At 42.9% G+C, this 121,296-nt stretch overlaps 2 protein-coding genes across 2 annotated transcripts; one reads left to right on the forward strand and one right to left on the reverse strand.

Annotated features, from left to right (window-relative positions):
* Positions 1-4,249: 4,249 nt before the first annotated feature.
* Positions 4,250-6,506, reverse strand: LOC115083380. The gene is made up of 2 exons (XM_029587180.1): positions 6,347-6,506; positions 4,250-4,925 (listed from the first exon to the last, which is right to left on the reverse strand). The coding sequence occupies exon 2, from the start codon at positions 4,922-4,924 to the stop codon at positions 4,250-4,252; it is 675 nt and encodes a 224-aa protein (XP_029443040.1). The 5' UTR covers position 4,925; positions 6,347-6,506.
* A 551-nt stretch (positions 6,507-7,057) lies between these two features.
* Positions 7,058-117,828, forward strand: DSG2 (desmoglein 2). Its single transcript, XM_029591174.1, has 15 exons — positions 7,058-8,198; positions 46,898-46,933; positions 71,729-71,857; positions 83,730-83,891; positions 84,058-84,202; positions 92,232-92,398; positions 94,336-94,470; positions 94,930-95,115; positions 98,868-99,148; positions 99,638-99,780; positions 103,177-103,404; positions 104,552-104,779; positions 109,887-110,011; positions 112,520-112,825; positions 114,823-117,828. Exons 1-15 carry the CDS (start codon positions 8,154-8,156, stop codon positions 115,882-115,884), a joined length of 3,378 nt encoding a protein of 1,125 aa, XP_029447034.1. The 5' UTR covers positions 7,058-8,153; the 3' UTR covers positions 115,885-117,828.
* Positions 117,829-121,296: the final 3,468 nt, after the last annotated feature.

Raw genomic sequence — 121,296 nt, forward strand, 5'->3', positions numbered from 1 at the left:
GGTACCTAATATTCTTGCACTGGCCACAGGCATTGCTGTACAAACATTTAACAGAGTCTCCCAACTCATGGTGTCATATATTTGTGTAATGAGTGAGGGTGCAGTTTTTTATTTGGCCATAGGCACCAAATTGCCTGGCTGCAGCTGTGCCCCCATCCATTCTGCTGTTGCTTCTCCTCCGGCCGGTAGGACTTGGGCTCCCATGCACCTCTTCTTCAGTCAGCAGGGCTTGGGCTCCCTGTCAGCTCCTTGTTCTCACGGTGCCCATTTTCTTGTGGCGACAGGGCTTAGGCTCCCTGCTGGCCCACTCCAACAGCGTTATCTGGCCGCAGTTGACAGCAGCTGGATGATGTCATCGGAGCACCTCAAGTTAAGCCTATTTTCAGTTTTTTTCAGTTAAAACTGAAAAACCTAGTTTCCCTATTAGTGGTGTTTTATCATGGTTTTTCAGTTTTTTTCAGTTAAAACTGAAAAACCTAGTTTCCCTATTAGTGGTGTTTTATCATGGTTTTTCAGTTTTAACAAAATCAGAAGCCTTACATAAATAATAATAATAAACTCCATTTATTAAGAATGTTTATTATAAAAATTGACATTTCCATAAAAATGTCTGTAAAATATCTGTTACAGACGTCAAGCTCTATTACAAAGATTTCTTGTATTCATTTACAGGCTACTGTCTTTAAATACTCCTGCCCCAATACAATTTTGATTACAAAAACCTATGCAACAAATAGCAGATGGCCATCCATTAAACTTTAAATTCATGTCTGTCAGGTGCTTCACTAAACATTTCATATAGAAAAAGTTATAAAGAGATCTCTTTAAAAAAAAGAGACTTTAATCAATTTCTCAATATAAAAGCACATTAGATAAATCATGCTACCAGTTCTCACACGTTCCCTTAATGATACAGGAAGGAGAAAAACACAGGCTGGCTTGCACAGAAAAGCACTGAGTCATCTGAATTCCTGGTTTTGTATATACTGCTGTCCTCCCTCTGGCTAGCACTTTCTTTATTACAATGTTGATACAATGGTTACCCTGTTATTTTGATTACTTGGATATTATTTACCTCTTCTTGTTTGTTTGTTTTTTTTAGCAGGAAAGTGTTTTGTTTTACTGCCACCTTCATAGAATACATGGCAAATGGAACAATTTGGGTCATGGAAATCTTTAGGTATTATGGCAGGTCTATAACTCTCAGGAAGGCATAAGCTTTCCTTTGACATATCCTGATGAAGAAGATCAGATACTTTTAATGGAAAAGAGGAAGAGAAGAAGAAGAAAAGATCAGATATCAAAGGGTGGAGGAAGGAGCAGCAGCAAAGTAAGGGGGTCATTTACCAAGAGGATCACACGCCATACCAAGATGGGGGTGGAGTCGGGGCGGTGTCAGCCCCGGAAGAGGAGGAGTCGGGGTGGCACCGGGGCTGACACTACGAAGACTTCGCCGATAGCGAAAGGTACCCTTGTTTATCGCTGTCAGTTTCGAGCAGAATAACTACACCTTTTAGGGGGTAGTTATTTGGCGCAACGCCAGCAGCGATTGCAGGACCAACCCCCCCCCCCCCCCCCTTACCACGGGATTCACTATGCCTTGCAGCATTAGTAAATCCAGCCCTAAGAGAGAGATCTGAATAAAAGTTGTGTGATTGCTGTGTTAGTCCAAATAGATCGCTGAAGAATACCTGCCCTGACATTTAGTCACTCCAAAAGTAACAAATTGTATTTTGTTTTGTTTTATTTATGTATTTTTTTAAACAACCAATAACTTAAAGCTCTTCCATGCCCCCAAAACAAAAAAGGAGAGAACAATTTCAGAGTAGCAGAAAGGCTTTGTCATATTCCTGGTGAAAGAACGTGTCTCCAAACAAGAAAATAAAAAGTAAAACTACTGGAAGCGAAAAGCATCAAAATTGTCCTTCTAAGAGACAGAGAAATTCACTTAGCTACCCACTACCATCAGAAACTAAATGTATATTTTCCGTCGCTCCCCAGTCCACCCCACAACGATATAAAAAGGCATCAGGACTTATTATCCTCTACACATCTGCATTACTTCGGAGGTCTGTTTTAGTATCCTCCAAACTAAAAAGTGGAAAATCATTGAGCTTCTAAAACACGTTCTCTTCGGGGCGCTAATATGACTTCCAAACACAACAGGCGAATATAATTAAAAAAAAAAAAAAAGTTAATTAAGAATTGCTTCTGTAGAACAAGACAGTTCGTTGCGAAGGGGACCCCCCTCTGATCTGAGACACAATGTGAAAAAAAAAGTAATCAAGACCATAGCAACTCAGTTTCACTTCTAACCTTACCAAAACCCAAACCACTTAGCCCCAGAAAATTTGAAGCAAAGAAGTCTGCAGTCTCTCAGCAGCCATCTGGGACTAGCATAGCGCGCGCCCCCGGCAACTCACCTCACAGCGAGCAGGGGGGCGGAGCTTCTCGCTCCCTGCGCCGGAGGGGTCACCTGGAGACAGGCCCGTGACGTCAGCCAAAGGCAAGGTGTGAAGAGGCAGAGCACGAGCGAGCGCCCGCCCTGCATTCATTTCGCCCCTTGCAGTTTCTATCCCCCCCGCCCCCCCTTTCACCGTCGAGGGCGGGCGGAGCGTTATCGATACCAGCTGCGCCGGATAAACAGCGCGGGGGCACTGCACTGCTCGGCATTGTGGGGCACAGTCTGTCTCTGCTGGCGGCTCGACCATGGGCCCCTCCGCGCTAGTTCTCGGCTCTTTCTTACTGCTGACGGTGAGTGCGGACTTTACTTTTTTTTTAAAAAAATGTTTCTTCCTAAACCCAGCAGTAGCAGCGGGAGAGTAAGTAAAGTTATGTGGGCGTTGAAGTACTAAAGGGAGCGCAGGCCTGGGGACGTCGCGCTCTTCTCTTAGCTCAGGAGCAGGTCCCTCCCCTCCCCGACGAGGTGAACACTGCCTGGGCGAGCAGGAACCGTCCTGGCACCTAAGGCAAACTATTACTAGAGAAAACATTATCACCAGCGATTTGAAACGCTTGCTACAAAAAAAAAAAGGAGTTTATTGCTGGAACACCTTGCTTGGTTGGATTGGTGGTGTCTAAAGTTACAGGGCTTAAGTTCAACCACACCCTGCTAGTGTAGAAAGAGCATACAGCTGCCCATGGGCTCGGCCAGGTCCAGGGCTCAAAGCAAGGGGAGGCTTTTGGATTTCCTAGCGGTGGATCAGGTGGAAAGTCACCCCTAGACAAACACATTCAGTGACATTAAAAAACAAAAAAAAAATCCTGATAGGATTTGTGCAAAATAATCACTTTCTTTCTCCCTCATTTTCGTAATGTCAACAAGTAAAATACCTGCTGATTATAGCAAAATCTTTAAATGATCGATAGCTGGAAAATTTGAGACTAGGGGTGTTGCATTCTGATTTGCTCTTGAACTGAGTATTACTTGAAAATATGCATTGTATCAAGTAAATAAAAGTCTGTTGAACTTTAAATTTGTGCCCAGCTGATCATTTTTATGAAAGTGGACATTGATAACGAAAAACACATTAACACTTGTTCATTTTATTTGTGCAGTGATTTCAAATAGTAACTTGCCTTTCTATCCATCTTTTTGAATGTGAGGTTCATTCAGAGTGGATTAGTACCAATATGTGGTCCACTTCACTAATTATATGTTGTCAATTTGTTGTCTCTTTTGGTTTTGTTGCCACTTCACTAATGACCATCTAGCTCCACCAAACTTCCTTAATTTCTCCCATAGTTGAACTGTCATGAAATTATTTGTAAAATCTGAATTATTGATTAAAAAGGTGAATTTCAAAATTCTTGTGAGCGTCAGAACCAGGAGATATGCACACAAGTCGGGCTGATATGTGCCAAGTGGATTTTAAAAGCCGCCCATGTATGTGCTTATTTCCTGCTAACACACAAATGAAAAATTCTGAAAAAAGGGGCAGGGCACAAGCATTCCTGGGTTTCACCTTGAAATTTGTGTGTAAATACTTAGGCACACAGGCATGCGCTGGGGTCCCCTGCCACATAACTTCTACTATGGATGGTGTGTAGGTTGTAAAATAAACTAAACTCATCAACGGGGTGATTACCTATTCTTACCTGGGCAAACTGTAGCTGTGGCTGGGGTTGGTGTCACAAGTAAATATCCCCCATGGGTTGTCCTGACTGCCCTGTTTCCTGTGTTGGGCTAGTGTTAGCATTACCCTGCCCATGCCAGTTATCGAAAATAGCTTTCATAGCAGCGAAATTGTCAGTAGGAGCGCTTTGTGGCCCCAGCCACACTTCGCTGCCATTCCTTGGTGGTGGGTAACTGGGCTGTGTTTGGGGGTACCTGCGCATTACCCTGGCCCCGGTTTAAATCAGGGTACTCACAGTTCTGTCCTTCTTGCGGTTGCCCGTGTTGTCCATGAGCTGTCTGTTGACGTGCTGGTGGCTGGGTGTTGCCAGCTGAACTGTTGGAGCTGCCCGCTGCACCGTGCTGTGGACCGATGGGCACTGAGCCAGGGGATGGGCTAGTGGTATGCGTTAAGGCATCCAGCATTGCCTTCACCCTGTCCGTGCCATGGATAGCAGCAGCTGACAAGGTTTGGTCCATGAGCTGACGCAGCTGTCGTTCGGTAACATTGCCGAAGTTCTCTCGTGGCGGTGCTGCAGGGGTCGGTGCTGCAGGGGTCATGCCCCGTGGAGGGGGCTGCTCCGGTACATAGCAGCCCAAATGGCTGATGCTACGCGGTTGTCGTGTGCTTGCGGATTTCCTCTTCTTATTCCTCTGTGTCTTGGTCTTACGTTTTTCGACTTCTGGCGTTGCCGCGAAGTTTTCCTGCAATTTGCTTGGCTTCCAACGTGCTCGCTTGGCTGGAGCCTGAGCCTGGTCCGGCATAAGTGCGGACGGGGCAGAAGCCATAGCAAACTGAGTGGTAGCCATGCTGTGTAGACATATTAAATGGTTAGATCCCGCACAGTTTTGGGGGGGGGGGGGGGGGCGGCATATCAATAGGTAGCCAAACGTGGGTGTGCGCACACCTGCTAAGGGGGGTGGGTGGGGGAGGGGGCAGCCGGGGTACGGGGGGCGCACGTTTGGGCCCGGCAAGTTTGGGGGGGCTGGACGGGAATAGGATGGGGTGGGGGCAGCTGAGGAAGGTGGGGGGGGGGGCGAGGGGCGGCCAGACTCTGTGGGGAGGCGGGAGTGCCGGCGCATGGGGGGGGGGCCTGGGGAGTAAAAGAAAAGTAATAGTAAAAGAAAATCCTGAAAGTCCATGTGCTGACCTCCAAAATGGCCGCTGCCATGTGCTGACCTCCCAAAATGGCCGCTGCCATGTGCTGACCTCCCAAAATGGCCGCTGCCATGTGCTGACCTCTGCTGGCAAGCCCTTCCCATGAGAACCACAATACCATGCTAAGATGTAAGCCGACCTTTCATTAATATTTTAATTTACTTTGTATAGAGCTGCATAGCGCAGCCTAAATCATATCTATCAAGCTGAGGGTCCTGTACCCCTTATAATTCAGTATAAACATGCACATGGGACAGCTGTCCCTTTAAATGGTAACCGAATACTAAATATCACCTTTAGGATTAATATAAAAAACATCCTGTTAACCTGGCTGAGCACTCAAATGCCGTACCGCTGTCCCATAGACATATCATCAGAATTCCCAACTACGGGATGCTGGCTACTTTTTAATTGTCAGATTACTTAGGTATAACAAAGCACATTCACAGGTTGTTGAGGTAGCATGGTAGACATGAAGCCTGCCCACTTCCTAGCAATTTAGAGAGCGAGGGGTAAAGCAATACATAGAAAACGTCGATTTTAAAGTAAAGCAAGCCTACAAGATCAGTGCTCTAACCACTGAGCTACCAAGCCTGCTACTGCCAGCCATGTGCTCTAACCACCTATGCATTCACCATGTGTAGACCCCTTCAATGGCGTTTCTTAAAAGGCTACAAGTGAAAGATAACCAGCCCTGTACTCGCTGCCCTTTCAATAAATACAGCAACATGCAGAGCAAGCATTGTGCTGAAAGCCAGCCATGAGTTCATAAAATATATATATAATAACAGGTAAAGTGTGGCCATGTCCCCATGGCGTTTCACTAAATATATATTAGTTAAAATATATATAACCAGCCATGTGCTAAGGCATTTCCTTAAATAAAATAACATTCCAGGCAGAAGCAGCCATGCATTCAAAGCCTTTTCATTAAATAAAGTACTGGTAATGCAGAGCCAGTTCAATGCAAAAGGGGGGAGGGGGTGAGCATACCTTCCAGACCTTAGCAACACAAAATTACCATTAATATTCTCAACATTTTGCCTATAAGCCACAAAATCTATGCACTTTACCCAATGATGTAATCAAAGAAATCGTTCCTGCTCCTTTAGCTGATCTGCTCCTCTTACAGCACAGCCGTGCTGGAGGCAAAGTGAAAGTAAAAGCAAAACTGTTGTAGCACAGCCGTGCTGAGGTCAGCCTGTTGCTCTCCCTTCCAGGCTGCAAATGTGCTCCCCCACCCCACCCTACCTCAAAGTACCCAAGCTCAGAGACGCCGCCTTCCTTGTCTCATTGGCTCATGCCCAGGTTTGAACTGGCCCCTAATCCCTAGGCTGTGCCCCCCTCCCTCTTGCCTGCCCCACGTCTGCCCAGTTATACGGCCCATGCCTGGAGAGGCAGGGCCTCCTTAAGCTTTCCTTTGACATATCCTGATGAAGAAGATCAGATACTTTTAATGGAAAAGAGGAAGAGAAGAAGAAGAAAAGATCAGATATCAAAGGGTGGAGGAAGGAGCAGCAGCAAAGTGAGGGGGTCATTTACCAAGAGGATCACACGCGATACCAAGATGGGGGTGGAGTCGGGGCGGTGTCAGCCCCGGAAGAGGAGGAGTCGGGGCGGCACCGGGGCTGACACTACAAGGTACCCTTGTTTATCGCTGTCAGTTTCGAGCAGAATAACTACACCTTTTAGGGGGTAGTTATTTGGCGCAACGCCAGCAGCGATTGCAGGACCAACCCCCCCCCCCCCTTACCACGGGATTCACTATGCCTTGCAGCATTAGTAAATCCAGCCCTAAGAGAGAGATCTGAATAAAAGTTGTGTGATTGCTGTGTTAGTCCAAATAGATCGCTGAAGAATACCTGCCCTGACATTTAGTCACTCCAAAAGTAACAAATTGTATTTTGTTTTGTTTTATTTATGTATTTTTTTAAACCACCAATAACTTAAAGCTCTTCCATGCCCCCAAAACAAAAAAGGAGAGAACAATTTCAGAGTAGCAGAAAGGCTTTGTCATATTCCTGGTGAAAGAACGTGTCTCCAAACAAGAAAATAAAAAGTAAAACTACTGGAAGCGAAAAGCATCAAAATTGTCCTTCTAAGAGACAGAGAAATTCACTTAGCTACCCACTACCATCAGAAACTAAATGTATATTTTCCGTCGCTCCCCAGTCCACCCCACAACGATATAAAAAGGCATCAGGACTTATTATCCTCTACACATCTGCATTACTTCGGAGGTCTGTTTTAGTATCCTCCAAACTAAAAAGTGGAAAATCATTGAGCTTCTAAAACACGTTCTCTTCGGGGCGCTAATATGACTTCCAAACACAACAGGCGAATATAATTAAAAAAAAAAAAAAAAGTTAATTAAGAATTGCTTCTGTAGAACAAGACAGTTCGTTGTGAAGGGGACCCCCCTCTGATCTGAGACACAATGTGAAAAAAAAAGTAATCAAGACCATAGCAACTCAGTTTCACTTCTAACCTTACCAAAACCCAAACCAATTAGCCCCAGAAAATTTGAAGCAAAGAAGTCTGCAGTCTCTCAGCAGCCATCTGGGACTAGCATAGCGCGCGCCTCCGGCAACTCACCTCACAGCGAGCAGGGGGGCGGAGCTTCTCGCTCCCTGCGCCGGAGGGGTCACCTGGAGACAGGCCCGTGACGTCAGCCAAAGGCAAGGTGTGAAGAGGCAGAGTGCGAGCGAGCGCCCGCCCTGCATTCATTTCGCCCCTTGCAGTTTCTATCCCCCCCGCCCCCCTTTCACCGTGGAGGGCGGGCGGAGCGTTATCGATACCAGCTGTGCCGGATAAACAGCGCGGGGGCACTGCACTGCACGGCATTGTGGGGCACAGTCTGTCTCTGCTGGCGGCTCGACCATGGGCCCCTCCGCGCTAGTTCTCGGCTCTTTCTTACTGCTGACGGTGAGTGCGGACTTTACTTTTTTTTAAAAAAAATGTTTCTTCCTAAACCCAGCAGTAGCAGCGGGAGAGTAAGTAAAGTTATGTGGGCGTTGAAGTACTAAAGGGAGCGCAGGCCTGGGGACGTCGCGCTCTTCTCTTAGCTCAGGAGCAGGTCCCTCCCCTCCCCGACGAGGTGAACACTGCCTGGGCGAGCAGGAACCGTCCTGGCACCTAAGGCAAACTATTACTAGAGAAAACATTATCACCAGCGATTTGAAACGCTTGCTACAAAAAAAAAAAAGGAGTGTATTGCTGGAACACCTTGCTTGGTTGGATTGGTGGTGTCTAAAGTTACAGGGCTTGAGTTCAACCACACCCTGCTAGTGTAGAAAGAGCATACAGCTGCCCATGGGCTCGGCCAGGTCCAGGGCTCAAAGCAAGGGGAGGCTTTTGGATTTCCTAGCGGTGGATCAGGTGGAAAGTCACCCCTAGACAAACACATTCAGTGACATTAAAAAACAAAAAAAAAATCCTGATAGGATTTGTGCAAAATAATCACTTTCTTTCTCCCTCATTTTCGTAATGTCAACAAGTAAAATACCTGCTGATTATAGCAAAATCTTTAAATGATCGATAGCTGGAAAATTTGAGACTAGGGGTGTTGCATTCTGATTTGCTCTTGAACTGAGTATTACTTGAAAATATGCATTGTATCAAGTAAATAAAAGTCTGTTGAACTTTAAATTTGTGCCCAGCTGATCATTTTATGAAAGTGGACATTGATAACGAAAAACACATTAACACTTGTTCATTTTATTTGTGCAGTGATTTCAAATAGTAACTTGCCTTTCTATCCATCTTTTTGAATGTGAGGTTCATTCAGAGTGGATTAGTACCAATATGTGGTCCACTTCACTAATTATATGTTATCAATTTGTTGTCTCTTTTGGTTTTGTTGCCACTTCACTAATGACCATCTAGCTCCACCAAACTTCCTTAATTTCTCCCATAGTTGAACTGTCATGAAATTATTTGTAAAATCTGAATTATTGATTAAAAAGGTGAATTTCAAAATTCTTGTGAGCGTCAGAACCAGGAGATATGCACACAAGTCGGGCTGATATGTGCCAAGTGGATTTTAAAAGCCGCCCATGTATGTGCTTATTTCCTGCTAACACACAAATGAAAAATTCTGAAAAAAGGGGCAGGGCACAAGCATTCCTGGGTTTCACCTTGAAATTTGTGTGTAAATACTTAGGCACACAGGCATGCGCTGGGGTCCCCTGCCACATAACTTCTACTATGGATGGTGTGTAGGTTGTAAAATAAACTAAACTCATCAACGGGGTGATTACCTATTCTTACCTGGGCAAACTGGGAATAAACTGGTAATGGTGTCAGTGTGTGTGTCTTTTAAAAAAAAAAAATCCCCCCACTTTTGTGGTGGTAGCAGTAAAGGTACGCATCCAGGTTATTTTATTACTCATGTATGTTATAAAATGGGTGTAGGCTGACAAAAACGTGCACATGTGCGCCCATGCACTTGTTCAGAAGTTACTGTCTAAATGTATAGTAGTCTGGATTCCTCTTTCAGTGCATAGCAAATATAAACTATTTGTTTTCATTTTTGATATGCAGGTTTGGTCAAGGAGAGTTGAATAAAAACATCAAAATTAATTCTTAAGCTTTTATTTTAAGTGAACCTCCTTTTGTTTTTTTGAAACAGTTACTGAAGGTGTGAATTTGAAATATTGTTAGGGTAATCTGGTATTGGTATTTGTTTAGAGCCATAATATAGGAAAATGTCACCTTTCTAGCTGCTTGACATGAATTGATAGCTAGTTTATTTTGAATTGGATGACTTATTTCTATTTTTTATTTTGTACATGGATTTTATTAGGACTGATCTGAGAAAAAAAATAGGTGGTCTTCTTCGGTTAGGATTTGGATTTGGTTGCTTTGTCAAATGTGAGCTCAAGGCAAATTAATCTGTTTATAGTAGGTATTTCCCAGCCCTACCCAACGTCACAAGAAACACCAGTGAGAGAAATTAGATTTGAACCCTTGCTTCCCTGAGTCTCAGCCAGTTGCTCTAAATATTAGGCTACTCTCCAGTTATAGCTAAAGAAATGAAAAGTTCCTTAGTAAATTATTTCTGATAGTGCACAACATATTTATAAATTTAAAAATATTCTAGTGTAATTCTAGTGTAATCTGACTTCTGTAATACCATTTTTTTTCTTTTAGAAATTGTCATTGCTTTTGTTGAAAGCTTGATTTATTCTTTTTGGAAGCATAAATTCACAGCACTAAACTTTAAGATTAGATGAGTTCACCATATCTTGAAAAGTTTTTACAAAAAGAACCTTGACATGATCTCATGCTGGAGAAATTGAAATTATCACCAGTTCACATACCTCTTCCTCGCTTATTGTTGAGCTCAAACGTTTGTTACTTTTATCTCGCCAGTTTCAAAACTCGGTTAATGTAAAAGAGAAACTTGATTTAGAGCATATTTAATGTAAACATTTCATTAAGCATGACTTAAGATGTGAGAATTTTTATTCTGTAGAAGTGCAGATTGGAAACATAATATTAACATGCAGGTTTTTAGTTAGTTTTCCTTGAGGAATGTGGAATGTACCAACTCCTTGAAGAGTTAACATGTTTTTAAATTGGAAATTACTGTGTGAAAACCAGAAAAGGTAAATAGATTCATTTTTCATGTAAGTGGTGGGGTAAAAAACCTCAAGGGCCTCTCTTACACATGAATATTCATGCCAAAGAAATGATACAATACCTGCTTGACTGGGACATTCTTGCTTCTTAAAAAAAAAAATGAACAGCAGACACAAAGTTACATTTTCTCAGCCAAATCGCCTTACATTCATTAATTGGAGTGATTTGTGTCTGTGCAATAGTAACTTCCAAGCTAGGTGAAGTCCCTTCACTAGGTCTAGTGTTCAGGCTATTCATAATCTTGGAGGACCTAAATATGTATACCCTGGAGGAGAGACACAGGGGCGATATGACTTACATACCCGAAAGGTATTAATGATGCACAAGAACCAAAGCTTTTCTCATAGGAAAGCTGTAGAGCTAGGGGGTTATCATATGAAATTCCAAGGGAATAGATTTGGGAGCAATGTCAGTAAATATTTCTTCAGGGAAAAGACTACTGGATGCATGGAATGCCCTCTTGGAAGAGGTGATGAAGATAAGAACAGTAATGAAGTTCAAAACCAGCAGGGGATAAACACAGAGGATCCCTAGTGGCTATAATAAGGCCATGAAAAAACTGGGTAACCTGTGATTAATTTTAGGTGTAACATTTCTGCATGGGGGTAACCTTCACAGAGCAGCAGCCACTACTCCTAAACAACTTGCTAGGCAGACTGGATGGACCATTTGGGTCTTTATCTGCTGTCATTTACTATAAGATAGACAAGGTGTGGCCAACTCTTAAGAGCCACAAAGGATTTCAGAATATCCACGATGAATATGCCTAAGAGATGTACATGCACTGCTTGATTTGTATGCAAATATCTCATGCACATTCATTATGCATATCCTGTAAACCAGACCTATTTGTGGCTCTTGAAGACTGAAGTTGGCCACCTCTGAGATAGACCAAATATATGTAAACATGAGAGCTGGGCTAATTTGCATGTTTTGCTACTTGAACACCACACTTGATTAAGGAGAACTGAGTTTGGGAGCCATTGCAATAAGGCATGTTGGGTCAAATGTACTAATGGGAATTTTCCTTGTGTTTTTTTTTTTTTTTTTTTTGTCTGGGGGAAAATGCTTAGTACTTCTGGCCAGTTTGCAGCATGGTGGATCTGCCTTCTCATGACTACCTGCTTGCAACTGACTTAAGTGTGTGTGGAGCTGCCTTTAGAATTAAATGGTGAACACTACATTGGTAACATTATCATCCTTAATGGATCCTTGTCATCAATGCTTAATCATGTCTAACTTCCTATTTAATTTTTTAAGTAGTTAGTGTAAAACATGCCCTTATTTGAAAGTTATTTCCACAGTCATGTTTAAAAACACTGATAGTCACATCAGTAATCTCCAACCTAATCCATGTGAAAATATTTCTATTCTGCAAGCAGCAGCACCCTAACTTTGAATTTGTTTCAGTTGTACTGTCAAAGGCGGTACTTGCTCGGAGGCAATAGCAAACATGCCTAAACTCATTTGCGCAGAATTACTTTCTTTTTATCTTTCTGTCTTCGTCAAGCTTGTTCTACCTTTTAATGTGCAGAATCATTTCTAACACTCTGCATAGATGTATACAGGGAAGGTAATTTTTGAAACATGGGCAATTTATTGGCAGATACTTCCTTAAGTTTGTGCCAATTTGCAAAACAAATATATGCATAAGTTCACTTTTGAAAATGATCCCTAAGAATGTGCACAGGCTCATCTCTCAAAGTTATACCTGCTCTTTGCAGAGCATAACTTGTGTAGGTTCATTTCCATGCATGCACTTTTTTTGTTGTTTTTTTTAAATAAAGGTGTGTATAAATCTAACTCCCAGCACCCACCTGGAACACCTGGCTTTTTTGTGTGTATAGACAGTGCGTGACATTGGGCTACACACACACGCTTATGCTCCAGCCACCCGCCCCCTGCAGTTTTATGCTTACAACATTTCCCTGTTAAAATACTGGGAGTTTAGCGCACATTAAAAGGGGAAAAAAAAGATGGGATTAGCTGCTTTCCAAATTATCATAGACAGATTATTATCAGATGTAATGCTGTTTATCCTGTTAGGCTGGTTCTTCATGTATCGTACCTGTATGCAAAGATCATAGGAAAGTAACTCCTACTGTCTGTATGATTCTCAGTTCTTGTTGAGCATCTTTTGTGTCAACAGTTTCTAAACCATTCTACATATAATTTTTAAAGCTCTGTAATCTGTACTTGATTGCAGAGTGAGGGCCTGATTCTTTGCTTTAAAAAAAAAAAAATTCCCACAGGCACAATTTGGGAGGGAATCATATTATGCCCTGAGTGTATCTTTAGTAAAATCCTGATGTAAAGTTATTCAGTGCAGACCAGAGAGCTGAATAAATTAAATGTACCCAAAATCACTTTTTAAATTTCATACCTCCATTCTGGAAATCCTATGAAAAGAGATATTGCCCAAATTGCTGGCAGTCCTTGCACTATAAAGCTTCACTGAGAGCTTCATAAAAAAAAAAAAACCAAAAAAAAACCATATGTATAGAATTGACCATTACAGTTAGTTTAGACATTGTAAACATATTCTGCATAGCCATCTATCAATAAAGTGCTGTTAATCTTAACAAAAAGCAATAATTTCAAGCAGCAGGGTACTCGGGAGTTCCGTCAGTTCAGAGATACAATTAATGAGCCATGGATGCTGTGGACCACTTCTAGTCAGTTGGCTCTTCCATTTCAAAATGGAAGTACTAGTTTTATTTGCAAGTAATATTTTTTTTTTTAAATCCATTTCATGCAAACAAGGACATTTATGGACCAATGATTATGACCCTGATTGTTCAAAAGATGCCTTGAGCAATAAGTCCTTAACATGGCTGTTTATGAAGGTCCTCATCCATACTAAATTTGTAATATGTATTTTTTTGAAGCAATATAAAGTGCATTGAATGCTTTTTTTTTTAGTAGATAACTGGTATCTGTATTCCACTGAACTCTATGGAAGACACTAACCAATGCTGAATTAAATGTGCAGTTAAGATTTTTCATTGGTGATGTGCCTCTCTGTGGAACCTTTTTGAATTGCATGTCCTGACCTTGGACGGTAAAACGTCAGAACTGCTGAAGCAGGAACACTGTGGACTTGTGCGATAGAAAGAACTGTCATTGTACAAAATTGCCATCTGTTTACTGAGCCCAGTACAGATTTTCTTTATATTCGTGCTAAAATATAAGTTAACTCATGATGCAGTAAGCTAATAGTATGCTAAGGCATTAGGAGTTTAAAAAAAACCCAAAAACTAACTTGAAAATGTGAGCACAAAAATATGCTTGGCACGTGCAAATCGTTTTTGTACAGAAATCTGAGTGCAGGACCTTTGAACCACAATCTGTGTTCAGCCCTATAGAACAGTGATTCTTTTTTTTTTTTTGCTAAGACACATCTGACACTGAGTTCGTTTTGTAGCTGTGCATTCTCGCCTTCCTTTTCCTCTGCCAACCCTTTTTGGCATCATTGCCTTTCCTCTCATTTCTTGCCCCTTCCCCCCAAGATCCTTTCCATTGGACAAGCAGTATTCCTGACCTGCTGCTGCTCTTCTGGCTTCCCACTGAAATTGGAACTACATTGGGGGGGGGGGGGGGTGTCCTGTAGTCTCATGAGACCCGATGACCCCACACAGTTCTGACTTCAGCATGAAGCTGGTGGAGGAGGCAGCAGCAGGTAAGGAGCGCTGACTCCTGCTGGTGGGAACCTATAGTGTAAGAGACGAGGAGGGGAGATACAAATGAATACTTTGCTGCCATTAGCAATTGCAACCTCCTGTTTACTCTCTGCGGGGGGGGGGGACTGTGACCAGTTTTATGGAAGACCTGAGGTTCTTCCACATTACACCATTTGAGAACCTGTGCCATAAACAATAGCCGCAGAAACTTATCTCCACTTCTCACCAGGCATTAAATTTCCAGCATTAAGAAACCATGAGCTAAACCTGTGTATCTCTCTGCACTGGGGAGTAATAACAAATACCCTTATTCTCATGGGACTTGCATGGAGGCGTGCTAGTTTGTGCGCACATTTTTTTAATGCACTCAGCTCAGTGTTAAATCAGGAATAAAGTTATGCGCACAGCAGCTCATTGTCATATGTGCTTAGCCAAGTGCATCTTATTACATCCTGGCTTTAGATTGTAAGTAGGGACCTTAGTTTTCAATTAGTGGAAAAATAACTTTGTTATAACACACAGGAGAAAAGTCAGTGGAAAAGTCATTTTTCCATGGAATTTTTTTGTTTTTAACATTGAAATTCTCAGGTAAAATAAAAACTGAAAATGAAGGTCCCTAATTGTAAGCCCTCTGGAGCAGCACCTACCAACTTATTCTTGTATTTGTAATCCTGCTTGTACTGAGGTTTTGAAAAGAGAGCAATTTTTAAATCTAAAATTATCAATTCTCACTCTGGAGCAAAGTAACCAGATTCTAAGTTAATGTACAGTGCTGAATTTTTTATTTTGTCACTTGCCATCCTGCTGGTGGGTTTACAGAAGTGAAGCCTGCTCAGATCCAAACCCTGAAACGCCTTTCTTAGTCATTTGGCCTGACAGCTTGCTTCTGTCCTTTCATTTAGATACAGTGAATGGTAGGCTTGCATACATTTTTGATGAAAAAACAGTCACCTACCCAATCGGCCTTATCTAAGTCAACCATTGCAAAACTAGTAAGAGAGGCATGAAATTGAAGTTTTTTCCTACTTTTCAGCAGAAAAAATGAAAAAAAAAGTCTCAAATTTTGCTTGAGCAGATGACTGCATTTAATAAAAATGGTTTGTGTGCTGTTAAGTCTGCTGGTACAGCACCTTAGAATGCCTCTCTTTGCACAGAGATTGGGGAAATCTCCGCCTGTGCACTGTTCCCACTATTAACCAGTTATAGGACACACAATGTTTTTTGTAAAAGATCTAGCTTTTGAAAAAGTAAGGCCACATGTTATAGTTAGTTTTTAATTACATTAGGATTCTTTGAGAAAATATAACCTCGGTGTTTTGGACTCAGGTTGTTGCTTTGAAAGTAAGGTTTTAACTGAATATTTTGAAACTATATGTAAGAGGAGTAAATGTAGATGTTACTGAGGTTCTTGTGGAGATACCTTGTTTTGTATGGCGATATTCTAGGGGTACTGAAACTGATCATAGATTACAAAATAGGTCATACGCTTGATGAAGGTAGATTAGCTCAGAGCATATGGAACTCTGTTCTTTATTAATTAAAACTAATGGCTAGGAATGGGTTCTAAGGCAGTAGACGAATATTACAAAATTATGCAAGATACAACTTGGTGTGTGTACTCCTTTGAGACAAAGGGCCCGTGAATAACAAGAGTCGCATTATTACACTTAAATATATTTGGAACTGCTTCTGCGATGGCAGCCAGTAATTTATCCATGAATGAGTTCTCTGGCTCGGAGTCTTATTTAGACATGCTAATGCATTAGAAAATATGAAATCTGCAGGCATTGACCAAGTGCATTCAATTACCCTTGATTTAGAAGCATTGTACTTTAGGAATGTACCTGATTGTGCCTAGACAAGTAAAGTTGTTTGCCATTCAGTTCATTTGGGATGACCAGATGGAGTCCTTCTACATTATGAGAGATTCTTCACATCCATGTAATAGGAATATCTTTTGGTATTACCAGTCCTGTTCTCGGTCTTTTAGTTCTTGACAAATTCATAAGTTTTTTTTTATGTGCTGGAGCCCTTCCTCAAAAGGGTAGTACTATGTTGTGCATTGCATGAAGGTGGATGTCCATAATGAAAACACATACAGGAAGTGGAGACAAGGTGAAATTCATAAGTGTATCAAGTCAATGAAGAGATGTGTCGAATAACAGGTTAAGATTTGCAAAATGCTGCTATCATATAGTCATCAATTCAAAGTTAATTTAATAAGGACTTATCAGATGGTACATAATCTAATCCAAGGCAACAAGCATATAAATACATCAATATAGCTCTAGAACAGGGGTCGGGAACCTATGGCTTGCGAGCCAGATGTGGCTCTTTTGATGGCGGCATCTGGCTCGCAGACATGACTTTAATAAAGTAAAAATCTTAACAAAACCCCCCACCCTCCTGACGCCCCCCAAGACCTGCCAAAAGTCCCTGGAGGTCCAGCGGGGGTCCAGGAGCGGTCTGGGAGCGATCTCCTGGACTTGGGCTGTCGGCTGCCAGTAGTCAAAATGGCGCCGACGGCCCTTTGCCCTCACTATGTCACTGGGGTCGACTAATGGCGGCGGTAGCCCCTGTGACATAGTGAGGGCAAAGGGCCGTCGGCTGCCAGTAATCAAAAGGGCCGTCGGCACCATTTTGACTACTGGCAGCCGACAGCCCAAGTCCAGGAGATCGCTCCTGGACCCCCGCTGGACCACCAGGGACTTTTGGCAGGTCTTGGGGGGGGGGTCAGGAGGGTGGGGGGTTGTAGTAAACTAATTTGGTAGGTCTTGTATGGCTCTCACGGAATTATATTTTAAAATATGTGGCGTTCATGGCTCGCTCAGCCAAAAAGGTTCCCGACCCCTGCTCTAGAAGTTCAGTTTATAATACACAATCGGTCCCCCAACAAGGGCCATGTTTCTCAGATAGCTGTGTCAGAAGGGATGGAAATGACCAGAGGTCTTAAGCTCAAGCATTTCTGAAAAGCATCAAATGAATGAGTGGCAAATCAGAGGCAAGCCAAACTGAAAATGTGATGTATGTACATTGTATACTTAAAACAATTTTTTGTTTGTTCTATTACCTATGTTTTTCAGTGGGGAAGGAGTTCAGATTCTGGGAGCTGTGGCTTAATGAAATTGTCAAAAGTTATTGTGACACAAAACTATCCAAAACAAAGAGCCACACCTCACAAGCTGGCAACTGGTTAAAGATCCAAAATTAGTCATACAGTTTATCAGCAAAGAGCGTGGGCATTGGCTTGATTGGCTAGCCCCAACTTCCTGTTGCATTTTGAAGTATGGGTACTGACCATTAGAAATGAATGTCCCTGGCATTCCATTTTAGATTTTACTGCCATGTAACACTTCAGCCAACTTTGTTAACTAAAAGGATTATTGCACCACATCCAGTACAGACTGAGGCTTAGAGAGATGCTGCTGCTTGCTGTCAGCACGGAAGGACCTAGAAACATTTTCTGCATAAACTGTAACAGTATCTGTATCAGCAAGAAGCACAATTTAATTCCAACTCTCTTTTATAGCATCCTGTCAGATCTGGGGCATGCCATCAGCAAAGGGGCTTTATCCAGTTGAGCCCTGCTCCCCTGTTTGTGCTTTGCAGATAAGCCCATTGTTGCCCTGGACTGAAACTTACTCAAAGAAAAAAAATTTTTTCACTTGATTACTTTTCAAGTCCTACATCAGTAAACTTATTTTTGGAACAACACAAGCTGTTGTGGGGGCATCTTTGTTTTTAACCCACAAAAGTATCCCTAGCCCTAAGGGCCCTGAAGCAAGACTTTCCCTCCTGCTAAAGGAGCCCCATGTGGGTGTCTGATGTGTCCCCTTGTCCAGGTTTGGAAATGGGTTGGGGGGTTTACAGGAGTTTGTCAAAAAAATTAACTGGGAAAGGGTGGGTTAAGCAATACAACGGCATCTACACTGGTGAGGGTGTGCTGACCAGTTGCATGCCTCAGGGCTTGTTGCTGGGGCCAGTGCTCTTTAAATTTGGTGGCCTTCTGGAATATTTGAAGTAAGATGTCTGTTTACAGGTGATCCACACATCTCAAACAGAGTTGTGATATTGAGAAGGATAGGAAAATGCCAAAACTTAGGAAAATGTGAAAGAATGGCAAATATTTTTGGAATAAGACTCAGTGAAATCAAGTATACAATTTAGTATTTGACGGCACAAAAGGACATCCCACTTCTAATTGATAAGAGAGTAAACTACCGAAACCAGAAAGAGGCCTAGAAGTAATCATCTATGATCTAATTGTTTTCCTACTGCTTTGGCACTGACTGGCAACAAACTATGCTAAGGAACATAATAAAAGATGAGTCTTTAAAACACTTTTTTTTGTGGTGTTTTTTTTTTGTCTAGAGAAACAGGTACTGTTTCTCTAGACTCGGGCAGGGCCCCAGGTTAACATGGGCAGGCACTATATGGAGCATGTGGGTGGGGAGAGAGGGAGAGATGAGCTTCACATTCTCTCTCCCTTAGCTTCACCTTCCCAGTGACAATCATCTCTGCTGGATTGCAGCAGTTTAAAAAGAATCAGTTTTTTTTTGCCAGCCAGAAAGGAGCGGCAATGTTCTAGGAAACTGCGTTTATCATTCCGGCCCCAGTGAGAGCAGGAAGTGCATGGGAGGAAAAAGGAAACAAAATCCGTCTTCTGAGCCCTGCTACTGACCCCAGCAGAAAGAAAAGTGCTAGAATTAGGTACTGGCACATACTGGCAGAAAAGACATGAAAAGAGGTATTGCCTGTAGGAAGAAGGAAGTAACATTATTCTTGTACAAGACACTAGGGAAACATAATCTTGAGTACTTTTGTTCAATTACATAATCTGTTTCTGTATGAACACTGAGAGGTAGAAAACTGCCTGGAAAAGGGCAACCAAAATGGTAGATGGCCTGCAACACAGACTAAAGGAGCTAAAAATTAATTTTGTAGGATAAAATAGAAATATTGATATATTGACAAGGTTTAAAAAAAAAAAAAAAAAAGTACAGGAAGGTAGCATTTTCAGCAGAAAATGCTTAAGTGCCAGGCATTGGGCTTAGAGGAAATACTTTACTGACAGGCCGATTCAATAAACTCCACGGGAGAGCGGGCGCTCCTTGGCGAGCGCCCGCTCTCCCGACTTGCACCCCAGCACCTCTCCTGGGCACTTGATTCTTTATTTAAATTAGGGCCCGCGCTAGGGATACTAGCATGTCCCTAGCGCCTCCTTATTAGCAGAAGCGGCGGCTGTCAACGGGTCTGACAACCAACGCTTAATTTTACAGGCGTCTTGTCGAACCCACTGACAGAAAATGGACGCTAGCAAAATTGAGCATCCGTTTTCCAACCTGCGGACCGTCGGACAGCTTATTTTTTTCTTAAAGTTTTTAAAAATAATTTTTATTTTTGGGACCTCTGGCAATATCACCATGATATTAAATCGGAGGGTGTACAGAAAAGCAGTTTGTCCCTGATTTAACGCCTGCTTTTGGGCAGGTGTTAATTTCTGAGTGTAAAATGTGTGGCTTGGCCGCACATTTTACTTTCAGTATCCTGCGGGTATAACTAATAGGCTCATCAATAAGCATTTGCATGTGATGAGCGCTATTAGTTTCGGGGGGGGGGGGGGGGGGTTAGCAGCGCGTTTTCCACGCGCTATTACTCCATACAGTATAAGGGGTGGTAATAGCGCGTGTAAAACGCGCAGTCAAACAGGGCTAAACGGTGCGTTCGGCCGAGCGCACTGTTTTGTATCGGCCTGTGAGTGGATTTTGAATACCTGCAATAGCGTATCAGCTGTCAAGAATGCTGCTTGCAAATTGCAAGTGTTCTTGAATTATCTCTGCCTTCACTTGTGTCCTAAAAGAGAGGTGTGGGGGGCACATTCCTTGAAGAACCAGCAGAAAGGTTTTACTTTTCCATGGGAGTGAGCTAGCACACTTGCTATGGCAGCCATGCTCCTCCTGCAGGTTCCCCATTTGAGAAGGAAGATGGGGGTTGCTGCAGGGAGTATGAGCATGCACCAGCTCAGTCCCATGCTCTGTACAACCTTCCAGCTTTACTCCACAGAGCAGCACCGCTGCAATACCTTTGCTGAAGAACCAATCAGTTGGGATTAGCAGCAGTGGCCTGAGAGGAAGCAGAGGAATTGGAAATGAAGGACATGTAATTTGGGTTATCTTTTAATGTTTCAGGTTTGTTGAAAGTCAAAGTGACAGACTTGAAAACATGCGAAACAAATCCAAAAGACAGTAATAAGGGTAAAGGAGTGAGATTTTTGAGAGGTCAAATAGTCTGCGGTGATTCGGTTGAATAAGGGAAACCGAATAAATACTATTTGCCGATAGTAACTTGTATAATACCTGAGTTCCAAAAGATAATCAACTTGGGGTGTTTTGTTGTGTTTTGGTTTTTTTTGGTGAGGTAGGGCTCCCTGAAGTGGCAAATAGGCTATATTGCACTTAACACATGGTTAAATACTGTTTATTTTAAATAAATTTTATAGTCAGTTGAAATCCAGTAAAAAATAGTATTACAGTTTAATTACAGTGAATTAAAAACACGTTAAAACCAATCCAATTTTAGAAAGGCTTGGCAAAATGTATCATCACCCTAGAGAAGAATGTAAGGTGATGGCTGCCTGGTGTCCAATTGGTCGCACATAAATATTTGATGCTGTTCCCCAAAGACAGAACAAGCAAGAGTAAAATGTATATTCTTTTTTTCTTAAAGAAATCTTAGTTGAAGAATTTAACTCTGGATGCATGCTCTTGACTCAGGCATCCTTTTATGTGGAAACAAAACATGGCTACATCTGACAATTGATGCTGTGTAACATCATCAATCTAAGGATACTGTTTGAGATATCCAATGATGTGGATTCGGGATGACTTTGGAGTGGACGCTCCACCTAACCCTTCCTGTTCAAGAGTCAGGACTTGATTTGCAGTACCACTGCTTCCATCTGGGATGATTTCTCTGATAAAGAGCATAATATCTTCACCTCCCTGAAACAAATACAGGACAATACAGTACTACTAGTTAACTGAAGCTTTCAGTGAAACCCTTTTCATCTGTGCATACAAAAGCAAGGCTAAAAGTGAAAACAGAAACCTTTTGTTACTCTGAGAGAGACAAGAGATCTGAGAGACAGATCATCTGAAAGAAATAGTGCTTTGTAAAAGTCTTCACATCCTTGTATTACATTAGCATTTGCTGTCTAAAAAAAAATACAAATCAAAATGCATTAAAGGAGTTTGTTTCACTGATCTAGACAACATACTCTATGTTCATCATGAGAGAATGATTCTAGAAATTTTCAAAAAGAAATATAATAAAAGCCCAAAATGTCTTGATTTCACAAGTCAATTTTGAGCTCTCTGGGGACTGAGAAGTAACCACAGTACCTGAATTTAATTAGCTTTAAAGTGGCTGAAAGGCAGGGTATAAATATAATAAATTATAAATAAATGTCTTCACACTGTTTGACAGCATACCCAAATCTAGCTCCAGTTCAAAAAATAGCTGTAAGGTCCATAGTGCATTAAATAAAGCCCGCCTTTGTCCAGTCACAGTGGCTGAGCTGATTTGAATACTCCTGGATGAAGAATTAAGCTGTTTCTGTTGTATGATGTGAATGCTAAGCAAAGGTAAAAACTATGCAGAACAAGAAGCTGCGGAAAACTGCAGGCTAACATTGTTCAATGCTACAGCTTTTGGGAAGGCTATAAGAAAATTTCAATGTGTTTTTTTTTTTAATATCCCATGAGTCACTCAGGCCCATCCTTATAAAGCAGAAACAGTTTGGCACCACCAAGACGCTGCTGTGATCATAGCATTCCTCCATTGTCAGTAGCCACAAGTTAAAGAAACTGTTGCTGAAGTTCATCGGGAGGCCTCAGATTATTTATTTTTAACTACAGAGATCTCTGGCTGAGAGTGGGGGACATGTTTAGCTATTCAAATTTGATTACTCCTCAAAAATGGTGTATGGTAGGGTAACTGGAAGAAAAAAACACTGCTGAAGAAGTGTCATATGAAGGGGTGGCCAAGTCTGTTCCTCGAGAGCCATAAACAGGTCAGGCTTTCAGGATGTCCCCAATGAATATGCATAATGTACATTTGCATGCACTGCCTCTGTTGTATGCAAATTTATCTTATGCATACTCTCTGTGGGCATTCTGAAAACCTGGCCTGTTTTTTTTTGTTTTTTTTTGGCCTTTGAGGACTGAACTTGGCCACTCCTGATGTGATGTGCCCCATAGGGTTTGCAGAAAAACACTTCAGGGACATGGGAAATGGTTTTAAGGTCTGAGATCAATGTATACCTTTTTGGTCTCCAAGCTAAGTGATATGTGTGGCATAAAACAAATGCAGCACATCATCCTTACAGTAAAGCTGATAGTGGTGGTAGTAGGTTGTAGGGAAGCTCTGAGGCAGCAGGGACAGGGAAGCTTGTTGAAGACAGAAGGAAAAAAGATGGTGCAAAGTAAAGGCAGATCCTGGAGGAAAATCTGCTGCAGTCTGCCATAGCCCTGGGTCTGGGGAAAAGATTGATTGTTCAGCAGGACAGTGATCCTCCCCGACCCAAAATACTAGTGCTCGTAAAGTCTGAAAGGTTTTGGAGGTGGCTTTACACATGAAAATTGTAGTCTGCAAAGAGAGAAAAAAATACAGTATTTTAAATGATCTTCACAACAAATTGTATACATCATCAAGATATGAAAAGAGGAGAGAGGGTACCCTCCAAGTACCAACAGGGAAGTAAGGGGAATGAATGAATGTACAATTGGATTATCGTTATGAGAATTGGGACCTTGCAATACAACACATGAATTGAGGGAATACCATCCTATCCACCAAATTCTGGGAGGAAGCTCCAAAACTATCCCATTAATTGGACAGGATCAGGAATAAAAGAATCTGTTAACGTCAGTAACATTCTACATTAACTGGAAGCTTAAAGTCACAGGTTTATTATGAGAACTAAAGCTGTAAAGAATAAGAATGTTGAACATTTTTATCAACTTTCCATCTTTAATCAGTAAAAGTTAAGTTGGTATCCAAATCAGCTTCTCGGGGCTGGTGCTTCTATTAGGCAAACTAGGCGGTCACCTAAAGTGACAAGATTTGGTGGGGGGTCAGCAAAATCCTGTTAGCACGAGGCCCAGAGGGGGCGCTGTGCCAGAGCCAATATCAGGAAAGGGGGCGCTGTGCTAGAGCCACTTCCACAGGTAGGAGGGAGTTATGTGCTGGAGCTGTTGCCCTTGGGTTCCATGAATTGTTTGACCAAAGATTCACCTAGGGTGGCAATTACTTTTGCACTGGCCCTGTAGCTCCCAGCATAATTATTACTGGAGTGTACAAGAGACTAATACTGAAGGAAAAGTGAATAATACTAGGAAGCAATCTCTTCTCCCCCCCTCCCCCCCCCACCTTGACAGGGAATCTTGGAGTTTCAGAAAGGAGAGGAAATCTTCAAACACAAACCTATATCTGAGGCGTGGTTTTCGTTGCCCCATGTAGCCCGGGGTTACAGTAGCTGTTTAGATGTATTAGAAAGTTTGGTGGTAAGACACAGAGGGAGGGTAGTAGGGGTACTCTTCTGTGGATTAAGTATGGGAACTTCTATGCTTTTCTAACCAGTATGGTAGAGGACCAAATAGGAACATAATAGAAATGGACTTGGCTAAGGAGTGATGTCCTACAAGTAGTGGAACTTCTATATTTGGCACCTGGGTATCTCCTTAGCCGTAGAGACCATAATTATTACTGGGCAAACTGGATGGGCCAGTTGGTCCCCGTCCCCCCCACCCCACAGTCTGTCATCTGCTGTGCTGTGGGGGTCATTTTGAAAACTCTCCTCACTGGAACAAAGAATGTGAGTACTTTTTACCCACAAGCTTTGCATCAGCTTTCAAAGCAAAAGTATTATGTAATTTCACTTTGAAAATGCTGCAGGTATGAAGTATGTGTGGCTACTTGTGCATTTTGTGCAGATGTATTTTTCAAATAAAATTCTACTTGTACATTTGAAAATGCAATTTATGTGCACACTTGTCCTCCCCAGATCTAAACGCGCCCCTCAAGAATGCCTCTCAGTACAGCTAAAAGTCTGCACGTTATGGAGCACAACAACTTCCCAATGTGATGTCCTGTTGCCTTCTTTTATTTCCTTTTGTTCACAGTGACTTTGATATCAGAGGGAGGGAGAAAACTACAGATCAAGTAAAACCTGTAACGGCATAGTAGGCATGTATGAATGGGCATACTACATGGTTCTTTTTTTGCTTACATTTTCTATATTCCTTATATTTTTCTATTAAATATTTTATCAGTTCCTTCTCTGCTTCTGATTGCTGTTTTCCATGTCTTATTTATTTTGAACTTTTATATACCGACATTCATGTGCAGACAGTACATATCGGTTTACAGCGAAACGAGGGAAGCATAAAACTAAAGCCTTACATCAAACAAGGGTTACTGGAACTGGGATCAAATTTAACACACACATACTATGGTCTTCCTGATATATAGCAGGCAAAAACTAGGAAAGATAGGAGAAAGTCATGAGGGAAACTACTCCTCAGTGACCAGGAGCTAATGGACTGAGGTAAAAGTGAGAAGCAAGACCTGTCTACGAGGTAGGGTCTGGTTTAGAATTCTGAAAACTTGACTGACATCTTGATTGAAAAACTTGACGGAAAACGTGACTGAAAAGGTGTTCCTGTTATAATGGGAAAGGCAGATGGATCCTATGAATTTACTGAAAAGCTTGAGAGAATAGCCAGGTTTTGAGTCTTTTTTTTTTTTTTAAGGTTGTCAAAGATCTTTCTTGCCGGCGGTCTGGCGGGAGAGCATTCCAATGCGAAGGGCCAGCTGTGGAAAGAGCTCGTTTTTCTTAAGGAGGATTTGATAGGGGGGGCGTAAAGTGTATCTCTCTAGGCAGATCTGATCGATCTGGTGGAATTGTGGTGACGAAGGGGGATATTTTGATCCGCTGGGGTGAGGTTGTGTATGGCTCTGTGTATAATCATTAGCACTTTATTCTGGATACAGAATTTGATTGGAAGCCAGTGAAGGTTACGCAGAATGGGTGTAATGTGCTCTCTTTTGTTGGTCTTGGTTAAAATCCTCGCCATAGCGTTCTGAAGCATCTGCAGGGGTTTGATGGTGTTAGCTGGTAGGCCGAACAGAAGGGAATTGCAGTAATCTATTTTGGGGGAAAAATGATGGTCTGAAGAACAGAGCGGAAGTCTTGAGAGTGTAGAAGGGGTCTCAGTCGTTTAAGGACTTATAGCTTGAAAAAAGTCTTTTGTGGTGTTATTGACAAATTTTTTTAGGTTCAGTTGGTTGTCCATGATAACTCCGAGGTTTCTCACATGGGAGGAGAAGATAGGATGGATGGTGGGCTGACTTACTGCATGGTTGGGGTTTTTTTTTTTGAGCCCTTATCTCTTTAGGGCTTGCCCTGTTCATCTCAGCTATTCTTGTGAGGGCGAGCAGTATAGATTCTTCGCTGACTTCAAATTCTTAATTTTAAATGCAGTCCTAAATAGGACTTAAAACAAGGGCTAACAACTGTAGAACCTTTCCTGAATGGTTGGCAATCTGTCAGGTTGAAGCCTGATGAGAATATAGTCTGTCTCCAGCACTGAACTTTATTCATACAATACAGTTTAACAGGCTGTTCTCTATCTTCAGGACATACATAGAGCACTTGCTTGCCTCAGGAGCTCCACAGATGTCTGTGTCCATGTTCTTCCTGCTTGGCCGCCAGCCTTCAAGTTGCTGAAAATTGCTTTGTTCTCTAATAACAAGCAGACATGAATTTGCCAACATGGACCCAGCTCTCAGAAATCAGTAAAGACTATCATGGACATGCAGAAGTTGTTGCACGCACGCCCACACACACACACACTACATAAGAACATAAGAAAATGCCATACTGGGTCAGACCAAGGGTCCATCAAGCCCAGCATCCTGTTTCCAACAGTGGCCAATCCAGGCCATAAGAACCTGGCAAGTACCCAAAAACTAAGTCTATTCCATGTAACCATTGCTAATGGCAGTGGCTATTCTCTAAGTGAACTTAATAGCAGGTAATGGACTTCTCCTCCAAGAACTTATCCAATCCTTTTTTAAACACAGCTATACTTACTGCACGAACCACATTCTCTGGCAACAAATTCCAGAGTTTAATTGTGCGTTGAGTAAAAAAGAACTTTCTCCAATTAGTTTTAAATGTGCCCCATGCTAACTTCATGGAGTGCCCCCTAGTCTTTCTACTATCCGAAAGAGTAAATAACCGATTCACATCTACCCGTTCTAGACCTCTCATGATTTTAAACACCTCTATCATATCCCCCCTCAGTCGTCTCTTCTCCAAGCTGAAAAGTCCTAACCTCTTTAGTCTTTCCTCATAGGGGAGTTGTTCCATTCCCCTTATCATTTTGGTAGCCCTTCTCTGTACCTTCTCCATCGCAATTATATCTTTTTTGAGATGCGGCGACCAGAATTGTACACAGTATTCAAGGTGCGGTCTCACCATGGAGCGATACAGAAGCATTATGACATTTTCCGTTTTATTCATCATGAGTCCCTCAGTTTTTCTTCATCTGAGCTACTGCATGGACATGTCTGTGTCTCTAAATAATTTTTATATTTTGGCCTTGTTAATGGCTTTATCTAGCACATTGCTTTTTTTTTTCTGTTGCCTTGGATGCCCCTCAGCAGAATTTCTTTTTTCTACAAAAAAAAAAAGTGTGGCTTTTTTATTCGATTTTATATTCTGCTTTTCAGGCATTTCAAATGGATTACATTCAGATACTATAGGTATTTTCCTATCCCTAGAGGGCTCACGATCTAAGTTTACCTGAAACAATAGAAGGTAAAATGATTTGCTCAAGGTCACAAGGAGCAGCAGCAAGATTTGAGCCCCTGGCTTTCCTGGCTCATAGTCTGCTGCGCTAACCACTAGGGAGGCCACCAGTTTGGTTTCAATGCCTGTATCTGCACCAGTTGTCCATATGTGTGCTGTCGCTGTTTGGGCCCAGACCACAACTCCTCCATCTGCTATAGCTGCAGTATAATAGCCCCAAGGGTGCAGCAATACTGTGCCTAGAAGATGGAAGCACTGACAGGCCGATTTACAGTAAGGACACGTAAGAGAGTGCAGCAGTGCCGGGCTCACCCTCGTTTGCCGCGCGCATATTTTGGTTCACATACCGCTCGATTCAGTATTCAAATTAGACGCAAATCCAAGTGGCGTCCAAAGCGCGTCAATGAAGCGGTAGGCTTGCACAATCCATCTTACTGTATACAGCGCCTATACAGTATCCAGGGTGCACTGGTACCTGTCATTTGAAATGTCACTTGAAATGTCATTCCACCAGGTAAGTGGATGGTTCTTTCCTACAGACCCTGCTGCCTTGAGCGCCCAGCTGGACGTCCAAGCCGGACGCTCAAGGCAGCGGGAAGGTCCATGAACGTTTGTCCGCACTGAAGCAAGTACCACACAATAGTTACTCACAGAAATTCTTCATGTGCAGCTCCAGCTCCTCCAGTTCCAGGGTCAAGGCTTCCAACCTCCTCTCCCCTGGCTGGGTCCGCTCACCCTGCACGGAGTCACCTGGTAGGGGAGCTGGAACTTGTGCAGCGTGGCCGATCCTCGGTCGGGATGGGGGGCGGCGGCGGCTGCACCGGCCGGGGCGGCGACTTGTGCCAGCACGCGTCCCCGAAGTCGGGCAGGACGGGCTCCGGGTTGCCGGAGGAGCCCGTTCCAGAAGACCCCCATGGACAGGCTGGGGAGGGGGTCCTTAATCCACGCGCCGGCGGGAAGCTCAGCAGAGGGGCTCCATTCCCGGACGAAGTTAGTTCAGAGCCGCGACCCCCCTTCCCTCCCCCCGCCAGAAGCGATTGCACTGCGGCTCTCTCCCGCCAGGGGCTCTTCTTCTGCACTGGGCTGGCACAGCACAGCAGCATGGTCAGACCGAGGGGTCGGCGAGCCAGCCCGCTTCCCGGCCCCTCAGAACGTGCATCGCACCTCCAAAAAAAAAGCGTTTTGTTTGTTTGTTTGTTTGTTTGTCCCAAGCCTCCACCAGCGATCTCTGACATCTAGCCGGTCGCTCAACCCCCACCCCCCCTGCACCCCCTCTCCCCTTCTCCCACTGTCTCCGGTGCTGGCAGCCGCCATTTGCCTCTGCTCATTTATTGTTTGCCTTCCTGCTCGGTTCTTCCCCCCGCCCCCCTCCGCTTTTCCTTCGCCATGTCGGTGAATATGGAGGAGCTGCGGCACCAAGTCGCGATCAACCAGTTCGTGCTGGCGACGGGGTGCGGGGCAGATCAAGCCAAGCAGCTGCTGCAGGCGGCACACTGGCAGTTTGAGGTTGGTGGCCCGAAGTCCGGTTCTGATTGGGGGAGGGAACGCGATCCGTCCGTCCGCTCCTTGCCTGTTACCCCTCCCTGCCGAGCAGTCCAGGATCAGAAGCCCTAAATAACAACAAAAGAGGAGCGTGGCCCGGCGGCCTCTGCTGCTGAATGGGGAACATAAACAGTATTTAGCATACTAACGCCAAGGTCAGGGTAGGCGGGGTTAAAGACGCGGCAAATAAGCTGGTTAAAAAGGCAATCTGGGCGCACGTTACTGTATCGGAGGGAATAGCTAAATCGATCATTAACATATTATATACATGCGGCGGGCGGAGACGGATACGCGTCCATTTCGGCAAGCGGTAAGGACGCGTAAAACCGGATACTGAATCGCGGGTTCGCCTTACGCATCCAAATTGTGCGTCCAAAGTGGGTTAGAAAACAGGGAAACTGCGGCCGCGCTTTAATGTATCGGCCTGTGAGTGAGGCACTAATGGATAAGAACAAGGAACTGAGCAGCACAGCTGCTCCTCTTCTAGGAGCAAAGTGCCATTGTCCTCTTAATGCAAGAGATTTAGGCTGGATTCCTCCCTCTTTGTCATAACCACACCTAGACCAAGAGGACTTTGAACTGTAGCTCAAGCATTTGCGCTTACTACCATCAATTACTGTGTAATGCTTTGTGTGTTGGTCTTCCTTTCTTATCTTAGGGCTTCGCAGGTTTTGCTATTCTTGGGAGCACATTGCTGGGAGCGTGTAATGCCATTGTTAAAAAAATAAAATAAATTTCCATTGGCTTCCTATAATACAGCATGTGAAACTCAAAATTTAAGAATTAAGATTCAAACATTTGAAACAGTATAGCCTTATCTTGCTGAGTAATCAGAATTGTATAATCCTACCTGTAATTTGCGTTCGTTTGGGAAGTGTTTTGTTGGTAGTTGTCGTCCGTCCCCCCCTGTATTTATTTATTGGTATTTATAGGCCACCAATACAGAGGCCTGTAACGGCTTACAGTTTGAACATATGTAGTAAAATACACATGAAAGTAAGATAAAAAAGAAAAAGCCATACAGGATTCATGAAAAACATAAAAACAGAATAATATAATAAAATATTATCAGCATCTAAAATACAGCATAAAAAGGAGGGCAATAGGCTGAAACAAAGACAAATGTTAGATCTAAAATTTATCTAAAAGCCTATTTGAAAGTTTTTACAGCAGATTTAATTCTCTGTGGGCAACCAATTGACCTATGTTCCAGAGTGAGAGTATTTCAAATAGTAGATGCCACAATAGAAAATGCGCATTTCCTGGTTTCACAGAACCTAGCTTGTCTAATAGAAGGGAGATCAAGCAATGCCATCTGAGAGGATTTTAACACCCTGGCTGGGTGTTATACCTGTAATATTGTTTGCCAAGAGTAAAGAATTGATGGCATCCTTATACTTGACCCTGTACTGAATAGGAAGACAATGGATGTTGGCATGAACAAGGGAAATATGATCAGTTTTACTGCAGTGGTTGATTAACCATGCTGTGGCATTCTGCAACAGCTGTAAAAGCTTAATTGAAGAAAGCGGAGGGAATTCTGCCCGATTGAGGGTCTGTGGCCTGCCTCGTTCGGAGGTGTAGGAAAGAGAGCAGATAATTGGCTGTGATCCAGCCCTAATATCATCTAATCACACTGAAGGAGTCTTTAAAATCATTGCAGCAGTGGCACGCCAAGGGAATCCTGCCCGATTAAGCTTCCATGACCTGCCTCATTCGGAGGTGTGGGGAAGAGAGTGGCGACTCAGCTGTGAGCCAGCACTAATGTCATCTACTCACGCTGAAGGAGCCTTTAAAATCATTGCGGCAGTAGTGTGCGAAAGCCATGCACCTAAGGCGGTACACCACCTTTTCTCCTTTTTTTCTCAGAAGCAAAATGTGCAGGAAATGAAAGGGGATGGACTCCCATTTTAATTTGTTTAAATTCCTCTTGCAATGCCTCTGAGTCTAGAGACGCTTTACTGAGTTAGAATTGGGTGGAAAGTGCTCTGAATCTGGTTTGCAAATGCCAGGGGATGTGCAGAGGGTCCCTTACCAGCTGGCGTGCATGCTGACCCTGTCCCTTCAATGGGTTTCTCTCTAGGAAACTATCTCGGTGGAGAATGTTGTCCCTTCTGGCCTTACTCCTGTTCTGATGAAGGTTCCATGGAGCAGAGGTTCTCACTGTTCCACAACCAGTTTTATTGGCTCAAGCTCATTTTTTTTTATCTGCTGCCTCAGAAGTTACACCAGAGCCTACAGAAATCCCCTTACAAAATATTTGGAGGCATCACATATAGAACAATCTCTTGTCCAGCCTGTTACCCAGCTTTGTCAGTTTTCATCTGCATCATTTTTGGAATTTATAGAACTGGACCTTAAGGCTAGGTGACATCGAGCCTTCTATTGCCACCCGTGAAACTATTTCTAACTTGCAGGCTAGTGCAGCTGTGATAATGAAAGATAATGTTTGCATTATAACCTTGAATTAATGGAGAATAAATCGAGGTCTACAAACCTGTGATTTTGTCAACTTTCCTAAAACTAGGTTTCTATCTGGTTTAGAGTTATTTAAGAGAGATGCTACAGGAATATTGCAATTCTCTTTGGATAAAACATTTTTGATCTCTTAATTATGAGCCAGATGTTAGAATTATTCATTCTACAGAAGGTTTTTCTGATTCATTTGCCCCAATAGATAATTCTGATATTTCTCAGTTTCTGCAGAACTCTCAAGGTGTGATTTCAACTAGAGGCATATTTATTGTTACCTTTGCTCTTGGGTCTGACAATCAATTTTTTGCCAGTGTTTTAAATTTAAAAAAATAACCCTTTTTGTGGGCAGAGGATTCAGATTTTTGACATTAGCAGGAAAACTAAAGAGAAGCACTTTCTTCATTTAAGTCTCGTGTTCTTCAAATAGAGGCCTTCTTCCTGAAGTTTCTCTGCAGATGTGCAGGTGGTTGTACTGAAAGAAATTCCTTTTTTGTTGACCCTGCCCATTTAGGAACCTTCTATCAGATAAAAAGCAGGCTAATTAAGGATATTGGGTTAGGTGGTAACTCTTGAACGCCGTTAGGGCTATTGTTCTTTCTAATTCTTGATTATTTTTCCAAATTATTCCTTATCTTTCCTTGTTGTAGATGGGGACTTTTATGAGCTTTATATATCTTGTTTTTGCCAACTTAATTGCCTTTGTGCTCCATTGCCTGAGTTAGTTGATTGCATTGTATGTGATAAAATTTATAAATAAGTGTATAAAGAAAATTACAATAGTCTATAGCAGTTTACAAGAAGGCTTTAAGAATTGCCTAAAAATTGCCAGGGAATAACAGTGGTTTGAGATCTCTTAATAGCTGCGGTTTATAAAAACGCCGTTCGAACCCTTGATCTAATTTGAGAGAGAAATTTGACTTAGGCGCAAAGTCTAGGAGTAACTGTAGACTATGGTGCAATAGGTATAGAGGTGTCATCAATTTGAATGCTTAATGGAGTAATGTCTGCCTATTTGTTTGAGGCATGATGTCATGCTTTCCCCCCCCCCCGCATTGCTCCCTTTCTCTGGAATGCTCTGCTGGTCTCTTTATGGGTGATAGAGGATTTAAAGTCCCTCCTGTTCCAAGGTAGCTCATGACTTTGGCTGTAGAGTGGTTTTTCTATAGCAGCTTTGTTGTGCTGAGTTTCTGTTCTGTGTTTTTTTTGTTTTTAATCATACCTTGTATTATATTTTTTTATTATATTTCATCCACTTAGCATGGTTAGTCTATAAGCGGAAGATAAATATTTTTTAATACTCTTTCCCCCATCCCGGTGCCAGTTCCCCAGTCCATCACATCCTGTGGAATGGGGAATGCTGTGGAGTTGAGAACACCAAAACAGCATGAGTGATCCACTCATTGGTTGCCTTCCTCAGCACCAAAGAAGAAATCAGCACAGGGCTTCACTGGAGCTGCCCTCATCAGTGCAGGTGCTGCTGTCTTTCATTTTTCATGGCAGAAAATGCTCCCATGGTGCCAAGCTAACTCTTTTACACCTATCTAGTGTCAACCAAGGTCCTGTCAGTTTCATTGGTGCAAAGTGCACATTTTGGAGGCACAGGTCACAGCTATTAGCATGTCAGACCAAGGCGCCTTAATTTTTGGAGCTGAGTGCTTCACCCCATAAGCCCCAGAATCTCACTGCTGAAGATATGATGCAGAAGGAGATTGTTGATAACTCCTAGCTGGCGCACAACTGGCAAGGAACTGAAGACCGAAGAATAGGGTTAGAGCCTATCCTATTGAAGACAGAAGAAATTTTTTCACACAGTGGAGCTACCCAAAGTCCCATGCAGGAGTGTGTCTTCAGAGAATGAGTTCTCACCATGAAGTGGTGGATTCTCTTCTTCCAGGGGGGTTCTCTTTATGAAATAAAAGGGGATGAAATGGACTTAAGTTTGTTCTGAATTCCTGCCAGATGTTTCCCCTTGAACCAGCAGAGGTCTCCTCGGTTGCCTTTATCATCAGGATATTGGCTCAGTGTTTCCTTGTGGTCCAGGGAGTAGGAGGAGGAAGATTCTACAGGGATTCCTTAGGACCCACTATCTGAATTGCCTCCTCATACGTCTTCAAAAGAGGATCTCTGCTACTTGTGGTTTTTGGATAAGCTGGTAAAAATGTTGTCAATTTTCAGAAAGGAGAAAGACCTGAGAATGGATGTCTTTGGACTTCTTCAATTTCTTCACCTTCCAGTGGATTCCATGCACAAGCTTCTCTAAGACCTGCAAATGAGTATGTGTCAGACACAGACTTCTTCATGCCTTCCCGAGGCCCAAAAGCTTGATCTAAAGAAGAGTCCAGGTTTCCTTATATTTTATGGTAGTCCAACTGCCGTACTTCTCCTTGGTGGTGGAGTTGGCATTGAAGCATGCTCATCATCACTCTGACACACCTCCTGGGAAATATCCATAAGCATTGAATGCATTTTGGAAAAAATGTTACTTAAAATGAGGACAGGGTGGGATGAAGGAGTGGGACAGCCAGGCATCTGCCCAAGTCCCCAAACTCTAGTAGGTGGTAAATATTGATATGAAGGAGTGCCAAATTATTAGCCTGCCCAGTGTTGCTGCCCATCACATGAATTGGCCAAAATATGGGGTGTGTGAGTAGCCTAATGCCCTTTTACAACTTATTTCTAGAGCACTGATAAATACACAGCACTCATTCCGTCAAGTAGGAGATCGGCACACAGGCTTACTATATAGCTGTATAAGTCCATTCTTGTGTTCCATACGTTTAAAATTGAGCACCATCCAGCTCTGGCTTGTAGCACTTCACGCTAAAGCACACAGTGCAGCGGCTTTTGTTGTTCTTAATTCAAAATAATTTGAGAGCTAGCCAGCCTTGGTGTGCAGTTAAAATTAACATCTTAATTAACTGTCTCTACTTCATCCTGCAACAAGTCCTGGTTACGTGGTTTCAATACATTGTCACAACCATACAGCTTGCTCAATTATCAGCATAAGGAAACTATCATATGTACATAAGACATTTCCAACACAGCCCCTGAGGCAGCCCCCATGTGGGGGCGAAACTTGGCCTGAGTCGGGCATTTTACATTGGATTTTAATAAAGCATCTTGACGGGACATCCATTGGCATCTATTCTTTACTCTGGGCCTTTGCAATCCTCGTGGCACAGGGTCAGTGCAAGGGGCTGTAGCACCCTAGGTGGACCAATGTAACACTGCCCAACCCACCCTGAGCTCAAAGTGCCCCTCTTACAGTGGTAGATATATATAGTCATATTCTCCCACTCAGTGCTCTCTCTCCCTGTTCACCCCCCCCCCCCCTCTTAGAGATTTTATGATCAGACCTAAATCTGGAGAGTTCCCAGGTATGGTTGGAGGCAGGCATCATGGGGGGGGGGGGGTGAGTCTTGGGGGTCCTTGACTCAAAGGGATCCCAACCACCAGAGGGTTTCTGGGCCTGGAGTGTGTTGGTTGTAGAGCTTCCAGGCCTGTGAACCTTAGAACCAGGAACCCTAGGCTTCTGGTTCCAGCCACCCCACTACTCAGGTAATTGGGTGGCTGAATTTTGTGTTCTGTTTTGTGTGTTTGGTTTTTTTTTTAACTTCCATCAGCAGATGATTTTGCATGAAGTATGCTAAAATTAGCTTACTTCTATACTATTGTTTCTGAAGTACCTTCTATAAGAAGTTATTTTAGCACACACAAATATGCACTAAAACAGTAACATTGGCCTCCTAGTCCAATTGAAATAAAAAGATTACGGTACTTAAAGCCAAACCCATATGATTAGTATAGTACAAATCAAGAATGTGTGCCTAGTCTCTTAACCAGGAGAACAGTTCATTAATATGTAGAAAGTGAGTGTAACCCCACCCCAGTGTGCGTATCCTGCACGGGTGGGGCCATAAACTTATTTGTAAGTTCTTTGTGGCTGGAGCCCTAACTAGCTCTTCTCTGATGCCCATTCCCCAAGGTGTGGATCCTTTTGTCTGGGGGGAGAAAGGTTTCCTTTCAGGTCCCAGTGCAGGGGTGGCTAATTTCCTCCTGGTTATCAATTGGACTAGGAGGCGAATGTTCTGTATTTGCCCAATACAGACAACTGGATGCACTGGGCTTCTATCCAAACTTAAATTTACTGTATAAGATAGTTGCAAATAGCACAATAAATATTCTTCCAGCAACCATAGTCTGTGTTTGTTTGTTTGTTATTTTTTGTTTGTTTTTTTTATAATTTAATCTTTATTGAGTTTTTTAAATGTCATTACAAAATAAAATCATATTTGTTATTAACCATAACCCAAACATAGTATAGTAGGTCTAGTTACAAAACAAAACAAAACCAATAATCTCAAACATTTCTCAAAATTACAGCTACTATACATATGAAATAATGTGGGGGCCCTTTTATACCATAATTCTAATATATTAATCAAAAGGAGGGCAAAAGAATCTACTATCTTAATGTACTAACTATGATGGTACCACTTCTTCCACACATTCCTGAATCTGACTCTTGTCTCTCAAAAAGCTTTCCAAATGCGATGGCTGAGAAAAAATAATTTTTTTTCCTTGATAATTAATAAAACATTTACTGGGGTACTTTAAAAAGAAAGTCGCCCCCAGTTGTAATGCTTTATTTTTAAGGGCTAAAAACTGCTTTCTCCTGGCCTGAGTTGGCTTGGAGACATCAGGAAAATATAAACCTTTTGCCCACAAAACAATATATCTTTATTTTTGAAAAAACTTTCCATAATCATTTCTTTATCTTTTTCCAATACAAATGACACGAACAAGGTTGCTCTCCTTTTTATCATATCTACTGATTCCTCCAAAAAGGTAGATATCCCTGGAGAATCTGTCACAGACCCTCCTGGGTTTTCTCCAATTGGGGATGAGAAATAATAAATCTTAGAAATAGCCGGAATCTCATTCCAGGCTAAAACTTCCTTAAGATATTTAGAAAACATTTCCAGTGGCGATAATAGTCTTGTAATTGGGAAATTTACAATACGCAAGTTTTTAATACGCATTTGATTCTCTAGATTTTCCACATTAGAATGTAATATAACATTATCTGTTGTATATAAAACTTCCAATTTTTTAACATTCTCAACTTCCACACTAGCATTCTGAACTAATATTTCTATATCATTTATACGTTTCCCTTGTTCCTGTATAAGAATCTTATTTTTATTAACCACAGTTCCAAGAGAGACATTAATCTGAGAAACATTAGAGTCCAGTTTAACCATCATTCTCCAAAGATCCCCCAACGTTACATTGGAAGCGTCTACGGCTGAAAGCCTAGCGCTCTCAATGCTAGGTAGCACTATATCCTCTACAGTTCTTTGCAATATTGGCTCCGAACTGGAGGCACCTGCAATGTTTAGTGACTGAGAAATAAAATCTCTATCACTTACTATTGTAGATTCCTTGATGTTAAATCCTGATGTTTTTGGTGGGGGCTGCAAAGGTGTTAGTCTCATGCCAGGGCTTAAAGAGACTTCCAATGAATCTCTTTCTCCTTGCCCCTGCGGCGATATCCTGTAGATATGAGCGTCCATGGGCCCCGAGCCCTGTGGTGCAGGGGGTGATGTAAACACTTTGGCCTTCCTCTTTTGCCCCATAAAACTTAAAGTATTTTGCTGCAGCAAGGCAGTTCAAGGCAATCCAAGTCGATCTAAGTCACGCGCACGCCCCTTTGGCGTGCGCGGCTTAGGCGCTGCGCCGGCGGCTGCGGTGCGCCGCAGCCCCGCGGTCTTTTAAACTCGCGGTCGCCGGCGGGTGATGTCACGGGGAGAGCACAGCTGTTCTCAGTGCCCTCCTCCTCCTCTCGCCGGTCTGCTTGCGTCTGCTCCTTCTCCCTCCTTCACAGCGATCGAGGCCCCCTTGTTTTGTTTTTTTACAATTCCTTTCTCCTCTGTGCAGGAGTCTTAAATAGGCGAGGGAAGAATCCACCCTTCTGGATTTGGAGAATGGTAGTGGCAGGGCAACCCTTACATGCTTGGAAAACCCCTTCCAAGATGGCAAAAAAATACCCCCCCCCCCCCCCCCGGGGCATGAAAACTCCGGATGGGTGTCCTCCAAATTGTAAATAGGTTCTCACAATTAGTAGAGTTACCTCTTGCAATGGACCACCACCACTTCTGGGGCAGGTCTTCCCTATCCATGGGTGCCCCAGACACAGGGTTCCCCGTACCCTGAATGCAGGTGTCCAGGTGTTCAACAAAGCTCCTACCACTTAAAAATAAAAAATAAAAAATCCCCCCTACAACCACTACGCACCTTGGTAGAAGAATATGGCAGTGGAGCCCTCGACCTGCCCTGAAGGATCCTAGGCCCCCAGGTAGGACAAAAATACAGCTTAGGGAAAATCTCCAACCTTCTTCCTGAACTGCAAACTTAACTGCCCTCAGAGCCGGCCTGTGCTGTAAAACCTCTGAGTGGGACGTCCATTCTAGCACCCTCAAGGGAGAGGGGGCTGCACATGAATAGATCCTCCTCCCCTAATTCTCTCTTTCACTAACTGCACCAGTCCTATTTCCCATGGGGCTTACTGGTAATGTGAAAGGATGCCCAGGCTACGTGAGTAACAAAGTACTTCGTGTGTCTTGTTTTGCCTATTGCTACGTTTTATTTTCATAGAATTATGCTAGGCTCAATCTCAAGGTGGTTCACTCTTCTCCCTTTAGGAAGGCAACTTTGTCTTTAAACAAAAGCTTGTAATTTGGGGATGGAGTGGGGGGTTCTCTGTCTTGGAGTTCTTGATTTCAGTGGGAAATTGGGGGTGTGTGTGTGTCTCTCTCTCCACATACACACTTCAGTCTGTCTGTCTCAGATTGAGTGGATCTGACTGGAGGCGGAAAATTGAAGCTGAATGCTTCAGTATGGATTATAACCATTTTGGGGTGACCAGGTTGGTTGTTCACAGCCATCCTCATGTAGCATGTAGTTGGGGTTCTTCGTTTTCAGTGTTTTATTTCTCCTAAGAATTGCAATGTTCTGACAAAAATAAAATTGGGGGGAAAATGACTCTTCCACAGATTATTCTCCTGCGCATTATAAGTCATTTTTACCCTGTTTTTTTATTTTTTATATTTTGTTATTGGAATTCACAGGACTAAAATAAAAACTGAAAACAAATGTCCCTAAATGTAGTGCACCAGTATCTACTGATGTCATTAAACAGGAAACTTATTTGGTCTTTCATGCATGACAAGTTTGCTTAGCATCTGCATTTACTTTTTTTTTTTTTTTTTTAATATTCAATTTTCAGAATGCAGGCTACATTGTAACTTTATCAGAAGCGAATTAAAACTGCATTTCACTTCCAAATGCATTTTGAAGCTTATAGAATGCATTCAAAACTCATGTGCAAATTAAACTGTTAGCCAAAGTTTGAAACGCTTTTATTAATTTAAGCTGTTAGGGGCCAGCACGAAATAGCATGCCTTACCTACAAACAATTTGCTTAAAGTAAAATAGATGTTTAAATAATGGTTAGAACCATATTCTGCTGTTGGTGGTCAGTTAACATTTTATTTGGAATAGATTTAAGGTTTGAGCAAAAAAAAAAAAAGTACAGTGAGGCTGCAAATTGGTTTAGTTTGCTTGTACAATCCCCTTTTTGGTGGGTGTTCTGAATATATGGCATCCCGGGACTGCAAACTCTTCCTTTCTCTCGCTCTCCACGGGCCCTGGGTGCCAGGATCCTTTTCGGGGGAGGGGTATAGGAATAATTCTACTGGGAGGAAATAGTCTCTTCTCTTCTTTCTCTCGCAGATATATTCATTATTGGGGTGTTCTTTTATTGGTGCCACCTCTTAATCTCAAAAAGACACTGGACATGCTTGTGTGTTTGGAAAAAAAAAAAGGTACTGCAATCAAAAATATCTAATTAAATCTCTAATCTTATAAAAAAAAACAGTAATTGTCTCAGATCTGCACAGCTGAGCTTGTGTCCTATTCAGATGGCGGGCACTAGGAAAACAAACCCAGCTCTCTCAGTAATGGAAAAGTGGGTTCCTTCTCTATTCTTTCTCCAAGGTCCTTTGGGTAGAAAGCTTCAAAATTTACAGTTTGTGTCCTCATGAGCAGGAATGATGGCACAAAAGATTACTACCAACATAACAGGAACAAAATCTTAACTCACTTCTCTGATGGTCTGACGTAGTCTTCTACTATAACTCCTTTTAATGCAGGCAGGGAAACACACAGATCTTTTTCCTGACCACCTCCCAGAAGCAGGATCTGAATCCACTCCAAAAATCTTGTCTAAAAAAAAAATCTCCATCATTCTTAGATTTCCAGAGAGACTTTCTGGAAATCTGCCTCTTCCCCTGCTTATCAGGCTGTGGGACCAAAAACAGGGATTCCCTCAAACTCCAACAAAACTGCCAACTCAAAATGCTACGGAAAGTGCCACACCTTTCTCCCTTCTTTGCCAGCCTGTTAAAAAAAAAAAAAAAAAAAGCAGGCAGTCTAATCCAAGCAACCTCAAGAGAGGTGCTTCTAGAGATGGCCTTGCAACTCCTACCTCCTACTTCAGTTCTAACTTAAGGGTAAGGCCCTTACCCTTAAGGGTAAGGCCCTTTCTCTTGCACAAGCTGAGAGAGTGCATCTTTTGTCCAAAGATTTAATTGTGTGGAGCTTTATCCACACTCCAAAGCTCTTTTTGTCTGAACCTTAAATCTCATCCTTGGTGTTCTATTAATCTGTCAGAAACTTTCCAAGAGACATGACAGTAATGTGTTATATAAAATGGTTTGAGAAAAGTCAAGTTCAGTGATTTATGGGTCACATCTTTTGGATATGCTTTGACGATGGTGCAAATGCTGTCTTGTATTGTACTGCCACCTTGATCCATTTTCCTTAATGTTCAATGCACTCGGTTTATGGCCTTTTGCTTCAAAACACACCCAAGACTGTGCTTTGAAATCCTTAAAACCATACATCTCTCTTCTGAAAATCTATTTTTATATGGCAGACCAGTTAAAATGATTGCTGTTTCTAGGCAAAGGAAGAAAAAATTCTATGGCTCATCCAAAATTTTAGTATGCCCACAAATCAGTGCTGTACCTTTTTAATTGGGTTACCATTTATAGATCCGATATCTTACCATACATATGGAAAAAGCCAGTTTTTATGTTTTGGTACAGTTAACTCAGTTGCAGTCTAGGAAGACTATCTGCTTTATAACCCCTTTGTAACAGAAAATCCCAAGAACAGTGGGTATTCTTAAATATTCATTTGTAATCCTATAAGGCATATAAAACTTTTTAGTGGATAAGGAAGCATTGGTAATTTTAAATATTGATTTGAAATATATAAAAACTTCGCAAGCATGGTAATTTAACATTTCTATAACTATTTGCTACAGAGCTGGAATGTGCAACAAGAGGTTTAATGGATCAAATTAAATAATGGTCCAGCGGTTGGGTTTTGCTCCAGAGATTTAGCAGTGGGATTGCCCATGACAAATGAAAGTAAGATACCAGGAATAAAAAATTCCACAATCTGCCATGCAAGAAAATGCATTTTTATCATGCTGGTTTGTTTTTCAAATTTGCCTGGGTCCATTTTAAAGAAATTAAACCATGTAAACCATTTTGTCCTTCCTTTTTAAATCTTCCACTTGCAGTAAGTTTCATTTCCTAGTGTGTAGCAGATGGACTCAGGACCAATGGGTATAGTGTACTCCTGATGTCAGATTGAAATCTGATCCGTCTCCAACTGCTGTCAACCCTAGTACATATACCCCTGCAGGATGTGCAGCTCTTCAGTATTTTCCATCTCCATAGCAGTTAGGGACTCTATGCACGCTCGCACAGCGTTAGAGTAATTTTACCAAAGAAAACCAAAATAAGAAACCTTACCTCTACAGACGAGCCCCGCTCTCCTGTGGTGACACCCATTGGGTCCCTCCCCCAGTTGAGAATTCCTGAGGTGATTTCCACAATCCTTCTGAGGTAAGCCTCGGTCCGGCGGCCGAGGCTGAGAGGCAGCGGGTGCAACTTCGAGCGCAGTGGTGAAGGTATTTTCCTCCCCCCCCCCCCCCCCCCCCCCCCCCCCCCCCCCCCAGCCAGAGACCGCCCGTAACGAGATCAGGAAGCACTGAGACAAGGTAAGGTAGAAATCTATTTAAAAGTCTCCGGTCTCCGAAGCTCGAGGAGTCGCACAGGTTGCCAGCCAGGACCAGTGCCACCAGGTTGATCTGCCCTAGCAGGGTTTGACCCCAGTTAGATCTGAGGGCCATCCCACGTGGAGACCCTCCAAGGTGGTCGCCATATTGTCCACGTGGTCGCAGTCACCATTTTGATCTGTTCACCGCCCTATCCACTCTCCCGATCCATGCGCACAAATGCCTTGTGCACACAACGTCGCGTGCCCAAGTACCATGCGCACAAGCGACCCGCATAGCCACGTGCTTACTGTGCCAGGCGCATAACTTCTATTTGTGTGCACAACAGCACGCACATCTCCTGAACGTGCACCAAATCTATGCGCACAACTTCGCACCAGAGCGCATAACTGTATTTTACATTCACAAGCCATGGCACCACTGGAAAAGAAACTCAAAGCTCAGGGCCTTTGTCCAGCATGCCACATTAGAGCTGCACAGCATGAGGAGGCCACGGCCCTGTGTATACAGTGCGAGGAGGCCCTAGGGGATCCAGCCCATGGCCCTCCCCAGCCGGTGCCGGGTTCCAGCCTCTCGAACAGTATGCCGGACCAAGCATCTCCCAGCGGGGACCCTCCCTCAAACGGGGCTCCCCAGGGACATGGCACCTCTGAATTTAGACCCAGCATCTATCTCCTGCGTGGAATTCTTCAAAGGTCTGCATACCTTCATCCACATGCAACCGGAGCCTCCGATAATACGGCCACAAGCTCCACCGGAGGACCTCAACATCCCGGGACCCTGCCCAGGGAAGTGATTCCACCGCCCAGAAGCCCTACCTTCGGGGACACGGGCAACTCTGAGGATTCAGAACCCCTGGAGGAAGGGGAGCTCCCTCCGGGGACAGAGCCCCACCAAACCATGAGATGCTTCTTCACCAAGGACGAGCTTCCAGACCTGGTCACACACAGCTTGAAGGAGCTTGCTATCCCGGGCACAAGTGCCTCGGGGGAACCTAAGACTAATCCCCTACTAGAGAGACTCCATCAGACCTCCCGTCATTTCCCACTATTACAAGCCGTCCAGCAGCTAATTGACCTGGAATGGGATTCCCTGGAGACTACGTTCAAAGGGGGGTGTGCTCTGGCAGCCATGTACCCTCTGGACCCAGCTGTCAAATATCTCCTGGCGTGTCCGAAAGTGGATGCCATGGTCTGCATGGTTTCGAAGCACACTATTATCCCAGTAGAGGGAGGAGTAGCACTCAAGAATGCTCAAGACAGACGTCTGGAATCCATCCTCAGACAGTCCTTTGATGTCTCTGCTATGTCTCTACAGATCGTGGCCTGCTGTGCCGTGGTGACATGCGCCTGCTTATCACAGACCAGGAACACTCCTGGGGAAGCCCTGGAACCAGCAGTATCATTCCTCATGGATGCTGCTTCTGACCTGGTGCACACCGCAGCTAGAGGAGTGTCATCAGCCGTGGCAGCCAGAAGACAACTCTGGCTCTGAAGCTGGTCAGCCGATGCATCTTCCAAAACGAGACTCACAAGGAATTCCTTCGAAGGAACCCTCCTGTTCGGAAGCGACCCAAAGAAACTAGCCAACAAATGGGGTGAATCCCCACTGCCGCGGCTACCGGACAGGAATAAGAGAAACCAGCGACCCTTCCCCCGAACTTCCAGGGGCAGAGGATCACAGTGCTTCAACCCATACAGAAGCACATATCAAGCGGCCCGCCTACAGGCTGGAGCCAGTCCTGTCGGAAGAAGCACAACAAAAGGGGAGCCAGCTCAGGCCCAGGCCCTAGCCGCACCCCACAATGAAAATCAGCTGACCCGTCCAAAGGAAGAAACCATAGGGGGCAGACTTGCCCTATTCTACCAAAGATGGGTTGAGAACTTCGGACAAGTGGGTCCTAGCCATCATTCGAGAGGGATATTACCTGGATTTCCACCACCTCCCTCTGGACAAATTTGTGGAATCTCCCTGCCACGACCCTTCCAAGCAGATGGCAGTGGAAGCTACACTGACCAGATTGCTAGCCTTAGAGGCTATAACACTGGTGCCCGTGCAACAAATAAATACTGGGCATTATTCCATCTATTTTATCATTCCCAAGAAAGAAGGAATGTTCAGACCCATCCTGGACCTCAAGTCTGTCAACCACCACGTGAAGATTCCTCACTTCCGTATGGAAACCCTGCGCTCGGTAATAAGGGCGATATAACCGGGAGAGTTCCTTACATCCCTGGATCTGTCGGAAGCCTACCTACACATTCCGATTCATCAAGAGCATCAGCATTTCCTACGCTTCACGATGCTGGACTCACTACCAGTTCTGAGCACTCCATTCGGGTTAGCCACAGCACCCCGGACGTTCACCAAGATCATGGTGGTAGTGGCAGCAACACTGAGGAAGGAAGGAATCCTCATACACCCTTATCTAAACGATTGGCTGATCAGGAAAGCCACCAGGCAATCAAGAGAGTCAACTCTACTGGAGAGCCTCGGGTGGGTGGTCAACACAAACAAGAGCTGTCTGCAGCCCTTCCAATCTCTAGAATACTTGGGTCCGGTTCGACACCAAACAAGACAAAATCATCCTAACATCGACAAGGAGATCAAAATTGATGACCCAGTTGCGAACTCTGTTGAACGAACAGGGTGAACGAACAGTGTGGCATCCACACTGGAAGTAGTGCCATGGGCAAGAGCTCACATGAGACCCCTACAGCGCTCACTACTATCACGATGGAATCCACTGTCCCAGAACTACACCGTACGTCTTCAGCTCCCGGACAAAGTTTGGATCCAACTAAGATTGTGGCTACAAGAAGGCCATCTGAACCAGGGAGTGAGACTATCCTCACCATCCTGGAACAAGGAAGAGTCGGGGTGGAACATCAATCGCCTAGAGGCCTGGGCAGTCAAACTAGCCTGCCTACGGTTCAGTCACACTCCGAGACAAGTCAGAGTAATGTCAGATAACGCCACAACAGTGGCCTACATTAACTGTCAGGGAGGAACCAGAAGCCAACAGGTGTCTCTGGAAATAGACCCCCTAATGTCATGGGCGGAAGCAAACCTTCAAGAGATCTTGGCCGTCCATATCGCGGGGAAAGACAACATCGCTGCGGATTATCTCAGCAGAGAAAGTATAGACCCAGGAGAATGGAGGCTGTCGACCACAGCATTCCAGTTGATAGTAAACAGTAAGGGAACACCAACCATGGACCTCCTGGCAAACCGGTCCAATGCCCAAGTGCCCAGCTACTTCAGCCGCAGGCAGGAACCCCAGTCCCAGGGAATCAATACCCTGGTACAGACCTGGCCACAGGAGCCTCTGTTATATGCCTTCCTGCCGTGGCCCCTATTGGGCGCAATCATCCAGAAGATAAAACACCACAAGGGACCGGTACTTCTAGTGGTCCCGGACTGGCCGTGTTACGCAGACATGTGAAGGCTGCTGACAGGGAGCTCCCTCCCGCTACCTCCACACAGAGACCTGCTCCAACAAGGACAGATTCTCCACGAGGATCCAGCTAGATTCTCTCTTACGGTCTGGTCATTGAGAGGACTCGCCTGAGGAAGAGCGAATACTCGGGGGCAGTAATTGACACCCTCCTTCGAGCATGCAAGTTCTCCACATCCCTAACATAAGGATTTGGAGAGTATTCAAACCCTGGTACGAGGACCGCGACATTGTTCCACGCTCAGTCAAAATTCCTGTGATTTTAGAATTACTGCAGAACGGTCTACAAAAGGGATTGTTTCTCAACTCCATCAAGGTATAGGTGGCCGCATTGTCATGCTACGGAACCAAGAGCAAGAGCAGCAGCAAAGCCTCTCACCCGGATGTCTCCCGCTTTCTGAAATGAGTCAATCAGATCCAACCACCCCTAAAGTGGCCAGTGACTCTTTGGAACCTCAACCTGGTCCTAGATTTCTTAGCAGGAGCTTCCTTCAGACCTCTTCGTGGCCTGTCTCTCCGATTATTAACATTGAAGACAGCCTTCCTGGTGGCAGTCTGTTCGGCCTGTCATTTATCCTAGCTACAAGCACTGTCCTGCCAGGAGCCGTTCCTCAGACTCACCCCGGGAACCATCCAGTTACGCACAGTTCAATCATTCCTCCCCAAAGTGGAATATCACGTCCATCTCAACCAAACCATCTCGCTACCATCGCCAGATGAGCATAAGAATTTGGAAGAGTCTTGCAGCCTACGCAATCTCAACGTCAGCAGACTCCTAGTCCAATACCTGGAAAGGTCAGAATCTGTATGAAAGACGGACCATCTGTTCGTCTTTCACAGCGGGAAGAAGCAAGGGGAAGCGGCCTCACGAGCAACCATAGCCCACTGGATCAAAGAAGTCATCAAGGCGGCCTACATAGAAGCAGGCAAGCCACCACCTTTACAAGTAAAGGCCCATTCTACTAGAGCCCAGGCAGTGTCCTGGGCGGAAACCAAGATGCTGTCACCCGCTGAGATCTGTCGGGCGGTGACATGGTGCTCCATCCACACCTTCTCCAGGTTTTACCGTCTGGATGTTCAGGCTCGGGAGGACACAGCATTTGCAAGGACAGTACTAAGTGGGTCATGGGCAGCCTCCCACCTGGTTCGGGAGTAGCTTTTATACATCCCATTGGTCCTGAGTCCATCTGCTACACGCTAGGAAATGGAGAAATTACTTACCTGATAATTTCGTTTTCCTTAGTGTAGTCAGATGGATTCAGCATCCCACCCACGGCTGCTGTTACTCATGGAATCCTCTGACATCCCCGAGAGCGAGTGATTCACGGGTAAGCCATGCTTTCCTCCAGCTAGGACACCCATCCTACCGGGTGTTGACGTTTCTCAGTTGAGGGCACTGGCGGTCTCCAGCTATATAACCAATTCAACCGGTTCAAATTAAGTTAACCAAGTTATAAAGTTAATCAAGTTATTCAAATTATTCAGTCATACATATATCCACAATGCTTTTCGAGGAGAATACTGAAGAGCTGCACTTCCTGCAGGGGTATATGTACTAGGGCTGACGTCGGATTGAAATCTGATCCATCTCCAACTGCTATCAGGAATACACTATACCTATTGGTCCTGAGTCCATCTGTCTACACTGAGGAAAATGAAATTATCAGGTAAGTAATTTCTCCAGTTTTTATAGAAAGTAAGTCCTGCTGCAGAAACAGTTCTGTTAGTTTTAGGTTATTTAGTTGTTCATTTTAATTCACATTCTTGAAAATGATTAACTTAATTGATTTTATTTTACAGGTTTCTCTGGATATCGGATATGGACTTCATATTCAAGTAAGACAAGTTTCTTTTTTTTTTTTTGTTTGTTTAGATTGTTTGAGGGAGCAAGGATAAAACTGCATGAATTTAAGATAATTTGTCTTAAGAGCTGTGGTCAATTTTTAAAGAGCTTAAATTGTCCCCTTTGAAAATTTATTAGAGCTGAGTTCCTAAATTTAGGCTTCTAGTTTCATTAAGAACCTAAATTTAGGATCCCTTAAATTTTTGACCCTAAAAAGTGGGTGGCTGTGGGGGGTGGAGTTAAGGCAGGGATACGGCTCAGCCCAGACTTTCAAAACTAGGCACTTAACTTTGCATCATAAATCTATGCAATTGAACAGCAAACCTAAATTTAGGATCCTACAATTTATATCCGTAAATTATCTGAATTTTCAGCTGAAAACATAGGCTCTACATTTGGTTGAAAATAGGCACCTAATTTAGCTGAGCTACTAAATGAGGTGTGTTATTGAAATATTGGCCCCTGCATGTTTATACCTATGGAGATAATTTTCTTTAAAACAGCTTGGCTGAAGCTGTCCTTATGAGAATCCTATTCTAAACTAATGATTTCCTAAAAACAAAAAAGTGTGTGTATAGAGAGAGGTTTATACACATGTATGGATGACCATGTAGCTTCTTTGCAGATGTCTTGGATGGAAGTAGATTTTAAATGTGCAATAGAGATCACAGTTGCTCTAACTTGTTGAGCTTTTATCTTAAGTAGACCACGAAGTCCTGTTTTGTGTAACGTACACTGGGATTGCCAATTAGATAAGCTTGTTTTTTCACCAAATTGCCTCTTATTGCTATCATAGAAGAGAAATTACTGTGAAAACTCTCTAAATGGTTAGGTTTTATCTAAATAGAATATAAACTCTCTTGCAGACTAGAGTAAGCAGTGATTACTCAGCTGGAGAAGAGTGAGGATTTGGGTAAAAAAAATTGGAAGCACAATCTATTTAAATGGTAATGAGACTTTTGGAAGGAATTTGAGATGCCTTCTTAAACCTGCTTTTTCCTTGAATATCTGCATGTAGAGAGCAGAAACTACTAAAGTTTTTTTGAGGCTAACATATTCTGCAAGCTGATGTGATGACTTTTAACAACTGAGAATTTCCAAGTAAGGAAATTTTAAAATCCATAGTTGCCAGAGGTTAAAATGGAGATTTCATTAATGGAAAAAGAACTATATTAAGGTTCCACTGAATGGGAACTTGATTGGAGGTCTTAAATGGTATAAGACCCTTGATAAATTATGCTGCTATGTATTGAGAGAGAAACCCTGCAAATAGTGATTGTATACTGATGTTGCACTAAGGTGTATTCACTGAATTGGTTTTAATCCAGTATCGGAGAGGAGAATATATTGAGGAAGCAAACTAATGGTACATGAAAAGGGGTCTTTATTACGAGGTGAAAACCAATGGGGAAAATCTTTTTCATTTGAAGTTATGATTTCCTGGTAGCAGGTTTTCAGTTGCTAAAATTACTTGCTTTATTTTGGCAGGAATCTGTAAAGCCGGTTTTGCAGCCATGGAAAGTAGATCTGATGAGGCTAAAATGGAGCTACAAGAGCTATTTTTCTCATCATTTTTTTTTAATTTGAGTAATGTCCTTTAAATGAAAGGAACTGGAGGAAATGCATACATCAGTTTCCCATTCTATGGAATTGAGAATGCATCAGTTAATGCATTGTGGGTTGGCTTCTTGGATGGTAATTTATGGTTGTACAGAGGCACAAAGAGGTCTGTGTATGGCGTTCTCCATTTTTAAAATAAATGCTTTACAGTGCTGGGGTACAGAGACCACTTGTGAGGTCTCTGTACCCCAGCACAGACCCCTTGTGAGGTCTGTGTCAGGGGACTTGGCAAGTCCCCTGACACAGCGATTCTCAACCGGTGTTTAGCCAAGCACCGGCAGGTGTGTCGCAGCTCCCGGTGTCCCACTGCCCCAGTTGTGCTTTCCTGCCCCTGAGGGCCAATGGGAAGCAGCCTCCATTCAACCTGCCAGTGGGAGTAGGGAGGAAGCCTCTGATTGGCCAGTGAGGCAGGAAGAAGGAGGTGTATAGCATAGGCCTGGGGGGGGGGGGGGGGGGGAGGGCTGGAAGGAATGTCAGCCAAGGGAGCTTATCCCAATGGCGGCAACACGGAAACCCGACCCCAATCAAACAAGGCCGCCATGGGAGCTCATCCCCGTGGCAGCAAAAAAGAAGGCCCGCTGGAGGAAAGCCATGATGGAACTGGAGCCCATCCCTGCAGAGAAGGAAGAAGAGGTTTGGCGGTGAGGCCCAGTGCATGCATGTGTGAATGTGAGCCTGGGTGTGAATGTGAGCCTGGGTGTGAATGGGTGCCTGGGTGTGAATGGGTGCCTGGGTGAGAGCTGGTCAGTGTGGGTGCAAGAGCATTTGTGTGTGATTTTTGAGCTTGTCTATAAGAGAGTATGTGAGTGATTGAGAGAGATTGGTCAGGGAGGTTTTGTGTTTCTGTGTGAGAGAGACTGGTCAGGAGGATGACTGGTGTGTGTGTGTGTGTGTGTGAAAGACCAAGGCTGGACATGGGGGTGTGTGAGTGAGTGAGCCCTAAGAAGAGGATTGTGAGGACAGAGCTTCAGCTGCTGCTTCTGGTATGTGCTTTTGGCTTGCAAGGGAAAGGAGTAGGAGAGTCGTTGGAGAGGGAAATTAAAGGTGTCTTTAAGGGTTTTTTTTCTTGATTAACTGCCATTTTAATTGGGTATTATGTTGTATCCATTTTGAAATATTTAATTGGTATTTGGACAATTTTTAATTTTAGAGTTTTTAATTGGATGTTCTGTTCATCAGCTGTTTTGAAATATTTATTAGTATAGTTTTACAGTTATTTCTGTGCGGGGATCTATAGGAGCTTGGCTTGTTCTGTTTTCCTAATAGGAAGTATATTTGTGTTCAGAGCCTGGTTTAATATTTGTAGTGTTGCCTTTTCATAGGGTCATTACTGTTGGAGTGCATGCCATAATGCAGGTGTAACTTTGTGCGGATTAGTTTGTGTGCATTATTGCAGATCTTGGGACTGTTAGGTGCTATATTTGTTTCCATTTCTTCAGGTTTGCAGTGCATGCAGAGTGGCTTTTTTGGTTTTCCATTCCAGTTTCTGTCTCCATATTTATAATTTTCCTAGCGTGTAGCAGATGGACTCAAAACAAGTGGGTATAGCGTGCTCGTGCTAACAGTTGGAGACTGATCTGACGTCAGCACGGGTACATATACCCCCACAGGAAGTGAAGCAATTCAGTAATTTCCGTCTCCAAAGCAGTTTGGAGCTCCTTCACGCTCGCTGAGCGTCCTTCCAAATTCTAACTACTAAATTCCTAGACGATATCTAGTAACGATGAGCCCCGCACTCCTGCGGTGATACCGGTCGGTCCCTCCCCCGGTTGAGTTTCCCGAGGTGATTTTCGTGGTCCCTCGGAGGTAAGTGCCTCGGTCCGGTGGCCAACTATAGCGGCAGGGACCTGCCCCCGAGCGAGAAGGGCTCGGGCGCGGCCTAGAGGCAGCCTTGGTCCCGGCGTGGACTTGGCCCCCGAGCGAGACGAGTTCGGGCACGGCCTAGAGGCAGCGGGTGCACCTCCTCGAGCGCAGCGGTGAAGGTACTCGCCCTCTCCCCCCCGCAGCCGGAGACCGCCCGGGTTGCAGCCGGGAAGCGCCGAAGACAAGGTAAGGCGTGTATATATATATATATATATATATATATATATATATATATATATATATATTTACTTGGTCTACGAGGATCCAAGGAGAAGCAGAGTGTGCCTCTGGGGCGGCCAGTTCAGTAGGCCGCCATTTCGTCTGCCTGCTCGCCATTTATCTTCTACCTGAAGCGTCCTAGCCTATTCCTACATGCACGGCGATAGGCGTCCGTTGCTACGCACACGACCGTTGCTACGCGCACGGTGATCGGCGCACATTGCTAGGCGCCCGTTCATAGGCGCACATTGCTAGGCGCCCGTTCATTGGCGCACATTGCTAGGCGCAAGTCCTTAGGCGCCCGTTGTAGGCGCAAGTTCTAGGCGCACCGCTGTAGGCGCACTGCTATAGGCGCACATTGTTAAGTGCAAGTTGCTGAGCGCTGGTTTCAGGCGCCTGCTTTTGCGCACAGCGCAGACTCTTATTGAGCTCACTGGCGGCATGGAGAGTAAAAGTGACCAGGCTTCGGCAGTGCCGGCACTTCCAGAAGTAGGCATCAATCTCTGCTCTGCATGCAACCTCAGGGCCACACAGAATGAGGATGCAGACTCCCTATGTGCCCAATGTGAAGAGGCCCTGGGAGTACCGGGCCAGGGCCGGTCACAGCCCAGCGTTCTTGCAAGTTCCTCAGATACCCAGGAACCAGCAGGCAGCGGGGAGCAGCCAGTGAACCAGGGGGACCTGGTTCCCATGCGGCCAGATATGGCTTCGATCTCCTGGGTGGAGTTATTCAAGGGGATTCATACCTTTGTCACGATGCAGTCAGCTCCCCGACCGGGTCCGTACGTCCAGAATGACCCAGCCCCTGGACCCTCGCGGCCTCTGCGCGGCCACTCGCCACCTGATAGCCCTAATTCTGGGGATTCAGACTACCCGGCAGAAGAAGATGAGCCCCCCGAGGAGGGAGAGCTTCCCTCGGGGGTAGAACCTTATCGGACCATGCGGCGCTTCTTTACCAGAGCGGATCTTCCAGACTTGATCTCGCAATGCCTGTCGGAACTGGCCCTTCCGGGCCATGACACCCCAGGGGAACCTAGAGGGAACCCCCTGTTAGAGGGCCTGCGCCAAACTTCTCACCACTTTCCCCTCCTACGAGTGGCACAGCAGCTAATCGATCTGGAATGGGCTGCACCGGAGGCTCCATTCAAGGGGGTCGGGCCTTGGCTGGCATGTACCCCTTAGCCCCAGCGACTAAGGACATGTTGGCGTGTCCTCAGGTAGACGCCATAGTCAGCGCAATTGTGAAGCACACCACCATCCCGGTGGAAGGAGGGATGGCCCTCAAGGATACACATGACCGGCGTTTGGACGCCATCCTGAAGCAGGCCTTTGAGGTGGCAGCCATGTCCCTACGAGTTGCGACTTGCTGCACGGTGGTGACGCGTTCCTGCTTATCTCAGGCTCGGAACAACGCCCCGGGAGAAGGGATGGAATCAGCTCTCTCTTTCCTTACTGATGCAGCCTCCGACCTCGTCCGTACGGCAGCCAAGGGAGTGTCATCCTCAGTGGCAGCCAGGAGGCAGCTCTGGCTACGTAACTGGTCGGCCGACTCCTCTTCCAAGACTTGTCTCATGAGAATGCCCTTCGAGGGATCTCTCCTGTTTGGTAGCGACCTGGAGAAGCTGGCCAATAAATGGGGCGCCTCTCCTTTACCTCGTCTACCAGAAGACAGACCACGGAGGAGGCAGCGCCCGTCTTCTAGACCACCCAGAGGTAGAACCTCTCAGCGCTTCAACCCTTACGGGACTCGCTACCAGGCACCTCGGTCGCAAGCCAGGAACCAGTCTTTTCGGCCCAAGCACAATAAGAGGGGAGCCAGCTCTGGTTCCGGCCCCGGCCGTACCCCGCAATGACAATCAGCCGGCCCATCCGGGGGTAGCAGCCATAGGGGGCAGGCTGACTCTCTTTTACCGCAGGTGGTCCGCGATTACCTCTGACCAGTTGGTCCTCACCATCATCCGAGAAGGGTACCACCTGGACTTTCAGCTCCCGCCAGACAAGTTTGTGGAATCTCCTTGTTCACCCCTCAAGAGAGCGGTGCTAGATGTTACCCTACAGAGGCTTCTCTCCCTCAAGGCCATTATTCCAGTGCCTGCAGGGGAGATAAATTCTGGGCATTATTCCATTTATTTCATAGTGCCCAAGAAGGAGGGCACTTTCAGGCCCGTCCTGGACCTCAAGTCAGTCAATCGCTACCTACAGGTACCCAGCTTTCGCATGGAAACCCTGCGATCTGTCAAAAGTTCAGTACAGCCAGGGGAGTTTCTCACCTCCCTAGATCTGTCAGAAGCCTACCTGCATATCCCAATCCATCGGGATCATCAGCGTTACCTACGTTTCAAAGTCTTGAACCAACACTTTCAGTTTTGGGCGTTACCTTTCGGGTTAGCCACAGCGCCGCGGATCTTTACCAAGGTCATAGTAGTAGTGGCGGCGGCCCTCAGGAAGGAGGGAATTTTCGTCCATCCCTACCTGGACGATTGGTTGATCAGGGCAAAATCGCCAGAAGAGAGCCATCGGGCAACCAGCCGCGTGATTGCTCTTCTAGAGAGCCTAGGCTGGGTAGTAAACTTAAACAAGAGTTCCCTACAGCCGTCTCAGTCGAAGGAATACCTAGGAGTCCTATTCGACACTTAGGCAGACAGTCAGCTTGACTCCCAAAAGAAGAGAAAAGCTCAAGAATCGTCTGCAGGCCCTGCTGCACGCCGTCCGGCCCACAGCTTGGGATTACCTACAAGTCCTCGGCCTGATGGCATCCACTCTGGAGATGATACCATGGGCACGGGCGCATATGAGGCCCTTACAACGCGCCCTCCTATCCCGGTGGAGCCCACGATCACAAACTTACACCGTACTCCTACCTCTACCAGCCAGGGTACGGAATCAGCTGCGATGGTGGCTGCAGTAATGCCACAGGAGCCGGGGGTCCAGGATGTCCTCTCTGACCTGGACCCTGCTCACAACAGACGCCAGCCTGAGCGGCTGGGGCACACATTGCGAAGGACTCACCGCCCAAGGGCGATGGAGCAGAGAAGAGTCGGGATGGAACATCAACCGACTAGAGGCACAGGCAGTCAGGCTAGCGTGCCTGCGACTTGCCCACAGACTGCGACACAGAGCAGTCAGAGTGATGTCGGACAACGCCACCATGGTGGCATACATCAACCGACAGGGCGGAACCAGAAGCCAACGGGTATCCCTAGAAATAGCTCCCCTGATGACTTGGGCAGAAGCAAATCTCCAGGACATCTCCGCCGTTCACATCGCCGGGAAGGACAACGCCGCGGCAGACTTTCTGAGCAGAGAAAGTCTACATCCCGGGGATTGGCAACTGTCACCCACAGCGTTCCAGATGATTGTGAATCAGTGGGGGACCCCGGGCATGGACCTACTAGCGGACAGGTCCAACGCTCAAGTATCCCGGTATTTCAGCCACAGGCGGGATCCTCTGTCTCAAGGGATCGATGCACTGGTGCAACCATGGCCCCAGGGAATCCTGCTGTACGCTTTTCCGCCATGGCCCCTGCTGGGCGCCATTATACGCAGGATTCAGCGGCACAGAGGCCTAGTTCTTCTAGTGGCCCCGGACTGGCCAAGAAGACCCTGGTACGCAGACATGAGAAGGTTGCTGGCAGGGACTCCACTACCCCTGCCACCGCACAGGGACCTGCTGCGACAAGGTCCCATACTCCACGAGGATCCGGCTCAATTCTCTCTTACGGTCTGGCCATTGAGAGGGCTAGACTGAAGAAAAGAGGATACTCTGGGCCAGTAATAGATACACTCCTCAGAGCATGCAAGTTCTCCACATCGCTAACTTATATAAGGATCTGGAGAGTATTTGAAGCTTGGTGCGAAGCTCATAGCACCAATCCACATGCCGCTAAGATTCCTATCATTTTGGACTTCCTGCAAGATGGTCTTCAGAAGGGAGGGTCTATCACTCAGTTCCCTCAAGGTCTAAGTGGCAGCACTTTCCTGCTACGGTCCACGGAGTGATGACAATAGCATCGCCACACACCCAGACGTTTCACGTTTCCTGAAAGGAGTCAAACACATTCGTCCGCCACTGAAGTGGCCCATACCTCTGTGGAACCTCAATCTAGTTTTGGACTTTCTAGCGGGACATGCCTTCCGTCCCCTTCGAGGCCTGTCCCTCCGTTTGTTAACCTTGAAGATGGTGTTCCTGCTGGCTGTTTGCTCCGCACGCCGTGTCTCCAAGCTACAAGCACTGTCTCGCCGTGATCCGTTTCTCCAAATCACGCCAGAAGCCATCCATCTTCGCACAGTTCCTTCCTTCTTACCCAAAGTAGTCTCGCACTTCCACCTCAACCAAACCATCTCTTTACCTACCACAGACGGTTTGAAGAAATCAGAAGAAGGTCGAGTTCTACGCCATCTCGACATAGGCAGGCTACTGCCCAGATACCTGGAAGTGTCCGAAGCAATACGAAAGAGGGACAATCTGTTCGTTCTACACAGTGGGAAGAAGCAAGGGGAAGCGGCCTCAAGGACAACTATCGCCCGCTGGGTCAAAGAAGTTATCAAGGCAGCCTACGTAGTCGCGGGTAAACCACCGCCTCTACAGGTCAAGGCTCACTCTACCAGAGCACAAGAGGCCTCTTGGGCAGAAACACAGATGCTGTCGCCTGCTGAGATATGTAAAGCGGCAACGTGGTCCTCCCTCCATACCTTCTCCAGATTCTACCATCTGGATGTCCAAGCCAGGGAGGACACAGCATTTGCGAGGGCAATCCTACACGGACCTCGGGCAGCCTCCCGCCCAGTCCAGGAGTAGCTTTTGTACATCCCACTTGTTTTGAGTACATCTGCTACACGCTAGGAAATGTAGAGATTACTTACCTGATAATCTCGTTTTCCTTAGTGTATGCAGATGGACTCAGCATCCCGCCCAGCTGCCAATATTCATGGGATTTCACAGGCTCAAGGTAAGCCATATTTATTACATAGGGCATCCACCCTGCCGGGTGTCGACGCCTTCCGGTTGAGAATCCTGGCGGTCTCCAGCTACTATCAACCGGTCAGGGTAATCCTGTTTAATTAATTAATCGATCAGTCAGTACTCATATAGCTATGACAGCTTTGCAAGGAAGATTACTGAATTGCTTCACTTCCTGTGGGGGTATATGTACCCGTGCTGACATCAGATCTGTCTCCAACTGCTAGCACGAGCACGCTATACCCACTTGTTTTGAGTCCATCTGCATACACTAAGGAAAACGAGATTATCAGGTAAGTAATCTCTACATTGTGGTCTTTCTGTCCTTGTTAAAGGTTGGCTTTGTGTGTGTGACAGAGGTGAGGTATTTTACTAGTATGCAGGCATTTGTATTAATCTTATTTGTTGTGTTTTCACAATAGGACATGCATTAGTAGTAAATTACTGTCTTCATAAGGAGGGCTATTGTCCCTGGTAGTAAATGGAATTTGTTTTGCTTTTTACTGAGATGTTCTGGTTACATCTTTTTTGTATGGTGAGTTGTATGGGTAATGCTCTAGTTCTGCTCTGACCCATTGTTGGGGGTCGAGGGAGTTCCCGACAGAGTGCATATTTACATTTAGCCCCATGATGGTCACATGTTCAGTGTTACGCATGTGAGAACCATCTGTCAGGTGTGTCCTGGCCAAAAAAAGGTTGAGAACCACTGCCCTAACATGTGCTTGTCCAGAAGATAAATTACTGTTAGAGAAATGTTCCTGGCTCTTGTCTGGGTTCATATATTTATGACCCCATGGCAAAGCCTTGATGAACCTCTTCCTCTTGTTTAGGTTGTCCATTTGTATTTGAGCTACCTTCTGTAGAGCTTTGAAGATGTTTCTCAGTTCCTGGAGATTAATATAGAGATTCATTTCTAGAAGTGACCAAGTTCCCCGAGAATAAAGTGTATTGAGATGGGCTCCCCAACCTTGGAGAAGCTTCTGTGGTCAATATTTGTTGTATTTATAGGAGATGAAATGGAAGACCACAGAGAAGGTTCCATGACCTTGTAATAATCAAATCAGAGTAGTGGAGATAGTCATTGTATGATAGCTGGTGCAAATGCTGATTCCAGTGCATCTTTAGATTCAACTGAGCTCAGTTGTGAATTGGTATATGAAAATATAGCAGAACTAGAAAAGGTACAGAGAAGACCAATCAAGATGATAAAGTGGATAGAACAATTCCCCTATGAAGAAAGGCTAAAGAGTGTAGAACTCTTCAGCTTGCTGAGGGGAGAAATCCTAGAGATCTATAAAATGAGTGGAATAGAACGAGTAATTATTAATCAGTTGATTACTCTTTCGAAAAGTACAAAGACCAGGGACACACAATGAAGTTAATGGGTAATACATTTAAAACTAATAAGAGAATTTTTTTTTTTTTTTTTACTTGACACATAATTAAGCTTGGAATTCATTGCCAGGGGAGGTGATGAAAGCTATTAGTGTAGCTGCATTTAAAAAAGATTTGGAAAAGTTCCTGGAGGACAAGTCCATTAACTATTAAGGAAGAGTTGCAGAAATCCACTGCTTATTCTTGGGATAAGCAGCTTGGAATTTATCTACCCCCCTGGAATCCTGCCAGGTACTTGTGACCTAGATTGGCCACTGTTGGAAACAGGATACTGGGTTTGGACCCTTGGTCTGACCCAGTATGGCAAGTCTTATGTTCTTATGAATGTAAGCATCTTTGGTTTGTAATCTTAGACCTCATTCTTCAATCTGTAGATGACGTAAGATAGTACCTATAGAATTAATCTTGAAGCTTTGTCTTCAGAGATGTTTAAAGGTCTGAGGTCTAGCATGGGGCAAAAAACCCTGATTTCGTCAGTATTTAAAAAAAAAAAAAACAAAAAAAAAACCTTGAATAAAACCCCCTGCCTCTGACAAATGAACAGATTCTATTGCATGAATTAATAGGGAGTTTCTCTGAGTTTTTTTAGTTGGCCCATGGAATAATACTGTGGACATGGCGGTATTTCTGATTGCAGAGACTGAAAATTTAGGTATATCCTTTTTCCATTATTTGACTTACCCATGTGTCTGAGGTGGTGAGGGAGATTCAGATCTTATTGAAAAAATGGTTGTCAAAAACATTGGGATAGTTTTTGAGAGATTTGCTAAGGTCTGGTCTACGTCAAGATCTAAGCTGCTGCTGCTGAGGCTGATTTATTGCTAATGGGGAAGCAGATATTACCTATAATATGAGTAAAGTTTATATTTTCTAAGAGGATAGAAATAGGGTTTCTTTAAAGATTAGACTGGGGACCTCCTTTAGCCTGACTGCTCTCCTGTAGCCAAGGGCAGGTCAAGGCAATGTACCACCTGAGTTGGGGACCACATGCCGCCACTCCCCCCCCCCCCAAGTCTCACAAAAACCCCTGGTGGTCCAGCAGAGGGGGTCTGGGTGAGATCTGCCACTAACCAAAATGGCGCAAGTGGCCTTTAGCCCTTACCATGTGACGGGGCTACGGGTGCCATTGGCCAGCTCCTGTCACATGGTAGGGGCAATGGATGGCCCAGATACCCCTAAATTTTCAGTCTTTGCAATCAGAAATACCGCCATGTCCATAGTATTATTCCATGGGCCAACTAAAAAAAAATCTGAGAAACTCCCTATTAAGTCATGCAATAGAATCTGTTTATATGTCATAGAGAGGAAGGGGGTTTATTCCAGGGTTTTGTTTTTTTATGCTGAAGAAATCAGGGTTTTAAAATGGCACCAGTCATCCATTGCCCCTTCTATGTAACAAGGACTGGCCAATGGCAGCTGTAGCCACTGTCACATAGTAAGAGCAAAAGGCCATGGCGCATTTTGGTTAGTGGCAGCTAACAGCTTGAGAGCAGTAGATCATGCCATGAGATGTGGTAACAATTCTCCAGCTAGTGAGAGAAGTGATTGCAGGGGATGATCTTGATGACAGAGCCAGAGGAGTTCTGATTTAGATGGGTTTGATAAGAAGGGGAGGGTGAAGATTGGGTGATAGTTGCTGATTATTTTAGAATCAGCACCAGATTTTATTTATTTATTTATTTATTTATTTTACAGTGGGTTTGATAACAGCCTTTTTAAGTGAGCTGGATAGTGAGCCTTGGTTTAAAATGGCATTTATTGTATTGATTAGCCAGGAGGCTAGGTCATGTTTCAGGTATCAGATGAGTCTTGGGGGAATTTTGTTTTTATATACCGACGTTTGTAGGAAACATCACATCGGTTTACAATATGTCAAATACGCAATTAAAATACAATATTATAATCATCAAATCATAAGATACCTAAAATTCATACTCAAACATGTAAATCACAATAAAAGTAGACATCATACATCATGTGTTATGATTTTGTCATTAGAATTAAGAAAATGCTTGTTGAAAGAGCCAGGTTTTGACACCTTTTTTAAATGTTCTGATATTAGATTCGAGTCTTAAATTTTGTGGTAAGGAGTTCCCTACTTGAGGCCCAGCAATCGATAAAGCTCTTTCTCTCACGGTGTTTAGATGTGCTGATTTAGGAGATGGGATAGGTAATGTTCGATTACTTGCTGATCTTGTGGTTCTTTGTCGGTATGAAAATGTAAGGCAGCAGTAAGCCATTCAACTTTGTTGTTTATAGAGGGTCTTATGAATTAATGATAGTTTTGAACTGGGTCCGATGTGTGATAGGAAGCCAGTCTAATTCTTTTAGAGTAGGAGTTATATGTTCAGATTTCCTAGTATTAGTTAATATTCTGGCAGCTGAATTATGCAGAAGTTTGGAGGGGTCTTGTGGTTGAAGCAGGGAGGCCTAATAATGCATTACAGTAATCAGTTTTTGAGAGAATGAGTGCTTGAAGGACTGTTCTGAAATCATGTTTGTGACGTAGTGGTCTTAATCTTTTTAGGACATGCAGTTTAAAGTAGCCATCTTTAATTATATTATTTATCCACCTTTTTAAGTTTATTTAGCTGTCAAGGATGATTCCAAGATCTTTAACTTCGTGTGAGATTGAGTATCAGTTAAATATTATTTTAACTTCTACCTCAATTTGTTTAGTTTGTGACATAGTATCAGAAGTTCAGTTTTGTTCGAGTTTAGAGAGAGACTCATTTGCGCTAATAGTCTATTTACTGTGGCAAAATAAATTTCCTAAAGTTTTAATGTAGATTCGATAGACCCTGTAATCGGAATTAAAATTTGTACATCGTCTGCGTAGATAAAATTGGTTAAACCAAATCCTGCTAAAAGCTTGCATAGAGGCAGACTATATATATTAAACAGTGTTGAGGATAATGAAGATCCTTGTGGAATGCCATGCACAATATTAATTCTGATTCATTGCAGTTTATTTTAACTTTATATGATCTATTTGTCAAATACGATTCAGACCACCGAATAGTATAATCTCTTAGACCAATTTCTCTTAATCTGTTGAGTAGGGTATCATGATTAACTGTGTTGAATGCTGCTGATATATCAAGCATTACAAGGAGATATAATTGGCCATTGTCTAAACCTCTCAGGACAGTGTCCATGAGAGAGACAAGCAGGCTCTCTGTGCTAAAAAAAAAAAAATTTTCGAAAACCAAATTGGGAGGGATAGAGAACAGAGATGTGAATCGGGTGCCGGAATCTGTTCCGGTATCATGAACCCGCGGGAAATTCAGTTTCCTGCTGTCCGGATGGTTTTGTTTTTCGGCTGTCCCAAGCCAAATCCCCCCCCCTCCCCCCAAAAAAAACTTTCCTAAAGTACCTGGTGGTCCAGCGGGGGTCCCGGGAGCAATCTCCCGCTCTTGGGCCATTGGCTGTCAGTAAACAAAATGGTGCCAATGGCCCTTTGCCCTTACCATGTGACAGGAGCTATCAGTGCCATTGGCCGGCCCCTGTCACATGGTAAGGGCATGTGGCATGTGACATGGTAAGGGCAAAGGATGGCCGACACCATCTTAAAAAAATGGGTAAATGTATCATCGGGGCACGCTACAGAGAGAAAGCTCCTGGATGGAATAAATGATAGCTTTATGGAGCAATTGGTTGAGGAACCGATGAGAGAGGGAGCAATTTTAGATCTAATTCTCAGTGGAGCACAAGATTTGGTGAGAGAGGTAACGGTGGTGGGGCCGCTTGGCAATAGTGATCATAATATGATCAAATTTGAATTAACAACTGGAAGGGGGACAGTAAGCAAATCCACGGCTCTTGTGCTAAATATTCAAAAAGGAAACTTTGACAAAATGAGAAATAGTTAGAAAAAAACTGAAAGGAGCAGCTACAAAAGTAAAAAGTGTGCAAGAGGTGTGGTCATTGTTCAAAAAAAAAAAAAAAATACCATCCTAGAAGCACAATCCAGATGTATTCCACACATTAAGAAAGGTGGAAAGCAGGCAAAATGATTACCGGCATGGTTAAAAGGGGAGGTGAAAGAAGCTATTTTAGACAAAAGATCTTAATTCAAAAATTTGAAGAAGGATCCAACAGAGGAAAATAGGAAAATGCATAAACGTTGGCAAGTTAAATGTAAGACATTGATAAGACAAGCTAAGAGAGAATTTGAAAAGAAGTTGGCCATAGAGGCAAAAACTCACAGTAAAAACATTTTTAAATATATCCAAAGCAGAAAGCCTGTGAGAGTCAGTTGGATCGTTAGATGATCAAGGGGTTAAAGGGGCACTTAGAGACGATAAGGCCATCGCGGAAAGATTAAATTATTTCTTTTCTTCGGTGTTTACTGAAGAGGATGTTGGGGAGGTACCCGTACTGGAGAAGGTTCTTATGGGTAATGATTCAGATGGACTGAAACAAATCATGGTGAACCTAGATGATGTGGTAGACCTGATTGATTGATAAACTGAAGAGTAGTAAATACCTGGACCAGAGTTCTGAAGGAACTAAAAAATGAAATTTCAGACCTATTAGTAAAAATTTGTAACCTATCATTAAAATCATCCATTGTACCTGAAGACTGGAGGATAGCTAATGTAACCCCCATATTTAAAAAGGGCTCCAGGGGAGATCCGAGAAATTACAGACTGGTTAGCCTGACTTCAGTACCAGGAAAAATAGTGGAAAGTGTTCTAAACATCAAAATCACAGAACATATAGAAAGACATGATTTAATGGAACAAAGTCAGTATGGCTTTACCCAAGGCAAGTCTTGCCTCACAAATCTGCTTCACTTTTTTTAAGGAGTTAATAAACATGTGGATAAAGGTGAACCGGTAGATGTAGTGTACTTGGATTTTCAGAAGGCATTTGACAAAGTTCCTCATGAGGCTTCTAGGAAAAGTAAAAATTCATGGGATAGGTGGCCATGTCCTTTCGTGGATTACAAACTGGCTAAAAGACAGGAAACAGAGAGTAGGATTAAATGGACAATTTTCTCAGTGGAAGGGAGTGGGCAGTGGAGTGCCTCAGGGATCTGTACTGGGACCCTTACTTTTCAATATGTTTATAAATGATCTGGAAAGAAATACTAGTGAGGTAATCAGATTTACAGATGATACAAAATTGTTCAGAGTAGTTAAATCACAAGCAGATTGTGATAAATTGCAAGAAGACCTTGTGAGGCTGGAAAATTGGGCATCTAAATGGCAGATGAAATTTAATGTGGACAAGTGCAAGGTGTTGCATATAGGGAAAAATAACCCTTGCTGTAGTTACATGATGTTAGCTTCCATATTAGAAGGGAGCACCCTGGAAAAAGATCTAGGCATCATAGTGGATAATACTTTGAAATCATCTGTTCAGTGTGCTGCGGCAGTCAAAAAAGCAAACAGAATGTTGGGAATTACTAGGGAATGGTGAATAAAATGGAAAATGTCATAATGCCTCTGTATCGCTCCATGGTGAGACTGCACCTTGAGTATTGTGTACAATTCTGGTCACCACATCTCAAAAAAGATAATTGCGATGGAGAAGGTACAGAGAAGGGCTAACAAAATGATAAAGGGAATGGAACAGCTCCCCTATGAGGAAAAACTAAAGAGGTTAGGACTTTTCAGCTTGGAGAAGAGACTGCTGAGGGGGGATATGATAGAGGTGTTTAAAATCATGAGAGGTCTAGAACGGGTAGATGTGAATTGGTTATTTACTCTTTCAGATAGTAGAAAGACTAGGGTCACTCCATGAAGTTAGCATGTGGCACATTTAAAATTAATTGGAGAAAGTTCTTTTTCACTCAGCGCACAATTGAACTCTGGAATTTGTTGCCAGAGGATGTGGTTAGTGCAGTTAGTATAGCTGTGTTTAAAAAAGGATTGGATAAGTTCTTGGACGAGAAGTCCATTACCTGCTATTAATTAAGTTGACTTAGATAATAACCACCGCTATTACTAGCAATGGTAACATGGAATAGACTTAGTTTTTGGGTACTTGCCAGGTTCTTATGGCCTGGATTGGCCACTGTTGGAAACAGGATGCTGGGCTTGATGGACCCTTGGTCTGACCCAGTATGGCATGTTCTTATGGACCATAAAAATCTCTGGTTTTGTTGGCAGCATTATCTTAGAGGTCTCGTCTTTGTGAATATTCTTTAATAAATTTAGTGTTTTATCTCTAAAATATTTTGCAAGCTCATTGCACTTACTTTTTGAGTTTTCATATGGTGGTGTTTTCCGTGAGGGATTAGTAAAGTCCGCTATATAGGGAAATAAAACTCTCGGGTTATATTGATAGTCATGAATTTACTTCTCAAAAAAATCTCGTTTAAACTTATTAGTCTTAGATTTATATTTAGTAAGCAGGATCCTGTAATTACTCAAGGAGGAAGGTGTACAATTTTTATGCCATTTTTTTCAGCATTCCTAATGGAGCATTTCATTCTGAGTTCTGGGGTGTACCAAGGGGTTCTGTGGTTTTTATTAGACTTTATTTCTTTTTCATTATGGGACAGCAGGCATCAGCTATATTATTAGTAATTGAATTCCAAGAGGCAGTGGCAGATTCAATGTTAGATCTAAATTTTTGAGGGCTTCTGGCATTAGTTCAATTAATTCATCTGTTGACAAGGTTTTCTATATTCAATCATAGTTTTTTGAGTCAGAAAATTGCATCTAGAGTAGTGTACAATTAGATGTGTAGAGATCAATCTGTGATCAGACCAAGGAATAGGTAAGCTTGTGGGAGGGACTGCATTTTCTAAATGGGAATTGATAAACGCAAGATCGAGTGTGTGACCTGCCCTATGTGTTGGCAAGTTAACAATTTGGTGAAAACCTATAGCATGCATGGCAAATAAAAACGTTTCACAACTAGATGATAGTGGTACGGAGTCCACATGCAAATTGAAATCACCAAGTACAACAGTAGGGAGATCTATGTTTTCTACAATAAATTCTATTAGGGGAGAGGTATTATGATCTAATAATCCTGGAGGAGCATATATTAAATTTGCAAGTATTTTGATTTTAGTAAACCAATCTCGAACAGCGAAGGGGATTTGACTGTTTGTAGAATTAGATTAAGTTCTTTTTTTATCATGAGCAGTAATCCTCCACCTCTTCTATTAATTCTAGGGATGGAAAAGATGTCATACAGATTTTTTGTCAATTGATTTATCAAAACAGTGTCTGTTTTCTTAAACCAAGTCTCTGTAACTCTGCAAAAGTCTGCTTTGCTACCCAGCAGAAGATTGGTAAACACCGCCATTTTGTTTGCTAAAGATTGTGCATTGATTAATAGGGATAACATTGACAGTCCTATGATCTGTGAGTTAGTGAGCAGAGGAATGGGGCTGATTTCCATTGAAGGTTTTTGAATTTAGGTTTGGGTCTGAAAAGACTAATGATAGAGGTAATTTGTTAATCATGATAACTTACAAATAGTCTGCCCAAATTATGACGGGGGCTGATCATGCAGGATCCAGTAGTTTGAATATCAAAAGCTAGCGATGTCTTGTTTTTGTCCAGTGATCCTAGAATTTGGAGCAACACAAAGGGGCAAAACTAAGGGGCGCACGATGCTTTCGGCCCTGCACTGGTGCTTTTGGCCCCCTCAGGATCTAATGGGCTCATAGACAGATTTGCTGGAGAATTGTTACCATCTCATGACATGATTGTCCTGAAGTCAGACAACGGGATCAAGTTTAGAGGGAGTTGAACAGAATTTGCCTATATAATTGCTGTATTAATGGGTTGGTTGATGCCTGGGGTGTGTGAGGTGGAGGAGGTTGTGGGATGAAAGGAGGAATGAATAGCTTGGGTTTTTTCAGTGAAGAATTTGTCAACATCTTCATTTGTGTGATTCTGGTTTGGAGAGTTTCCATACAAGATCAAAAAAGTTATTTGGATGGTACGTAGGCCATTCTAGTTGTTTGGAAATGTCTTGTTTGGCTTACTGGATGGCAGTTTTGTGTGTGTGTGTGTGTGTGGGGGGGTTTGGCATATTCTTTGCAAAGACAAAGATTGATATTAGTTGTTTCCTCCATGCCCATTTTGACTAGAATAACGTCAGTCAAATCCCTGACTGAGGGTCTTGTACCACAGCAACTAAAGAAGGCCACTGTTAGACCTCTTTTCAGAGATATTGCTAAGCCAGCATTTGATATAACTAATTACTGACCAATTTCCAATCTTCCTACTTTAGCAAAGATTTTAGAAAAGTGTATTGATTTACTTGCATGATTTCCTAAGAGATAAGTATGTCCTAGACATGAATCAGTTCAGTTTTTGTAAGGCACATAATACTAAGCTTTTACTACTCTTTTGTTGTTTGAGATCTTGCTGTGAATCCTACATAATAGGGGGTACTGGTATACTCCTTCAGTGTCAGAGGCATTTGATAGTGTCTGCCATGACATTCTTGCATATCAGCTACAGGCTGCTGGCATTACAGATCAGATGCTTAATTGGTTTAAATCTTTCCTTGAAGATAGGGAACAGTGAGTCCAGTTAGATTATTAAGAACATAAGAAATTGCCATGCTGGGTCAGACCAAGGGTCCATCAAGCCCAGCATCCTGTTTCCAACAGAGGCCAAAACCAGGCCACAAGAACCTGGCAATTACCCAAACATCAAGAAGATCCCATGCTACTGATGCAATTATTAGCAGTGGCTATTCCCTAAGAAAACTGATTAATAACCGTTAAAGGACTTCTCTTCCAAGAACTTATCCAAACCTTTTTTGAACCCAGCTATACTAACTGCACTAACCACATCCTCTGGCAACAAATTCCAGAGCTTTATTGTGCGTTGAGTGAAAAATAATTTACTCCGATTAGTCTTAAATGTGTTACTTGCTAACTTCATGGAATGCCCCCTAGTCCTTCTATTATTCGAAAGTGTAAATAACAGTGTCACATCTACTGGTTCAAGACCTCTCATGATCTTAAAGACCTCTATCATATCCCCCCTCAGCAGTCTCTTCTCCAAGCTGAACAGCCCTAACCTCTTCAGCCTTTCCTCATAGGGGAGCTGTTCCATCTCCTTTATCATTTTGGTTGCCCTTCTCTGTACCTTCTCCATTGCAACTATATCTTTTTTGAGATGCGGCGACCAGAATTGTACACAGTATTCAAGGTGCGGTCTCACCATGGAGCGATACGGAGGCATTATGACATTTTCCGTTCTATTAACCATTCCCTTCCTAATAATTCCTAACATTCTATTTGCTTTTTTGACTGCTGCAGCACACTGAGCCAACGATTTTAAAGTATTATCCACTATTATGCCTAGATCTTTTTCCTGGGTGGTAGCTCCTAATATGGAACCTAACATCGTGTAACAGCAAGGGTTATTTTTCCCTATATGCAACACCTTGCACTTGTCCACATTAAAATTCATCTTCCATTTGGATGCCCAATCTTCAAGTCTTGCTAGGTCCTCCTGTAATGTATCACAGTCTGCTTGTGATTTAACTGCTCTGAATAATTTTTTATCATCCGCAAATTTGATAACCTCACTCGTCGAATTCCTTTCCAGATCATTTATATATATATTGAAAAGCACCGGTCCAAGTACAGATCCCTGAGGCACTCCACTGTTTACCCTTTTCCACTGAGAAAATTGACCATTTAATCCTACTCTCTGTTTCCCGTCTTTTAACCAGTTTGTAATCCACGAATGGACATCGCCTCCTATCCCATGACTTTTTAGTTTTTCGTAGAAGCCTCTCATGAGGGACTTTGTCAAACGCCTTCTGAAAATCCAAATACACTACATCTACCAGTTCACCTTTAGCCACATGTTTATTAACCCCTTCAAAAAAATGAAGCAGATTTGTTAGGCAAGACTTCCCTTGGGTAAATCCATGTTGACTGTGTCCCATTAAATCATGTCTTTCTATATGCTCTACGATTTTGATCTTGAGAATAGTTTCCACTATTTTTCCTGGCACTGAAGTCAGGCTCACTGGTCTATAGTTACCCGGATCGCCCCTGGAGCCTTTTTTAAATATTGGGATTACATTGGCCACCCTCCAGTCTTCAGGTACAATGGATGATTTTAATGATAGGTTACAAAGTTTAACTAATAGATCAGAAATTTCATTTTTTAGTTCCTTTAGAACCCTAGGATGTATACCATCTGGTCCAGGTGATTTACTACTCTTTAGTTTGTCAATCTGGCCTACTACATCTTCCAGGTTCACAGTGATTTCATTCAGTTCGTCTGACTTATCACCCCTGCAAACCATCTCTGGAACTGGTATCTCCCCAACATCCTCATTAGTAAACACGGAGGCAAAGATTTAATTTAGTCTTTCTGCAATGGCCTTATCTTCCCAGGAGCCCCTTTAACCCCTCTGTCATCTAATGGTCCAACCGACTCCCTCACACATTTCTTGCTTTGGATATATTTTTAAAAGTTTTTATTATGAGTTTTTGCCTCTATGGCCAACTTCAATTCAAATTCTCTCTTCGCCTGTCTTATCAATGTTTTACACTTACCTTGACAATACTTATGTTTTATCCTATTTTCTTCAGATGGATCCTTCTTCCAATTTTTGAAGGATGTTTTTTGGCTAAAATAGCCTCTTTCACCTCACCTTTTAACCATGACGGTAATTGTTTTGCCTTCCTTCCACCTTTCTTAATGCGCGGAATACATATGGACTGCGCCTCTAGGATTGTATTTTTAAACAATGTCCAAGCCTGTTGAACACTTTTAACCTTTGCAGCTGCACCTTTCGGTTTTTTTCTAACTATTTTCCTCATTTTATCAAAGTTTCCCTTTTTAAAATTTAGTGTTAGAGCTGCAGATTTACTTATTGTCCCCCTTCCAGTTATTAGTTTAAATTTGATCATGTTATGATCACTGTTGCCAAGTGGCCCCACCACCGTTACTTCTTTAACCAAATATTGCGTTCCACTAAGAATTAAATCTAAAATAGCTCCCTCTCCTGTGGGTTCCTGAACCAATTGCTCCATGAAGCAATCCTTTATTACATCTAGGAACTTTATGTCTCTAGCAAGTCCTGATGTTACATTTACCCAGTCAATATTGGGGTAATTGAAATCTATATCGAAACACGTGGTATAGAAAAGTTAAACCATCACATCGCTATGAAATTTTATCTTATGTATTTAGGGACCATCATACCACCCACAGTGCTCACAAGTCAGACTTGCATCTCATGCACTTTAACGGGGTCACGTTTAATCAATTGGTCCAGATGAAAGGCATCAAAGTTCAATATTGAGTATTTTTATGAATTTTTTTACTATATGTATTTAAAAAGGAGAAACTTCCCTTGTTTCTGAATTATCGGGGTTGCTTATCCCGTAGCTGTCGGGGAAACTTGTCCGACGCGTGCGTTTCGCCACATCAGCTGCTTCAGAGACATCCGTATTCAAGCTCTCCTGATCCAGCACATCCCCATATCTTTAGCGGGGGTATAACCGAGCGAATTTCATGCAAGGTACCGAAGGTCCATCTATTTTTCTAAAGTAAAAGGGCTTGAGGTTATAAAGAGATTTCAGCGATTACAATTTTCTTAAAAGTATTTAACGATGTATTTTAGCAAGTGGGGAAAAAAGGTTTAAGTTAGTCTGACTCACCGGACGCCGACACCAGCTCCCTGCCCAGTTAATTCTAGCAGTGAGGCGGCTCGGGTCGGTCTGATTTTAAATGCAGCGGTATTTTGAAACCACCTGTGAATCAAGTGATTCCTGGTTTCGGCGGGCAATCACCAAAAATGGAACCATTCTATGTCCTTGTTTAGGCCACCAGGTGTCACTGATTTCAATTGAAAGATCCACTTTTGTTCACATTGTCTAAGCGTCTGTACACGATTCCCCCCTCTCCAATGTGGATTGATAATTTCAAGGATTGTCCACTTGATGTCGTCGAATTTATGCTTGAGTGCCTGAAAGTGAGCGACCAAAGGTTCCTCAACTCTATTGGTATTTATGCAACATTTATGTTCAGTGAGACGAATTTTGATTTTCCTTTTTGTCATGCCCACATATTCCTTTTTGTCATGCCCACATATACTAGAGTATATGTCCTCTAGTATATGTGGGCATGACAAAAAGGAAAATCAAAATTCGTCTCACTGAACATAAATGTTGCATAAATACCAATAGAGTTGAGGAACTTTTGGTCGCTCACTTTCAGGCACTCAAGCATAAATTCGACGACATCAAGTGGACAATCCTTGAAATTATCAATCCACATTGGAGAGGGGGGAATCGTGTACAGACACTTAGACAATGTGAACAAAAGTGGATCTTTCAATTGAAATCAGTGACACCTGGTGGCCTAAACAAGGACATAGAATGGTTCCATTTTTGGTGATTGCCCGCCGAAACCAGGAATCACTTGATTCACAGGTGGTTTCAAAATACCGCTGCATTTAAAATCAGACCGACCCAAGCCGCCTCACTGCTAGAATTAACTGGGCAGGGAGCTGGTGTCGGCGTCCGGTGAGTCAGACTAACTTAAACCTTTTTTCCCCACTTGCTAAAATACATCGTTAAATACTTTTAAGAAAATTGTAATCGCTGAAATCTCTTTATAACCTCAAGCCCTTTTACTTTAGAAAAATAGATGGACCTTCGGTACCTTGCATGAAATTCGCTCGGTTATACCCCCGCTAAAGATATGGGGATGTGCTGGATCAGGAGAGCTTGAATACGGATGTCTCTGAAGCAGCTGATGTGGCGAAACGCGCGCGTCGGACAAGTTTCCCTGACAGCTACGGGATAAGCAACCCCGATAATTCAGAAACAAGGGAAGTTTCTCCTTTTTAAATACATATAGTAAAAAAATTCATAAAAATACTCAATATTGAACTTTGATGCCTTTCATCTGGACCAATTGATTAAACGTGACCCCGTTAAAGTGCATGAGATGCAAGTCTGACTTGTGAGCACTGTGGGTGGTATGATGGTCCCTAAATACATAAGATAAAATTTCATAGCGATGTGATGGTTTAACTTTCCTATACCACGTGTTTCGATATAGTTCATTTTAATCGTGGGATTTTTCACTAAGAGAATTTGTGTGTTTGGTAATTGAAATCTCCCATTATTATTGCACTGCCAAATTGGTTAGCTTCCCTGATTTCTCTTAGCATTTCATCATCTGTCTGACCATTTTGTCCAGGTGGATGGTAGTATACTCCTATCACTATACTCTTACTCAACACACATGGGATTTCTACCTATATAAATTCTACTGAGCATTTACTCTCTTGTATGATCTTTATCCTGTTGGACTCTATACCCTCTTGGACATAAAGTGCCACACCCCCACCAAGTTGATCCTCCCTATCATTGCGATATAATTTGTACCCTGATATAGCACTGTCCCATTGGTTATGCTCCTTCCACCAAGTCTCTGTGATGCCATTCATGTTGGCTTGTTGAAACAAGGGGTCCTTCAAGGCTCTACCTTCTTCTCTTTTATTTAATGTATATTTATTTGGCCCCATTAGGATGTATATTGCAAGCCCTGGAAGTATTTCTTTTTATATGCGGATGATATCCAGATATATATTCCCAGTGATGAACCCAGGCTTGTTCCCATTGCCTGATTTCAAGAATGTTTGTTTCAAATTAGGTCTTGGTTAGGAAAAAATGGTATTGTTCTGAACATTCAGAAAACAATAGTATGGGTTGGTAGGGTTGCAGCCTCTGGGAATATTTGCTTCCCTGTGAAGGTGAGAGCCTAGCCATCGTCCACTAGGTTTGTAGTCTTCGAATCCTTGTGGACAGCGCATTAACAACGAATCCCCATATTTGTCTAAGGTATGTTTCTTTAAACTTAAAGATGTTAAGACCTCTTCGGCCATTGGTACCAGCTCCTGTGTTTAGAACTGTCCTGCAATCGCTTGTCCTGGGACATTTTAAACTATTCTGCAAGTCTGTCGTTAGACCTTCCTGATAAAATTGTTACAAGTACTCAATTTGTTGCAAAATGCAGCTGCCCGCACTTTGTGGAGGTGAGCCCTTAGGGGCGCATAACCCCATCTCGCCAGCAAATGCACTGGCTACCTGAAAAGTTGAGTATTAGATTCAGGATGTTGGTGATATTGCACAATTTGCTATTTCAGGAAGAACTGTATATTTTAAAAGCTAAGCTTAAGTGGTACGCTCCTATCAGGCCTTGTGTTCCTCTGGGACAAACCTGTTGCAGGTTCCCCCATTGAAGGGATATAAAACAAACTCTTCCTTGGCAGCACCAGTGCTTATGGAACACTATCCCAGAGCAGTTAGGACATGAGACAGACTTGGGCATTTTTAGACAGCAATTGAAAACCTTATTTAGAGAAACTTATGGATGCGAGCTAGTCAAGTCTGAGTTATATAATTATGTAAGTATGTATTCATTTTTGTTTTAACTATTTATTTTGTGTTTTATGAATGTCTGTCTTGTAATCTGCACTGAATAGATGACTTGGAAGTGGCAGAAAATAAGACTTTTTTTTTAAAAAACATTTTATATATATATCATTAAACTGTTGTACAATATGTAGTTGTATCCTCCCAGATGAGTTACTGGTATGTTCAGCAGATGGAAACTGTGTGTAAAAATTCATGTGAACTCAATACAAACATATGACATAAAAAGCAAAGGATGTTCACTAGGTTTCAAACACTAAAGAACACTGAACAATGACCTTTTAATAAAGGGGATTTAATTGCTTGTGTTATGTTGTTTTGTCTTCATAGATTGCACAGATGAGCAATAATCTTCAATCCAATCTGAATGGTTTTGTAAGGCAAAAGCGAGAATGGATCATCCCCCCTGCAAACATTCTTGAGGAGAGTGACAATTCTGCAAAGAATCCCATTGCTAGAGTGAGTTAGTGTATATTACAGAATATTGTACTTCAGTTTTTAGTTCGTGTAAACCGGAGTGATTTATAGTCTCTATAAGAACCTCGGTATATAAAAATTAAAAATAAATAAATAAATAAATAAATGTTCTTTTCATAGTTTAAATTCAGTTACTGGTCAAAAAACATCAGTTTAACTTTTGTTGTTATACTCTGTTTTGAAATGGCTAACTAAACAGTGGATTGAAGCACTAGATAGGAAGCCTTGGTTTAAATCATGATTTTATTTAGCTTATTCATTTTGTACTTCATTTAAGAAAATAAATGTATGCTCATTAGTTTATATAACAATTGGATCTGTTTTAAAAATACAGAGCTTTTTTTTACCTAGATGTGACAGATCTGACATCTAAGTATGTATATGTTTTGTTTGAGAAACAGTATGGCTTAATTGGGGTGTGCAGCCCCAAAAATTGTTTTTCTTTTGGAGGAGGGGGGGTTCCCTGTGCATCTTTTCATTGTCTTTTGGTGTCTTTGCCATACCAAAATAAATTTGAAGATAAAAGGGGGGCCCTCGGACTCCTGCTCCAAAAAAGGTGTTGGAGCTGGGAAACGCCCCTTGGTCAGCTGGAAAAGGGGAACAAGGTGTGAGGTGATCAAATTTTGCAGACAACACAAAATTATTCTAAGTTAAATTGCTAGTGTATAGAGACTGGGCATTCAAATGGCAAATTACACTTAATATGGATAAGGGTAAAGTGATGCACAATGGGGAAATAATCCAAATTGTGCAACTATAATGTTAGGTTCCATATTAGGAGTCGCTACCCAGGAAAAGTAATTAGGAGTCATTGTGGACAAGTCATTGAAAACCTCTGCTCAGTATGCAGTGGCAATCAAAAAAGCAAATAGAATGTTAGAATTATTTGGAAAGGAGTAGATAATAAAACTTAAAATATCATAATGCCTCTGCATCAGTCCATAGTGCAACTGCACCTTGAGTGTTGTGTGCACATGTGGTTGCCTGATCTCAAAAAAGACATTGCAAAACTAAAAAAGGTACAGAAAAGAGCAACAAATGATAAAGGGGATGGAGTGGCTCCCTTGTAAAGAGAGGCTGAACCAGATTAGGACTCTTCAGTTTGAAAAAGGGATGACTGAGAGGGGATATGATAGTTTACCCTTTCTACATCTCTCATTTTAAGAATAGGGTTCTCCATTGACAAGCAGGCATAAATCAGCCATAACTCATGGGGATGTCATTAGATGGCACCAACAAGGACCAAGCTCTCAACTCGAGAGTTTTTGAGCATGCTCAAGAGTTTCCTCACCCCACCCAATCAGTTGCTGCTTCATGTGCCCCTTGGTCTTCTTTCATCCAAGCTACTGCATGGAGATGTTTCCCAGTCTCTCTGTTTTTGGTCATATATTTTTTTACCTTGTCTTATTTTATTTATTTTTTTTCACAAGTTTGCATCTTGCAAATTGTATCATCACTGCCTTGGTAGCCCCTCAACTGAACTTTTAAGACCTACAAAATAGAAATATAAAGAGAAGAAAATGGAGAAGACAAATAAGCATGCGGTCAATGTATTTAAGGCTTGTGGGTGCCTAAACTCAGAATATGTTGCCCCCAGCTTTTCCAATTGTGGTTGGATGCCCCCACAACACTAACACAGCAATACAGCTTCTGGTGGCTCTGTTTTAAGGAGCATCAGTCCAGTCTGCAATTGCTGTCTGCAGCAGTGGGAGACCAATCTGGTCCTGCCAGAAGTCAGTACTTCTCCTACGAATGTCTATCTTTCCAGAGATGTCCATCCATGCTTTTCAATGACAGAGTTGCTGCTCCTCTTCTGCAGCAACTACTCACTAGAGGGCAAAGGCAGAAGAGAACAAGGCAGTGGCTGAAGGCTCAGCAGCAATCACAGCCGGTGCCAGTTTTTGATGTCCTTGAGGTCAGTCTCCTTTCTTCTGTAGTGGATCCACATCACCAGGGGCAAAAGGGTCCTGAGAATTGGGGAGTATGGCTACTGCATGTGCTTTTCTCACTCTCTTCCAGCCCAGTGAAGTTCAGTCTTCCAATCTACTCAATTACTTCAGCAGCATACTTATAAGTGTTTTTCTGCCTCAGGAATCCAGTGAAAGGTACTATTCCTGGTACTGTTTATTCCCCAAGCCCATTCTGGACTTGCAAAAACTGAACAAATTGATCTGAGGAGAGTTTCAAGATGCATTCCTTCCAGATGATTTTCCTTTTATTCAGCTGAGGGATTTGATGTGTGCGCTGGATCTGAAAGACACTTATCTGCACATTCACATTCGCCTATCAGAAATTCCTCAGGGTCGTGGTGAAGGATGTGCACTATAAGTACAAGATGCTTCTGTTTGGCCTTGGGGCAACTCCAGGAGTGTGCATGAAGTGTCTTGCAGTCATAGCTGCAGTTTCGCCCTCAGAGCCTGCACATTTTCATACCTGGATGATTGGTTAGTGATAGACCAGTTTTCAGGGAGCATACTGAAATACCTCATCACAACCATCCAACTTCTCTACTCCCTGGGATTCCTGGTTCACTTCTCCAAATCTTAACTTGATCCTGTTCCAAAGGATACAGTTTATAAGGATCCTGGATGAACTCGCTTTAGGAGAAGACATTTCTTCCTGTCAAAAGAGCCAAACTTATAATGGGCCCTATCAGGTCCCTTCTCCAACAGGGACCTCATAGGACCAGACACCAGCAAGGTCAATCCTTGTTCTTCTAGGTTATAATGCCATCATGGTAATGTGGTTCCTCTGAGTTGTCTGCACCTGTGTTCTTCAGTGGGCCTTCTGAGGCCAGTGAGATCAACTGTTCCAAACATGATCCCACGAAATCTCATTAAGTTTTGGGATGCAAGTATCCCTCCAAGGATAGATATGACCAAAGGTTCTGATGGGTCTCACTGCATGTCTCAGCACATCAAGTGACCCTGTTCAGTGCTTTTATCAGAGGAGTGGGGAGCACACACCTGTGCTGCATGGACCAAAGGGACAAAGTCCCTATAAAAGTTTCCTACAAATCAACCTTCTGGAGATGTGAGACATCTGTTATGGATGAACTGCTTTCTCCCAACCACTCTCGAGCAAGAAAATCTTGATTCAGACAGACAACCAGGTGGCCATATTCTCTGAACAAAAAAGGAGGCTTGGGCTCATATATTCTCTGTGAGGAGGCCCTGTGAATCTGGTTGTGGGCTAGTCCTCATAATGCATGCATTCTGGCTGACAGAGTCCATAATATGCATTACATATTATGGACTCTGTCAAGGCTCATCAGGTGAAAGTCACAGTGACTTGAGTGGCTCATCTGAGAACTAATTCCATTGAAGACATATACAAAGCTGCTACTTGGTCATCAGTTCACATCTTTACAGATAGAAAAATTCTTAGTGGAGATGGATACACAGACAGGGTTATCGCAAAAGGCAGGGATCTCCAAACATATCAAGGGAATAGCCACATAAGACATTTCAAGTCACAAAGACTTTACATTACTCTATCCACACCAAACTTGTAAGGTCATGTCAGGGGGGACATAAATATTCCCTTAGGGATATAATATTTAGGAGGGGGACTTCACTTATTCCATGAATTAAGATATGCAATTACAGTATCTTATTTTTTGTGGTTTTTGCATCCAATTGATACCACATTGCCAGGATATGTGAGACATCTTGTTAGGAGAACCCATGTATTCTAGTTTAGTATTTTATTTTAAGAACATATCTTATCTACCAATCCAAATATTGCCTAATTAACTACATTGAAAAGTCCTGATTTAAAAACCTTTTGAAAAATTAAATTAAAAGAAATGCCTTAATTTTCTTATAGAAAAATAGAATATTTTTTTCCTGATGGAGGTCAAATAAGTATAGTACAGGTCCCTGATAAGAAAAGGAGCCATTGTGTGTCACCACCAAAAATACTTACCTCTGTGACAGCAAAAAAGCCAGCTGTTCCAGATGATCTTAAATCTCAAGATAACACACAGGACAAAAGAATAGACTGCAGCATCGCCTCTAATGTTTTTAAATTTTATCTTGCCAGCAAATAGGTAGCCAGTATAGTTTCCTGAGAATCAGGGAAATATGGTCTTGATGCCCACTACCAAAGGTAATCTAGACCGCTGAGTTTTTCAATAATCTATAGGATTTAGCTCAAGAATTGAGAGGCCAACATATACTGAACTGCAGTATTTGATGCCAGACAGTACCAAAGATTGCACAACTGACCTAAAATGAAAAGGCAGTAGAGTAGGCTCTAATATGCTGACAACTCTTAATTTTAAAGAAGGCTGCTATAGCCACAGGTCTAACCTCTGCCTTCATGGATGTTGCACAGTGGCTATCACCTCTTAAATATTTTTCATAATTTGTTGTCAGTGCATCAAACTGAATGCATTTAAATTATTTTTTTTTATACTAAACACACCACATTTCAGGCCCATAATGTTTTATTGGGGATCAAAGCAGCTATGTATCAAGAAAAGCAAAACTGAAATCCAACAGTTAGACTAGTCTTCATCCCATGAATCAAGATGCGATGAATTAAGATGGAAGCATCTTTGGCAGCAATTGCAGCTGTGAGTCTGTTGGGATAGTTGTCTGCCAACTTTTCATACCTAGATTTGTCAATATTAGACCATTCTTCTTTACAAAACTGTTCAGGCTCTGTCAGGTCCCTTGGGGAGTGAGAATGGACGGCAATCTTCAAGTCATGCCACACATTTTCAATTGGATTCAGGTTGTTTTTTTTCTATACTTAGGGCTGTTGTCATGCTGAAAGGTGAGCTTCCAATCCCAATTTCAGCTTTCTTGCAGTCTGTAGAAGGCAGTAGGTTTACTCACGGTCTGCTGTGTATTTTTCTTCATTCATTGTCCCTTCTATCCTGGCAAGTGCCCTAGTCCTTGCAAGTGAATCCCCCATAAAATGATGCTGTCATCACAATGCTTCTCAGTATGGATAGTCGGAGCTCCCAGTTTCATGTGGCAGTTCTTTCAAAATTCGGTGACATATTTGCATAATTTTGCATAATGATTCACACTTCTGAATATGCAAAAGTCAATTTTTATTGAAAACATTTGTTGTTAAACTATATACAAATACAGTATTTACTAAGTAGAAAAATCAGCAGTTTATCAAGTCAAGACATGCTACAAACCTAACTAAAATTTTTTGTTTTGAATTGAAATTGTGCAGTCATCCTTTTTATATATTCCTGAGTCCACCTTTTTCTGAGTACATATAAGCTTATGTATGCTAAAAATGACCTTTAAAATCAACAGTTTGTCATGCTGTTAATTATACAGGAAACTGTGTGCGTGTATTGAACACATGGTAACAGACACAAAATGAGGATAAATTAACATAAGTTTGAAACTTGTTGGGTTCCATATTAAGTGCTACAATCCAAGAAAGAGATCTAGGCGTCATAGTGGATAACACATTGAAATTGTCTGTTCAGTGTGCTGCGGCAGTCAAAAAAAGCAAACAATGTTGGGAATTATTAGAAAGGGAATGGTGAATAAAACGGAAAATATCATAATGCCTCTGTATCGCTCCATGGTGAGACCACACCTTGAATACTGTGTACAATTCTGGTCACCGCATCTCAAAAAAGATATAATTGCGATGGAGAAGGTACAGAGAAGGGCTACCAAAATAAGGGGAATGGAACAGCTCCCCTATGAGGAAAGACTAAAGAGGTTAGGATTTTTCAGCTTGGAGAAGAGACGGCTAAGGGGGGATATGATAGAGATGTTAAAAATCATGAGAGGTCTAGAACTGGTAGATGTGAATCTGTTATTTACTCTTTCGGATAATAGGAAGACTAGGGGGCACTCCATGAAGTTAGCATGGGGCACATTTAAAACTAATCGGAGAAAGTTCTTTTTTACTCAATGCACAATTAAACTCTGGAATTTGTTGCCAGAGGATGTGATTAGTGCAGTTAGTGTAGCTGTGTTTAAAAAAGGATTGGATAAGTTCTTGGAGGAGAAGTCCATTACCTGCTATTAAGTTAACTTAGAGAATAGCCACTGCCATTAGCAATTAGGGATGTGAATCGTTTTAGGACGATTAAAATTATCGTCCGATAATTTTAATATCGTCTTAAACCGTTATGGAACACAATACAATAGAGATTCTAACGATTTATCGTTATAAATCGTTAGAATCGTGAGCCGGCACACTAAAACCCCCTAAAACCCACCCCCGACCCTTTAAATTAAATCCCCCACCCTCCCGAACCCCCCCCCCAAATGACTTAAATAACCTGGGGGTCCAGCGGCGGTCCGGAACGGCAGCGGTCCGGAACGGGCTCCTGCTACTGAATCTTGTTGTCTTCAGCCGGCGCCATTTTCCAAAATGGCGCCGAAAAATGGCGGCGGCCATAGACGAACACGATTGGACGGCAGGAGGTCCTTCCGGACCCCCGCTGGACTTTTGGCAAGTCTTGTGGGGGTCAGGAGGCCCCCCCCAAGCTGGCCAAAAGTTCCTGGAGGTCCAGCAGGGGTCAGGGAGCGATTTCCCGCCGCGAATCGTTTTCCGTACGGAAAATGGCGCCAGCAGGAGATCGACTGCCGGCCATACGCGTATGGCCGGCGCCATTTTCCGTACAGAAAACGATTTGCGGCGGGAAATCGCTCCCTGACCCCCGCTGGACCTCCAGGAACTTTTGGCCAGCTTGGGGGGGGCCTCCTGACCCCCACAAGACTTGCCAAAAGTCCAGGGGGGGTCCGGAAGGACCTCCTGCTGTCCAATCGTGTTCGTCTATGGCCGCCGCCATTTTTCGGCGCCATTTTGGAAAATGGCGCCGGCTGAAGACAACAAGATTCAGTAGCAGGAGCCCGTTCCGGACCGCCGCTGGACCCCCAGGTTATTTAAGTCATTGGGGGTGGGGGATTTAATTTAAAGGGTCGGGGGTGGGTTTTAGGGGGTTTTAATGTGCCGGTTTTGCGATTTTACAATTTTTCGATTTTTCACGATTTTTCACGATATTTTACCCCCCCAAACGGCAACAATACGATTCCCTCCCCCTCCCAGCCGAAATCGATCGTTAAGACGATCGAGGACACGATTCACATCTCTATTAGCAATGGTAACATGGAATAGACTGACATCATAGTATATGAGATGGCGAATACTAGCAGTGACATCAGCCTGCTAGTATTCTCCATCTCCAGCAGATGGTGGATGTGCATCTCTCTACTGGTATTGCTTTGATTTGAAAAAGGAGAAATAAGGAAAATGTGCCTGTGCCTGTGGTGATAACAAAAGGTCCCTCCCCCAGTTGGGAATTCCTGAGGTGATTTCTGTGGTCCCTCAGATGAGTTCCTTGGACCAGTGGATGGTTTTTCAGCCGGTGTGGACATAGCTGTTAAGCAGCTGAAAGGTAGCAGGTGCAGGAAGCCAAGCACGACTGTGACAGCAAATATCCTCTGTCTCCCACAGCTGGAGATAGTCTCTGTACTCAGCCAGGTAAGGCTTCGCTCAGGTATTTTTTTGAAAAAAGACAGAGGAGGAGGATTACTAGTGTTGGGCTTCCTCCTTCCTCCGATCTCCATGCTCGACGTGCCATTCTGACATTTGCTATGCTCCATGGGAAGTCAAGGGACGTGGGCAGCCTGGCGGGTTGAGCAGCCTCTGTCAGCTAGGTCCCTCTCTGTTGTTTTTTTGCTGTGCACTGCGTAGTGGTCCTTAACAGCATTTTGTGCGCTTTCTTTAGGCTTCCCTCTACAGTATTGTCTATTCGGTGTGTGTGTCTAGCTATGCATCCAAGTTGTGTATCCAGTTTTTGGACAGTTAGGCAGACCTAGTAGACTTACCTTGGATGCACAACAGTGCCTTAACTGACCTTCCGCTTATCTGTACATACAAGTTCAGCATTGCTGTGCGCTTAAGTTATTTGCGGCACCTATCACTAGGGACGCCTAGGCATTGGGATGGCTAGGTGTGAGACGCCGAATTTTTGGGACGAACTAAAAAAATAAATATAAAAGCAGCTAGACGCATGCCTCCAACCACCGCTCGGCATGCTGCCAGGCTAATGGCGTATCTATCTAAGAAACCTAAGCTTCTTTCTCTTTGTACTGCCTGCCATATACGGACATCGCAACCAGAAGTGCCCGCTGCCTTGTGCCAGTGCTGTTTGGAGGCTTATGGAGAATTATCTTCAGCCAGTTGTAGGTCTGGGTAAAGAAGTTTCAGGTGGGGCGCCTGATTTTGGAATTCCCCTAACTGATTCTTCAGCAGGGGAAGGCAGCTCAGTGAGTACGCCTCAGGTACCTTCTGGTCTGGATACTTCTACATTTTCGTTCAGTTTGTCTGAGTCATCACCCCTGAAAACCATCTCTGGAACTGGTATCTCCCCAACATCCTCATTAGTAAACACGGAGGCAAAGAATTCATTTAGTCTTTCTGCAATGGCCTTATCTTCCCTAAGAGTCCCTTTAACCCCTCTGTCATCTAATGGTCCAACTGACTCCCTCACAGGTTTCTTGCTTTGGATATATTTTTAAAAGTTTTTATTATGAGTTTTTGCCTCTATGGCCAACTTCATTTCAAATTCTCTCTTCACCTGTCTTATCAATGTTTTACACTTACCTTGACAATGCTTATGTTTTATCCTATTTTCTTCAGATGGATCCTTCCAACTTTTGAAGGATGTTTTTTTGGCTAAAATAGCCTCTTTCACCTCACCTTTTAACCATGACGTTAATCGTTTTGCCTTCCTTCCACCTTTCTTAAAGCGCGGATTACATATGGACTGCGCCTCTAGGATTGTATTTTTAAACAATGTCCAAGCCTGTTGAACACTTTTAACCTTTGCAGCTGCACCTTTCGGTTTTTTTCTAACTATTTTCCTCATTTTATCAAAGCTTCCCTTTTTAAAATTGTGTTAGAGCTGCAGATTTACTTATTGTCCCCCTTCCAGTTATTAGTTTAAATTTGATCATGTTATGATCACTGTTGCCAAGTTACTTCTTTAACCAAATCCTACGTTCCACTAAGAATTAAGGGGTAGATTTTCAGACGAGCGCGAACAGCCTACTTTTGTTTGCGCTCCAGGCGCAAACAAAAGTACGCTGGATTTTAGTAGATACGCGCGTAGTCGCGTGTATCGGCTAAAATCCTGGATCGGCGCGCGCAAGGCTATCGATTTCGTATAGCCTGCGAGCGCCGAGCCGCGCAGCCTACCCCCGTTCCCTCCTAGGCCGCTCCGAAATCGGAGCGGCCTAGAAGGGAACTTTCCTTTGCCCTCCCCTCACCTTCCCCTCCCTTCCCCTACCTAACCCACCCGCCCGGCCCTGTCTAAACCCCCATCCTACCTTTGTCGGGGGATTTACGCCTCCCAGAGGGAGGCGTAAATCCCCGCGCGCCAGCGGGCCTCCTGCGCGCCGGGCCGCGACCTGGGGGCGGGTACGGAGGGTGCGGCCACGCCCCCGGGCCGTAGCCACGCCCCCGAACCCGCCCCCAAAACTCTGCCGACACGCCCCCGCAACGCCACGCGCTCCGGCCCCGCCCCCCGACACGCCTCCCGACACGCCCACTCCGAAAACCCCGGGACTTACGCGAGTCCCGGGGCTCTGCGCGCGCCGGGAGGCCTATGTAAAATAGGCTTCCCGGCGCGCAGGGCCCTGCTCGCGTAAATCCGCCCGGTTTTGGGCGGATTTACGCGAGCAGGGCTCTGAAAATCCGCCCCTAAGTCTAAAATAGCTCCCTCTCTTGTGGGTTCCTGAACCAATTGCTCCATGAAGCATGGGCTGAACTATATCTCCATATGATCTCAGCTTCACATATAGCAGGAAAAGATAATGTAAAAGCAGCCTTTCTAAGCCAGGAAAGTCTGGACCCAGGAGACTGGGCACTATCAAAAGAGGCGTTTCAGCTGATTCTGAATCTCTGGGGTCTTCCATTTCTAGACCTGCTGGCAACTTCTTGCAATGTGAAATTTCCACGATTCTTCAGTTGAAGGGGATCGATGCATTGGTGTGGGAGTTGCTGGAAGACAAGTTGCAGTATGTCTTTCCTCCATGGCCCATGTTGGGCAGATTAGTCCGAAGGATCAAGTGTCACACAGGGATGGTGCTCTTGGTTGCTCCAGATTGACCCAGGAGACTGTGGTATAAGGATCTGCAGCAGCTCCTGGTGGAATCTCCCCTTCGGCTTCCAGCACACAGGGATCTGTTGCAGCAGGGTCCTATTCTTCAGGAAGATCCGAATCTATGTTGTCTTACAGTATGACCCTTGAAAGGACTTGCTTGCTGAAATGTGGATACTCTGCAGCACTGTCCTCCTCCTTGCTACGAGCTAGGAAGTTCTTCACCTCCTTTGTCTATGTGCAGGTTTAGCGAGTTTGTGGCCCGTTGTGAGGTTCGAGGTACTCTTCCTTGTTCAGTCAATATCCAGCTCATTTTGGAATTTTTGCAGGATGGCTTGAATAAAGGCTTGGCACTTAATTCCTTAAAGGTACAAGCAGTGGCTGTCGCCTGCTTCAGAGATCAGGTGAATGCGGATCCTTGTCGGCTCATCCAGAAAAGAAGTGAAACATCTTTGTCTTCCTTTGTGGTTTCCGATGCCCTTATGGAGTCTTAATTTGGTTTTGGATTTCTTAGTGGGTCCTACGTTTAGACCAATGTTTAACCTGACCTTGCGGTTACCTACCTTGAAAATGGTGTCTCTTTGTGGCAATTTGTTCTGTGCGGAGAGTTTGAGCTGCAGGCCTTGTCTTTCCAGGAGCTATTCCTCCGGGTGACTCCAGAGTTGGTACAGCTGCGTACTGTTTCTTCCTTTCTACCGAAGGTGGTCACTGACTTTCTCTTGAATCAGTCCATCTCCCTGCTGTCTCTGGACAGAGAAAGATAAGGAGAGACATTATTGTCCGGTATCTGGAGGTTACTAAGTCTTTTTGGAAGACAGATTGCCTGTTTGTCTTTCACTGTGGTACTAGGCAGGGAGAGCCAGCCTTGCAGGCTACCCATGGCTTGTTGGATTAAGGAGGTAGTCACGGCTGCATACATTGGTGGGAAGCCGTTACTTAATCAGGTCAGGGCTCAGGCAGTGTCATGGGCAGAAGTGACACTTGTTGTCTTCCGTCGACATTTGCCAGGCTGTGACGTGGTCCTCGTTACACACGATTTCCAGATATTATCAGCTGGATGTGCAAGCCCAGGAGGATGCAGCCTTTGCAAGTGCAGTTTTGACTGGACCGCGGGCAGCCTCCTGCCCTATTCGGGAGTAGCTTGGGTACATCCCACTTGTTCTGGATTCATCTGACTGGACGCTAAGAAATGAGAAATTGCTATTTACCTAATTTCCTTTTCTTTAAGACAATCAGATGAATCCAGCTTCCCTCCCTTAGCTGCCGAATGGTTGTATTATGCTCCTTCTCCATGGCTACGTCTTAGAGGGATTACTGGTAAGTGCTTGTCCAGTCCCTAGACTATTGTTAATATATTCTGGTCTGAGCTAAGTGTTGGCTGAGTATTGAAATGGTTATCTGTTTAATCAAGTTTTGTTAGTCTGTCCACAGTTGCTTTTGAAGAGAATACTGGCAGGCAGCTATCACTGCAGGAGTATGTATACTGAGACGTCCGTTTGCTCCATCTCCATCTGCTGGTAGGGGTACATAACCCACTTGTTTTGGATTCATCTGACTGTCCTAAAGAAAAGGAAATTATCAGGTAAACAGTAACTTCTCAATATTCTCTCTCATAGCTGGTGTTAAATGCAGATTTTGTTTTAAGATTACAATAATTTTAACTAAGAAAATCTGATTATAAACCAAAATGTTGCTGTTTTAATGCTGTTTTTTTTAAAACTGTTTTCCCCTTTTCTGTGCATATTTTCTTTTCAGATACAATCTGATATTCATTTGGATGTATCCAAACAAATTACCTATAAAATCACTGGTCAAGGGGTAACAGAACCACCGTATGGTTTGTTTGTAATTAATTCAAGAACTGGAGATCTGAACATAACGGGAATAGTAGACAGAGAAGAAATACAAATGCTTCACGTAAGTTAAATCTGTTAATCTACTATATTTTTTTTCTTATGAAACTTCTGTCATTTTTCATTTATTTTCGGTACCGTTTTGCTTAAATAAGGGTAAGAATGATTAGCAATTTTACATACTGTGGACATTTTTAACATGTATGTTGTGATGCTTTACTCTATTTCAGCTGAGAGGTTATGCTTTGGATCAGGATGGAAACAATGTGGAACCTCCAATAGATCTTCGAGTTAAAGTTATAGATATAAATGATAATAGTCCAGTGTGCACTCAAGACTTTTTTACTGGCAGTGTTGAAGAGATGAGCCCACAAAGTAAGATGCTACTTTACTTTACTTTATCATAGTAAATTAGGTGCCCTACTTGGTATGGTGTTTGTTTTTTGTTTTTTTAAGTAAACTTCAATTATGTGGAAAACACTATCATTTTTGGTGTGTGCATATTACCTCACCAGAGTTGTCCAGACCATGGTGTGGAGCAACAGTGAAACATGCTAATAAACTCCAAGATTTATTGGTCATTCTTATTTTTAAAAAATGTAATCTTTTTTTTCTCTCATTCTTTCTTTAATAAGAAAAAGTGGTACTATCAGGTGTTTGCTCTTTTCTACACATTTAGCATGGTACAATTTACACCCCAGTTCACAGATAAAGTAACTTTTTTTTTTTTTTTAAGGTTCTAATAACAGTAAATTTAGGTTTGCTATCAACAAACAAGCATGAGTTAACAATTATTTGTGGGTGATGGCATCAGCCGGTTGAGGATCCAGCTCTTGCTGCTCAGTAAAGACTTTACTACATATGCTCACTGCCTCATGAGCCCCTCAATCTTTCTTTGAATTACTGCACAGATGTGTAGCCAGCCTTTCTCGAAGTTTTTCCGACTTCTAGCTTTGTGCTATGTTGCCTCATTGCTGCTTTTATTTTGCTGCTGTCTTGGCAGCCCCTTAAACTGAATTTTACTATTCTTTAAAAAGAATTTTTTTTCGAAAACGAGTATAGAAAAGGCCAAGAAGTCTATATTCAAAGCATCAAGGCCTAAATCTGTGGTTGCTGGACCATGGCTCCTTCAATTGCTTCAGCTATGATTGGATGTCCCTAGAGTGCAGAAATACCATGCCTGGAAAATGGAGGATCTTAAGATGCTGGAAAGTAGAACCCCCAAGTCTGTGTCAAGCTGTATACCAGAGTCTCTGCTTGTTTAGAAGTGATGTATAGTCAGGCTTTTAGTGCAGGAAGTTGAAGCAAGAATTCTCCTCATCTTGATCCTGCAAGCACGGAAAGAGTTCTCTTCCCCCGTGTTGCTGGTTTCCAGATCTGTCTCAGGTCAGGTTGGATCGAGCATGTCATGGAACGCAACAGCACTGGGCCGGGCACCGAGAAGTGCACTAAAATGACACAAGGCACCCCCTTTGAGGCCATCCCTATTTGAGCCAAAGAAAAAATCTGTGCAGTCAGTTGTAGGGCTGTGGTGGAATGTTTCCTTCCTCATTGCTGAGGAGGGAGGATAACTATTCCCACCAGTTTTTTTCATGGCGCAGAAGATTCCCATGGTGCTGACTCACTCACGTACAAGGACCTGGAGCTGACCAGGTGTCGTCTATGTCCTCAGCGCAGAGCTCCCATTCAAAGACCCGGTGCAGCACAACAAGGTGCCATCAGTTGTATCCACGAGGAGCACTTTACTTAAATCCAAGAGTCTTGCCACTGAGATTGGGGCACAGCAAGAGGCTCAGCCTGCCCCATCCATGTATTAGATGGGAAGTGACAACAAAACTGCTATGAAGCATCTCTGAGCTGGCCACTTCTGCAGCAGAGACAGCTGCCATGGTGCAGAGTTCTTCAATGGCCTTGCAAATGGCCCATAGTGAGGATAAATCAATCTGGATTTTAGAAGATGTCTTTCCTCAAACTTTAGTGCAGAAGGCTCCCCAGCCTGTGGAGGCACAGCTGTCGGAGCCAGTAAAGAATTTATTTGCTGCTTTTAACCCCTTAGACCAGAGAGGGAAGGTGAAAACTCTTCTGTCCAAGGTGAAGGAAATTTTCCTGCATAGTGAGGTTGCCCAGAGTCCTGCGCCAGTTCGTACCTCTCCACCAGAGCTTCCGGAGTTGGGAATAAGACCTTGCCATAGGATGGAGTCTCCTCATCCAGTGGAGTCTCCTCACAATTCATAAAGGGATTAAGTGGATGTTGTTCATTCTGAGTTCATACCGGATGTTTCTCTCTCAGAATAGTGGAAGATTCCTTAGTTGCCTTTCTATTTGGGATCATATTTTAGTGTTCCCTTATGGTCTGAGGAGGAGGAAGATTCTTCAGGAATCCCATCAGACCCTAATCCAGACTTTCCCCAATATATTTGTCCTCCAAAGGATCTCTGCTACTCCGAGTTCTTGAATAATCTGGCCAAGGCACTATCCATCAGTGTCAGGAAGGAAAAGGACCTGAGAATAGATGTCTTTGGTCTTCTGCAGTTCCTACAACTGTCAGAGCATCCTACAGCTGTCTATGAGCTCCTTCAGGTCCTCCAAATAAGGATGTGGCAGACACTGACAATGTGCCCGCAGGTGGCCAAAACCCAGGTCTAAAATGCAGGGTCCAAGCTTCCCTGGGTTTTGGGGTCCTCTAGCTGCCGGACTACTCAATATTAGTGGAGTTGGTGTTGAAACATGCTAAGTGCACCCATGACCACTCCAGTATTTCTCCTGGAAAGAACCCAAAGTTATTGGACATATTTGGGGCAGAGAGGAAAGGTTTTCTAGGGTCTATGCTGAGTACCTGGGATCACATGAATGCATGCAAAAGCTAAAGCCTCTAACAGATTCGACAGACCCATTGTAGGCAGACTTCCGCTGGTGGGGAGGAATGTGAAAAATAGCTCATCCGTTCCACTTACAAAACCTTTGCTTACCACAGCCAGTACTTCAGCCACTTCTATAGGAGCCCAACAGCTTGCATGGAATCAGTCAGCAAGCCTCTGAGAGGATATGAATAAAAGTCTTGCAGATGTGCCCTGTGCCAGAGGAAACTTTTTCAGGGACAAAGTTCAAGAGATGTTTGTGATACCTTGGCCTTGCTCTTATGTCCTGCTGTCCGGAGTGTCCTGGAATGTCTCAGTGCTCAAATAGAGAACTTTGAAGAGGAGAATAAGTTCTTCACGTAGACAGAAAATCTAAAAGTTCTTCAAATAGACTACTACCTAAAGCTACTATGCCCAAAGTTTTTAGAAAACAGGGCCGAGATTTGCCTAGTTCTCAAAGATTGTAAGATGGTAAGTTCCCCGCTGCTCTATCAGCACCAAAATCGATGGCACCATTGACATCTGATAAACAGAATATAAATATTTTAAATAAACAAACTAGCAGTTCTAAACAGATTACAAGATACATAAAACATCTCAGTAATATACATCACAAAGCATTTAAGTGTCCATATCTAAAGTTAAGTATATCTTTCCACGGCGATAAAGACATTATCCGAGATAAGGATGGTCCAAAAAAACAAAGCTGAAGTCTGTCAAGCATAGCCACAGATGTGGAAAAAAACATAAGACCGTTGCCTCGGAAAGTAAAATATGTATTACAATTAATCCAAACTAAAAGTGAGACTGCCCAACTCTGGCCAAGTTTCATCTTATTGGCTGTTTATTTAAAATAATTATTCTGCTTATACAAACCAGCTGTTCCAAAGAGATTACAAGATACATCAGTAATATACATCACAAAATACAAAAAATTCAACTTTTAAGAAAAAGCTTCTGAAAAGACATCTGGAGCTCCAATCGCAGGCCATTCCAAAGGATGGGTCCTTTAACCATAAAGACCATATTTCTGGTCTCTTAAAGAAGTACCTTTTTTTTTTTTTTTTTTTTTTTTAAACAGGAATTACTAGAAGTTGCTTTACCTGAGATCAGAGATTTTGATATTTAAGGTGCCATCCATACAGAAACACTGCCAAGATTCCATCAATGCTGAGGTCTGGGGTACCATCAACTTTCAGCACCAATATGTCTGAACTGTACTTCCTGGCATTAGAAATCATCCACGCTCCAGAGCTATCTATTCTATCTGCATTGGTGCAGAATTTTTCAGTGTAGATAACCTTAGATACAGAAATATTTCTTTGGCATGGAAAATCCTCTTCAGTATCCTTATTACCAATTCTAGTTCTGGAATCTGATGCTTTTTCTGTGGCACATCAGTCAACTTCATTGGAATAGTGCCCTTCTGTGCAAAAAGTGTGGTTAGACTTTGTCCTCAGCTAGATGAAGCACTTTTTCTAGCTAATTCTCCATCTCTAACACAATCTCTTCTAGAGAAGAACATAAGAATATGCCATACTGGGTCAGACCAAGGGTCCATCAAGCCCAGCATCCTGTTTCCAACAGTGGCCAATCCAGGCCATAAGAACCTGGCAAGTACCCAAAAACTAAGTCTATTCCATGTAACCATTGCTAATGGCAGTGGCTATTCTCTAAGTGAACTTAATAGCAGGTAATGGACTTCTCCTCCAAGAACTTATCCAATCCTTTTTTAAACACAGCTATACTAACTGCACTAACCACATCCTCTGGCAACAAATTCCAGAGTTTAATTGTGCGTTGAGTGAAAAAGAACTTTCTCCGATTAGTTTTAAATGTGCCCCATGCTAACTTCATGGAGTGCCCCCTAGTCTTTCTATTATCCAAAAGAGTAAATAACCTCTTCACATCTACCTGTTCTAGACCTCTCATGATTTTAAACACCTCTATCATATCCCCCCTCAGCCGTCCCTTCTCCAAGCTTAAAAATCCTAACCTCTTTAGTCTTTCCTCATAGGGGAGTTGTTCCATTCCCCTTATCATTTTGGTAGCCCTTCTCTGTACTTTCTCCATCGCAATTATATCTTTTTTGAGATGCGGCGACCAGAATTGTACACAGTATTCAAATTGCGGATGAGGAGATGTGGGAATGGAGGAAGAAAGGAATAAATTCTTGATGGTAAGAAGAGCAGTTAAGGATATTTGGAGCAATTAGTGAGCAGATTTGGCAGTGTACTTGTATCATATCTATGCAAAAATGCTGGCTCTCAGCTAGACCAGCATACAACAAATATATATTCTAAATACAGCAGAGTAATTGGTATTTCTTGCCTGCTGAGAATGGTTTGGGACATGGTACTGACACATACACAACACAAAAATAAGCAGATAAGGTGATGCTACCTACTTACAGGTTAATTTTAAAAGGAATGCACGTGCACCCATAAATGTGTATCTGGGCGCGAGCAGAGACAAGTAATTTGAAGACGTGCATGCAAGTACGTATGTAGCATTTAAAATACACACACACACACACACACACACCCCCGGCACATATTTTTGTTAGGGCTTTAGCAGCTTTTACACACATAAAAATCAGTTTTTCAAAGTAGTCCACCAGTTTGCCCAGTTCATATCGAGGTCTTCAAGACCCCTCTGGTTCTTCATCCTGAAAGCCCCCTGCTTGACCCCAAACCTTCACTATGTGCTAAAAGCCCTAAAACTCAAGATCTCCAGACTTGCTCCTCATAAAGTTATGCAGTTAACAAGCAGACGTGTGCCATGGTCAGCCTTTTTAAAATACGGACTTATGCATGTAAGTCTTGGCCCTGCCCTGGAGCACCCATTCCCGCCCCTTTTCCACTTCCTTATTCTTGACACGTACACAGGTATGTACGCGCGTACTTTGCACCTTCGTAAAGTCAGTGTTGCTCGTGCATGGCCCGCATACGCATATATGTGGGCATTTTTGCGCGAGCTGCGCTTTTAAAATCTACGACTTATGTGCCAATATGTGTTCCGGAGTAGGACCTAAAGTGATGCTATGGATAAGGGAGAGTTCTGCACAGCAACAAAAAGATGGCGCCGGCCGTCCATTGCTCCAACTATGTGACAGGGGCCAGCCAATGGCACGGATACCCTGTCACATGCTAAGGTCAAAGGGCCATCGGCACCATTTTGTTTACTGGCAGTCGACGGCCCGAGAGTGGGAGAATGCTCCCGGGACCCCCACTGGACCCCCAGGTACTTAAAAATTTGGGGGGGGATTGGAGGGGTCCGGAGGGTGGGGGGATACTAAAGAATTAATTTTAAAGGGTCAGGCTGTGTTTTTTGTGTTACTTTTAAGTGACCTTTCTTCCTGCCCCCCCCCCCCCCCATAATAAGAGAACCCACTAAATTAATCGTGGGGTTTCCTATCGCTATCGGGGACCCCCCGATATCTGACGAGATTGAAAATATCGGACGATATTTTCAATCGTCAGATAAACGATTCACATCCCTACACTATAGTGCTTAAAGAGACCCATTCAAATGCTCTAGCATCCAATGTCTTTGCCATTCTTTGTGTTTTGCCCTTCTTCATCTCATCTCAAAAACTATCATGAAGTTAAGGAAGGGCAAAGGAACAATGATTCTAAATGCACCTTTTTAGCCCTGCCAAGTCCAATTTCCATGGCTGCAGAGATTAGCAATAGCTCTGCCTTACATGTCTGTATGTTTCCAGCATTGCTATCAGAGCAATGGGTTACATCTTCATCCAATCCTTCCATCATTAGCTCTGCCACTATGGATGTTGAAAGTAGTCTAGTTCAGTCTGTGCCTTTTTCCACTGAAATAAGAGAAGTAATGTGAACAGCAAGAAAACTGAGACATTAATATAACTTCAAGTAGAAGAGATTTGTTGTTTAGTGTTCTGGTCAGAGACTAAGACCTATTCAGTTCTACATCACTGTCTTCTTTGCCTTTTCAATTAATTAATTAATTTAGACATTTTATATACTGTCGTTCCATATCAAGATCACAGCAGTTTACAAAATAACATTCATAATTTAACACACACAGAGTGAAATGCTCCAATACAAATTAATCTGCTAGCTAAAAACATATAACAGCTAATACATCATAGTAATCAGCACATTGTAATTCATATTTCGTTGCTTCTGTCCTACTTCTAGTCCAAAAAGCTGCTGTCATTCTTAGTATTGAAATTACCTCGCTCTTTTGTCAAAATTGTATTCCTCATGTTTCAAATTAAAGCCTCGTCCTTCTTGATACAGTCGTTATCTTACACTCTATTGATTTTAAGTAAGATTATATGCATTTCTAAACAGCCATGTTTTTAGCTCACATTTAAAACTCTCTCTGTCTGTTATCAGATGTAACATCTCAGGTAGTGAATTCCAAAGTTTTGAAATCATATTGAGTCAGACTGCATTTAAGTGCTGTAGTAGCTTACCCACCACCATTGTGAAGGCCAACTAATTTCTCAGCATCTTGTCATTGTCAAATGTATTAAAGGTCTCTCTACTCTTTATCCTCCAGCTAAAGGTATTTCAATGCAGTAGGATCTCAGTCTAGTACTGGCAGCATCGATCTAGTCATATGAAATTTTTGCTATAATAGATCTCAGGTTTTTATCCTGAAGTTTTATTCCTAACAGTATGTAGAATAAGAGAATTTCAAGTTTCAGTGATTCAAGAACCTCTTACTTAAATTTTTCAAGAATGGTACTAAGAACTAGCCTTAAAAGTTTTGCCAAAAGTTGTATTTCATATTTCATTTCGATCAATCTATTGTTCTACCAGCCTTCTTTCCAAAACCCTCATGCAGATAAGCTGAGCAAACTCTTCTGATGCTAAATGTAGGGGAGGGCATTATTGTTTTACTTACAACTAAATCTTTCATCGATAAACCAGAAAAGGCTTTTCAGTGAAGAAACATTATCTACATGGTTTTCAGACTGTATTCCATTTTGCTGTACAAAATCAGGAAAGCATCTTTCTACCAAAGTTAAAGCCCATCAGGTTAGGACATCAGCATCAGTAGCTCATCTTTGTTCCACTTTAGTTCAAGACATTTGCATAGCAGCTACTTCGTCCTCCATACATACTTTTCACAAAACACTATTGTCTAGAGGAAGACTGATGCAGAGATGGCCGTTTTTCGGTCAAGCACTATTGAGAGATCTGTTTAACTAAATGCTTCAATTGTTCTCAGTCTGCTTCTCGAGGGTCGCATTACATCTCCATTCAACAAATATACAAATAAGTACTGCAGCCTTCATCATGAGAATCCCCATTTATGAGGCTGGATTCATCCTGCTTGTCCACAGAGAAAGCAAAGGTGTTTACTTGTAACAGTTCTCTGTCAATAGTAGGACAAAATTCCTTATAAACATACATGGATTTGTGACGTATATTGCTATTGTATGTGACATATTTTATGATGTATTGCTGTTTGTTGTATTTTCATGTTTTGTGAACTGCTTTGGGTTGGTCCATTTCACAGTTTCTTATATTCCTAATGGTATGTGTTTTATTTTCCAGATACCGTGGTAATGAGGGTAAATGCTACAGATGCAGATGAGGAAGGTACTTTAAACACTAAACTTGCCTTCAGGATCCTTTCTCAAGACCCTGGACAGTCTCAACTATTTATGATTAATAAGGATACAGGTGAAATTCGCACAATGGTATCTTCCCTTGACAGAGAGGTATTAGAAACTTTTAGGTGTTACGTTTTGTTTCCCAACCACACACACACACATACACACACCCCTCTCAGTAGTTAACCATACCATTTGGGGCGAAGTGGTCAGGACTGAAGGTTGATCTTGTCTATAATTCCTGAACAAGAGGAAAAAGTAGACAGTTTAAAAAAAAAAAAAAAAAGTAACCTTTCCTATCTTTTGTTTCACTTTAAGATATTCATCCATAGTACATAGATGAGACAAGCTTGGGACTGGCAAAATATTCTTGTATTACCAATCAGTTTCTGGCAGCACAGGAACAATGTGTAATGTTGTTACTGAATGGCTTAAAAAAAGAAGTTAGAAAACGGGTAGAGTGGATAAGAAGGGGTAGAACTTTGGAGAAATGCAGGCTGTAGGTAAATGACTGCATAAGTCATTTACACAACTGCATAAGTCATTTACACAACATCGCACCTCTCAACCTAACATTCCAAATTCAATTACACACATCTATGAAACCAACCAGAAGCGCCTATCAGAACAGACTAATCACACAACCTGTGAAATCCGTTCTGAGGAAACGTGCATTATCCACAGCAGGCCCTTCACTTTGGAACTCGCTCCCTCCAGACCTTCGTTTAGAACCATGCCACTCTACATTTAAAGGGAAACTTAAGACTTGGCTTTTCAAACAAGCTTTCCCCTAGAGCCAAGAACACGAAGAAAAGTCTTTTCAAGCCCACAACGAGTTATTCAGATCTATTTTTTTCTTCCTTTGTTAATCAGAAATTTACACATGCTGACTTCAATGTAAAACTTATTACTTTGTTTTTGTTCAATGTAAAACTTCTTTTATTCTGTTCTATGTAAACCGCTATTTGTAGCGATAGTTACTGTTCTTTGTGAACCGGGGTGATATGTATATTATACAGGAACCTCCGGTATATAAATTAATTTAAATAAATTTAAATAAATAAGTTTCATGGTGCTGTTTTGCATAGCAGCGCAGTAGTAGTTTTCATGACCCCCTTCGACAGAAGCCAAAGGGGAGGAGGGATGGGAAGATGATTTTTCGGGTGACCAACAGAGGCATTGCTTCTGGTTTGGGAGGAAAAGGTGATTGATCTGGAGAGAGCTTTCTTCAGTCTGGCTGGAGAAAGGGGGGGCCTGGTGGACATTGCGGGCCATATTGGGCCTTGTTTCAGGCGCTGGAGGGCAACACAAGAACATAACTACACCACTGGTAAATATAGTTTTGTGTGTTTTGGGGTTTGTTTGGGGTTTTTTTTTGGGGGGGAGGGGTTGCATTACTGGCAAATTAGCACAAATTACATTACTTAATGTGATTTGCTTTAATACCATGTTAACATTAATGACCTTTGTATTTTTATTATGCTAGTCCATGTTAAGTACACAACTCCACATTAATGTTAATGCAGATTGCACAAGTGCATTAAGGATAACAGAATTATAGTGTAAGAAACCTTCATAGAATGAATTGTATTGCATTATTCAGGCTGTAAATATTTTAAGAAAATAGATGTTAAAGTACATTGTATCCTTTTATTGCATCTTTTCTCTGAAAAATGATGCCAGTGTTACCACAAAAACAGCAGAAAATTCATGTGGTGTCATTAGTCTGTGCTCATACCATTTTGATAATTTTTCTGAGCACCACCATTCCAAGTAGCAAGAACTCAAGACCATGCACAAACCTAAATTTCACACTTGAGAGCCTATGTATTAAACATTTTCCCCATAGACAGAAAATGGGGAATAAAGAGCCCTTTAATATAGGAACCAGGCCGATAAAGCCTTATGATAAGGATAGCTCAGTCTTATAGAAATAACTGGCTGGCTAACCTGGAAACACAAAGGTGTAGAAAATCATGTTTTATGTCCAAATAAGTTCTGAGTAGATTTTTTTTATTTAAAAAAAAAATCTTTATTTAAAATAGCAACAAGCTTTCTACACACTCAATGTGGAAGTGAAGGACAGAGGTGGAGATCAAACTGGAAGGACTGGGAAATGTGCTGTCCGTATCAACCTTTTGGATGTCAATGACAATATACCTGTGCTTGAAAAGGAAATGGTAAATTGAAATGCATATTACCTTCATAGTACATGCAATCTTTGCTCTGTAATACTGTTGTGAGCAACTTTTAAGTAGTACTAAAAAGTGCATGATTTGCAGAAGCTATGCAATTGCTTCTAAGTTCTTTACTGTTTTTAGCTATTATCTACTTAGTTATGTGCTTGTTTGTGGGAAGTTTTTTTTTTTTTCATTTTTTTTTTTCATTTAGATTTTACCAGGAACTAGTGGATTCATCTGAATTTATTCATTAGATCTAATATTTCTTTTGTACACTGCTTAGGACAACCTCTCATTGGGTGGGGAGGTTGTATGTAAATTGAAATAAATACCCTCCCCCCCCCTTGCAAAAATAGTTGAGCTACAGTATTGAATTAATATTCAACTCTGGATTCATAGTTAGGCATATCTGTATCTTTCTAGCCAACAGTATTTAAAGTCATGAATTTTCTTTTTTAGTATGAAGGAAGTGTTGACGAAAACGTAGCCAATGTGGAAATACTACGCATGAAAGCCTTTGACAATGATGAAGAGCACACTGATAACTGGCTGGCAAATTTCACAATTCTTTCTGGCAATGAAAATGGCTACTTCAAAATAGAAACAGATTCTGCAACCAATGAGGGAGTTTTGATGCTTGTGAAGGTGATTTCTTGCAATGTTTTTCCTTAGAAGGTGTTTAATAGAACATGGGTAAATAATGGATGAGCAACAGAAGCAGCATTATTTTCCATTACTGATCACAAGAAGAAATTAACTTAAACCAAAATATATCTAAATAATATTGATGGTCTGATTTGGGTTGGGGGTTTTTATTTTTCTTTTCTTTTCTTTTTTTAACAAAGTAAACTTGGTTTTGTAGCTTATTAACCGAGCAGCCTGGACACCTATGATTCTACCCCACCCAGCCTAGCTGGATTCTTCCAATTACACACACAAGGAAAACATGACACACAATTTGGATGAAATGGTCACAGCCATTAGAGTCCCTAACAGGGGAGTCTAATTTAGGTGCAGAGTCCTGTCAATAATGCCTACATATTGCCACTGGGCAGGTGACAATAACTCTTACTCTTTCTGTTTGGGAATGACTGCTAGTGGGGATAGCACCAGGTGCCCCAAAAGGGGTTCCGTGAAAGGGCTGGCAATGTATCCCAGCTTGAACCTCTTTGAGTTTCTCCTGGACAATGTCAGCCAGAAAGTGAGTTGAAGGGGCATCGACCACCTTAGCGAATTGCAGTTGTTCCCATGTAGGGAATAGAAAACCATCTCAGAAACCACTCAGAACAGTATTCACCCCTACTCTGTTGGGATATCGTGCCAACCAGGGAAGCATCACCTGCCCCTTTCCAGGGGTTGGCGAGAGATGATCCATATCCTTCCTTTACTTGTTTTGCGTACATTTATTTGCCAGGTGGGGTGTGCAGACATGCTTATATCTGCAATTAGCAGCGGAGCAGGCCCCCCAGTTGTATTTCCAGCAGGCGCCGCTTGGTCCTTGCATGCACTTGGCTTGCCCCCCAAATGCCTGCTCGCTGTGAAAGCGCTGCAAACTCGTTTTGGAGTCAAAAGCCTGTGACATAATTTTTGTGAGCTACAGACTGATATCCGGTCTTTCCCAAGATATGGACTTACTGGCCATTCTCTTGCAAAAGGCCTCGTCGTAATTGAGCCATGCGAATCCGCTGTATTCTTTATAAGCACCCAAAATAGTGTCCAAGTATGTGAACGGACTGCACTGCTGCGGGCTCTGCACTCGCCGCTACTGAAGCCATTCGCGCGAATGCTCTCTGTGGGCTTGGCTGTTTCCAGTTCTTTTCTCCTCTCCTGCTTAGTCTGGCCCCTCTTCCTATGCCCTTCCAACAACCAGAACACAGTGAAGTGCCTGTTCCTGATGCGATGTCTGAGGGTTTTGGGAACTGATTCCCAAAGTTCATGTTCCGTTTCTGGCAGCTTGGCGGGAGTCCCCAATAGTGTCCTCACCATCTGATCAACTTGCCCTAGATTAGGAACATGGGAGGAAGAGAGAGGTGAGCTGGAGGATCCACCACTTGAGGAAGGCAAAGATCGCCTGTGCCTTGCATGTTTGCACCTGTCCCTACCTCTGTGCTGTTTTCAAGAAACTTTATCTACGCTTTGCATGTCAGACTTACCCTGTTCCTTGATAGGCCGCGGTACCGGTGTAGGACTCATTTCCATCTGTTTCGGTGTCAAGGATCTGTGACCAACATCACTGGGATAGGACACGGCTGAGTGCTCTGTTAAGTATTGCTGCTGACTGCATGTGTTGCCATCTCCATCTTGCTGTTCACTGCCAGAAGGCGCTGCAGGCCGCACCCTGTGATCATGCCTGCATCTGTATCAGTCACGGTAGTGACTGCGTGCTCCAGATTCCTTACCACTATTTGAATATGGTGAGAAATCCCATTAGGGGTGCGATGGAAATCTAAATGAGTTGAGGGAGTAGCGTGGCCATTTTTCCCGCCCAGGCCGGGGGATCAACATCGAAAGACCTGTAACCCCAATAATGCAAGAAAGTGTCCGGATCCATGGGAGTGCCACTGGGTACAGCTTGTGCCATAGATCTGGACTTTCGTGGAAACACTCAGAAGGTGAGTGGGAAGCCGGCCAGGATGGGGATCTGTATCACAGCTCCTCCCTTCGTCTACGTGGCTGGCAGGATTTTGTGTACCTGTTTCCAGTACTATAATAGGGTGGATAGGTGGAATGGCTTCCGTCTGGAGAACCACCTGACCCTCAATTTCATCAGGAGCGGGCTGTGGCATTTCTGTGTTGTAGGTACAGACACAGCTGCTGCTAACCCCCAGCACTTTTCCTCTTTGGCCCCTTTGTCTTGCAGAATTGGCCGAATTACGTTTTCTGTTTGAAGTCTTTCTGACTTTTCCCCCACATTTAATAGACACCTTGTTAACCATTTTTACTCCTTGAGGCAGCCCAAGTGCCCTACCTCCTTCCCGTCTGCTTCTAGCTCCCCTTCGGTCAGAAACGCCAGTGAGCAGGAGTGCCATGGAGTTAGAACCTGAAGGTTCCGGACCTATGGACATCTTAAGGATGGCGGTGCCTAAAACCTCCATAGCGCACTGGGCTGGGCCTGCCGAGCCACAGCCGAGGAGATGGACCTCAAGGACTTCTGTCACAAACATTGGCAGTACCTCCTTACAGATAAGTGTGTGTCTGCTGATTCTTAACACATTGCAATGTTAAGATTTTTTTTTTTTAATGTATAGGAGCAAGGTCTCAGAACCGGAACAAATGCACAGCGGATGTGGTTGCAAACGCGGTAGGTGGCTCTAATATTTAGTCTGCTGGAACTCAACAGCCAAAAGTCCAAACGCTTAAAATCCCCCAAACGGAAAACTAAAGAAGTATTTATTCTTTTTTATTTTTATTTTTTTTAAATTAGCTAGAGTGAGAGTGCTATCAGCACTACTCGCCAGCAATCAGGTGGGTCGTGGACTATCTGCCAACAGGAAAGGAGCCGGCTTGGAGATCGAATCGGCTCTGCTACGGGACCGAAGAGGCTGAGCTGAGGAGAGCTGGTGGCTTTTAAATCTCCTGATGGCCGCCTCTCCCTCGATGGCAGTGTCTCACCCTCCTCCAAGCCAAACGGGTGGCCCGGCGTCGGGCGCCAGGTTATTCATTGGTCCTCCACATCTGTGCTGGGGGGGGCCGCCCATGAACATCTAGAAGCCTATTTTTATCGGTTTTGCCTGATGCAGAATGAAAGGAAAACTTCTGAGCCTCTGAAATCTGACATCACTAAGAAAACACACACCTTGCATTCAGTTTAACATGCTCTTTATTTCTGTGTGACGTAATCAAACAATGGTTGCAGTTGTTGAATCACAGCTTTTGTTTTATGGTGGGGCAAAAGCTTGGATCCTTTTTAGTCTTCTGTTGGGCTTCTATCTTGGTCCTCAGAAAAACCTTTTTAACAATGTTCATTTTCATTTGAGATTGTTATAGAAAATACCTTGCTCGCTTCTGTGTTTCCAGTTCAATTCGCTTTACTGCTATGTCCATTGATGAAGCTTTTCAACCTTGCTGGTCTTTACTGTTCATGAGCTCATAGTTAAACGATTATATAACTTGGAGAACCTTTAGAAGAATGCTGTACCTTTCCAGTTTCTATACAGTTTTATATATGACCATTTAACTATAGCTGTAACATTCAAACTGTTACTAGGTTTCCATTCCAGTTTTTGGGTGGAAATAGTTTTGATTTCAAAATATTTAGTTCTAAATAGCTCATTTTATGCTGCTATATTTGATAAACTTGAAGTACTTCAATTTCTTTTCTGAAACAAATGTAGGTCTTGAAATGCTACTTTCACAAGATCAGATTGATTCTTACTTTTTTTGTTTTGTTTTAATAGGAAGTGGATTATGAAGAAATGCAAAATCTTGAACTGAAGGTTGCTGTGTCTAATAAAGCAGCATATCACAGTTCTGTTAGCAGTGGTGGTAGCAGCAGCTCTATTGGAAAATTAGTTCCAGTCAAAGTAAAGGTGAAGAATGTACTGGAAGGTCCTGAGTTTAAGCCTAAAATAAAGCCGTTTTCTGTTAGTGAAAATAAGAAAACTACAGTGAAAAACCAGTTAATTGGATCATACCCAGCCTATAGTAGAGATACTGGCAAAATAGCAGACCATGTCAGGTAAGATATTAATATTTTCATAAATAAATTGATCTTTTATTTGCACAGTGCATAAAAGATTTTAAAAATTCTATTTTTCTTATTCGCTCTTCTGGGTTCCAGGAAAGTATAGCCATTCAGTAACTGATGGTACGTATGAATTTGCTTAAGAGTAGCTCTCACAACCTAATAAGATTCAATTCTGCACAGTTCCTAAAACACTGATGATGGTGGCACTTGTGATGATGGGGTGTTATGATAGATATCTTTCATTTATAAATAGACTGAGAGCAAGTGCCAACTTGCAGCCCTATTGTTCAGGAGGCATGCTCAAATTCTAAAAAATTTTTTCAGTAAGAATTTTTGTTTTAATATTTCTGAACAATAAATACTATTTTAAAAAAAAAAAACCCTGCCTCTTCCTCCCCCCCCCCCCACCCCCCACTTCTGTGTGATCAGACCAGGTTATTCAATTATGATTTTACTACCATATTTTTTGTCTTACAACAGGTATGCAAAAGAGTATGATCCGGATAATTGGTTCACCATTGATCCTACTACTGCTGAAATAAGACTTTCAAAAATACCTGATCGGGAGTCGATAAATGTAGTCAATGGCACTTATGTTGCAAAAATTCTGGCTATTAGTGAAGGTATTGAGGATTTCTGGGTTTTTTTTGTTTTGTTTTTTCTTTTGTTTGTTTTTTTTTTTTGTTGTACTTGTTTTTATGGTCTAACATCTGTCCCACCTTATGTTGCATAGTGCTGTACATTTTTCGACAGGCAGGGCTTAATTTGTAGACAAAAAGGAAGTGGAACTCTGGAGGGGGGTAGAAGGGCATGGGGGAGGAGACGGGTGTGAGTTATCTCCCACGCACTCTCTCTCTCTCAGAAGTATGTGAACACACACAGCAGAAGCAGTGGGGCTGATAGGCTGACCTCATGTCTCTTCACCCCTTCCCATCCTCTGACTTGGCCTTTCAACTATACCAGGAAATTGCACAAAAATGAAGGCAATGTGGCAGCTTTCGTTTCAGGGTAAGCAGCTCCATCTCTTTCTGCTCTGCTTTCTCTGGGGTCTGGAGGGCCAGAAATGAGCCTGCCATGATTGGCTCTGCTCAGTTTCTGCAGGGAGCTGGAACTGATTTACACCATCAGCTCCATTCTGTTTCCATGGGGGAGGCAGAACAATTTACCGTTGGGGGGGGGGGGGGGTCTGCCAGAAATTAAGCACTGGATAGCAGACACAAAAAGGAGTTGAATTAGCACAAGCTTGAAACTTGTGAGCCATGGTGTTCATCAAGGCCAGGGTTGAAGCCTTGATGACTGGCATTATTACTCATATTTTTATACTTGTGTTAATTCAACCTCGTTTTGTCTTTTTTTTTTTGCTCTGCAGCATCTGCTTCAGTATCACCCCTTCTCCTCCTGTTCCTAGTAGAAGAGGAAGTGGAGGGGAGAGGAACAACAGAAGGGGAGGGGCTGGGTTAGGGAGGTAGAGCCTGCTCTCTACTCCAGGCTCATTCTTTCCTCTTCTCTCTTGTGGCTGGAGCAGAATCCTCTTGCTGCTCTAAAAAGCAGTGGATCTGTGTTCCAGGCCATTCCTTTCATTGTCTCTGCTCCTTCAGGCATGTCCACTCCGGGATACTAAGATCTGCAACAAAGTGGGCATATTGAGGAACAGAGAATGAAAGATGATTTAAGAGAGCTTGGTTTGGCAGCTGGGATTTAATGCCAAGAAATGCAGAGTCATGCATTTAGGGAGCAGTAAATCAAAAAGAGCTGTATGAGATTGAGAGTGAAAGTCTAATGTGCATGGATTAGGAGAGGGATCTTGGGGTAGTAGTGTTTGATGATCTGAAGACAACGAAACAATGTGACAATGCCAGAGGGATTCTGGGCTGCATAGAAAGAAGAAAAACCAGCAGGAAAAGAGGTGATAATGCCCTTGTACAGGTCTTTGGTGAGGCCTCAGCTGGAGTAATGTGTTCGGTTCTGGAGACCTTATCTCAAAATAGATAGACAAGATGGAAGTGGTTCAGAGAGAGGCAACCAAAATTGTATAGGGTCTGCATCAAAAGCCATATGAGATGAGACTGAGGACCTGAATACGTATACCCTAGAGGAGAGGAGGTGCAGGGAAGATGTGATACAGACCTTCAAATACCTGAAAGGTATTAATGATGCACAAATAAGCTTTTTCTGCTGGAAAGGTTGTGATATGAAACTCCCGGGGGCATGGGATACTAGGAACCATTATCAGGAAATATTTCTTCCCAGAGGGGATGGTGAATGCATGGAATACCCTCCCAGAAGAGGTGGTGAAGATAAGAATGGTGATGGGATAAACACTGTGGATCCATTACAGGCTAGAAGTTGGAAATGAAAAAACAGGGTAATCTATGTTTAGGTGAAAAATTTACTATCACCCTTAACAGTAGGCAAGGGAATAAACTGCACAAAGCAGCAGTTAGCTATGCAAAAAACAACTTGCCAGGCAGACTGGGTGGACTTTTGGTCTTTATCTGCCATCATTTACTATGTTAAGCCCTGAGTACAAAGGTCTGTGACTCGGTAATACTAATAATCCATATTGCTCTGCACACACTCTTTATGTAACCCTGTCCCTGGATGCAGACTGCACACAGATAAAGGCCATAAAAGTATTTGTCTCTTCGGGGCTGGAACCACTCACCAGCTAACTCTGACTGTTCCTCTTTCCCCAGAGCTGGATCCCTTGTAGGTGGGGGGGGAATGCTTGAAATCCCAGTCAGACTGGGGAGGGCCCAGTCTGACCGGGGTGACTCTTATTTGTGTTCCCTAGGAGAGGTATACTTTTTCCCCACACAGTGGACGCTGTAGGTGCCATAAAGAATACACGAAAACCTTTTGTGTTGAATGTCCAAAATGAAAGCTTTAACCGATGGTAATCAGATGAAATGGTGGCACAGTTCAACTTAATTACTTTGGTTTCCATAGGTGACTATTACAGTTCTTTCTCCTGTCTCTGTACAAGGGTTTCTCTATCTTGGTCCAGAGGCAAAGGAAACCCTCACCATCCAGAGCTTGAATTAATGAGGTTCACAAGTGGGCAGGGATCTCCTTGGTGAATCAGAAAACCCCCTTCCAGCTGGTCAAAAGTTTCACACAGTCTCTGCGCAATATTCCCAATTATCTCTCTTCCCAGGGATGAAGACTTCAAGTTGGGGGTCCTGAAATGTAACTCAAATTTGTTTTTACTCACCCCTCCATCCCTTCAGATTTTACTCACAATATTAGAATCCCAAGTTGGAAAGAGGAATCCTAGAAAATGCAGCTCTTGATGTTCCTTCTCAGAGTAGGAAGCAGGGGCAGCAAAACTCTTCCTCCCAGATCTTCTAACCAAAAAAAATCTGAACACCAGACTCCTTGCAGTGAGTCACCACCACCTCCTCTGACCCCGTTGAGGCTTTGGAAGGGCAGGTCTTCCTAACCAGAGCGCAGCCCCAGACACAGGGTTTCCCCTCTCTCAAGGATCCTACCAAGAAAATAATCAAACCCGAAAAAATCAACCCAAGGGGAGAATCCCAACAAGTCAGCGATTGGACTGAAAAAGGAAGAATCCTTCCAACCCTGATCAGGATCCCCAGGCATGGTGTGCCTGACTCCTCTGGGCCTGAAAATTACAAAGCAGGAAAAGTTCCTCACTACCTCCTAACTTCCATTCTAAGTTTCACATTTTCAACCCAGAGCTCACTGTTTACGAGCTACTCTAGTTAACTCACGGGGCGGGGGCGGCCATTCCAGCCCCACAAAGGGAGGAGCTGAATTTGAATGGCTTGATGGTAATGTAACTTTAGGGTCTGTTACGTTTACAAAGTAATGGGGGTCCTCTAAAATCTTTGATTGTGGAAGTGTGCACAAGCTTTTGGGGTTTTGTGGGGTTTTTTTTTACAAAATGTTGTATTTCTTTAATTTTAAATAAAGCTTGATCCTTTAGTATTAAGTGCTGAATAAAACTAGAATTTATTAATGGATTGGAATCATATCACTTCTCTATCCTCTCTCAGACCTTCCAGGTCAAACTGCAACAGGTACCATTGCACTTAAGGTTGAAGATGCCAATGATAACTGTCCAACCATTGTGGAACCTATCCAAACTGTATGCGATGATACTAAATACATAAACGTTACTGCTGTGGATAAAGATGCCTTTCCAAATGGTGCTCCTTTCACATTTACTATTGTTGATGAGCCGCCAGGAACTGCAAAAAACTGGATAATTGGCCGTAAAGAGGGTAAGAGAATTAAATTATGTTCTTTCACATGCATGTTGTCATTTGGTTTCATGTCAACATACTGACATGCAGAAATCCGTGATATCAGTATTTGAAAACAAAAGTAGCTATAGAAATGTATTAGTTTGTATATCTCAAGCTGACCTTTTATAGAGAAAATAGTGATGCTCAGCTGAATTTTCAAAGGAGTTAGGCATGAAAATGTAACATACTATTGTAGCAATTGTCAAAAGCCATTTACCTGCATTAACTACAGTTAATGCGGGTAAATCCTAGGGACAATCCAGTGGCGTATATTCAAGCAATTTTCTAAAGCCAGCTTTAAGCCTGTAAATGCTTTTGAAAATCATACCCTTAGTCTTTACACTTTTTTTTTATTATAAACATCAAGGGAATGGTCTACAAGTGACTAAAAACCTTGCATTCCGATTGGCTGACATCTAACAGTTTTGTTTGCATCTTAAGGTCTTTATTTCACTGATGTGGACTTTCTAGAGTAAACATTGTTTGGCCATGATGGTGGTTTTCAAGAGTTTTTAAGTTGAAAAATAAAAATTGTTTCTAAATCAAAAGCACAGAGGGGAAAGCTTTATAGTAGTAGTAATAAATGCCAGAGTTTGAGTATTTCCTGTTAATGCCCTGGTGGAACAAGCTTTCAGTTTTGCCTCAAGGTCCTCTCACCAGGATTTTAAGCAATAAGTGAATGCCCTCACTCTTCTCCTGTGCTCGTTTCCCATTCATGTGGGGCATATAGTCCTAGCCACCCTACACCTGACCACCAAATCAAGTACGGTTCTGCATGTGCTGCAGGGCTTTGTATCATGGTGAAAATACTATTGATTTACATCTATGAGTCTCCCTCTGGGCCCTTTCCCCTCCACCTGCATTTTCTGTACCTTTCTGTAAATCTCTTCACTGTTGATCTTTTTCTTTAATATTCTCTGTGGATTTTTTTCTCCCAGGTTATAAAGAAACAAGTGAAAGAATGCTTCTTAATGAGTTACACCTTTCATTGAATGCTTAGCAACTTTAGATGTTTTTGGATCTGTTGAATGCTAATTTAAATTTTGGATATGAATTATTTTTCATTAATGTTTGTGTTTTGTTTTGTTTTTTTTTAATTATTATTTTTTCTTTTATTCCAAAGCCACAAGCATACAGCTGGTGCCACAGGATCTTTGGCATGGTACCCATGAAGTTCAAATTCAAGTGGCAGACAGGCAAGGAGTCAGTTGCCCAGAGAAACAGGTTCTCAAATTGACAGTTTGCACATGCTCTCCTGGTGCTGGCTGCACAGGGAGATTAAGCGAGAAGAGCACTAATTTGGGGGCCGGAGCCGTTGGACTAATGATTCTGGCATGTTTGTTGCTACTGCGTAAGTAAAGTTATCTGGAAGCTGATTAAAGGCTAGAGTTGCCAACTGTCTGGATATTTCTATGGACCGTGCAGAATTTAGGGGCGCATCCAGAAGCAGAGCTATAAAATACCCAGATTTTTTGTTTGTGAGGACCCTCCTTCGGTACCTGGGTTCTATCCTCTTTCTCTGGCTGGCTATGGGCAAAGTGGGACAGCACATTTATTGTTTATAAACTATTTGAAAGTCTTAATAGTAAAGCAAGCAAGTCTGGTAGTCTTATTGTGGTTTAAACTGTGCAGGGCTAACTAGTTTCATCCATGATGATACTGCCACAATTAGTCTCTTGACTCAAGCCGGCTGCCCGGTTCTACCTGTCTTTGCAGCATGCTTCTCCCTGACCTACCAGAAGGTAGGGGGCAGGGGAGGAGAGGAAGTGCTTGGTGAGGTCCAAGTCCATAAGGCTTAGTATCTAACTTTGCTGTCATTCCTCGCTCCTTGCTTGCTGCCATGATCCATGGTGTAAAGTGATGGTATGCCTTGACATGTTAATTTCCTTTTCTCTCTCTCTTTAATCCTGCTGTTCCACCACCAGAAACAGCCAGCACTGCAAACTAGCTAGGTAGTCCAGCTAGCCCAGCCAGCAGGGGCATTGCTAGACCAGGACATGAAGCTCTCTGCCTCACCCGACCTCCACCCCTGAGCTTAAAGTTGTTGGGTTTTTTTGTCCTGCTTCTGCCTCCCAGCACCTCTCTCCCCCCTCCACCTCCCTCCTCCTCCATGTGCCTGCAGTTTGACATTTCTAACTCTGCTGCTACTCCTGCCAACAACTTATTCCTCTCATGCCCATGCATTTCACAGATCAGCCTAGGTACAAAGCACAATGCAAGTCAAATAATTGATCTGTGAACTGCATGGGAGGGGAGAAAAGTGATGGTTAGAAATGCCAGACTGCTGACGACAGAATATGAAGGTGAGAGGGAGCAGGAGCTAGGAGGGCAGCAACAGGTTTGAAACTCTAGGAATGGGGGGAAGTGTCAGAGGTAATGGGGAGTTGGGGATTAGGTGTGAAAATTGGGGGAGCAGTGAGGACTTGGGGATTGATTGGGGGGGTATTAGATGAGCTGGGAAGGTATGAATGAGGGGGGTATGCATGGGGGTAAGAGAAAGGGACTGAATTGTGAGGAGAGAGGGTTGAGGAGTGATGTGAAGGACCCAGGAAGGTTGGGGAATGGGTGAGAGACTGGAAAGAGAAGGGGCTTATTAACGGGGTGGCGAAGATGGAGATGAAGCTTTCCTGATGAGAGCCAGATGTGAATGTAGAACTGAGATCATCTAAAACTGTAATATTTAAAAGTATGATGGCCACTTATTTTTACCAGGATCATTTTTGGAGCAGAGGGATGAGGCTGATCATGATTTAGTAGTTTAGTTGTTAAAATCTCTGGAAGAGATCAGAAGAGCCTGGAGCAGAGAAGATGCTTTCAACAGTTTCCCCAGTCCAGTAGGTGTACTAAGACTCATTGTTTTCCACTTTTGAAACTCTGGCACTGAGGGGGCAGTGTGGGAGTTTTCAAAAGTAGAAATAACTGACTCTTAGCATCTCTTGCCTGCAAAGTTCCAACATGGGTTAAAAGATGAGAGGCTGCACAGAGGAGGGCGTGAGAAGCTTCTCTAGGGTGGAGAGGAAGAGAATGACCCTGCAGTAATAGTGAGAGGTGAGGTTATGGGCGGTGGGCATAAAAGATTGCAAGGAAGGAAAAATGAGACTGGAGACTGCAGTGGGAAAGGAGAGAGACATGTATGGAACAATGTTGCTGGGAAGAGATGGAAGGAAGCGGTACTGGAGAAGGATGGAGGCAAGGGAGAAAAACTGTTCAGAAGAAAGGTGGGAAGATGGGGAAGAGACTTGAGAGATGAAGAGAAGTTGAAGGGGGAATAGATGGCAGCAAAGGCAGACTCCTAGCAAGAAAGAGAAACTGGAGAGAAGAATAGAAGCAAAGGAGAGAGACTACAGGCAAGGAAGGTGCTAGGATGGGATAGGCTATGAGGAAAAGAAAAAAAGTTATAAAAAAACTCAAGATTGAGGAGGGTATGGGATGGAAAGAGGAGAAAGGAAGAGGATTATCTGGGAAAGGAGGGGCTGTAGTGAAGAAGCAGTAACATGGAAGCTGGTTGGGAAAGAGGTGAATTTCCTGCGTAAAGTTAGCATGTGCATGCTAGCATGTACGTACATGATATAAACATAAAAGTGCACTCGTGTTTTCTTTCATGTGCACATTTACACGTGCAAAAAGCAGTCTGGCGTGTTTCAGGGCGGGACTAAAAGTTACACACGTAAGTTGCTATTTTATAAGATACTTGCTTGAGTATATGTGGCAACTTAATCGCACAATTTAGCACCTGCTAATTATCTCACAATTGATAACAGACTGATCTGTTATCTCCTGTTCTTTGGGTGGGAAGTCTGGGTGAAATGGGGTAGTTCAGAGTGAAGAACTAGGAGGGTCTCGATGACCTGAAGAAGGACTGAGCGAACTGGTGGAGGTATCGGCAAACTAGTGATTTCAATCGTGTGCACGATTGAAAATATACTGACTTCTGCGTGAAAATCTAGGATTTTACGCCACTAAGTTATTTTAACGCGTACAATATACATGCATGTGTTTATAAAATAGATGCAAAAAATGTTTTCTATGCATTGCAATTATTCATGCGTAAGTAAACATGCACACGTATGTTGAGGGTAGGTCATAAAATACTAGAGATGTGTTTAGTTTTTACATGTCTGTTCGGGCTTTGGCTTGGGTAACCCGTGGAAAACCCGTGCCATTTTCTAAGATGGCGCCAGCCATCCATTGCTCCTTCCATGTGACAGGGGCCGAAAAAATGGCACTGGTAGCCCCTGCCACATGGTAAGGGCAAAGGGCCACTGGCACCATTTTGTTACTGGCAGCAGACGTCCCGAGTGCAGGCGATCGCTCCCAGGACCCCCGCTGGACCACCACCGGATTTTAGGCAAGTTTTTGGGGGGGTCTGGAAGGTGGGGGGATTGTAATAAACTAAATTTTAAGGGTTGGGTGGATTTGGTTTTTTGTTTTGTTTTTAAATAAAGGTGCCCCTCCCACCCTCGCTAACCCAAACAACTAATTTTCCCCGAAGTTCGGGGAAAATCTGTCTTGGGATTAGGGTCGTCCTATCCATGCCGAATGGGACAATTTCTTTGAAATTTTCCAATTCGGCAAAAACGAATGCACATCTCTATAAAATACTGTAGTAGATCGCCATGTGGCCGCATATACGTGGATATGAGTCCACGCAGAATTGTTTGAAAATTATCCTCAAAGATGACAAACAGAACAAAGAAGCAACAAAAGAATGAGGAAAAGACAAGAGATGGACAGAACTGAAACAAAAGCTTAAAATACCAGATGCTGAAAGATTGTTCAGTTTTGAATTTGCTATGCAATGTTGACTCGCTGCAACACAGCATGCTACTTATGTAGCAGTGACTGCTACAGAAAATTGCTGCTGTTCATGAGTAAGATCAAGGAAAAAGGGGTGCAAAATTTAAATTAGAGGGAAGGACAGAGGTACACAGGGAGAAGGAGAGAGAAAAAGGATGCATAGGGAGGAAAGCTAGTGACTCGTGTAAAAGGAGGAGAAAAAGACGCACAAGATGAGAAGAGAAACTGCAGAGGGGAACCAAAAACAGTGGAAAGAGGGGAGAGAAGCAGTAGATGGTGGTTAGGAGGAAGCAGTTATGAGAGAGTGGAAGTGGGTTAGTTGCATTTTCCAGTACACACAATAGTGCAAAAATGGCAGTTTGCTTCTGCACGGTGCAGGGGTATAGTCAATCATGTAGATGGTCCAGAGATGTTTAATGTCAAGTTTAGAAGCAGTTTATTGCTATTAGGAAATGTGTAAATGACTTCTGACATTCAGAATTCAGCACTTATGCTTGTGCAATATTGGCACGTGGAAAATGGGCGCTCGTGATTGAGCACCCGTTCTCCTAATGTGTGCCGATCGACTTCTCCAAGGCATCCAATGCTATATGCAAATGGGCTGCCATGGTAAAAAGGAAGCACTAGGGGAAATTGTGCGCCTCTAGTACCTACCTGGGAGTGTGTGCCCAGGAGAGTGTACCTAGGAGGATATATATATATATCTTTATATATCTATAGATATATATCTAGAGAGAGAGATATAGATATCCTCTTCCCACTAGCGCTAGATATTTATATCGTTGGAAGAGGGTAAAAAATGTGCATATCAGGTGCACTTTTTTTTTTTTGGCGCATCTGGAAGTAATAGCTAATAGCCTCATCAACATGAATTTGCATGTGATAAGCACTATTAGCTTCGCAGGGGGTTGGACGCTATTTCCCTTATTGCATAAGGGGTTGTGGACACGTGGCCAGCCACGGGTTAACCACTGCACACTGTATTGCCTCGGCCCAAAAGTGTGGTGTCATCTCCATGTTGCTTACCTGGTGATACTGGCAGTGGTGTATCAATGAGTGATACACCACTCTCCCCCCCGCACACAAGCATACGACCCCTACACCAACTGCTCTCATAACACTTCCTCTGCCCCCTTCCCACCTAACCAGGGCTTTCAACGCACACACACACATATACACACGCATATACACCCAAGCCCCCAAGGTCTCCCACCTCCTGTACCCTGCCCAATGTATTCACCACTCTTACCAGTTCCCCAGAGCTCTCCTTTCATCTTACCTTTCTTCACCCCATGCTTTTGCTTTTCTCCCCTTAACTCTCTGCACTTTCCTCCCACACAGTGCACCCCTTTCTCTCTCTCTCTGTTCTCACCCCACCCTCCCACCAGCGCAGCACTTTTGCCTTGCTCTTGCCTCCTGCTCACTAATACTGGTTAAGGGGAAATAAGCCCTGCCTAGCACTGGGGCCACTTCTCCAGCCTCCCGCTTATGGGTTCTTGTGAGCAGTAAGTGCCAATCAAACAGTTGACAAATACCTGTTAAATCTGTATTGTGACTCTAACGTATTATCATTTTCATGTAACACTATAATGAGTTCTTAAATGAATTCCATGCAGATTTTTACCATAAGTGGTGTGTGTCTGTTTTTAATTCATTGACAGTTGTACCCCTTCTGTTACTGTTGTGTCACTGTGGTGGTGGAGGTAAAGGCTTCACAGCTATACCCGATGGTACTGTGGAAATGCTGCGAAGCTGGAACAGTGAAGGAGCACAGCCTGAAGACATGGTAAGTACAGTTTGGCAGATTTTTATTAGCCTGTTGAAAAAAAGCCTGTGTAATGCTATTGAGAATTTCCCGGTAAGAGGTCTGCTAATCAAAGGGATGCAGAGCATATTAAGAGGTTTTTTTTATGACTAGAAGATGAGTCTTGTATGCCATTTTACCTGGACATTGTAGAGATTAGGGTTTATCTTTCTAGGTCCATGCTGTTAAACATTTCTCACTCATAACATTTTAAGAATGGTGATAATTTTCTTCAACAGCAACTTAGTAAACCGGAAATTGATTTTTTTTTTTTTTTTTTTTTTTTTTAATGATCCAGCTTCCTTGCAATTTGCAAACATGAAAAATGGGCAGTAGATGTCCTGTCATATAGACAAATTGTTCAAAAGTTAGGGGTAACTGAAGTTTGTTTACAATTAAGAAGAGATGCTTGCATGCACTTTGATGTCGGGGAAAGGAAGAAATCACTAGATTTAAACATACACCTATACCCCCAAAACAAACTAAAACCATTCCTTGTACTTTGTGTATATGTGGTGCTTAGCGCTGCATGCAATCTGCTGAAGAAATCTGGCATCACAACCTACAGTCATGGTTATACCTCCATCTGCTACTGTGCGCAGAACAAAGTATCTAAGAATTTTGTATTGGATCATTAGTATAGATAGACATGGTTTGATAGGACTCAGCCAACATGGATTTATCCAAGAGAAGTCTTGCCTCACAAATCTACATTTTTTGAAGGGGTTAAAAAAAAAAGATGTGGATAAAAGTGAGCTGGTAGATTATGTATATATATTAGAGATGTGAATCGTGTCCTCGATCGTCTTAACGATCGATTTCGGCTGAGAGGGGGAGGGAATCGTATTGTTGCCGTTTGGGTGTATAAACTATCTTGAAAAATCATTAAAATCGTGAGCCGGCACACTAAACCCCCCTAAAACCCACCCCGACCCTTTAAATTAAATCCCCCACCCTCCCGAACCCCCCCAAATGCTTTAAATTACCTGGGGATCCGGCGGTGGTCCAGAACGGCGGCGGTCCGGAACGGCCCCCTCAATAGAATTGTGTTGTCTTCAGCCGGCGCCATTTTTCAAAATGGCCGCCGCAAAATGGCGGCAGCCATAGACAAAAACGATTCGACGGAGGAGGTCGTTCCGGACCCCCGCTGGACTTTTGGCAAGTCTTGTGGGGGTCAGGAGGCCCCCCCAAGCTGGCCAAAAGTTTCCTGGGAGTCCAGCGGGGTTCCGGGAGCGATTTCTTGCCGCGAATCGTTTTCGTACGGAAAATGGCGCCGGGCAGGAGATCGAGTGCAGGAGGTCGTTCAGCGGCGGTCCGGAACCCCCGCTGAACGACCTCCTGCAGTCGATCTCCTGCCGGCGCCATTTTCCGTATGAAACAATTCGCGGCAAGAAATCGCTCCCGGAACCCCGCTGGACTCCCAGGAAACTTTTGGCCAGCTTGGGGGGGCCTCCTGACCCCCACAAGACTTGCCAAAAGTCCAGCGGGGGTCCGGAACGACCTCCTCCGTCGAATCGTTTTTGTCTATGGCCGCCGCCATTTTGCGGTGGCCATTTTGAAAAATGGCGCCGGCTGAAGACAACACGATTCTATTGAGGGGGCCGTTCCGGACCGCTGCCGTTCTGGACCACCGCCGGATCCCCAGGTAATTTAAAGCATTGGGGGGGGTTTGGGAGGGTGGGGGATTTAATTTAAAGGATCAGGGGTGGGTTTTAGGGGGTTTTAGTGTGCCGGTTTTCCTGCCCTCCCCCTTCCCCCAATTTACAATTTTTTAACGATAAATCGGGGGAATTGGTATTGTATCATGGCCCTAACGATTTTTTGACGATTTAAAATATATCGGACGATATTTTAAATCGTCAAAAAACGAGTCACATCCCTAATATATATTTTCAGAAGGTATTTGACAAAAGTCCCGAGCTCTTCAGCTTGGAGAAGAGATGGCTGAGGGGGCGGGTATGATAGTCTAGAAAATCATGAGGACCAGAACGGATAAATGTGAATTGGTTATTTACTGTTTCAGATAATACAAGCACTAAGGAGCAGTCCATGAAGTTAGCAAGTAGCACATTTAAAACAAATTGGAGAGAGTGATTTTCACTCAACGCACAATTAAGCTGTGGAATTCATTGCCAGAGGATGTGTTTAAGGCAGTTAGTGTACCTGGGCTTCAAGTGAGAAATCCATAAATTACCATTACTCAAGTTGACTTAGGAAATAACCACTGATATTACCTACATTAGTAGCATGGGATCTATTTACTGTTTATTTACTGATACTTGCCAGGTACTTGTATCCTGGATTGGCCACTGTGGGGAACAGAATGCTGAGGTTGATGGACCTCAAGTTTGACCCACTATGGCAATTTATATTCTTGTGTTATGTTAAATCTCTTCACATTTCATGACTGGGGCTAGAGTCCTGTGTATTTATATACATTTATGTTTCATGTCTCAATATTTTAACTACTGTTTTGTTTTTATTTTGTAGGCAGTTCTTCCTCCTCTATTGTCGAGCGGGAACATGGAAACCGGAGCAGGAGTGATGAAAGTAGAATCTGGATTTGTTAGGAATGGCTTGCAAGCTGATGCCCGAGAAATACACAGTGCTACTAATGTAGAGAGATGGGAGGATCACAGATATATGCTTAATGGAGCAGGGTATGGCGCTGCAGCTGGAGGTGCTGTAGTCTCTGCAGGTGCAGCTAGCAGGACTCTGAAAGCAGGTGGTGGTGCTGGAGCCGCAGGAGCTGGGGGAGCGCTTAATGAAGAATTCCTAAAAGGCTACTTTGGAGATGTATGTTGCTAATATAGAAAATATCTTTATATCTTGGCGTAATTTATTTTAACCCATTTTTTCCTTTGCATGACCTATAAAACATTTTGGGTTCAGTAATGTTTTGAGAGCAAAAAATATGGAAGGGGGATATTCTTTTAAAACTGCTAGTCAAATCAATTTTCAAACAGTCTAGCTGCCTAAACACAAGTTCAATTAAAAAATTAAGCAGGACTGGGCATTTAAGTGTAGCTGACTGGGTTGCATTAAATTTAGCTGCTCAAAACATTACTGGCCTAGACGTGGGGTTAGCACCTAACATGTTTCTCCGATAATAAGATAGGTCTTATATTCTTTTTTTTTTATCTCCGAAAAAATGGCTAGGGCTTATTTTTAGGGATGTCTTATTTTCGGGGAAACACGGTACTAGGTATCATGGCTGACCAGGCTGATTTTATTTCGGCTACCCCCCCCCCCCCCCCCCCCACCCGAAACAATACCCGAAACCCGCTCCAACCCTTCAAATTTGATTAATTAAAACAGGGTTGTGTAAAAAAAAAAAAGAAAAAAACTCAACCCTTCAAATTTACTTCAATGCACCCCCCAAAACTTACTGAAAGTCCCTGGGGGGGACCCCGAAACCCAGAGGGGGCAGATGGGGGGTTGTAAAAACAAAACACAACCACCCCCCCTGCCCCAAATCCACCCCAACCCTTCAATTACTTCATTGCACACACACCCACCCCAAAAAAAAACTTGCAGAAATTGCCTGGTGGTCCAGTGGGGGTCCTGGAGCAATCTCCTGCTCTCGGGCGTCTGCTGCCAGTAATCAAAATGGCGCCGATGGCCCTTTGCCCTTTCCATGTGTCAGGCTATTGATGCCATTGGCCGGCCTTTGTCACATGGTAGGAGCAATGGACCCTCCATCTGCCTCCCTGGGTTTCGGGTCCCCACCCCCCCAGGGACTTTCGGTAAGTCTTGGGGGGGGGGGGGGTTCGGACAAGTCTTGGAGTGGAACGTGTGTCCACTTAAAAGCTAGGGCTTATTTTTGGAGTAGGGTTTATTATCGGGGAAAATGGTAGCATTGATTTTAAGCACTAGATGCCTAACTTAGATATCCAATCCTAGCCCTGCAATAATAGGCCTAAATCTAAGCTGCTTAACTTCAGCTGAAAATTTCTCTAAATCCAGTTTTAGGCAACTCTAGTCCTGAAGTGCCATATTCGGCTCTGGCTCTCAGGATATCCATGATGTATATTTGCATGTGTTGCCTCCATTGTGGATGTCCTGAAAAACTGATCTGTTTGCGGCACTCCAGGGCCGGGGTTGCCTACCCCTACTCTAAATCTATAGGGCCAAAATCAGGCCACCAAGTTTAGCATTTAGACACAGCTGAAAACTGTTCCCATGCAGTATATATATTTAGTTTTTTAAAGCCTTTGTCCTTGAGGCTTTCTCCAAGCTTACAGAAGAGAAGGTGTAATGGCTTCTCCATCAGATTCTGCACTTTGTCTGACTACACGTAGAAATCAGTGAGTAAAAGGATGCAGACATGGTGTGGAGGAGTAGCTTCTCAATAAAGACCTTAAATAGACTATAGCTGTCCTTATAGGTTTTTAGATTACAGTAGATTCAGATTTAGCTAAAAACCAGTTTTTGAAGCGGAGACCGATGTACTATACTGTACTGATGATCTCATTAGTGATATTGCGCTTTAGAAGCACCTTTAACAGGATTAGTTTTACTTTAAAATTTATATTCTTCCTACGTAATGTAAGGGGGATTTTTTTTCCCTAGGATAATTACATTACCAACATTTATTTAGAAGTTGTAATACCAACATTTATGTAGAAGTTGTAAACAAACTTGGCAAAGTACTTCAGGGATTTTATGAATGTTCTGGATTCTTTTATAAACATTGAGAATGATTTGTTGCTCTAAAAAAATAACGAAATATTCAATATTGGGAAATTTGCATAATGTTCTCCCCCCCCCTTCTTCCCTTTCCCAATTTCTAGAAAGCCTCATCATATGCTGATGAAGATGAAGCTCAGCCTGCAAAAGACTGTCTTCTGGTTTATTGCCAAGAAGGAATGGGATCTCCCACTGGCTCGGTCGGCTGCTGCAGCTTTGTTGATGACGATTTGGAGCAGTATCATTTTGATAATTTAGGACCCAAATTTAAGACCCTGGCAGAAATCTGCCTAGGCAAGGAGTTGACTGCAGATATCGACATACAGCAGCAGAGTTTCCATGGACCGCGCGCTGATATTTCTAGCGCAGCAGGAGTGGGGGTATCCGGATTAAGTATGCATGCTGGTGAAAGCACCCATTCCAGTTACGAATCTAGCATCCTTGCTCCTGAGCTTGTCAAAATACCTGAGGTGGTGACTCAGCAAAACATGTATACTGAGGAATCATTTTCTAGATCTGGCCTGCAGGTTCCTAGACCTGTGCCTGATCCACAGATTCATGGTAGCATCCTAGTGACCGAAAAATCCTATACTACTGTCCCAGCTGTAAAACCCACTGCAGTTATTCGCGATCCTCGTCTTCAGCAGAACTTGGTGGTAACTGAAAGGGTGCTTGCTCCTGCCTCTGGTTTTCATGGCATAATGGATATTCCTGACCTATCAAACAGCCAGAATGTCATGGTGACGGAGAGGCTAATAAAAGCTGATTCTGGTGTACCTGGCTTACTAGCGGTTAATGAACTACCAGATTCGCAATATGTTGTTGTGACAGAGAGACTACTTGCACCCAGCTCTGGTCTACAGACCAATTTGAGCATACCTGATTTAACTGATGGACAGAAGGTAGTGGTGACAGAGAGGTTGCTTACGCCTGTTGATGGCTTTCAAGGAGGTATGAGAATACCTGCTGAGTTTTCAGGTGCACACAATATAGTAAAAGAAAAAAAAGTGATTTCTGGAGTTGGTGTACAGGGGCACCTGTTAAGTCCAGATCCTCTGTTTAATCAGCCAAGCATAGTCATAGGGGACCCGTCTGCCTCGAATCACAGCCTGGGTCAGTCTTCAAGCAAGGTCACAAAGTACAGCACTGTGCAGTACACACGTTGATAAAATACTTTTGTAGAACTTAAAGGCATTTTGTGTGCAAAATACCAAAATCGTAGCTTTTACTCATAGAAAAAAGTTGCTTCCTATATTTAAGGCATTCCTTGCCAGTGCCATTCCTAAATACTAAAGAAAAGAGACAATCCTTAAATTTTAAACTAATTGCAGCATCTAAAAAGTTTGACAAGTCTGGAGCTGCTCATTTGGCAGCGCAGGCATTTACTCTTCTGTTTTTCACAAGCAAAGGAGAGGCTTGGTGCTGCCGGAAATGGGAATAGGATCTACTGATGTAGCAGCCTGAGACTCCTGAGGCCTCAAAGCTCACATGCACCAGCAGCTTTATAATATTTCCTCCCCTCCTCCCCACCCCCCTGTTTTGTATTTGAGGTTATTCAAGTAGTAGCAACATCTTGAACCTTCTTTAATATAGGAAGCAACCCTAATATTAAAGCTTTTTAAACAAGACCTATCTCTTTAATTGGAAACAATTTATGTTCCATACACTGAGCAGCAATATTTTTATATTATGAGTAAATCTGTAATTGAGATTACTGTGTAACTTTTGAGAAGTCTCACACTCAATTTGTGTGCTGTTTAATTACAGCAACAGCAAAATAGTTTCCAAATTAATTGACACTTTTTTTTTTTTGCTATTTTTCAGTCAGTGGGGCATTTGCTTGACATTCTCTAGTGTGTTTTAGGTACTTAGCTCTACTAAAATGTTATCAGCCTAAAATATTTTTTTTGGTTTGAAAACAAGATCACCCAAGATCTTTTTTTTTTTTCTGTTTTTCTCAAAAAATTGCATTGTAAATTGAAATAAATACATCCTGCTTTTTTATTTTCCTCTTCTTTCTCCCCTCTTTTCCTACTTTGCACTAAAGGAAAAGCAGTTCAGAGTGTGAACCGTTTCCATTAGAGTGCTATGATTTAATATATGTTGCTAGTCTCACATTAGAGAACCACATCACCACCATGTGCACATTCACACCAGGAAAGAGAGCTGAGCAATTCTAGCCAGTCCATCGTGAATAGTGACATTATTGTATACCACATACATTCTATGTATGGTTCTAAAAGTCAATATAGACATAAGCATTATGGAGACCTGGTGGAAGGAAGATAATCAGTGGGACTATGTGATACCAGGGTGCAAATTATTATATCAACCATGGCAGGGCAAAATTGATGGAGGGATGGTACTATTTGTTAAGGATGGTTTAGAGTGAAGCAAGATAAATGTTTTGCAGGAGACAAACTGCACTCTAAAATAATTTGGATAGAAATTCTGAGGGTAAAAGGGAAGCGTATAGTAGTGGGGGATACCTTATCACCATCCTGACCAGGATGAGGAAACAGATTGCAAATTGCTAACGGATTAGACTAGCTAGTAGAATGGGCGACATACTAATAATGGGTGGCTTCAGTTACCTAAGTATTGATTGGATAAATATCTCATCAAGAAATGCAAGAAGGTAAAGTTTCCTAGATGCCATCAATGACTGCTTCGTGTAGCAGCTGGTCATGGAATTAATGAGAGGGGGAACTATATTAGATCTAGTTCTCAGTGGAACATGGAACCTGGTGCAAGAGATAGGTGGTGGACCCCCTTGGCAATAATGAACATAAGTAATAAAAATTTGACAATCACTGGAAGGCAAAAACTAAGGATAACTACTGCAGAAGCATTTAATGCTAAAAATGGAAACTATGATAAAATGAGGAAATATGTTAGAAAAAAAAACTGAAAGGACCAAACCACAAGGTTAAGAACTTCCAGATGCATTTAAAATTACCATCTTTGAGGCCTAGACAAAACGTATTCCATGCATTAAAAAATGTCAAAGGAAAACTAAACAAAGTGCATAAGCACTGGCAAGTTAGATGTGTAAAAAAAAAAAAAAGTAATTAAGCAGGCTAAGAGAATTTGAAAAGAAGCTTGCCATATAGGTAAAAATAAATAAAAGTTTTTTGAAGTACATTTGAAGTAAAAGCCTGTGAGGGAGTCATGTGGGCTGCTAGATGGCCAAGGGATAAAGGAAGAACAAGGAAATAGAAAAACTAAATTAATTCTTTGCCTCTGTGTTTACTGAGGAGGATGCCAGGGTCATACCCACCCAGAAACAATTTTTGATGTGATGACCCTGAGTGCCTAAATCATGGGTGTCCAACCCTGGGCCTTGAGGGCCACAAACCAGTCTGTTTTTTTAGGATATCTCTAATGAATAAACGTGAGATAGATCTGCATACAATTGAGGTGGTGCATGCAAATTTATCTCATGCATATTCATTAGGGTTACTCTGAAAATCAGATTGGTTTGCGGCCCTCGAGGACTGGAGTTTGGACACCCATGGCCTAAATGGAAATGGTAGGTCATAACTAAGACTGACCGGCTAAAGAGTAACATTGCAGCTGGATGGTATTCACCCCAGAGTTCTTAAGGAACTAAAAAATTAAATTGCAGACCTGTTTCTAGTGATTTGCAACCTATCATTTAAAGCAACCATGGTACCAGAAGAGTGGAGGATGAAGAATGTGATGCCAATTTTTATAAAGGGTTATGGTGTGATCCAGGAAACTATTGATCAGTGAGCCTGTCAGTGCCAGGAAAAATGGTTGAAAATATTCTTAAAAACAAAATTACAGACCACATATATAGACATGGTTTAATTAGGGGAGATTCAACATGGTTTTTGCAAAAGGAAGTCATGTCTTACCAATTTACTAGGCTGTAAATAAATATGTGGACAAAGATGAGCTGGTTGATACACTGCATTTGGATTTTCAGAAGGCATTTAACTTTTGAGAGATTCTGAAAATTCAGAAGTCATGGAAATGGAGGCAGTGTCCTAGTGTGGATTAGTAACTGGATAAAAGACAGGAAACAGAGTAAGACTATATGGTCAGTTTTCTGAATGGAGAAAAGTCATTAATGGAGTGCCCTGGGGGGGGGGGGTGGTCTGTATTGGGACCCCTGCTATTTAACATATCCCTAAGTGAAATGGAGAAAGAAACAAAGAGTGAGGTGACCAAATTTGAAGATGACAATTGTTTTGAGTCATTAAAAACAGCAGTGAATTGTGAAGAACTGTAAAAGGACCTTTATGAGACTTTGAAACTGATCTTCTAAATGGCGGATGCCATTTCATGTGGTAAAGTGTAAAATGCTTGTAGAGAAAAAATAATCCATCTCTGTGTGCAGTAGTGGTCAAAAAGGCAAATAGAATGTTAGGAATTATTTGCAAAGGAATAGAAAACTGAGAAAGTAATAACTTTGTCTAGCTCCATGATGCAACTGCACCTTGAGTATTGTGTGCTGTTCTGGTCACCCCATCTTAAAAAAAAAAAAAAAAATGCAGCATAGAAAAGGTACAGGAAAAGGCTGCAAAAATGATAAAGGAGAAGGAAAAGCTCCCTTATTGGAGGGAAGCTAAACAGATGAGGGCTCTTTAGCTTAGAGAGATGACTGAGAGGGGATATGATTGAAATTTATAAAATCATGACTGCGGTGGAATGGGTAAATAGGGAATGGTTATTCATCCTTTCAAATAGCACTAGGACTAAGAGAACTCCATGAAATTAGCAATTAGGTTTAAAACAAATTGTAGGAAGTATTTTTTCACTCTATGCACAATCAAGCTATGGAATCTGTTGCCAGAGGATGTGGTCAAGGTAACTAACATAGTAGGGGTCAAAAAAGGATTGGACAAGATCCTAAAGGAAAAGTTCATAAATATTTATTAGCTAGGAAGACTTAGGAAAGCTAGCACTTATGCCTGGGAGTGAAGTGTAAAAAAAAAAATTATCTATTGGGGATCTGTCGAGCGAACAAGTCTGGCCACTGTTTGAGAATGCTGGGCTCAATGCTCCTTGGTCTGACCCAGCAAGGCACTTTTATTTTTATTTTTTATATATGTGCTTTAAAAACTGAGATATTTGAATGGTAAGGAAACATCTTTCACCTTAGGGTATTGTAGATAAGGTCAACAAAAGTTCCAGGTAATACATTTTTATTGAACAAATCCCTGCAACATATCATGATGCAATCTACACCAAAACATTGCAGAACCCCATAGCTGCCCATGTCAGAAATATGCTGAAAATAGTTTTCACATTCGTTCTTACAAGTGAATTTTCAAAGGCGTTATGCATGTAAATGTAACCTACTATTGTAGCAATTTTCAAATGCCATTTACTTGTGATAGGTTTTACCCGCATTAAGTGCACTTTTTCAAAAGCCCACTTACCCATGTAAAACCAGTTTTAAGCATGTAATGCTTTTGGAAATTAGGCTCTGTGAATAGAGTATGCATGATCCAATGCAAATATATGGATGGATGATGCCACATTGGCGAAACAAACTAAAAACTGAGAAGCTATAAGGACTTTGCCAGCCTCGAGAACTGGGCATCTAGATGAAATTATTGTGGATAAGTGCTAGGTAATGCAAAATAGTCAAAAACAATCCTAATTACAGGTACAAAGTGCTGGGTTCCATATTAGGAGTCATTCTGGAAAATATGTTGAAATCCTCATCTCGGTGTGATGCAACAGTTATAAAATCAAATAGAATGTTAGACTATTTGGAAAGAAACAGAACAAAACTGAGAATATCATGTCTCTGTATAGATCTTTGGTACATCTGTAATTTGAGTACTTCAATAATTTCTGATCGCCTCATCTCTAAAAAGATATAGTGGAAATAGAAAAAGTACAGAGAAGGGTAATGAAAATGATAAAGGGGATGGAATTTATTTAAAATGATTTTTTTTTAACTGCTCTATCCAACATTCAGAGAAGGGAACATCAAAAACATAATCTAAAAAACTTACGATCATAAATTAGATATTAAAAAAATATATGCACCATTAAAAAAAAAAAAGTGAGAGAAGCTCTGCCAAATGATTTAACAAAATATTCTCTGTATTTCAAAGGCTTGCTTAAAATAGTGTGCCTTTAGATGTCAAATCCTGCTATTGCAACGGCCCTTTCATGGGTCTCTGATAAAGTGAGCAGATCAGGGTGAGGGAACCTCCAGCAATCCATAACGTGTTGATCTTAAGCTTGCAAAAGATTATACAACATCAGCATAATAGTGATTCATGATGACAGATTTAAGTAGCATATGAATCAAGGTCACAATCTTATAATTGACCCACCATTGTACTGGAAGTCATGCAACAACTGAAGTGGAGTAATGTGTACTCTACTGCCAGAGCCGATTAGAAAACGTGCTGCAGCCTTTTGTACCAATTGCAAGGCTCTGAGAGATCTTATTGTAACACCAATGTAAACAGAATTGCAGTAGTCCAGGGATGAACAAATCAGCGCTTGCAAAACCATATGAAAATCACAAGGGGAGAGCAAGGGCTTCACCCGCCGCAGAATACATAATTTAAGAAATGCACTTCTTG

This window comes from Rhinatrema bivittatum, chromosome 2, assembly GCF_901001135.1.
Source record: "Rhinatrema bivittatum chromosome 2, aRhiBiv1.1, whole genome shotgun sequence".
Lineage (NCBI taxonomy): Eukaryota > Metazoa > Chordata > Amphibia > Gymnophiona > Rhinatrematidae > Rhinatrema > Rhinatrema bivittatum.

Bases quoted from the DNA above. Each gene is read 5' to 3' on its own strand.
- DSG2 (XM_029591174.1), top strand. From the start codon at position 8,154: ATGGGCCCCTCCGCGCTAGTTCTCGGCTCTTTCTTACTGCTGACG. The intron at 83,892-84,057 runs GTAAGTTAAATC...ACTCTATTTCAG, and splicing joins AAGAAATACAAATGCTTCAC to CTGAGAGGTTATGCTTTGGA. The intron at 99,149-99,637 runs GTAAGATATTAA...GTCTTACAACAG, and splicing joins AAAATAGCAGACCATGTCAG to GTATGCAAAAGAGTATGATC.
- LOC115083380 (XM_029587180.1), bottom strand. From the start codon at position 4,924: ATGGCTACCACTCAGTTTGCTATGGCTTCTGCCCCGTCCGCACTTATG.